This window comes from Salmo trutta, chromosome 8, assembly GCF_901001165.1.
Source record: "Salmo trutta chromosome 8, fSalTru1.1, whole genome shotgun sequence".
NCBI lineage: Eukaryota > Metazoa > Chordata > Actinopteri > Salmoniformes > Salmonidae > Salmo > Salmo trutta.
The window spans coordinates 28,856,195-29,000,373 of record NC_042964.1 but is presented as its reverse complement, the minus strand read 5'-3'; the positions used below and the strand labels follow the sequence as shown (position 1 = coordinate 29,000,373).

General features: G+C 42.8%; 1 protein-coding gene and 1 long non-coding RNA gene across 7 annotated transcripts; both read left to right on the top strand.

The window, feature by feature from the left end:
• Nucleotides 1-35,528: 35,528 nt before the first annotated feature.
• Nucleotides 35,529-119,468, top strand: LOC115198640 (lysine-specific demethylase 5A). Of its 6 annotated transcripts, none has more exons than XM_029760727.1 (29): nucleotides 35,529-35,611; nucleotides 38,132-38,209; nucleotides 40,119-40,241; nucleotides 40,465-40,635; nucleotides 49,325-49,510; nucleotides 58,344-58,422; nucleotides 66,348-66,439; nucleotides 66,687-66,854; nucleotides 72,102-72,221; nucleotides 75,469-75,627; nucleotides 75,884-76,065; nucleotides 76,777-76,939; nucleotides 77,684-77,803; nucleotides 78,835-79,029; nucleotides 79,324-79,505; nucleotides 83,363-83,487; nucleotides 83,602-83,752; nucleotides 84,051-84,171; nucleotides 85,821-85,997; nucleotides 86,130-86,308; nucleotides 92,411-92,567; nucleotides 97,723-97,902; nucleotides 106,628-107,191; nucleotides 113,283-113,441; nucleotides 113,758-113,886; nucleotides 114,401-114,545; nucleotides 114,798-115,018; nucleotides 116,423-116,878; nucleotides 118,031-119,468. In XM_029760727.1, the coding sequence occupies exons 1-29, from the start codon at nucleotides 35,537-35,539 to the stop codon at nucleotides 118,388-118,390; spliced, it is 5,217 nt and encodes a 1,738-aa protein (XP_029616587.1). In that variant the 5' UTR covers nucleotides 35,529-35,536; the 3' UTR covers nucleotides 118,391-119,468. The 6 variants fall into 6 exon arrangements, with proteins under 6 accessions (XP_029616587.1, XP_029616586.1, XP_029616584.1 ...); XM_029760726.1 differs by having other exon boundaries at nucleotides 35,548-36,065; XM_029760724.1 differs by lacking the exon at nucleotides 35,529-35,611 and adding an exon at nucleotides 35,948-36,986 and having other exon boundaries at nucleotides 49,325-49,498.
• Nucleotides 119,469-129,876: 10,408 nt separating this feature from the next.
• On the top strand, nucleotides 129,877-136,485 carry LOC115197920 (uncharacterized). Its single transcript, XR_003879110.1, has 3 exons — nucleotides 129,877-130,067; nucleotides 134,855-134,989; nucleotides 136,314-136,485. It is a non-coding gene; the product is annotated as an uncharacterized LOC115197920 (long non-coding RNA).
• Nucleotides 136,486-144,179: the final 7,694 nt, after the last annotated feature.

Below are 144,179 nucleotides of genomic sequence, written 5' to 3'. Positions count from 1 at the left end.
GCAGACAGGCCACTTCCTGCTTGGAATCTTCTCAGGTTTTGGCCTGCCATATGAGTTCTGTTATATTCACAGAGACCAATCAAACAGTTTTAGAAAATCAGAGTGTTTTCTATCCAAATCTACTAATAATATGCATATTCTCGTTTCTGGGAAAGAGGAGTAACCAGTTTAAATCGGGTACGTTTTTTATCCGGCCGTGCAAATACTGCCCCCTAACCCATACAGGTTAACAAAGTAATGTGAGGACACAACTAAGATGTTGGTAAACTTGTTAACCTGTTGGGGATAGGGGGCAGTATTTGCACGGCCGGATAAAAAAAAAGTACCCGATTTAATCTGGTTACTACTCCTGCCCAGTAACTAGAATATGCATATAATTGTTTGATTTGGATAGAAAACACCCTAAAGTTTCTAAAACTGTTTGAATGGTGTCTGTGAGTATAACAGAACTCATTTGGCAGGCCCAAACCTGAGAAGATTCCAAACAGGAAGCGCTCTCTCTGACCATTTCATGGCCTTCTTGATCATCTCTAACCAAAACAGGGGATCTCTGGCATGACGTGACATTTTCTAACGCTCCCATAGGCTCTCAGAAGGCGCCAGAAATCTGAATGGTGGCTTTGCAGGCCCTGGCTGAAAAACATTAGCGCATTTTCTAGTGGTCGATCTGAGGACAATGAGACTGGAGGCGCGTGCCCGAGCTGACACCATGTTTACTTTCTCTCTCTTTGAACGAAAACAACCACTCCCGGTCGGAATATTATCGCTTTTTTTACGAGAAAAATGGCATAAAAATTGATTTTAAACAGCGGTTGACATGCTTCGAAGTACGGTAATGGAATATTTAGAATTTTTTTGTCACGAAACGCGATGGGCGCGTCACCCTTATTTACCCTTCGGATAGTGTCTTGAACGCACAAACAAAACGCCGCTATTTGGATATAACTATGGATTATTTGGGACCAAACCAACATTTGTTATTGAAGTAGAAGTCGGTGAAAGCACATTTTGCAATATTCTGAGTAGACAGCGCGGCCATCATGGCTAGCTATTTTGACACCCACCAAGTTTGGCACTCACCAAACTCAGATTTACTATAAGAAAAATTGGATTACCTTTGCTGTTCTTCGTCAGAATGCACTCCCAGGACTTCTACTTCAACAACAAATGTTGGTTTGGTTCCAAATAATCCATAGTTATATCCAAATAGCTGCGTTTGTTCTGCGTTCAAGACACTATCCGTGACAAACAATTTCAAAATATTCCATTACCGTACTTCGAAGCATGTCAAACGCTGTTTAAAATCAATATTTATGCAATTTTTCTCGTAAAATAGTGATAATATTCCGACCGGGCGATGTTGTTTTCGTTCAAAGACTGAAAATGTAAAATGGACTCTTCACGTGCACCCGCGCACCCGTTTCATTGTTCTCAGATCGACCACTATCCAAATGCGCTACTGTTTTTCCAGCCAGGGACTGCAGAGTCATCATTCAACATTCTGGTGCCTTCTGAGAGCCTATGGGAGTCTTAGAAAATGTCACATTACAGCAGAGATCATCTGTTTTCGATAAAGAGGCTATAGAAGGCCAAGAAATGGTCAGAGAGGGCACTTCCTGTTTAGAATCTTCTCAGGTTTTGGCCTGCCATATGAGTTCTGTTATACTCACAGACACCATTCAAACAGTTTTAGAAACTGTAGGGTGTTTTCTATCCAAATCAAACAATTATATGCATATTATATTCATATTCTTTCTGGGCAGGAGTAATAACCAGATTAAATCGGGTACGTTTTTATCCGGCCGTGAAAATATTGCCCCCTATCCTAAACAGGTTAAGCAGACAGCTCGGTGCATTCAGCATGTCAACACTCAACATGTCATCACAAGTAGTGGAGTCAATCATTCCTCCTCTTTGAGCCATGAGAGATTGACATGCATATTATTAATGTTAGCTCTTTGTGTACATTTAAGGGCTGCCCTGTTCTTAGCCAATTGCAATTTTCCTGACCACAAGACTGAACAGCAGTCCACGGCCTATACGACCTGCCTTGTTGATAGTGTTGTTAAGAAGGCAGGGCAGCTTTTTATTATGGAGAGATTTTTCTTAGATACTGTTGTATCAACATGTTTTGACCATGACATTTTGCAATCTAGGGTTGCTCCAAGTAGGTTAATCACCTCAACTTGCCCAATATCCACATTATTCATTACAAGATTTAGTTGAGGTTTAGGGTTTAGTAAACGATTTGTCCCTAATACACTGCTTTTAGTTTTTTAAATATTTAGGACTAACTTATACCTTGCCGCCCATTCTGAAACTAACTGCAGCTTTTTTTAAAGTGTTGCAGTGATTTCACCGCTGTAGTAACTGACGTGTATAGTGTTGAGTCATCCGAATACATAGACACACTGGCTTCACTCAAAGCCAGTGGCATGTTGTTAGTAAAGATTGAAAAGGGTAAGGTGCCTAGATAGCTGCCCTGGGGAATTCCTGATTCTACCTGAATTATGTTGGAGAGGCTTCCATTAAAGAAAATGCTCTGTGTTCTGTTAGACAGGTAACTCTTTATCCACAATACAGCAGGGGGTGTAAAGCCATGACACATACATTTTTCCAGCAGGAGACTATGATCAATAATGTCTAACAAGTCTAACAAAACAGCTCCCACAATCTTTTTATCATCAATTTCTCTCAGCCAATCATCAGTCATTTGTGTAAGTGCTGTGCTTGTTGAATGTCTTTCCCTTTAAGCATGCTGAAAGTATGTTGTCAATTTGTTTACCGTAAAATAGCATTGTATCTGGTCAAACACAATTTTTTACAAAAGTTTACAAAGGGTTGGTAACAGGCTGATTGGTAGGGTATTTGAGCCAGCAAAGGGGACTTTACTATTCTTGGGTAGTGGAATGACTTTTGCTCCCCTCCAAGCCTGAGGGCACACACTTTATAGTAGGCTTAAATTGAAGATGTGGCAAATAGGAGTGGCAATATCATCCGCTATTACCCTCAGAAATGTTCCATCCAAATGAAATCCAATTGTATTGGTCACATGCACGTGATTAGCAGATGTTATTGTGGGTTTAGCGAAATGCTTGTGCTTTTAGCTCCGACAGTGCAGTAATATCTAACAAGTAATATCTAACAAATTACACAACAAATACACAATACACACCAATACACACAAATCTAAGTAGGAATGAATTAAGACTATATACATATGGACGAGCGATGTCAGAGCAGAACGGACTAGGATAGGGTCGAATAGTATAGAATACAGTGTATACATATGAGATGAGAAATGCAATATATGTAAACATTATTAAGTGAATGAGATACCATAGAATAATATATAAAACAGTATATACATATGAGATGAGTAATGCCAGATATGTAAACATTATTAAAGTGACTAGTGTTCCATTTATTAAAGTGGCCAGTGAAGTCTAGTCTATGCCTATAGGCAGCAGCCTCTAATGTGCTAATGATGGCTGTTTAATAGTCTGATGGCCTTGAGATAGAGACTGAAAAACAGCTTCTATCTCCCAGCTTTGATGCACCTGTACTGACCTCGCCTTCTGGATGAAAAGCGGGGTGAACGGGCAGTGGCTTGGGTGGTTGATGTCCTTGATGATCTTTTTGGCCTTCCTGTGACATCAGGTACTGTAGGTGTCCTGGATGGAAGGATATAACCCCACCCACTTTGCCAAAGCACAGCCCCCACACCACTAGAGGGATACCTTCAACCACCAACTTACCATCCTGAGACAAGGCCGAGTATAGCCCACAAAGATCTCCACCACGGCACAACCCAAAGGGGGGCTGGGCGCCAACCCAGACAGGAAGACCACATCAGTGACTCAACCCACTCAAGTGACGCACCCCTCCTAGGGACGGCATGGAAGAACACCAATAAGCCAGTGACTCAGCCCCTGTAATAGGGTTAGAGGCAGAGAATCCCAGTGGAGAGAGGGGAACCGGCCAGGCAGAGACAGGAAGGGCGGTTCGTTGCTCCAGAGCCTTTCCGTTCACCTTCACACTCCTGGGCCAGACTACACTCAATCATAGGACCTACTGAAGAGATGAGTCTTCAGTAAAGAATTAAAGGTTGAGACCGAGTCTGCATCTCTCACATGGGTAGGCAGACCATTCCACAAAAATTTAGCTCTATAGGAGAAAGCCCTGCCTCCAGCTGTTTGCTTCGAAATTCTAGGGACAATTAGGAGGCCTGCGTGTTGTGACCGTAGCGTACGTGTAGGTATGTACGGCAGGACCAAATCGGAAAGATAGGTAGGAGCAAGCCCATGTAATGCTTTGTAGGTTAGCAGTAAAACTTTGAAATCAGCCCTTGCCTTAACAGGAAGCCAGTGTAGGGAGGCTAGCACTGGAGTAATACGATCAAATTTTGGGGTTCTAGTCAGGATTCTAGCAGCCGTATTTAGCACTAACTGAAGTTTATTTAGTGTTTTATCCGGGTAGCCGGAAAGTAGAGCATTGCAGTAGTCCAACCTAGAAGTAACAAAAGCATGGATGAATTTTTCTGCATAATTTTTGGACAGAAAGTTTCTGATTTTTGCAATGTTACGTAGATGGAAAAAAGCTGTCCTTGAAACAGTCTTGATATGTTCTTCAAAAGAAAGATCAGGGTCCAGAGTAACGCCGACGTCCTTCACAGTTTTATTTGAGACGACTGTACAACCATCATGATTAATTGTCAGATTCAACAGAAGATCTCTTTGTTTCTTGGGACCTAGAACAAGCATCTCTGTTTTGTCTGAGTTTAAAAGTAGAAGGTTTGCAGCCATCCACTTCCTTATGTCTGAAACACAGGCTTCTAGCGAGGGCAATTTTGGGGCTTCACCATGTTTCATTGAAATGTATAGCTGTGTGTCATTCGCATAGCAGTGAAATGTAACATTATGTTTTCAAATTACATCCCCAAGAGGTAAAATATAGAACCTTGAGGAACACCGATATTTACAGTTGATTTGTCAGAGGACAAACCATTCACAGAGACAAACTGATATCTTTCCGACAGATAAGATCTAAACCAGGCCAGAACTTGTCCATGTAGACCAATTTGGGTTTCCAATCTCTCCAAAAGAATGTGGTGATCGATGGTATCAAAAGCAGCACTAAGATCTAGGAGCACGAGGACAGATGCAGAGCCTCGGTCTGACACCATTAAAAGGTCATTTACCACCTTCACAAGTGCAGTCTCAGTGCTATGATGGGGTTTAAAACCAGACTGAAGTGCTTCGTATACATTGTTTGTCTTCAGGAAGGCAGTGAGTTGCTGCGCAACAGCTTTTTAAAAAATGTTTGAGAGGATTGGAAGATTCGATATAGGCCGATAGTTTTTTATATTTTCTGGGTCAAGATTTGGCTTTTTCAAGAGGCTTTATTACTGCCACTTTTAGTGAGTTTGGTACACATCCGGTGGATAGAGAGCTGTTTATTATGTTCAACATAGGAGGGCCAAGCACAGGAAGCAGCTCTTTCAGTAGTTTAGTTGGAATAGGGTCCAGTATGCAGCTTGAAGCTTTAGAGGCCATGATTATTTTCATCATTGTGTCAAGAGATATAGTACTAAAACACTTTAGTGTCTCCCTTGATCGTAGGTCCTGGCAGAGTTGTGCAGACTCAGGACAACGGAGCTTTGGAGGAACACACAGATTTAAAGAGGAGTCCGTAATTTGCTTTCTAATGATCATGACCTTTTCCTCAACGAAGTTCATGAATTTATTACTGCTGAAGTGAAAGCCATCCTCTCTTGAGGAATGCTGCTTTTTAGTTAGCTTTGCGACAGTATCAAAAAGACATTTCGGATTGTTCTTATTTTCCTCAATTAAGTTGGAAAAATATGATGATCGAGCAGCAGTGAGGGCTCTTCGATTCTGCACGGTACCGTCTTTCCAAGCTAGTCGGAAGACTTCCAGTTTGGTGTGGTGCCATTTCCGTTCCAATTTTCTGGAAGCTTGCTTCAGAGCTTGTGTATTTTCTGTATACCAGGGAGCTAGTTTCTTATGACAAAAGCTTTTAGTTTTTAGGGGTGCAACTGCATCTAGGGTATTACGCAAAGTTAAATTGAGTTCCTCAGTTAGGTGGTTAACTGATTTTTGTCCTCTGATGTCCTTGGGTAGGCAGAGGGAGTCTGGAAGGGCATCAAGGAATCTTTGGGTTGTCTGAGAATTTATAGCATGACTTTTGATGCTCCTTGGTTGGGTTCTGAGCAGATTATTTGTTGTGATTGCAAACGTAATAAAATGGTGGTCCGATAGTCCAGGATTATGAGGAAAAACATTAAGATCCACAACATTTATTCCACGGGACAAAACTAGGTCCAGAGTATGACTGTGGCAGTGAGTAGGTCCAGAGACATGTTGGACAAAATCCACTGAGTCGATGATGGCTCCGAAAGCCTTTTGGAGTGGGTCTGTGGACTTTTCCATGTGAATTTTAAAGTCACCAAAAATGTGAATATTATCTGCCATGACTACAAGATCCGATAGGAATTCAGGGAACTCAGTGAGGAACGCTGTATATGGCCCAGGAGTCCTGTAAACAGTAGCTATAAAAAGTGATTTAGTAGGCTGCATAGATTTCATGACTAGAAGCTCAAAAGACGAAAACATCGTTGTTTTAAACGTCATTGTTTTTTTTTTGTAAATTGAAATTTGCTATCGTAAATGTTAGCAACACCTCCGCCTTTGCGGGATGCACTAGTGTAACCAGGAGGTGAGGCCTCATTTAACACAGTAAAGGCATCAGGCTTAAGCCATGTTTCAGTCAGGCCAATCACATCAAGATTATGATCAGTGATTAGTTCATTGACTGTAACTTTCTTTGAAGTGAGGGATCTAACATTAAGTAGCCCTATTTTGAGATGTGAGGTAATACGATCTCTTTCAATAATGGCAGGAATGGAGGAGGTGTTTATTCTAGTGAGATTGCTAAGGCGAACACCGCCATGTTTAGTTTTGCCCAACCTAGGTCAAGGCACAGACACGGTCTCAATGGGGATAGCTGAGCTGACTACACTGACTGTGCTAGTGGCAGACTCCCCTAAACTGGCAGGCTGGCTAACAGCCTGCTGCCTGGCCTGCACCCTATTTCATTGTGGAGCTAGGGGAGTTAGATTGATTTGCACTTTTCGCACCAAAGTACGTTCATCTCTAGGATACGTGTCTCCTTCCTGAGCGGTTTGATGGCTGTGTGGTCCCATGGTGTTTATACTTGCGTGCTATTGTTTCTACAGATGAACGTGGCACCTTCAGGCGTTTGGAAATTGCTCCCAAGGATGAACCAGACTTGTGGAGGTCTACAATAATTTTTCTGAGGTCTTGGCTGATATCTTTAGATTTTCCCAAGATGTCAAGCAAAGAGGCACTGAGTTTGAAGGTAGGCCTTGAAATGCATCCACAGGTACACCTCCAATTGACTCAAATGATGACAATTAGCCTATCAGAAGCTTCTAAAGCCATGACATCATTTTCTGGAATTTTCCAAGCTGTTTAAAGGCACAGTCAACTTAGTGTATGTAAACTTCTGACCCACTGGAATTGTGATACAGTGAATTATAAGTGAAATAATCTGTCTGTAAACAATTGTTGGAAAAATGACTTGTGTCATGCACAAAGTAGGTGTCCTAACCGACTTGCCAAAACTATAGTTTGTTAACAAGGAATTTGTGGAGTGGTTGAAAAACGAGTTTTAATGACTCCAACCTAAGTGTATGTAAACTTCTGACTTCAACTGTACGTTAATATGGGCTATTTTTAGCACTTTTCTGGGTTCCTCGATTGTTTTTAATGCTTTACTGGGAAGCTTATCAGAAATAGACTTGCTCATGTATGTTATTTATATTGGAGCCGATAGTGCACGGTGAGTTGCACACGGTGGACTTCCTACCCGGGCACACTGCCTCAGTGTTAACAGTGTTACTCTGCTTCATAGGCACATGATTACTGCATACAATAGCTGTAAGATCAACAGAGGTATTGAGGGCAGTTAGGGGGACATAAATTAAGTTACTTACATTGTGTTTGCCAACGCCTCTGGAATAATGTACATTTGATGCAGCATTATGACGACTCATTGTCACAATGGTAGGGATTAACTTCTATGGGCTAGGTGGGACGTTAGCGTCCCACTCTATTCAACAGCCAGTGGAATCGCGTGGCGCGAAATACAAATACCTCAAAAATGCAATAATTTCAATATTTCAAACATACGACTAGTCGTATGAGAAGCAAAGGGAGAACTACAAATTCGCAAACAGGCCACTTCCTGCTTGGAATTTTCTCAGGTTTTTGCCTGCCATATGAGTTCTGTTATACTCACAGACACCATTCAAACAGTTTTAGAAACTTCAGAGTGTTTTCTATCCAAATCTACTAATAATATGCATATTCTCGTTTCTGGGAAAGAGTAGTAACCAGTTTAAATCGGGTACGTTTTTTATCTGGCCGTGAAAATACTGCCCCCTAGCCCAGACAGGTTAACTGAGCTGGTCTTGGGTCATTGAAATGTCGTTGTCTCAACGCAGCATTGAAATGCTTGAACAGAGTCCAGGAGCCAAGATGATTTGGATGGACTCCATCATTCATGTAGAGTATCTTCTGTTTCCAGAAGGTGTCAGAGTTATCTATAAAAGTGATTTCAACAGAGCCACAGTAATCTTTTAACCAGATGTGTAATGCCAGTAGCCTGCTGGATCTTTCACACCCGCGGCTCAACGATGGTACTGGACCTGAAATGATTGGCCACTTTTTGGAATCTTTCAATGCTAGAATCAGTTCTTTAAAATACATTTTCAAAAGTTCCGAGCTAGCCCTCCTACTGTTGTTTGACCCCACATGGACTATGACAGCATCAGCTCCCAGCATCTGTCGTAGAACGGTCTGAAGCAGCATTGTAAAGTCCTGTGCTCCTGGGTAGCACAGAGTTCTTTCACTGGGAACCGAGATGTTTCTCACCATAGAGCTGCCGATGATGACAGCTGTGTCACGACTTCCACCGAAGGTGGCTCCTCACCCTGTTTGGGCGGTGCTCGGCGGTCGTCGTCGCCGGCCTACTAGCTGCCACCGATCCCATTTTCCTTTTCATTTAGTTCTGTCTGGTTTTACACACCTGTGTCTAGTTTTTCTGATTTCGGTGGGTTTATATTTCCCCGCTGCAGGTTAGACTGTGTGCGGGATTATTGCTGTATGGTACATGTAAGGGGTGCATGCCTGCACCACGGGTGTTGTTTTGTTTTAAGTACGGTATGTGTTTACCGTGGACATATTGCTTGTAGCTAGCGGAGTCGAGATTTCTCCTCTGTGTGTATCGTTCCCTCCCTGGGAGTGGATACGACATTTGTGCGGTTTTCCTTTGTGTCTATGTTGCGATTTCGGAACCGCCTAATAAACTGTTGATTTTCAATGGAACCCATCTGCTCTCCTGCTCCTGCTCCTGATTCCACACACACCCCTCCATCAAGAGGCATTTGTTACAGAATCCCGCACCACAATGGAGTCAGCAGGAGCTGACGCGCCCTCCACATCCATGGAGGAGCACGTGCTACATCACACCACCGTACTCCACCGTCTCGGGACAGCCATGGATTAGGTGATGGCAACGATGGAGAGATGGGAGAGGGGTGGTCTGCCTACCCCTACGCCCACCGTGTACCAACCTACACCATCACCTGTGCCAGCACCATCCGGGCCCAGCGGTGTTCGGCTCGCGCTCCCGAGGGAGTACAATGGGACGGCTGCCGGGTGCAAGGGTTTTCTGCTCCAGCTGGAGTTGTACCTGGCAACCGTTCACCCGGCTCCTTCGGGAGGAGAGAACATGAGCGCCCTCGTCTCCTGCCTGTCCGGTAAAGCTCTAGAGTGGGCCAACGCGGTCTGGGAAGGACCAGACTCGGTGAGGGACAACTACTCAGAGTTCACCCGCTTGTGTCCCACCTACTCAACAGCCAGTGTAATCCCGTGGCGCGATATTCAAATACCTTAGAAATGCTATTACTTCAATTTCTCAAACATATGACTATTTTACACCATTTTAAAGACAAGACTCTTGTTAATCTAACCACACTGTCCGATTTCAAAAAGGCTTTACAACAAAAGCAAAACATTAGATTATGTCAGCAGAGTACCCAGCCAGAAATAATCAGACACCCATTTTTCAAGCTAGCATATAATGTCACATAAACCCAAACCACAGCTAAATGCAGCACTAACCTTTGATGATCTTCATCAGATGACAATCCTAGGACATTATGTTATACAATACATGCATGTCTGTTCAATCAAGTTCATATTTATATCAAAAACCAGCATTTTACATTAGCATGTGACTAGAGTGTGACTAGCATTCCCACCGAACACTTCCGGTGAATTTACTAAATTACTCACGATAAACGTTCACAAAAAACATAACAATTATTTTAAGAATTATAGATACAGAACTCCTTTATGCATTCGCTATGTCCGATTTTAAAATAGCTTTTCGGTGAAAGCACATTTTGCAATATTCTGAGTAGATAGCCCGGCAGTCACAGGCTAGCTATTTTGACACCCACCAAGTGTGGTACTCACCAAACTCAGAATTACTATTAGAAAAGTTTGATTACCTTTGCTGTTCTTCATCAGAATGCACTCCCCTGGACTTCTACTTCAATAACAAATGTTGGTTTGGTTCCAAATAATCCATAGTTATATCCAAATAGTGGCGTTTTGTTCGTGCGTTCAAGACACTATCCGAAGGGTAAAGAAGGGTGACGCGCCCGACGCGTTTCGTGACAAAAAAGAGTCGACCGGGAGTCGTTGTTTTCGTTCAAAGAGAGAGAAAGTAAACATGGTGTCGGCTCGTGCACGCGCCTCCAGTCTCATTGTCCTCAGATCGACCACTTACAAAATGCGCTAATGTTTTTCAGCCAGGGCCTGCAAAGCCACCATTCATCGTTCTGGCGCCTTCTGAGAGCCTATGGGAGCGTTAGAAAATGTCACGTCATGCCAGAGATCCCCTGTTTTGGTTAGAGATGATCAAGAAGGCCATGAAATGGTCAGAGAGAGCGCTTCCTGTTTGGAATCTTCTCAGGTTTGGGCCTGCCAAATGAGTTCTGTTATACTCACAGACACCATTCAAACAGTTTTAGAAACTTTAGGGTGTTTTCTATCCAAATCAAACAATTATATGCATATTCTAGTTACTGGGCAGGAGTAGTAACCAGATTAAATCGGGAACGTTTTTTATCCGGCTGTGCAAATACTGCCCCCTATCCCCAACAGGTTAAGACCTGTTAATTGAAATGCATTCCAGGTGACTACCTCATGAAGTTGGATAAAAAAATGCCAAGTGTGTGCAAAGCTGTCATCAAGGCAAAGGGTGGCTATTTGGAGAATCTCAAATATATTTTGATTTGTTTAACACTTTTTTGGTTACTACATGATTCCATATGTGTTATTTCATAGTTTTGACTTCTTCACTATTATTCTACAATGTAGAAAATAGTAAAAATAAAGAAAAACCCTTGAATAGTAAGTGTGTCCACACTTTTGACAGGTATCCTTGATAAGTCCAAAAATGGATGTAGCAACTACAGATTGCCCCTTTTAAGTCTATCAAAAGTGTGCGAGTTTTAACATTAGGACTATGGATTTTTTTTATCAGCATGAAATAGATTGAGCATTAAATGCCCCACTTTTATTCCATAGGCTGGGATCCGCACTACGCAATTGTTGCAAGAGCATATTTTTCACTGGCTGTCGACTGGTTTCAAAAACAATGATTGATAGGCAGCTTAAACTTCTTGAATTCAACCATTATTGGGTTCAAATACACATTTAGATTTGTGAACAGCTATCCACCACAACCACAATCCGTAAGGCGCAAATAGCTGAATGAGCTATGTAGGTATCAATAAGTGATATCCGTATGGCCATAGACTACACCACTGCTGTCGTCCTTACCTCCAAGCGTTTATTCAAGTTTGATAATCTTTGGATGCCGACAGCAGTCATACATTGGAAGACATAGTTTGGACAGTAGTCCTATTCCTGCTCTTTTCCCGGATCCATCAAACCCATTTGTGGTCAGACTCGCTCAGGTGGAACAAACTTAAACTTGCGCCTATTTTCAATGCTGATTGGAATGTCATTGCGAAAACATAGAAGTGTCAAAGATTTTTTTTGCAAACCTCCTTTCTGAATTTATTAAAAGTAATACTCGAAGTAAGCATTCGTTTTTCAAAAGTATCTATAATCTGATTACAATATTTTTGCTTGTCACATAAGGGATTACAGTTACCGTTTTTTTGTAGTCTCTTACGTGTACCCTGGTCCCACTTATATGGCTTGGAGCCTTAGCTCCTGTCCATGGTACTGATTTCTTTGTGTGTGCGTGCGTGCAAGTAGAAAAACATGTTGACTCACCCTACTTGTAAAGAAACGCTAATGACATCCTTTCTTTCATGTTGCCGAAATGGTCTGTCACACTGGTATGAAGGGTTGGGAGACAGGCACAGGAATGCGTAGTTTTTTTTATTATACCCAAATTACGGCGTGCAGGGTAAAGGCATGGGGACGAAGACCAAACAAACACTATATAAACCACAGAGTTGAAATCCAAACAAAAGAGTGAGGAGTACCTCAAATAAATAACACAAGCACACAATGATTAACAAATGGGACGGGACCCGTAATCAGCTGCGCAATCCGCAATGGCACGAAAGCCAAAACACACAGTACAGGTACTCACACGAACCAATGGACATTGTAACAATAACCGACAGGACAATGGTAAACCAAGGACACACTTATATAATTACTAATCACTGGGAATAGGGGCCAGGTATGTGTAATGAAAGTTCCGGAGGGATCCGTGACAGACCCCCCCCCCCCCGACGCGCTGCACTAGTAGCACAATGACACCAGCCTCGAGGACAATCACAGGAACGCAGTGCGGGTCGATCAGGACCCGATGCAGCTGCCGAAATTGCGTCGTCGTTGGACGGCCCAGTTGCAGCTGCCGATGTAGCGACGGCACCGGACGGACCAGTCGCAGCGTTGTCGGACAGGCCATTCCCGCTGTCTCCCTTAATGGTCGATTATTCTGTCATGTCGGTATGAATGATTCGGGAGACAGGCGCAGGAATGCGTAATAGTTTTTTTTATTACACCCAAATTACGGCGTGCCATGTAAGAGCATGGTCGATGAAGACCAAACAAACACGTATACAATACACAGGGTTGAAACCCAAACAAAAGAACGAGGAGTGCCTCGAATAAATAACACAAGCGCACAATGATTAACACACAGGACGAGACCCGTAATCATCTGCGCAATCCACAATGGCACAAAAGCCAAAACACACAGCACAGGTACTCACACGAACCAACAAACATTGTAACAATAATCGACCGGACAATGGTAAACCAAGGACACACTTATACAATTACTAATGACTGGGAATAGGGGCCAGGTGTGCGTAATGAAAGTTCCAGAGGGATCCGTGAGAAGGTCTATGAGTGTCATACAGTACACACTTTTAGTTTTTGTTGTCATAGGCTACCTGGCTAAAATGTTTGCTCGCTAGCCAAACTTCCTTTCATGGGCAACGATGCGCAAGGTCATCTAGTTAACATTAGCCTACTACATCTACATATTGAACTTTCATCCTCTCAGGCCAGGGGCACAATGTATGAATTTATGGTTGGCTCAGAATCGTCGCTATAATCGTTGGCCAGTAAAACCACAAGTCCAAATCCCTATCTCCATCCATGGCTAATTTAGGAAAGGGACGATTTTAGCTAGTTAACCTCTCTAGGGTAGGTGGGACGAAATCGTCCCACCTACGTAACAGCCAAAAGCCAATAATTATATGCATATTCTAGTTTCTGGGCAGTAGTAATAACCAGATTAAATCGGGTACGTTTTTTATCCGGACGTGTAAATACTGCCTCCTAGCCCTAACAGGCTAACTAGCCACCGGAGGACAACGACACAACGAGATGCAACAATTCAAGTTTTTTCTGTAAATTACGTTCTGCTTTTGATGTGATTGGTGTGAAGCCAAATCCAAACTGGCGTCCGTTGACACTTTTTGGGTGCACCAGAACCAATTACAGTTGAGCTCACTCAGTTTAGCTCAACGTTGATTGGGGAAAAAAATGTAGTTTTGGTTTTTGCCAAGGGTGGTCAAATTCTCGCTGGCTTTCCTTGCGGGTAGCAACAATGTCATACTCTTTTTAACCAGACAGCATCAGATAGATGGGCTACACATACTCAGAAAGAGCGGTGCTGTTTCGCTCACTCAGAAAATTATGAAACACAGAGAGACGAAAGGTTTGTATGTTTTGTCCTTTTTTGTTGGTACATTTTTGGGGAAAGCCTTGTTTCCTTTGGCATCCAAGTCACCAGCATTGGGGTTGCCAAATCTAAAATGACCTTTTAAAATGTTTGTTCATAAACATTAAGGGCATTGCATTGCGGTGCTTACGCAAAATCATGGGGATTTTCCAATCATGTTCGGGAGTAAATCGTTAGACTCGGTAGCAAGATAAATGTCGCTGTGTCTAAGGGTAGTACATGCTAAAGAAAGGGTACATAAATGTTGGGATGGATTAAAACAAACGATTAATGCATGGAGGGACGACAGCTGCCTCCCTGTGAAAATAACTTATCATGTTTGTTTTGACTGTAATTTAAAACTTTTTGTTTACCTGGTAAAGTAACATTAGACGGAAAGACAAAGGTAGAGTATAGTAGAGAATGTAGAGGGAAACAAGTGTTAGAGTGGAAGGGAAATGTCCTGGGTGATGGTGATTGAGAGGGTTTCTGAGTTAAAGGAAATAGAGATGTAGACTAGTGAAGGTAACATAGGAAATGGGAAGTTAATTGGAATTAGCTACAGGACAATAGTTCAACCTAATTAATTACACAAAAATACACCCTCTCCAACACCCCTGTAGTAACAACACTTCACAATTTTACACACGTGCATACCAGCATACTATCCTTTTCTCCAACAAATTATTCTCAATGTTTGTGAGTTATATTACACAGTACTAGGATGTTAGTCCATCATTGTCACAGTTGACTTGGACTGGTGTAAGGCGGAATCAGATGCAGGAGACAGGTGCTGGAGTTGAGTGTCCCTTTTAATAATTTGACACACAAAAAACAAAACCCCGAGGCACAGGGCGCTACAGACAGACTGCCTGGGAAAAACGCATTCCCGATATGGCGAACAAACTATAAATATTAGCGGCACAAAAAGGCACGGGGCGCAGCCCGGTAAATTCTCTCCTCCTTAAACTGTCAGATAACAAACCCGTAATAAAAACACGGACCACCGTCCTGAGTGGACAATCAACAATCCCGCACAAAATCCCAACTGAAAACACACCTTAAATAAATCCCCACTAATGACAACACAAAACAGGTGCGGAACAGACAGACAAAACTAAACGACAGAAACAACGATCGATGGCAGCTAATAGGCCGGCGACGACGACCGCCGAGCGCCGCCCGACCGAGGAGGGGCGCCACTTTCGTTGGATCCTGTGACAATCATAAAGATTAGAAATTAAACAAAATTAAACTGTAAACTGTAGGTGCAAACCTGTCTTCACTCTTTCCCAAGCGTGTTAGTATGTATATCTTTGTCAATTGTCATGATGCATTCTATCTTGGGTCATTGGGATCCTAAGCCAGGTATGTAGACATCTTAATGCACTGAAAGATCTCTCACAGCTGCTAACTGCACGACCTGTATGATTGCCTTCAGTGATGGGAACATATCAGGGTATAACAATTTATACACACTGGAAATGTGGCATCTTTTTTTGAGAGGTAATGTTTAGCAAGGACTACTTCCTCTGGCTTGAGAAGAATATGCCACGTTTGTCTTGTGTGGGCCTCCCCTCTCTCTATGTTATCGCTCTGTCCTGTCTGCTCCCCTGTCTTCCTTGCTGTCTGAAGTTCTGCTTTCCTGGATCTCCTATATTATTTCAAAGACAGCATAGTATCAGTGTCGTAGCAATAGTGTATTCAGAACAGACAAACACACACATAAGCAATTTAAAAGCACATACACACACACACAATATGAACAAGAGGCAAATAATGTTAACCTGAATTGAGCTAATGGTAAAATCTGCGATCATTTCTGTTCCTTAATGATATTAGCAGTTCACTCATTCTTAAACCTGATTAATATTAAACTGTCTTACCTTTCACTTACCACAATACCTGTGTTCTCCCTCTGTGGCTTTAGCAACAAAATCTAAATGCGTGCAACCATGGGGCAAAACAGCTGAGGTTGGCTTAGATTAACATGTAAACTATATTTAGTCTCCAATGTTTATTGAAAACAAATACATTTGCACATTGACCACTTGTTCCAAATACATCGTTACAGTTGTTGGTTAGCTAGCTCGCGAATTGTAGCCAAATTTGCATTGACATGAAATCAGTCAAAACACCTCAAAACAATGCATGGTATCAATAGCATAATGAAACATGCTGAAATAAGCCACTTACGATACCCACATTTACAATTACATTTAAGTCATTTAGCAGACGCTCTTATCCAAAGCGACTTAAAAATTGGTGAATTCACCTTATGATATCCAGTGGAACAACCACTTTACAATAGTGCATCTAAATCTTTTTGGGGGGGGGGGGGGTTAGAAGGATTACTTTATCCTATCCTAGGTATTCCTTAAAGAGGTGGGGTTTCAGGTGTCTCCGGAAGGTGGTGATTGACTCCGCTGTCCTGGCGTCGTGAGGGAGCTTGTTCCACCATAGGGGTGCCAGAGCAGCGAACAGTTTTGACTGGGCTGAGCGGGAACTGTGCTTCCTCAGAGGTAGGGGGGCCAGCAGGCCAGAGGTGGATGACACATGGCAGTGTCATTCCATCTAGAATCACAACAGGCTGATTTATGGCCAATGGAAGCGCACCCATCGTTTTCGTGACATCCATGTAGCTAGATGCTAAATAATTGTATTGTAAACACACACATCTATTCACTTACTCCTGAAAATACAACAACCGTCTCTGTGTTTGCTGAGCTGCATCTTCAATTCCATATGTGCATCTTCTATAAATTGGAAAAACAGCTATACAGCTTTGTTTTTTCAACAGATAACGTAGAGTTAGCTAGCTAATTAGCTGATGTTACCAAAAGTAGCTGACTTCATGTTAGCTAGCTAACTTAAGGCTAACATGGCTATCTTTATTAGTAATTTTTAGCATATTTGGACAGTAATTGATTACACAGTAATTAGTTAGTTAGTGATACTTTTGTAAATACTTTAAACACTTATTTTTCTTATAACTGCATTGTTGGTTAACCCAATCAAAATGGAAAGCTCTTTGAATGTGTGAATGTGCCAGGCCTATTGGGCCGAAAATATGGCCTACTGTATAGATAATACAACGAAAATGAACGAAAAGTTTAAGAGATCCGATTTTTTTGTTTATAAATACTTTGCTATCATGACACACTTAGTTATCTACCAATCTCATTCCTTTCTTTTAGCATGTGCACAGTAGTAAGTACACCGTCATACTTTTGGGAAAAGTGTATTTTCAGATTCCACAAGGAATATTTAGTTGTGGACACTACATCACCATACTCCCTCTCTTGCTCTTGGTCCTCATTTTTGTAAGTCACCTTGATTTAGCACCTGTGTGTTTTATCAGTTTTTTTATTCAAATATTTACCGAACTCCATAACAGTAGCTAAATCAAGGGGCTATTAGCAGCACACAAGTAGACTACACATGCATGCTGGGGTGGGCATGCCCTGAGCTCCTGAAGTGAGCGCTACTGGAGCAAAATTGAAGTGGGCAAGAAGGCTAACACTCCAGGCCAACATTCCAGCCTTTGGGAATCTTGCTCCACTCTCCAGTCAAATCCGTCACATTCCGCTACAGCTCCACTCTGCTCACATACTCTGGTCCTGATCGAGTCTGGGGTTGATGGACAAAATCAACATGCGCGAGATGGCACACACGGAAGCACACGCGTACCTGGTCTAGTCAGCGTGCACAGGGAGTAGTGACAGTCATCACGTCATCCAAAAACAGAGACATTGGATGAAAAGAAAATGTTAATATTTTTGGCTGTGGGCAATAGAAAATAAATCGGCCTCAGCAACAGTTATTTTAATAATGCAATGGATGTTTTGTGGACAAAGGTGATGAGTAAAGTGTCTTATTAATCATTTTCAAATCTGACTTCTCTATGTGGCCGTATATCGAAATTGTCTTTCTGGGCTGGGCATCAGTTAAACTGCAGTAATGAAGCAAAACTGTAGGAGCAGTCGAGACCGTTCTTCTAGACCGGAACCCTAGCCCCTTGACTACAAAAGCTGGCGAGCTATAGAGAGAAGGCAGTATGCCGCCTAGAGTTTGAGAGAGCTATATGGTAGCCAGCGACAACATGATAATGATGGCAAAGTTGTTTCCTACCAAACATTGGCCTACTTTAGCAAAAGCATCATACTGTGAATTTGGAAAGTATTCAGACCCCTTGACCTTTCCACATTTTGTTACATTACAGCCTTATTCTAAAATGTATTAAATAGTTTTTTCCCCCTCATCTATCTACACACAATACCCCATAATGACAAAGCAAAAACTGGATTTAATGCATTTTTGCAAACTTATTAAAAATAAAAAAACTGAAATATCACTTTTACATAAGTTTTCAGACCCTTTACTCAGTACTTTGTTGAAGCACCTTTGGCAGTGATTACAGCCTAGAGTCTCCTTGGGTATGGCGCTACAAGCTTGGCACACTTGTATTTGGGGAGTTTCTCCCATTCTTCTCTGCAGATCCTCTCAAGCTCTGTCACGTTGTATGGGGAGCTTTGCTGCACAGCTACTTTCAGGTCTCTCCAGAGATGTTTGATCGAGTTCAAGTCCAGGCACTGGCTTGGCTTCTCAAGGACATTCAGAGACTGCTGCATTGTCTTGACTGTGTGCTTAGGGTCATTGTCCTGTTGGAAGGTGAACATCACGTCAGTCTGAGTTCCTGAGTGCTCTGGAGCAGGTTTTCATCAATGATCTCTCTATACTTTTCTCTGTTCATCTTTCCCTCGATCCTGACTAGTCACCAGTCCCTGCCACTGAGAAACATCCTCACAGGATGATGCTGTCACCACCATGCTTCACCATAGCGATGGTGCCAGGTTTCCTCCAGACATGACACTTGGCATTCAGGCCAAAGAGTTCAATCTTGGTTTCACCAGACCAGAGAATCTTGTTTCTCATGATCTGTCAAACTCCAAGCGGGCTGTCATGTGCTTTTTACTGGAGAGGGGTTTTCATCTGGCCCCTCTACCAAGGCCTGATTGGTGGAGTTTTGCAGAGATGATTGTCCTTCTGGAAGGATCTCCCATCTTCACAGAGGAACTCTGGAGCTCGGTCAGAGTGACTATCGGGTTCATGGTCACCTCCCTGACCAAGGACCTTCTCCCCGATTGCTCAGTTTGACCGGGCAGCCAGTTCTAGGAAGAGTCTTGGTGGTTTCAAACTTCTTCCATTTAAGAATGATGGAGGCCACTGTGTTCTTGCGGACTTTCAATGCTGCCCGAAATGTTTGGTACCCTTCCCCAGATTTGTGCCTCGACACAATCCTGTCTCGGAGCTCTACAGACAATTCCTTCAACCTCATGGCTTGCTTTCTGCTCTGACACTGTCAACTGTGGGATGTGTAGACTATAGACAGGTGTGTGCCTTTCCAAATCATGTCCAATCAATTGAATTTACCAGAGGTGGTCTCCAATCAAGTTGTAGTCACATAGTTTGAGTCACATAGCTATCAGGTTTCAGGTATGACCCAGATGCAGTCCGTGTCGAATAATTATTTCTAGTACAGGGGCAGGCAAACAACAGGTCAAAGGCAGGCAGAGGGCTTTAACACTGCAGATAGATTGTAGCTTCCATCAATGTAATTTTCTGCATCATTTCCAATCCCCCATATACAGTATCAGTCAAAACTTTGGACACACCTACTCATTCAAGGGGTTTTCTATATGGTAGAATAATAGTGAATACATCAAAACTGTGAAGTAACACAAATGTATTCATGTGGTAACCAAAAAAAGTGTTAAACAAATCAAAATATGTTTTTATATTTGAGATTCTTCCCTTTGCCTTGATGACAGCTTTGCACATTCTTGGCATTCTCTAAACCAGCTTCACCTGGAATGCTTTTCCAACAGTCTTGAAGGAGTTCCCACATATGCTGAGCACTTGTTGGCTGCTTTTCCTTCACTCTGCGGTCCAATATATTTTGATTTGTTTAAAACTTTTTTGGTTACTACATGATTCCATATGTGTTATTTCATAGTTTTCATATCTTCACTATTATTCTACAATGTACAAAATAATAAAAATAAAGAAAAACCCTTGAATGAGTAGGTGTGTCTAAACTTTTGACAGGTACTGTATATATACACACATATCTCAAAAAAAACATATGCTCCTTTATTTTTTTCACTTACCCTTGTCATGATGTTGCCCTCTTTGGACATTGCAAGCACCATCAGCCGACCTCTACTTCTGACACCAGGCTCTGTAAGAGCAGTCGTAAATTCCTACGAGGAGACCCTCTCCTCATGGCCACAGTATAGAGAGAACAAAGGAGTTCTTCCACCTCACAGAACTGGAGAACCGAACGACATTTATGTTCTGGAGAAGGTATAAAAGATCGGTGAAGAATCCAGCTACAAACTGGTCCGTTTGGTACAATTTTGTGAAACTCATGAGAGACAATACCGCCACATTACCATAATCATGTTTATACAATAGCCTCAGCTATGAGACTTACATCTAAATGGTTGTATAAAATGAATGAATAAGGATGGAACTGTTTGTGAACTGCCTCTAACACTAGGAAGCTCTTTGCCACCTTCTCCTCCCTCCTGAATCCTCCTCCCCCTCCCCCCCCTTCTCCCTCTCTGCGGATGACTTCGTCAACCATTTTGAAAAGAAGGTCGACGACATCCGATCCTCGTTTGCTAAGTCAAACGACACCACTGGTCCTGCTCACACTGCCCTACCCTGTGCTTTGACCTCTTTCTCCCCTCTCTCTCCAGATGAAATCTCGCGTCTTGTGACGGCCGGCCGCCCAACAACCTGCCTGCTTGACCCTATCCCCTCCTCTCTTCTCCAGACCATTTCCGGAGACCTTCTCCCTTACCTCACCTCGCTCATCAACTCATCCTTGACCGCTGGCTACGTCCCTTCCGTCTTCAAGAGAGCGAGAGTTGCACCCCTTCTGAAAAAACCTACACTCGATCCCTCCGATGTCAACAACTACAGACCAGTATCCCTTCTTTCTTTTCTCTCCAAAACTCTTGAACGTGCCGTCCTTGGCCAGCTCTCCCGCTATCTCTCTCAGAATGGCCTCCTTGATCCAAATCAGTCAGGTTTCAAGACTGGTCATTCAACTGAGACTGCTCTTCTCTGTGTCACGGAGGCTCTCCGCACTGCTAAAGCTAACTCTCTCTCCTCTGCTCTCATCCTTCTAGACCTATCTGCTGCCTTTGATACTGTGAACCATCAGATCCTCCTCTCCACCCTCTCCGAGTTGGGCATCTCCGGCGCGGCCCACGCTTGGATTGCGTCCTACCTGACAGGTTGCTCCTACCAGGTGGCGTGGCGAGAATCTGTCTCCGCACCACGTGCTCTCACCACTGGTGTCCCCCAGGGCTCTGTTCTAGGCCCTCTCCTATTTTCGCTATACACCAAGTCACTTGGCTCTGTCATATCCTCACATGGTCTCTCCTATCATTGCTATGCAGACGACACACAATTAATCTTCTCCTTTCCCCCTTCTGATAACCAGGTGGCGAATCGCATCTCTGCATGTCTGGCAGACATATCAGTGTGGATGACGGATCACCACCTCAAGCTGAACCTCGGCAAGACGGAGCTGCTCTTCCTCCCGGGGAAGGACTGCCCGTTCCATGATCTCGCCATCACGGTTGACAACTCCATCTTGTCCTCCTCCCAGAGTGCTAAGAACCTTGGCGTGACCCTGGACAACAACCTGTCATTCTCCACTAACATCAAGGCGGTGACCCGATCCTGTAGGTTCATGCTCTACATCATTCGCAGAGTACGACCCTGCCTCACACAGGAAGCGGCGCAGGTCCTAATCCAGGCACTTGTCATCTCCGATCTGGATTACTGCAACTCGCTGTTGGCTGGGCTCCCTGCCTGTGCCATTAAACCCCTACAACTCATCCAGAACGCCGCAGCCCGTCTGGTGTTCAACCTTCCCAAGTTCTCTCACGTCACCGCGCTCCTCCGCTCTCTCCACTGGCTTCCAGTTGAAGCTCGCATCCGCTACAAGACCATGGTGCTTGCCTACGGAGCTGTGAGGGGAACGGCACCTCCGTACCTTCAGGCTCTGATCAGGCCCTACACCCAAACAAGGGCACTGCGTTCATCCACCTCTGGCCTGCTCGCCCCCCTACCTCTGAGGAAGCACGGTTCCCGCTCAGCCCAGTCCAAACTGTTCGCTGCTCTGGCACCCCAATGGTGGAACAAGCTCCCTCACGACGCCAGGACAGCGGAGTCAATCACCACCTTCCGGAGACACCTGAAACCCCCCCTCTTTAAGGAATACCTGGGATAGGATAAAGTAATCCTTCTATCCCCCCCCTTAAAATATTTAGATGCACTATTGTAAAGTGCTTGTTCCACTGGATATCATAAGGTGAATGCACCAATTTGTAAGTCGCTCTGGATAAGAGCGTCTGCTAAATGACTTAAATGTAAATGTAAATGTAAGGTACCGTTTGAACTAGACACAGGATGTAGTTTCACACTGATGAACAGGTCCCAATTCTATATGAAGTGGAAAAGCTTTGAAGTGCCTAAACTGAGAGACACCCCCATTAAACTCAAAACGTACACGGGGAGAAGATCACTGTGATTGGAGTTGCTGATGTTCAAGTGGAATATCATGGACAAAAGAAATGTCTGCCCCTCTTAGTAGTGGAAGGTACTGGCCCCAGCTTACTAGGAAGAGGGTAGTTGGAGGAAATAAAATTGAACTGGAATGAAATTAAACATGTCACCACAGAGACATTGACACTACAGCAGGTGCTTTCAAAGCATGAGTGTGTTTTCAAAGAAGAGCTAGGGACATTAAAAGGGGTCCAAGCTACCATTCATGTTGCTGCTGATGCTACTCCCAGATTCTATAGGCCAAGATCAGTTCCATATGTCATGAAGCCTAAAGTGGATGTGGAAATTTACAGACTCTTAGCAGAGGATATAATTATACCTGTCAAGTTTTCTGAGTGGGCAGCACCAGTTGTTCCCATACTCAAACCAGATGGTTTAATCAGATTATGCGGTGACTATAAGCTGACTGTAATTAGTTTCCTCTCTCTCCATACCCAAAGTGGAGGATTTGCTTTCAACGTTAACCGGAGGGCAACAGTTCACAAAACTGGATATGAGTCACGCATATCAGCAAGTGCTAATGGATAAAGCTTCACAGAAGTACCTGACCATAAACACCCACAGAGGGATGTTTACCTATAAACGCTTACCTTTTGGGGTGTCTTCTGCACCAGCTATCTTCCAAAGAACAATGGAGGGAATTCTGCAGGGGATACCCAAGGTAGCGGTTTACCTCGATGACATTCTTGTCACGGGAGTCACGAAGGAGGAACATCTCAGAAACTTAGGTGAAGTTTTGAGGAGGATGGAGGACGCCGGTCTCCAGCTGAAGAGGAGCAAGTGTACACTGTTAGCTGATGAAGTGCAGTACCTGGGTCACAAGGTGGATGCCAATGGGTTACACACTGTCAAAGCTAAAGTGAGGGCTGTTGTGGAAGCTCCAGCTCCGACAAATGTTACAGAGCTGAAAGCCTATCTAGGCTTACTGAATTATTATAATCCCTTCCTCCCAAATCTATCTACCCTCTTAGCTCCTCTGCATCAACTGTTAAGGAAGGACGTGGCCTGGAAATGGTCAGAAAGACAGGAAGAAGCTTTTGCAAAGTCAAAGGTGTTATTGCAATCAGCTGAAGTGCTAGTGCACTACTCAGCAGACAGAGATCGCATCTTATCGTATGATGCCTCATCGTATGGTGTGGGGGTGGTGCTATCACACCGGATGGAGAATGGTGCAGAGAAACCTATCGGGTTCATGTCAAGAACATTGTCGCCAGCGGAGAAAAAGTACTCTCAGCTGGACAAGGAAGGACTGGCTGTCATATTCGTAATACAGAGATTCCACAAGTACTTATACGGGAGAACATTCAATATTGTGACCAACCATAAGCCTCTGATCTCTCTGTTCCATGAACAAAGCTAGTACCACAAATGGTCTCTCCAAGAGTTCAACGATGGGCTGTGTGGCTCAGGGCCTACGAGTACAGAATAATTTACAAACCAGGTAGATACCATGGCAATGCTGATGCTCTGAGTAGGCTGCCCGTTCCAGAAATCATCATTCAGGAAGAAGAAAATTACCAGGTTTTGATGATCGATGTATTGGATGATGCACTGGTGAACACAGCACAAATCAGGAAATGGACTACAAAGGATGTGACGCTATCACAAGTGCATGAATTTATCCTGAGAGGATGGCCTACAGTAATAGAACCTCAGATCATGCCTTACTACACTCGCCGCTTGGCATTGAGTGTTCGAGATGGATGTGTTCTGTGGGGTTCTAGAGTAGTTATCCCACCACAAGGGCGTGGTCTGCTACTGAAGATGTTGCATCTGTCGCATCCAGGTATGTCAAGAATGAAAGGCCTAGCGAGGTCATTAGTCTGGTGGCCAAAAATGGACCATGATGTGGAAAATGAGGTCAGCCGGTGTGCAGAATGTCAGAGTAACAGGAAGTCACCCCCCACTGCGCCATTACATCCATCGGAATGGCCAGAAAAGCCATGGACACGACTACATGTGGACTACGCTGGACCTTTCCTAGGAAAAATTTTCCTTGTGCTGATTGATTCTCATTCAAAGTGGATGGATGTTTACCCCATGAACACGTCAACATCGTACGCTATGATTGAGAAGTTGAGACAAAGCTTCAGTGTAATGGGATTGCCTCAAATGTTGGTTAGTGACAATGCTACTTGTTTTACAAGCATTGAATTAACAAGTTTCATGAAACAAAAAGGAATTCAGCATGTAACGTCGGCTCCTTTTCACCCATCTTCAAATGGATTAGCGGAACGTGCGGTTCAGACCTTGAAGGAGGGGATGAGGAAGATGCAAGGGCCCAGCATTGAAACAAAGGTGTCAAGATTTTTGTTTAGCTACAGGATTACTCCTCAAGCTACAACTGGGTTGTCACCTGCAGAAATGTTGATGTCAAGGAGGTTAAGGTCAACTGTGGATCTCATCAGCAGACCTGAAAATGAAAATACAACAAAAGCAATGGAATCAAAAATGTAATCATGACACCCGAGTCAAACTCGAAGTTTCTCACCTGGAGATGATGTCTATACAAGAAACTATGGGTTTGGTCTTAAATGGATTCCAGCTACCATTGAGGATTGCTCAGGACCAGTATCTTATACTGTGATCATCGGAAGTGGACAAAGACTAAGGAGACACGTAGATCAGATCCGAGCTCGAATTCCAGTTCCATCTGGAGATCTGGATCAATGCTTAAATGAACAGGACAGGACATTGGAACGTTCCCCAGAGTTGCAGTTGGACAAACCACCTGAGACCAACAATGCTCAACTTCCTGAGACCACCAGTCCGGGACGACCTCCTCCTGTGAAGTCTCCACAAAAGGACTTTGTTTCACTATTAAGGGGTGAAGATCTGGTGGCACCAGCTACACCACCTCTGAGACGCTCTATTAGAGAGAGACGTCTGCCAGACTTTTTCAGATCAGATGTTTGAAAAAAATGTAAATATGAAAATAGCATAGCTCAGAAAGAAATTAAGTTGGGTTATTAGCTTTAAAGGAGGGGACTGTAGTAACCTGGTATATTTATGTTTACCAATACATGGCACTTTTGACTCAAGACGGGGGTTTGCTTCCCGCTATCCGTAGCTATTTCCTATGTCTGCCAATATAACTGTGATTAAGAAAGCTTCAGGTAGCTTAAGCCAGGTGCATTAGAGAATGTAATTCTAAGTTACAATTAAATACTAAACCGTACTTACGTCTCATGAGTCATAAATCTTAGAAGTCTCTAAGGATACTACACTCCCTATCCCAGCCTGCTGTCCCCACATGCTTCAAGATGGCCACCATTGTTCCTGTACCCAAAAAAGTAAAGGTAACTGAGCTAAATGACTATCGCCCCGTAACACTCACTTAGGTCAGCATGAAGTGCTTTGAGAGACTAGTCAAGGATCATATCACCTCCACCTTAACCGTCACCCGAGACCCACTTTAAATTTGCTTACTGCCTCAATAGGTTCACAGACGATGCTTTCGCCATCACACTGCACACTGCCCTATCCCATCTGGACAAGAGGAATACTTATGTAAGAATGCTGTTCATTGACTATTGCTCAGCATTCAACACCATAGTACCCTCCAAGCTCATCATTAAACTCAAGGCCCTGGGTCTGAACGTCGCCCTGTGCAACTGGGTCCTAGACTTCCTGACAGGCTACTTCCAGATTTTGTTACTATTATTTTTATTTCACCTTTATTTAACCACGCAGGCAAGTTGAGAACAAATTCTCATTTACAACTGCGACCTGGCCAAGATAAAGCAAAGCAGTGCGACACAAACAACACAGAGTTACATATGGGAGAAACAAATGTACAGTCAATAACACAATAGAAAACTCTCTATACAGTGTGTACAAATGTAGGGAGGTAGGCAATAAATAGGCCATAGTGGCGAAATAATTACAATTTAGCAATTAAAACACTGGAGTGATAGATGTGCAGAAGATGAATGTGCAAGTAGAGATACTTGGGTGCAAAGGAGCAAAAAAATAAAGAACAATATGGGGATGAGGTAGTTGGGTGGGCTATTTACAGATGGGCTGTGTACAGGTGCAATGATCGGTAAGCTGCTCTGACTGCTGATGCTTAAAGTTAGTGAGGGAGATGTAAGACTCCAGCTTCACTGATTTTTGCAATTCCTTCCAGTCATTGGCAGCAGAGAAATGGAAGGAAAGGCGGCCAAAGGAGGAGTTGGCTTTTGGGATGAACAGTGAAATATACCTGCTGGAGCATGTGCTATAGGTGGGTGCTGCTATGGTGACCAGTGAGCTAAGGTGTGGCTTTACCGAGCAAAGATTTATAGATGACCTGGAGCCAGTGGGTTTGGCAACGAATATGAAGCGAGGGCCAGCCAACGAGAGCATACAGGTCACAGTGGTGGGTAGTATATGGGGCTTTGGTGTCAAAACGGATGGCACTGTGAAAGACGACATCCAGTTTGCTGAGTAGAGTGTTGGAGGCTATTTTGTAAATGATATCGCCGAAGTCAAGGATCGGTAGGATAGTCAGTTTTACGAGGGTATGTTTGGCAGCATGAGTGAAGGGTGCTTTGTTGCGAAATAGGAAGCCGATTCTAGATTTAATTTTGGATTGGAGATGCTTAATGTGAGTCTGGAAGGAGAGTTTACAGTCTAACGAGACACCTAGGTATTTGTAGTTGTCCACATATTCTAAGTCAGAACCACCCAGAGTAGTGATGCAAGACAGGCGGGCGGGTGCGGGCAGCGATCGGTTGAAGAGCAGGCATTTAGTTTTACTTGCATTTAAGAGCAGTTGGAGGCCACGGAAGGAGTGTTGTATGGCATTGAAGCTCATCTGGTGGTTTATTAACACAGTGTTCAAATAAGGGCCAGAAGTATACAGAATGGTGTTGTCTGCATAGAGGTGGATCAGAGAATCACCGGCAGCAAGAGCGACATCATTGATGTATACAGAGAAGAGAGTCGGCCCGAGAATTGAACCCTGTGGCACCCCCATAGAGACTGCCAGAGGTCCGGACAACAGGCCCTCCGATTTGACACACTGAACTCTATCTGAGAAGTAGTTGGTGAACCAGGCGAGGCAGTCATTTGAGAAACCAAGGCTGTTGAGTCTGCCGATAAGAATGCGGTGATTGACAGAGTTGAAAACGTGGCCAGGTCGATGAAGACGGCGGCACAGTATTGTCGTTTATCGATGACGGTTATGATATCATTTAGGACCTTGAGCGTGGCTTGAGGTGCACCCATGACCAGCTCGGAAACCAGATTGCATATCGCAGAAGGGGCGGCAGCGTAGCCTAGTTGTTAGAGCGTTGGACTGGGAACCGAAAGGTTGCAAGATTGAATCCCCGAGCTGACAAGGTACAAAATATGTCGTTCTGCCCCTGAACAAGGCAGTTAACCCACTGTTCCTAGGCTGTCATTGAAAATAAGAATTTGTTATTAACTGACTTGCCTGGTTAAATAAAGGTAAAAAAAAAGGTACGGTGGGATTTGAAATGGTTGGTGAGCTGTTTTTTACCTTGACTTTTGAAGACTTTAGAAAGGTAGGATAGATATAGTTCTGTAACAGTTTGGGCCTAGACTGTCTCCCTTTTTGAAGAGGGGGAACCACGGCAGCTTTCCAATCTTTAGGGATCTCAGACGATATGAAAAAGAGGTTGAACAGGCTAGTAATACGGGCTGCAACAATTGTGGCGGATATTTTTTAGAAAGAGAGGGTCTAGATTGTCTAGCCCAGCTGATTTGTAGGGGTCCAGATTTTGCAGCTCTTTCAGAACATCAGCTATCTGGATTTGGGTGAAGGAGATATGGGGGCGGCTTGGGCAAGTTGCTGTGTGGGGTGCAGAGCTGTTGACCGGGGTAGGGGTAGCCAGGTGGAAAGCATGGCTAGCCATAGAAAAATGCTTATTGAAATTCTCGATTATCGTAGATGCATCGGTGGTGACAGTGTTTCCTAGCCTCAGTGCAGTGGGCAGCTGGGAGGAGGTGCTCTTATTCTCCATGGACTTTACAGTGTCTCAGAACTTTTTGGAGTTTGTGCTACAGGATGCAAATTTCTGTTTGAAAAATCTAGCCTTAGCTTTCCTAACTGACTGAGCATATTGGTGCCTGACTTCCCTGAATAGTTGCATATCGCGGGGGCTATTCAATGCTAATGCAGTATGCAGTATGCCACAGGATGTTTTTGTGCTGGTCAAGGGCAGTCAAGTCTGGAGTGAACCAAGGGCTATATCCGTTCTTAGTTCAACAATTTTTGAATGGGGCATGCTTATTTAAGATTGTGATGATGTTAACATGCATGAAACCAATGCTTTTACAGTTACAGAAGTCAACATATGATAGCGCTTGGCAAATAGGAGTGGAACTGGGGGATACAGGGCCTGGGTTAACCTATACATCACCAGAGGAACAGAGGAGGAGTAGGATAAGGGTACGGCTAAAGGCTATAAGAACTGGTAATCTAGTGCGTTGGGGACAGAGAAATAAAGGAGCAGATTTCTGGGAGTGGTAGAATAGATTCAGGGCATAATGTACAGACAATGGTATGGTAGGATGTGAGTACAGTGGAGGTAACCCTAGGTGTTGAGCGACGATGAGAGAGGTTTCATCTTTGGAGGCAGCAGTTAAGCCAGGTGAGGTCTCCGCATGTGTGTGGGGTGGGACAAAAGAGCTATCTATCTAAGGCATTTTGAGCGGGACTGATGTCTCTACAGTGAAATAAAACAATAAGAACTTGCCAAGACAGCAGTAGACAAGGCGTATTGACAATAGAGAGAGGCATAAAGCAATCACAGGTGTTGATCAGAGTGGGTCAGTTAGGTACATACAGAACCTGGGTTCGAGGCTGGGACCGACAGGTAAACAAAATGAGATACCGTGTTATTGAAACAGTCCAGGGTGCATCAGCTGTGTCGCCGAGTGATCATAGGGTCAAAAGAGCAGAAATAGGTGAGTCAGGGTGCCGTTAGGTAGTCACTACTACGCTAGGCAAGCAGGGGACACAGCGTTCAGAAAAGCTAGCGGGCTGGGGCTAGTAGATGGTTCTTCGGCGACATCGTAACAGAATAGCCTGTTGAGACCACATCGGGCAATCACGTCGGCAGTCCAGTCGTGATGGATCGGCGGGGCTCCGTGTCGACAATAAAGGGTCCAGGCCAATTGGCAAAGGAGGAATTGTAGCCCTAGAATTATCTGGTATATGGACCTAGCTATAGGCTAGCTCATGGCCAGATGGTGAAGGTGAGATACAACACCTCCACTTTGCTGATCCTCAACACTCGGGCCGCACAAGGGTGCGTGCTCAGTCCCCTCTTATACTCCCTGTTCACCCATGACTGCGTGGCCACGCACGCCTCAAACTCAATGATCAAGTTTGCAGACGACACAACAGTAGTAGGCTAGATTACCAACAATAACGAGACAGCCTACAGGGAGGAGGTGAGGGCTCTGGGAGTGTGGTGCAAGGAAAATAACCTATCACTCAACGTCAATAAAACAAAGGAGATGATCGTGGACTTCAAGAAACAGCAGAGGGAGCACCCCCATCCACATTGACGGGACCGCAGTGGAGAAGGTGGAAAGCTTCCTTGGCATACACATCACTGACAAACTGAAATGGTCCACCCACACAAACAGTGTTGTGAAGAAGACTCAACAGTGCCTCTTCAACCTCAGGAGGCTGAAGAAATTTGGGTTGGCACCTAAAACCTTCCCAAACTTTTACAAATGTACAATTGAGAACATCCTGTTGGCATCACGTTTCAGTTATGACCCAGATGCAGATAGTGTTGAAGAAACAAAAGATAATTCCTTATACAGGGGTAGGCAAATGACAGGTCAAAGGAAGGCAGGGGTCAATAATTCAGTAAGGTGGGGTAAGGTACAGGACGGCAGGCAGTCTCAGGGTCAGGGCAGGCAGAAGGTCAATACCTGGTAGGACTAGAAAACAAGAGCAAGAAACAGGCAGGAGCAGGGAACAGACACTGGTAGGTTTCACGAACAAAACGAACCGGCAACAGACAAACAGAGAACACAGGTATAAATACACAGGGGATAATGGCACCTGGTGGGGGGTGGAGACAAGCACAAAGACAGGTGAAACAGATCAGGGTGTGACAGTCAGGCTGTATCACCGCCTCGCACGGCAACTGTACTGCCCGCAACCGTCTGCCCAACGCATCACCGGGGACAAACTACCTGTCCTCCAGGACACCTTCAGCACCCGATGTCACAGGAAGGCCAATAAGATCATCAAGGACAACAACCACCCGAGCCACTGCCTGTTCAGCCCGCTACCATCCAGAAGGCGAGGTCAGTGCAGGTGCATTCAAGCTGGGACTGAGAGACTGAAAAGCAGATTCTATCTCAAGGCCATCAGACTGTTAAATAGCCATCACTAGCACATTAGAGGCTGCTGCCTATATACATAGACTTGGAATCACTGGCCACTTTAATAAATGGAACACTAGTCACTTTAATAATGTTTACAAATTATGCAATACTCATCTCATATGTACCTTTCAAAAATTTGGGGTCACTTAGAAATGTCTTTGTTTTTGGAAGAAAAGCAATTTTTTTTGTCCATTAAAATAACATAAAATTGTTCAGAAATACAGTGTAGTGTAGACATTGTTAATGTTGTAAATGACTATTGTAGCTAGAAACGGCAGATTTTTTTTTTTTTATGGAATATCTCCATAGACGTACAGAGGCCTATTATCAGCAACCATCATTCCTGTGTTCCAAAGATCTTTATACTGAAACTCAACAGTTTATTCTTGTTCTGAGAAATGATAGCTATTCCATGCAAGAAATTGCCCAAAAAATCTAAGATCTCATACAACGCTGTGTCCTACTCCCTTCACAGAACAGCACAAACTGGCTCTAACCAGAATAGAAAGAGCAGTGGGAGGCCCTGGTGCACAACTGAGCAAGAGGACAGGTACATTAGAGTGTCTAGTTTGAGAAACAGACGCCTCACAAGTTCTCAACTGGCAGCTTCATTAAATAGTACCCACAAAACACCATTCTCAACGTCAACAGTGAAGAGGCGACTCTGGGAGGCTGGCCTTCTGGAGGCCAGGTCATCTGATGCAGCACTCCATCACTCTCCTTCTTGGTCAAATAACCCTTACACAGCCTGGAGGTGTGTTGGGTCATTGTTCTGTTGAAAAACAAATGATAGTCCCACTAAGCGCAAACAAGATGGGAAGGCTTCTCGCTGAAGAATGCTGTGGTATCCATGCTGGTTAAGTGTGCCTGGAATTCTAAATAAATCACAACAGTGACACCAGCAAAGCAACCCCACACCATAACACCTGGTCCTTCATGCTTCACAGTGGGTAGTACACATGTGGAGATTATTGCTCTTGTTTCTTGGCCCAAGCAAGTCTCCTTATTGGTGTCCTTAGTAGTGGTTTCTTTGCAGAAATTCGACCATGAAGGCCTGATTCACAGTCTCCTCTGAAAAGTTGATGTTGAGATGTGTCTAACACTGAGAAGCATTTATTTGGGCTGCAATTTCTGAGGCTGGTAACTCCAATTAACTTATCCTCTGCAGCATAGGTAACTTCCATTCCTGTGGCGGTCCTCATGAGAGACAGTTTCATCATAGAGCTTGATGGTTTTTGCGACTGCACAAAGTTCTTGAAATGTTCTGGATTGATTGACCTTCATGTCTTAAAGTAATGATGACTGTCATTTCTCTTTGCTTATTTGAGCTGTTCTTGTCATAATATGGACTTGGTCTTTTACCAAATACGGCTATCTTCTGTATACCACCCTCTACCTTGTCACAACACAACAGATTGGCTAAAACGCATGAAGAAAGAAAGAAATTCCACTATCAAACTTTTAACAAGGCACACCTGTTAATCAACCAGTTGGGGCTAGGGGGCAGTATTTTCACGGACGGATAAAAAACGTACCCGATTTAAACTGGCTACTACTCTTGCCCAGAAACGAGAATATGCATATAATTAGTAGATTTGAATAGAAAACACTCTAAAGTTTCTAAAACTGTTTGACACACCCTCGTTTTATGCCCTTGGGGGAATCCCTGATTTAGGGCAGTCCAAATGATTAGCCAAGAAAGTAAGTTTGCAACGTAAGCCCCTCAGCCCTCGTTTTTAGTCAAGTTTATGTTCACTCAGGGCCTGAAACTCCTCATAATTCAATTCATGACGATTTTACATCCACTAAGAAAAGTCTGCCAAAACAGAAAAACAGAAAAACAACATAAATGGAGCAGTCAACATACAAGTGTAAGTAAAAACTAATGTAAAAAGGTTAGAACTTGTGGAACTAATGCACATGATGGCACAAACACCTCTAGTAAAAGTAATGTTTTTGTTTTGTTAGCTTTTGGAAATTGTAGAAATAAAACATTTTCCTTCTTCAGAAGTTCCAGTTAGGCAGGCTAACATTAGTTAGCTAATTAATTTGCTAGCTATCATACAGTAGTCGTATATTAATAATGATATAGTTAATATAAGTATACATTTAATCATAATTGACTGAAGTGCATATAAAGCACCAACAAACTGCCGCTGGCTGAAAATACAATCATCGCGGGATTAACGAGTGACGAATTTCCGGGCAATGGCGGTCCATTTAAAAATCATTCATTTTTTTATTTTTTATTTATTATTTTTATTTATTTTTTAAGTTTGCACAAATCTTTATTTAACTTGTTGTAACATGCAAAACATAAACATAACATAACAGCCAGAGGGAATCCAAAGAAATTAGAGAAAAATAAAAAAAACTATTATATCAAATCAAATACAGACATATATCGAATACATTTTTTTGACATATTGTTTTGTATACGTTTTAAAGATTATACGTACTGTTCCAAATCAGATAAAAAAATTAAGAAAAGGGGCTTTTTCTTCATAAATTTTGATTTGTGGATGAAAGATTTTCCTAATAAAATAAAGAGATTTATGACATACTCACGTTCAATTGTGGAATCAGTGGATTAAAATAATATGTCAAACTTAGTAATATCAATGGTTGTATGCAATTTGCGGCTAAGATATAGTTTTACATCAGTCCAAAACACTTCACTATATAAACAATTACAGAATAAGTGTTCAATAGATTCAGTTTCTAGTTCACAAAAACTGCATTCACTGGTAACGTCAAATATATATTTAGAAATTAAGCTATTACACGGATAGCATCTATGGATTATTTTAAAGGAGATCTCCTTTACTTTATTGGTCACCATAAATCTGTGTGGAGTGAGCCAAGCACGGCGCCAGTTTACATCAAACGATGAAGCCCAACAAAATATCGCAGAGGGAATAGACTTCCTGTAGAAAATATCCCTTATTAAACGATTGTTGAATAAAAATCATTCATTTCTCCCTCGCCTTGCAAGTGTATACTCGTCAGACGCAATGAAACGTCATCAGAAGTGTCCACTTAATTTGAGGGCTGAGGGGATAGGGTGTGTTTTACGTGTTTGGACTGTATTTGTATGGGGCTACCTTTTCTATTGTCATTACACACAAATGCTGTGTATGTCCTTTCGGAGTTATCGGAAGTTAGTTCCTACTGGGAAGTTTCACTTGAACGATTTTTTTTTTTTTTTAGCTAACCCTCATTGTTCTTTACCTGCATACAAGTCGGAATTTGCCTACAAGTGTGAAACAACCAGGAAAATGTGCGAGTTGTGACGTTTTACCATAACCTTAACTTTTCAACCAAAATAACAAATCCGTTTTTGACAGCTACAATAGGTCTATGGGTAATGTAGATAGTTTGACCATATTGTCAATGTTTAGCAAACTAGCTAAATATTTATCAGCAACGTTGTTTTAAGAATTGTTCATACCAAAAAGCACATGAATAAAACAAAGTCGTATTTTCAAAATCAAATAGCAAGCTTCGGCGAGCACAGGAACGCTGCATAACCAAATGGAAAGGTGGCAATTACGAGCTGTGAAGTCGTAAATACAATTTAGATGCATTCCCACATGCTTTGAACTCGTTGAAACGCCGATTGGCAAATTGCCATCAAGCTGATCAACCATAAACTAAAAGTACAGCTTTCAATCAAGCGTGTAAACAAAATATGTTAAACATAATATATTGCTTTTTATAAATAACGTTTAATTGTTACACTTAATTGACAAAAATTATGTTATGGAGGTAATTTCCTTAAGTGATATGAGTTCATCATGGGGAGAATTCGGAGTTCATGCCGCGTTGCATACAACTGGGAACTCGGAAATCTCCAACATCAGTGTGTTCAATACAACTGGCAATCCGGGAAAAATGTTTTGAACAGTCATCCAACTCGGAATTCCAAGTCGGAAACTCTGGGATCATCCAAGACTTCTCCGATTTGAATATCACCGACGTCACGATTTGACCTCGTTTTTCCCCGAATCCCAGTGGTCCTGAAAGCACCACTAGAGACGATGGATTTTTTTCCCCCCACTTGGTTATGAACGTAGTAGTTACTTACAAAACTACAAATAATTTACCATAAATGCTGATGTACATATCTGGAGGCATATGATTTTGTATAGAGGGAAATAGTAAGTAAACCATGGTTCTAGTTTTCTTGAAGCGGATGTGGAGGCGGAAGTGGAGGATTGGTATATTGTTGTTACATGGTAGTGATATGGTCGTTGCTAGTAAAAGAAAGGTGGGAAATATATCTATATATACAATATTTGAAAGTTCATAGCGTCGAGCAACATAGGCATCTACTGAACAATTTTAGACTAAATGTTTATCCTGAAAAATGTATATTGTTCCAGAGCTGTGCGAGCAAACTAAAGAAAGATAGTTATTCGCCAGCAACTAGCAAGCAGTCACAGCACAGTGTGGCTAGGCTAAATTAGCTAAGCTAGCTAGGAAGTATCGTCGTTTTTAATGACAACAGCAGCCAGAAAAGTGCTCGAGTGACACGAAGCAAGAGAACCGTGTGCATGAGAATGGTTTAAATTAGCTCGTTGTCTGGTTTATTGTGGAGCAAATAACGTATGTTGCTGCATCGGGAATGTCGACCCATCACCTCCACGGAACCCCCCGCCTGTTGTGGCGACGAGCTAGCTAACGTTCTCCTTCAATTGAATGGACGTGGTTTGATCAACAATGTACGCTAATTGCTAAGCTAACTGCTCAGGTTTCAATGTTGATTGTCACGAGCTACTCGCCGGATGAAGAGGGTCGCACTCATTTAGCCTGGAAAACTACTGTAGAACGTCATATTTAGATTGGATAACCACTAAGGCGCAACTTTAAATGGATAAAATTGCGAAATCTGGATGAAATAATGCCTTTTCCTGGTACATAAAGATGTCACTACCAATGAATATTCAAAAGTGAAATATTTGTTAAATATGTATTGGGTTAATATGGAGCTTAGAATAGTTATACATGACATTTTTTTGGGGCCGTTTATTTTGTTGCGGGATCATATGTCCACATTTTAAAGGGGAGTGATGGCGCTTTTGACTGATGTTGTCCTGCGCCCCAGGTAGTTCTCAGGCTTTCAGCTAACGTTGCTGTACAGGAGTGGGGGGTGGGGGGGAAATGGGACTCCGCCCGGCTTGGCCCAGCAATTCCCTAATGGAATAGGACTGGAAATGTATTTTTGATCTTTTACAGTTTTGTCTTTGAGAGTCAACTCAACAATATTGTCATGTCGCCCAGCTGTTGGTAAATCAAGAAATTGTCTTCATTGAAATGATTTTTCTTGAGACTAATACAATCATGAACATGAAGGAGAAGTTCCTGAAGCAACAATATGTGTGCTAATTGAAAGACAACCTAATCATGGACTGATGTCACTCACAGATGTCAACACAATAGATTTTAAACACAAGTACTATTGGCTTTTTAAAGAAAATACAAGTTGTGATTTGGTCATGTCTGATTTTGCTGAATTCGTACCCCCTCCCGAGTGCCCAGTTTTTGAGCCGAGTTGGGAAGATTTTTCGGATCCACTAGGATTTATTAACAAGATTCGACCAATTGCAGAGAGAACTGGCATCTGCAAAATTCGACCGCCCGAGGTAACCTCACTGTTTATGCTTTTGGAATAGATCACATTGCTTCCATTTTAAGATTTACGGCTGCATTGGTTTGTGCCCTTGTTGTCATCTATTTATGGTATTTTCGGCCTAGCCCACGCACATTTTTAGCTGAGTAACGACATTTCTCGTTTAATTTTTCATGTGTGGAGGTCAAATATGAGTGAAATTTCTTGTCTGTTTCTCAGTTTATTTGAAAAATGATTTTGGATGTTTATATTTAGCCGAACAGTTAAATTAAAGTCGTCATTTAAAATAGCCGCCTCTATTCCAGACTCCCATCTGACTCTTTTTTTGTTGTTGTGTGTTTTCTGGACAGATCACAACTGTTACATTCGGGATATCAAGTAACGTCCCACGAATTAGATGTCTAGATACATTTTTTGAACTATTAACAATTTGATATATCAATTCCTAGTTGCTTTTCATTTGATGGCCTAGATTTCCAAGTCTTTGCTACATCATGACTACAATATGAGCAATATCCATGTATGTAGCTGTGAAGAGTAATTTATTTATATATATATAAATTGTTTTTTTTTTCATGGTTTGGGATAGGCCTACAGTAGCAGGAAGTGAAATTCGTACCCAAATGCTCAACTTTTCATGTTTTATTATTTGGCCTTGTGCAAATCAAATGTATGTCTAATATTGGCCTTTCTCTCTTTTATTCCCATTTCCCACATGAAACATTTGGGTGATTAGGCTAACCCTTTTAATTTGGTATATTTTGCACCCAACCTCCCAGAAGTAATTGTCAAGTTTTTCTTTTATTGCACTGTGCTCCAGTATTATTTGGCGTTTGGGGATAAGTCTGTGCCCATTTTAAAGCAATTAGACTACAGGGACTTAAATTATTATTTTTATCATATCCAGTATTCTGGTATTTTTGGGTGGATTTAAACATTTTTATTTTTACATCCAATTTCCTGGGCCGACGATTTCCCAATCTGTATCCACACATCCCTATATTATTTATGTGAAAAGGGTATTTGAATAGTATTATGTAATGTTTATTTTGACAAGTATTTTCTATTTTTGTTGTTGCTTTTACTTCCACATTACTTAGTCGTATGAAAATCTGAACCAGTTGTTCATTTGGTTTCCATTGTTCTCTTCTGTCTTAGGACTGGACACCTCCTTTTGCCTGCGACGTACGCAACTTCCGCTTTACTCCCAGAGTCCAGAGACTCAATGAATTGGAGGTAAGTATACTGTACCTAGTTACAACACTCTGAAGGCTATGTTGGAAATTCGGTTAGGTAGCCTGTATGTAGTCGTTATAAGGTATAGGCCATCATTGTAAATAAGAATTTGTTCAACCTGTTGGGGCTAGGGGGCAGTATTTGCACGGCCGGATAAAAAACATACCCGATTTAAACTGGTTACTACTCTTGCCCAGAAATGAGAATATGCATATAATTAGTAGATATGGATAGAAAACACTCTAAAGTTTCTGAAACTGTTTGAATGGTGTCTGTGAGTATAACAGAACTCATATGGCAGGACAAAACCTGAGAAGATTCCATACAGGAAGTGCCCTGTCTGACAATTTCTTCTCCTTCTGTTGCATCTCTATCGAAAATACTGTTGTAACGTGACATTTTCTAAGGCTTCCATTGGCTCTCAGAAGGCGCCAGAAAGTGGAATGGGTTGTCTGCTGTCTCTGGGCGAAGAACAGCAGGAGAATTTGTGAGTGGTCAGCCTGGGGACAGTGAGACTAAGAGGCGCGTTTACGAGAAGTCTCCATTTTTTCTCCGTTGCACGGTTGGAATATTATCGCTATTTTACGAGAAAAATAGCATAAAAATTGATTTTAAACAGCGTTTGACATGCTTCGAAGTACAGTAATGGAATATTTAGATTTTTTTTGTGATGAAATGCGCTCGCGCGTCACCATTCAGATAGTGACCTGAACGCACAAACAAAACAGAGCTATTTGAATATAACTATGGATTATTTGGAACCAAAACAACATTTGTTGTTGAAGTAGAAGTCCTGGGAGTGCATTCTGACGAAGAACAGCGAAGGTAATCCAATTTTTCTAATATTAATTCTGAGTTTGGTGAGCCCCAAACTTGGTGGGTGTCAAAATAGCTAGCCCGTGATGGCCGGGCTATCTACTCAGAATATTGCAAAATGTGCTTTCGCCGAAAAGCTATTTTAAAATCTGACACCGCGATTGCATAAAGGAGTTCTGTATCTATAATTCTTAAAATAATTATGTATTTTGTGAACGTTTATCATGAGTAATTTAGTAAATTCACCGGAAGTTTGCGGTGGGTATGCTAGTTCTGAACATCACATGCTAATGTAAAAAGCTGTTTTTGATATAAATATGAACTTGATTGAACAAAACATGCATGTATTGTATAACATAATGTCCTAGGAGTGTCATCTGATGAAGATCATCAAAGGTTAGTGCTGCATTTAGCTGTGGTTTGGGTTTATGTGACATTATATGCTAGCTTGAAAAATGGGTGTCTGATTATTTATGTTTGAGAAATTGAAGTTATAGAATTTTTGATGTATTTGTATTTCGCGCCACGCGATTCCACTGGCTGTTGACTAGGTGGGACGCACCTCACCCAGACAGGTTAACTGACTTGCCTAGTTAAAATATAGTTATTGCCTAAGTAAGTAGTCAAATAAGCTAGTTATTCGAATGAGTTTTGTCAGTCATTCACTGATGTATGTATGTTATTATGTCTTGCTAGTCTATGAATAAACATGTTTTTTTGTGAGGTAGCCTATACTTTGGTGTGGCTTGACAGTGCATACCTTATGTGCATTGACTGCAGCTGCTGTCACATTTTGGGGGCAGCATTCTTGAATACAATGACTGAGTTAACAGCACTGGCCTGAATGGGTGGTAGGCCTAGGTCTACTTTAGGAAGGGTTTTTAGGGTCAGAAAATTTGTAGCTTAGCCTAGATTAAGAGTGTAAAGGAAATCAGTCACTGGCTTTTGTAGGCTTTTACTTTGATTTCTCCAAGGCTACAGCACACAAAGGCACCTCTTTATATTCCTGTTTAGAGTTGAGCATGCCAGATTTTTCACTTGAATTGACTTTCATGTGTTTGTACCGTTCCCTCACCTCTCCCATTGCTTTCAGGCCCTCACTCGAGTCAAGCTCAACTTCCTGGATCAGATTGCCAAGTTCTGGGAGCTGCAGGGGTCCAGGCTGCGCTTCCCTCATGTGGAGAGGAAGATCCTCGATCTATTCCAGCTCAGCAAGGTAAGACCGGAGTCAGACCATTCACCTGAACAGGAAACTGTTTTTAGAAACGTGGTGTGTTTGTGTCAGTATGCTATAATTTATTTATATCTTAGGAGTAAGTAGCGTTTGTTTTGGATTTTGTTTTAGGACAGCAGAGGTGCTAAGTGCTGGTGTACATTTGAATGTATTCTGAAAATATGCTTTTTGTGTGTGAGTCTTACTAAAAAACATTGTATTTCAGATTGTCTTCTCCGAGGGTGGCTTTGAGACAGTGTGTAAGGAGAAGAGATGGTCCAAGGTGGGCAGCAGGATGGGTTTCCCCCCGGGGAAAGGTGTGGGCTCTCTGCTGCGGTCCCACTTTGAGAGGATCCTCTACCCCTATGAGCTCTTCCAGTCTGGAGCCACGCTCACTGTAAGTGCTATTGGTCGACACATGCACACAAGAACATGTAGGCTCTGGAGTGTGAGAAATGATTTTGTGATGTCAATAGAGGTAGTAAATTGCATCAGCCCTCTATTGGCAAATGTTAGGTGTGGGTCGTCATAGGTTTGTGCTATGTATTCACACTTCTACATTCTTACAACTCATGTCAATACCCTGTCATGTAGTTCTTTCCTTTTGTGCTTTGCCATGCTACATTCACATTTGTAGCAGTGTTCTGTACAGAGGAGGCTGGTGGGAAGAGCTATAGTAGGACAGGCTCATTGTAATGGCTAGGACAGAATCAATCCAGCCATTACAATGAGCCCGTCCTCATATTGCTCCTCTCACCAGCCTCTGGTTCTGTATCACAACATGTAAGGGATAATTAACGAGGGGCTATGCGTTCTATGGAAAATAATGAACTACGTGGAAGGTGTGTTCCACAACGTGCTAGTGGATTGGAACTAACCTTCCACGGAGTTGCATTATTTTTCAGAGAAAGATAGAGCCTCTATTGATTATCCCTTTTATACCATGGTTATAATTTAACACCTTTACTGCTTTAATAGCTAGCAAGTTTACTAGATGGCTACAGTATTTGCCTTGGTAACCAAACAGACTTGCTAGTTTAGCTAACCAAACCATCTGTCCTAGCTTGCTATTATGAAAATATGTTTTTAGTTAGCATTTTGCTTTCAAAAGCAGCTCAAACACAGAACATGTAAGAATGAACTATAGCCATTAAATGCTACCGTGCCGATATACCGTGCGTTATAGGGAATTATTCAACGGGTGGGTCTAATGCTGATTGGTTAAAAGCTCGTTCCAGCCGGTGTCTATTCCACAAGTTACCACCGGCTAAATCTATGACATTAAAATGCCTATTTACTCTGTTCCGTCTGACTGCGCAATCCACTGTCTCATCAGCCCTGCCAAGCAAATTATAAACTTGATCTCCACTATAAAAAGCATCTAGACATCCTCATTTCTTTTAGACTAACATTTAGTTTTCAACAGCGGAGATTAGTATAAACCTTGCTGTCTGTCACCCCCTGACATTTGCAACATTGTTTCAATATTCAAATTCGATCTCCAGCTGTCCGTAGTAATGAACGTGTAGGAGTCAGGACGAGACGGACAGGCAGGCAGCATTTCTCAGTCAGTCGACATCTTGAATCGGCTGGCATAAATTTTGTGGATATATACAAAGAAATGTAGGTAAAACGAAGTGCCGCTAGTTTGCAGTCTTTACAGTGTAAGAATATTCAAAGATAAATAGACAACGTAGAGGACTAAATGACGACTATTATGTTTAACACATTACCCATAGGCCTATTGTAGTTGTGGGAGAAATTTCAGAACAGGACTAAAAGCTACATGTGGCAAGTTCTCATTGGTTCGAATTGTCTATACATTGAGCCTGAAATGAGATATTTGGCTATTGGCCCAATTTTACTGCAAGGATTTGTAATTGGTCAACCACAGGCTAGGTTTGGGTTATAAACTACATCCTGTCTCTTTGCTCAGTGGAGAAAACACTGAGGACAGGGAAGAATGAACATCTACCATCTACTTTCCAGCTTAACAACTATGATTTGTTCTCTTTGAATAAATATATTTTTCTCCCCCTGATTTGCTTTGGGGTCTGTTATTGAAGAATAACACAAACTGCTAACAACAGCTTCAGTGTTTGAAGTGATTGTGTTAGCTGTGTTGTTGGCTAGCTCCTCAGCAGTGTCCTGACGGGAGAGCAAATTTTTTTGCCTGGCGAAATCGTGCCTCATTAGCTCATTCTTATGGATGTATCCAAATAAATGTCACTAGAAAACAGCTCATGCAAATGCAGCTACTGTTGTTTTTGATGTGACTGTAAGTTAGCCGTAGTTGGTTAGCTACCAAACAAGGGATAAGAACGTTGCCACCCAGTATGGTGTCGTGACGTGACTATCTTTAACTCTCTAGGGTAGGGGGCAGTATTTTCACGGCCGGATGAAAAACGTACCCAAATTAAACGGCCTACTACTCAGGCCCAGGAACTAGAATATGCATATTATTAGCAGATTTGGATAGAAAACACTCTGAAGTTTCTAAAACTGTTTGAATGATGTCTGTGAGTATAACAGAACTCATATGGCAGGCAAAACCCTGAGAAAAATCTAACTGGGAAGTGAGAATTCTGGTGCTTGTAGTCCTTTCAAGTCCTTGCCTTTCTAACAGACAGTGAGTTCGGGTTCATTTTGCACTTCCTAAGGCTTCCACTAGATGTCAACAGTCTTTAGTGTTTTTTGAGTCGTCTATGATGAACAGAGACCGAATGAGAAGGCTGGGAACTTGGTGACCCCGGGAATGAGACGCGCGTTCACGCGAGAGGTAGCTCCACGTTCCAAAACGTTTTTCAAGACACTGGTTTTGTCCGGTTGGAATATTACTGAATCTTCACGTTCTAAAGGCCCTAAAGATTGATGCTTTACAACGTTTGACATGTTTGAACGAACGTAAATAGTTTTTAATTTTTTTTTTTACTTCGTGACATTTTCCTCGCGCGTCCTACATTTGGAGTAGCTGAACTGAACACGCGAACAACAAGGAGCTATTTGGACATAAATGATGGAGTTTATCGAACAAAACAACATTTATTGTGGACCTGGGATTCCTGGAAGTGCCTTCTGATGAAGATTACTAAAGGTAAGCGAATATTTCTAGTTTTATTTATGCTTTTAGATGACTCAAAAATGGGGCTATCTGTATTGCTTGATGTCTTTTTCTGACTGCAGTACTCAGATTATTGCAAAGTGTGTTTCCACGTAAAGTTATTTTGAAATCGGACAACGTGGTTGGATTCAGGAGATGTTTATCTATAATTCTTTGAATAACAATTTTATATTTTATCAAGGTTTATGAATAGTATTTTTGTAAATCGGTGTGCTGATTCACCGGCAGTTTTGGAGGCAAAATATTTTCTGAACGTCACGAGCCATTGTAAAATGCTGTTTTTGGGTGTATATATATATATGAACTTGATCGAACAAAAAAATGCATGTATTGTGTAACATGATGTTCTAGGAGTGTCATCTGATGAAGATCATCAAAGGTTACTGCTGCATTTAGCTGTGTTTTGGGTATTTGTGATGCATGCTAGTTGCTTGGAAATGGCTGTGTGGTTTTTTTGTCGGTACTCTCCTAACATAATCTAATGTTTTGCTTTCGCTGTAAAGCCTTTTTGAAATCGGACAACGTGGTTCGATTCAGGAGAAGTGTATCTATAAAATGGTGTAAAATAGTCCTATGTTTGAGAACTTTGAATTATGACATTTTGTGGCCTTAAATTTGGTGCTCTGATTTGTCACTGGCTGTTGAATAGTGTGGGACGATTTTGTCCCACATCCCCTAGAGAGGTTAATGTGATGACGGTTATTTTATCAAATCAAGTAACTATGTTTAATTATTACGTGATTTAAATTAATCATGTAACAATTAACTCATTAGCAATCTTCGGGCCCCACAGAAAAAGTTTGTTTAACCTGTTGGGGATAGGGGGCAGTATTTGCACGGCCGGATAAAAAAAAAGTACCCGATTTAATCTGGTTACTACTCCTGCCCAGTAACTAGAATATGCATATAGAATATGCATATAGAAAACACCCTAAAGTTTCTAAAACTGTTTGAATGGTGTCTGTGAGTATAACAGAACTCATTTGGCAGGCCAAAACCTGAGAAGATTCCAAACAGGAAGCGCTCTCTCTGACCATTTCATGGCCTTCTTGATCATCTCTAACCAAAACAGGGGATCTCTGGCATAACGTGACATTTTCTAACGCTCCCATAGGCTCTCAGAAGGCGCCAGAAAGATGAATGGTGGCTTTGCAGGCCCTGGCTGAAAAACATTAGCGCATTTTGATAGTGGTCGATCAGAGTACAATGAGACTGAGGCGCGTGCACGAGGGGACCCCATGTTTTTATTTTCTCTGTCTTTGAACTAAAACAGGGTTTCCCGGTCGGAATATTATCGCTTTTTTACGAGAAAAATGGCATAAAAATTGATTTTAAACAGCGGTTGACATGCTTCGAAGTACGGTAATGGAATATTTAGAATTTTTTTGTCACGAAACGCGACGGGCGCGTCACCCTTCTTTACCCTTCGGATAGTGTCTTGAACCCACAAACAAAACGCCGCTATTTGGATATAACTATGGATTATTTGGGACCAAACCAACATTTGTTATTGAAGTAGAAGTCCTGGGAGTGCATTCTGACGAAGAACAACAAAGGTAATCAAACTTTTCTAATAGTAAATCGGAGTTTGGTGAGTACCACAGTTGGTGGGTGTCAAAATAGCTAGCCTGTGATGGCCGGGCTATCTACTCAGAATATTGCAAAATGTGCTTTCACCGAAAAGCTATTTTAAAATCGGACATAGCGAGTGCATAAAGAGTTCTGTATCTCCCTCATTAAAATGCAAATCAATTTATAACATTTTTGACATGCGTTTTTCTCAATTTTTGTTGTTATTCTGTCTCTCACTGTTCAAATAAACCTAACATTAAAATTCCAGACTGATCATTTCTTTGTAAGTGGGCAAACATACAAAATCAGCATGGGGTCAAATACTTTTTCCCCCCCCACTGTAGGAGGGTATGTCATGGCAGTGGAACGTTTAGTACGAACGACTGGGTCGCGTCCATAGATACTGAACGACTGGGTTGCGTCTCTAGCAACCGAACCGATAAAAGGAACGACCAGCCGGCTTGGGTAGGAAACCTAGATTTGTGTCGGGACTATATCTTGTGGAAGGATGAAATAGTATGAATAAATGAATCAAAATAAAGTTAATGAAAATATGTCTATTATTTGAATACGTTGGTAACCCGTGAAAGTGATTATGCCCTCAGCCAGTGTTTGGAGGATATATTGGCACGGGTGTTAGGCCAGAGACAATGTCGAGGGCCGGCATACCGTGCCAATATATCCTCCAAGCACCAGCTGAAGGCATTATCACTTAAAAATGCACACTCTAGAATGCCAATCAGGAACGTGTATTTGACAATGCCATGGTATAAATGTATCATAGTTTTCAACTATGTTCTTCGTAGCTGTCTATTTACCACCGCAAACTGATGCTGGCGCTAAGATCACGTTCAATGAGTTGTATACGGCTATAAGCAAACAGGAGAACACTCATCCAAGTGGCCATGGGCTTTAATGCAAGGAAACTAAAATCCGTTTTACCTCATTTATACCAGCATGTTAACCTCTTACATCTAGCGGAACATCTGCTCCAATATCCAATGATGGGCGTGGCGCGAAATACAAATTCCTCTAAAATCCGAAAACTTCCATTTTTCAAACATATGACTATTTTACAGCTATTTAAAGACAAGACTCTCGTTAATCTAACCACACTGTCCGATTTCAAAAAGGCTTTACAGCGAAAGCAAAACATTAGATTATGTCAGCAGAGTACCCAGCCAGAAATAATCAGACACCCATTTTTCAAGCTAGCATATAATGTCACAAAAACCCAGAAGACAGCTAAATGCAGCACTAACCTTTGATGATCTTCATCAGATGACACACCTAGGACATTATGTTATACAATACATGCATGTTTTGTTCAATCAAGTTCATATTTATATCAAAAACCAGCTTTTTACATTAGCATGTGACGTTCAGAACTAGCATACCCCCCGCAAACTTCCGGGGAATTTACTAACAATTTACTAAATTACTCACGATAAACGTTCACAAAAAGCATAAATTATTTTAAGAATTATAGATACAGAACTCCTCTATGCACTCGATATGTCCGATTTTAAAATAGCTTTTCGGATGAAGCACATTTTGCAATATTCTAAGTACATAGCCCAGCCATCACGGTCTAGCTATTTAGACACCCGGCAAGTTTAGCCTTCACCAAAATCACATTTACTATAAGAAAAATGGTCTTACCTTTCCTGTTCTTCGTCAGAATGCACTCCCAGGACTTCTACTTCAATAACAAATGTTGGTTTGGTCCCAAATAAGCCATCGTTATATCCAAACAGCGGCGTTTTGTTCGTGCGTTCTAGACACTATCCCAATGGTAAATCAGGGTCGTGCGCATGGCGTATTTCGTGACAAAAAAATTCTAAATATTCCATTACCGTACTTCGAAGCATGTCAACCGCTGTTTAAAATCAATTTTTATGCAATTTATCTCGTAACAAAGCGATAATATTCCGACCGGGAATCTGCGTTTCGGTAAAAAGAGGGAAAAACAGAAAGGCGGGGGCGGCCAGTGCACGCGCCTAAGCCTTTTGTCTGCTGATAGACCACTTAGCAAAAGCGCTCGTGTGTTTCAGCCAGGGCTTTGAATTACGTCATTCAGGTTTTTCCCGGGCTCTGAGAGCCCATTGGAGCCGTAGGAAGTGTCACGTAACAGCAGAGATCCTTTGTAATGAATAGAGATGACAAAGAAGGGCAAGAAATGGTCAGACAGGGTACTTCCTGAACAGAACCTTCTCAGGTTTTTGCCTGCCATAGGAGTTCTGTTATACTCACAGACACCATTCAAACAGTTTTAGAAACTTTGGAGGGTTTTCTACCCAAAGCTAATAATTATATGCATATTCTAGTTTCTGGGCAGGACTAATAATCAGATTAAATCGGGTACGTTTTTTATCCAGCCGTGAAAATACTGCCCCCTAGCCATAAGAGGTTAATTGTCCAACCAGAGGGGGGAAAATAAATCTTGACCACCGTTACTCCACACAGAGATGCGTACAAAGCTTTCCATTTGGCAAATCTGACCATAATTCTATCCTCCTGCTTACAAGCAACAACTAAAGCAGGAAGTACGAGTGACTCGGTCAATAAAAAAAGAAATAAAAAAATGGTCAGATGAAGCAGATGCTAAGCTACAGGACTGTTTTGCTAGCACAGACTGGAATATGTTCTGGGATTCTTCCGATGGCTTTGAGGAGTACACCACATCAGTCACTGGCTTTATCAATAAGTGCATTGAGGACGTCGTCCCCACAGTGACTGTACGTACCCCAACCAGAAGCCATGGATTACAGGCCACATCTGCACTGAGCTAAAGGGTAGAGCTGCCGCTTACAAGGAGCGGGACTCTAACCCGGAAGCTTATAAGAAATCATGCTATGCCCTCCAAACAGGCAAAGCGTCAATACAGGACTAAGATTGAATCGTACTACACCGGCTCCGATGCTCGTCGGATGTGGCAGGGCTTGCAAACTATTACAGACTACAAAGGGCAGCACAGCCAAGAACTGCCCATTGACATGAGCCTACCAGACGAACTAAATTACTTCTATGCTCGCTTCGAGGCAAGTTACACCGAAACATGCATGAGAGCATCAGCTGTTCCAGACGATTGTGTGATCTCACTCCATAGCCGATGTAAGACCTTTAAACAGGTCAACATTCGCAGGGCCAGACGGATTACCAGGACGTGTACCTCGAGCATGCGCTGACCAACTGGCAAGTGTCTTCACTGACATTTTCATCCTTTCCCTGTCTGAGTCTGTAATACCAACATGTTTCAAGCAGACCACCATAGTCCCTGTGCCCAAGAACACTAAGGTAACCTGCCTAAATGACTACCAACCCGTAGCACTCACATCTGTAACCATAAAGTGCTTTAAAAGGCTGGTCATGGCTCACAACACCATTATCCCAGAAACCCTAGACCCACTCCAATTTGCATACCGCACCAACAGATCCACAGATGACGCTATCTCTATTGCACTCCACACTGCCCTTTCACACCTGGACAAAAGGAACACTTATGTGAGAATTCTATTCATTGACTACATCTCAGCGTTCAACATCATAGTGCCCTCAAAGCTCATCACTAAGCTAAATACCCTTGGACTAAACACATCCCTCTGCAACTGAACTTCCTGGAGGACTGCCCCCAGGTGGTAAGGGTAGGAAACAACACATCCCTCACGCTGATCCTCAACACGGGGTGGCCCCTCAGGGGTTTGTGCTCAGTTCCCTCCTGTACTCCCTGCTCACTCATGACTGTATGGCAAGGCATGATTCCAACACCATTAAGTTTGCCGATGACAAAACAGTGGTAGGCCTGATCACCAACAAACGACGACACCTTGTGGTGCCAGTACAGCAACCTCTCCCTCAACATGATAAAGACCAAAGGACATGATTGTGGACTACAGGAAAAGGAGGACCGAGCAGCTTCAAGTTCCTTGGCGTCCACATCACCAACAAACTAACATGGTCCAAGCACACCAATTCCGTCGTGAGGGCATGACAAAACCTATTCCCCCTCAGATCCTCAAAAGGTTCTACAGCTGCACCATCGAGAGTATCCTGATGGGTTGCATCACTGCCTGGTATGGCAACTGCTTGGCCTTCGACCACAAGACACTACAGAGGGTGGTGCGAACGGCCCAGTACATCACTGGGGCCAAGCTTCCTGCCATCCAGGACCTATATACCCCATTCGGCGCATGTGACAAATACAATTTGATTTGAAATGTTACTACTCCCTGCTCTATTCAACCACTCTCCAAGAATCTATCAACCAACACCTTACATCTGCCACAGTAACACCTACCTTACCACCAGGTTGTTTTGAAGTGGGTAAGTAGGCCTTCTCCTTCCTCTGTTGCTGACTTTTAACTCTGCTCCCTACCCTCTCTCTCCCCCTCAGAGTATCCACCATCTGTACGAGGAGGGAGATGACGGAGAGGTGCAGGATGAGGGCATTGGGGAAGAGGAGGAGGATGAGGATGAAGAGAACCGAGAGAGGGACAGCCTGAGTGACGGGACTCAGAATAAGGACTGCCCGCTCCCTGAGCGACGCTCCCGCCGTCTGAAGTCCGAGGTCGGTGATGAGGTGATCACTGGAGACTGTTTTTATATTTTATTTTATCAGTTTCATTTTGATTTCACATGGTGATTTACAAACAATTATCTGCATCTTTACACGTCTCTTTTTTGCTTAATGCAACCGCTGTGTCAGATTTCAAAAAAGCTTTACAGCGAAAGCACTCTTTGCAATCTGAGTACAGCGCTCAGTCACAAAACCAAACCCGGCAATTTGTGGAGTCAACAAAACTCAGAAATAGCATTATAAATATTCACTTACCTTTGATGATTTTCATCGGAATGCACTCCCAGGAATCCCAGTTCCACAATAAATGTTCATTTGTTTTGATAAAGTCCATATTTATGTCCAAATACCTCCTTTTTGTTCGCTTTAACCTCTCTAGGGCAGGTGGCACCAAATCGTCCCACCTACGTAACAGCCAGTTGAATCCTGTGGCGCGATTTTCAAATACCTTAGAAATGCTATTACTTCAATTTCTCAAACATATGACTATTTTACAGCTATTTAAAGACAAGACTCTCGTTAATCGAACCACACTGTCCGATTTCAAAAAGGATTTACAACGAAAGCAAAACATTAGATTATGTCAGCAGAGTACCCAGCCAGAAATAATTTTTCAAGCTAGCATATAATGTCACAAAAACCCAGAAGACAGTTAAATGCAGCACTAACCTTTGATGATCTTCATCAGATGACACACCTAGGACATTATGTTATACAATACATGCATGTTTTGTTCAATCAAGTTCATATTTATATCAAAAACCAGCTTTTTACATTAGCATGTGACGTTCAGAACTAGCATACCCCCCGCAAACTTCCGATGAATTTACTAACTATTTACTAAATTACTCACGATAAACGTTCACAAAAAGCATAACAATTATTTTAAGAATTATAGAACTCCTCTATACACTCGATATGTCCGATTTTAAAATAGCTTTTTCGGTGAAAGCACATTTTGCAATATTCTAAAGTAGATAGCCCGGCATCACAGGGCTAGCTATTTAGACACCCAGCAAGTTTAGCACTCACCAAAGTCAGATTTACTATTAGAAAAGTTTAATTACCTTTCCTGTTCTTCGTCAGAATGCACTCCCAGGACTTCTACTTCAATAACAAATGTAGGTTTGGTCCAAAATAATCCATAGTTATGTTCCAACAGCGACGTTTTGTTCGTGCGTTCAAGACACTATCCCAATGGTAAATAAGGGTCACGCGCACGGCGCATTTCGTGACAAAAGATTTCTAAATATTTCATTACCGTACTTCGAAGCATGTCAACCGCTGTTTAAAATCAATTTTTATGCCATTTTTCTCGTAAAAAAGCGATAATATTCCGACCGGGAATCTGCAATTAGGTAAACAGCCGAAAGAAAATACAGCACGGGGTCGACTCGGGCATTCCTTTGTCCTCTGATCGGCCACTTGGCAAAGGCTATAATGTGTTTCAGCCAGAGGCTGCCTCGATATCGTTCAGCTTTTTCCCGGGCTCTGAGAGCCTATGGGAGCCGTAGGAAGTGTCACGTTACAGCTAAGATCCTCACTCTTCAATAAACAGAGACAAGAAGAACGACTCCTTGTCAGACAGGCCACTTCCTGCATGAAATCTTCTCAGGTTTTTGCCTGCGTTATGAGTTCTGTTATACTCACAGACACCATTCAAACAGTTTTAGAAACTTTAGGGTGTTTTCTATCCAAAGCCAATAATTATATGCATATTCTAGTTACTGGGCAGGAGTAGTAACCAGATTAAATCGGGTAAAAAAATGTATCCGGCCGTGTAAATACTGCCCCCTAGCCCTAACAGGTTAATGTAATGGAATGATCTTTTCCTCTTGTGTAATTCAGAACAGTCTATTTCTTATTACAAGTGCTGTAGAAAGTTAGGTTGGGGGTTGTAGTTTATATGCTGCTAATTGAGATACTGTGCCCAATACTTATCTAATGTATGGATATGCCAGGGTTTCCGTTTGGAAAATGTAGCGCCGGACATTTGACCAGCAGCATTTTAAAACTTCTTAGGGATGGTCCCCTTTTAAAAAAATGTTTTGCCTAAAATGACATACCCAAATCTAACTGCCTGTAGCTTGGGCCCTGAAGCAAGGATATGCATATTCTTGGTACCATTTGAAAGTTAACATTTTGAAGTTTGTGGAAATGTGAATTGAATGTAAGAGAATATAACACAATAGATCTGGTAGGAGAAAATACAAAGAAAAAAACAACCGTTTTTTTCTCCCCTACCATCTTTGAAATGCTACAGAAAGGTCCAACGTCTAGCCATCACTCTGGTTGTAAATCCGATTGTGTCCACAAAATGGCAGCAGTGTATGTGCAAAGTTTCAGACGGATAACTTGAAGTATGAGCAAACTACATGACATTTAGTGTGAAATCACCAGGTACATTTGGGCAAATCGTGAAGGAGACATTTACATTCATATTCTTATAATTTGTGTCGCACAAGGTTAGCAGCTACATTTTGTGACATATGGGTTTCTGCTCATTGGCTATCTCGCTAGCTTTGTTTGACCCCGATTGGTCGATCAGGTGAAGACCGCCCGCATCATCGGCGTGCCATGAAGGCGTCGCTCTCTGACCAAACTTGGTGTCCTATAGGATATACTAAACCCCTAATGATATAGCGAAGTCTGGTTACGTTCTAGGATTTCTGAGGAATGCATACTAATGTGATTTGACTAGTTGAAACCATGTTTAGGGTTATATTTTCACAAATTTGCAAATTGAACGAATGGAAATACAAAATTGATCGTGCATGCTATATGGACCTTTTTAGGATATGAAAAAGGATTTTATTTAACAAAACACTTCAGGTTATTTCTGGGACCCTTTAGATGATAAATCAGAAAGATTTCAGAATTTAAGTACACATTTCACCTTCAGAGGTGAATTTATCAAACCTATCATGGTAAAAAAAAGTGTTTTGTTGTTAGGAGCTCTCCTCAAACAATAGCATGGCATTTTTTCGCAGTAATAGCTACTGTAAATTGGACAGTGCAGTTATATTAACCTGTTGGGACTAGGGGGCAGTATTTTCACGGCCGGATAAAAAACGTACCCGATTTAAACTGGTTACTACTCTTGCCCAGAAATGAGAATATGCATATAATTAGTAGATTTGGATAGAAAACACTCTGAAGTTTCTAAAACTGTTTGAATGGTGTCTGAGTATAACAGAACTCATATGGCAGGCCAAACCTGAGAAGATTCCTTGCAGGAAGTGCCCTCTCTGACCATTTCTTGGCCTTCTATAGCCTCTTTATCGAAAATAGAGGATCTCTGCTGTAACATGACATTTTCTAAGGCTCCCATAGGTTCTCAGAAGGCGCCAGAACGGGGAATGATGACTCTGCAGTCACTGGGCGAAAAACAGTAGGGCTTTTGGAAAGTGGTCGTTCTGAGAACAATGACACGGGGGCGCGCGTGCATGTGAAGACTCCATTTTCTATTTTCAGTGTTTGAACGAAAACAAGGTCTCCCGGTCTGAATATTATCGCTATTTTACGAGAAAAATTGCATAAAAATTGATTTTAAACAGCGTTTGACATGCTTCGAAGTACAGTAATAGAATATTTTGAATTTTTTGGTCACGATACGTGCCGGCACGTCACCCTTTGGATAGTGTCTTGAACGCAAGAACAAAACGCAGCTATTTGGATATAACTATGGATTATTTGGAATCAAAACAACATTGGGTGTTGAAATAGAAGTCCTGGGAGTGCATTCTGGCGAAGAACAGCAAAGGTAATCCAATTTTTCTTATAGTAAATCTGAGTTTGGTGAGTGCCAAACTTGGTGGGTGTCAAAATAGCTAGCCATGATGGCCGGGCTATATACTCAGAATATTGCAAAATGTGCTTTCACCGAAAAGCTATTTTAAAATCGGACATAGCGATTGCATAAAGGAGTTCTGTATCTATAGTTCTTAAAATAATTGTTATGTTTTTTGTGAACGTTTATCGTGAGTAATTTAGTAAATTCACCGGAAGTTTTCGGGTGGTATGCTAGTTCTGAAAGTCACATGCTAATGTAAAAAAGCTGTTTTTTGATATAAATATGAACTTGATTGAACAAAACATGCATGTATTGTATAACATAATGTCCTAGGAGTGTCATCTGATGAAGATCATCAAAGGTTAGTGCTGCATTTAGCTGTGGTTTTGGTTTTTGTGACATTATATCCTAGCTTGAAAAATGGGTGTGTGATTATTTCTGTCTGGGTACTCTCCTGACATAATCTAATGTTTTGCTTTCGTTGTAAAGCCTTTTTAAAATCGGAGAATGTGGTTACATAAAGGAGTCTTGTCTTTAAAATGGTGTAAAATAGTCATATGTTTGAAAAATGGACGTTTTGGGATTTCTGAGGTGTTTGTAATTCGCGCCACGCTCTATCATTGGATATTGGCGAGGCGTTCCGCTAGCGGCACATCTAGATGTAAGTTAAAATCAAAACTAAAATACATGCCAATGGAGCCGATAGTCTCTCCATGAATTAATATCCTAAAGTTAAGCAACCCAAACTAAATTATCTTCCTATCTTCTCCTGCTGGCCCCCCTCCTTTCTTCCTGCTACTCCCAAACCCTCAAGGTTTCAGCAGTGCGGGGGAGGACTTCTCCGTCTGCCCTAACTTCTATCTGTTTGTCACTCTTTTCTCATAACAGTCAGTATCAAATATGGGTTGTTTCCAAATATTAACTAAATGTCTCACTGTCTCCCTTGTTGCACTCCTGGATTTTTAGAAAAATCAACCTGTCTATAGTCTTAATATCAAGATTATTCCATAGCTACTTAAATTTATCTTGATACCCTCAATGATCCTGGATCACCTACAGATGTCATATATTCTTGTCCTGTTGGCTTAGAATATATACTAAATACTTGACATAAGTCTACCATTATTAAACTTTTCTTGCTAACTCAATAACCTTGTTCAATAGCATATATAATAATACTATTATATCAATTCCACAGCCTTGTTGTGTTAAATCTCTTCCTACTACCTAAAGGAAAATACTTATCTAAATAATGTATAAAAATACTACTACTGGTCACAAAATAACATTTTTGTACCCTTATCGTTCTCGGAAAATAGACTTAAGGAAGCCTACGCTTAGTCTAAGGCTTTGCCCTTTTAGTCTTCTCATTGCTTCAAATTATCAATTGTGTCTAAGATTTTTAACTCCATCATAATTATCAGTTATACAGATTCCCTTAAAATTAGTATTACAAATGACCTTAAATTCACTCTCCAAATGGTTTCTCAATGTGGCTGATCAGACCACACAGGGAAGCCACCATAGAAGTCAAAATTCATACCACCCTTTCTTTTTAAAAAATTTCTTGCAATTTCCCCAAGAGTGGCGATCAAATTTTCTACTCCTGTCTGTTCTTTCTTACTTTTATTTTCCTTGCCATTATGCTCATGGTGTATAGCATACCTCTTTACTTCGGCCAATGTGGTTATTCTCCACCCTATCAGTCTCTTTTATGATTTGGCAAATTTCAGGCTTCATGCCACTCAAGAAGGTTATTTTTAACTGTGGTAAGGTCCGTCGTCTCCCTGTCTAGGATCTACCAGTCCACTATTAGCATTGAACACGTCTCTCTAAATACTGGCTTACTGTTTCCCCATCCCCTTGTTTACACTCATGTATCTTTGAAAAGTCCGCATGTCTATGGTAATAGTCCCTAAGATTATTACAGAGCTGTGTCAATTTGTCTGCATAATCTCCATCTCCTGCCCATGGTAAAACCGGTTCTCCTCCTTGCCCTGGAACCCAGGCTCCCTTCACTGCTGCCCAGTCTTTCCCCACTATCTGTCGGACAGCCCTTTCCAATTCTCCTGTATTTAGTTTAAAACTCTCGGTCAGTCCCTCCATATCTCTCCTAAACCCTTCTATTCCTGTTTTTGGATGTACTATTCCCTCAACTGCTCTTGCGACATCTCTCTGAGTCCAGGATCGATACACTTGTAAGGTATCTGATTGATCAGCTTCGCCTGCCCTAGGATTAGGAAGCTCTATGAGAGGACACTGATCCTCCTCCCAATCTGATTGAACCTCCCTCAGCCCTGGCTTATTATATGGTGCCAGTCACTTTTAAAGGTTAGACTCTCTTGGTTCTGGCTCTTCTTTCCTCTCCCTGGCTATGGCTTGCTCTCTCTGTTCGTGTTCATATCTTTCTCTCTTTCTCTCCTTTGAGGATTTACCACCCATGTTTGTTCAATTACTGTTATGCTTATTCTCACAATATGTGTGTACTTACTCAATTACTACATTTATTTTCTAATATGTATTCTCACTTTCTATGGGTGTAACCTCCTTCCTCCTTTTTGGAATAATCAGACCTATTTTGCGCGCCTCCGGTAGACCTCGATTATCCCCTCTAAAATGTATTTTGACAGGCGATCTATATTCATACAAATTATACCCCTGACCTACGTTCTTATAAATGTTATTATATTTCGCCTTCGATATTATGTTTTCCGCCTAATATATTATTGACCAGTTATCGTTTAGGTCTCAATATTAGCTCCAATTCTCACAATCTATGTGTGTGCTTCTACTGTTTTCTCACTTACTCCTGTTAGGCAAGTTACGTTAGTCTAGGACTATCTTTATTTCGCCTTCTACATTACGTTTTCCGGCTACTGTACTTCGACCAGTTTTACTGTTAGGTCTTACTGTTAAATACTGTACTTCAACCAGTTTTACATTTAGGTCTTACTGCAACCAGTCTTATTGTTAAATACTGTACTTCAACCAGTTTTACATTTAGGTCTTACTGCAACCAGTTTTACATTTAGGTCTTACTGCAACCAGTTTTACATTTAGGTCTTACTTAGATCTGTGACCCAGTGCCGCCAACACTAACATAGATACTTTTGTCTTAAACTTTCTCTACATTAGATTATATGGACGGTTTACCTGATACAAATCTTACTTTTTGTTAGTTTTACAGTTAAAATCCTCCCTCACATTTATCTTGACCAATGCTTAATAGGAATTTAATCCAGTCCATTCTAAGTACATTTTTAGTAAGTTTAGAATTTAACCCCAAACTAATGAATAAAGATTACTGACCTTATCTTGCAGCTGAGAATTCAATGTAGGTTGGATCTCGTCACCGCTTCTGTCGCATACCAGTTTGCCACTGGCCTGTAAAGAACCCACAGAGAGAGGCCAGGTCTTTAATCTACGGATATTTCATTCGCCCGTGCCCGGTTTCGGTGTCTCCCTGGACCAACAGGAGCAGATATTGAGTTCCGAGCTCGAAGGACCAATTGTTAACGGAATTTTATATCTTAATGATAATAATTAGCAATCAATAAGCCTTGACTAATCCCCAGGGTTTGTAAGACACTGGGTTAATAATTAGACAAGGACTCTGCAAAAGGTCTTGTACAGTTTATTCAGAGAACGTTCTGCCTAACATACACAAAGATGTTCATTTTATCCTCTCTCCGCTTACGCACACACATCCACACCCAAAAGTAGATAACCTATGCACACATATACGCACAGACAGTAGGTGAACAGTATCTCTTCCTTGACCTGCTACCACTGTTCCAGCACTGCCTGTTCCTTTCCCCATAGATTAGGAGAACCTTGAAGGCTCCTCCCGGTATTTCACACACCCATGTCTAGACTTGATGGGACTAACGTTCAGTACATTGACTCAGTTTTTATCCATGCTACATAACTACTAATTCATAATGGATTATTGATTAATTTACCTTCATTAGATAATTCTCTTATCAGCTTGTTAAATCATCACCCGTTTGGTGAAGTAGGCTATGATTCGATGCTAAATTAATATGCACCGCATCGATTATATGCAACACAGGACAAGCTAGATAAACTAGTAATATCAACCATGTGTAGTTACTAGTTATGTTTGATTGTTTTTTATAAGATACGTTTAATGCTAGCTAGCACCTTACCTTGGCTCCTTGCTGCACTCGCATAACAGGTAGTCAGCCTGCCACGCAGTCCCCTCGTGGAGTGCAGCGTAATCGGCCATGATCGGTGGCCAAAAATGCCGATTACGGATTGTTATGAATAATTGGGGCCGATTTCAAGTTATCGGCTATTCCGATTAATCGGTCGACCTCTAATCGGTACGCATGTGATGGATAAGATGCATAACGAATATACTGTACACGTGCTAATTTTCATTCCACAACAGTATGCCAATAAACCTATAGACCGACGAGCATTATTTCGCAATGATTTTTAAAAATGTTTTATTATTCCCCCGGAAATTTGCCAGCGCCAATTTTATCGGCTTTAAAAAAAAAAAAATCTGCCAGAAGCCTGCTATTTCAGGTTAACGGAAACCCTGCTAGAGGTGGTCCAGTGAACTTACTGTATGGCAATTGTTTTGTGTATTTTGGCATAAAGACATCCAAATTACATGCAATATACAGCAACAAACAAAAAGCCTACAGAAGTATCACCATGGATTCATTGATTATCCAGGCCCAATATCACATTACTGTTGTTGGCTACCTTTTTAATTGAACAGCGACCCAGCTTCTGCCTCTTCATCATGTCCTAGATCCCCCAGCTGCAGTCAGTAGAACTCTCCAGTCAGTGGTTGATGTTTGTCATTCCAACAGGATCTAACTGTTTCCTGGACATCTCTCCAGGACTCAGCATCTGAAATAGACCCTATTCTCTATATAGTACACTACTTTGGGGCCTGCATAATGCTCTGGTCAGAAGTAGTGCACTATATAGGGAAAAGGGTAACATTTTGGACTCATCCCAGGAACGTTCCCTGATGTTGTATTATGTTTTTGTCTCCTCTCCTAGCGGGAAAACAAAGAGCCCAAGACCATGCAGATCTTTGGCAGTGGTCCCAAGATGGTTGGTTTAGAGATTGTACCGGCTGGTAAGGAACTTAGCAAGTATTTATTTGACTTCACTTATCCAGAGCAGATGCTGCAACGACAAGTGTGTTCATGGATTTTTCGACGATAGACACTCTAGTGCAGGCCGCGTAAGCAGTTTATCGGGACACCTAATTCCAAGCTATACATTTTATTCATATTTAAAAAAAAATTAATAATAATAATAATAATATACATTTTCGCATGTTAAAACGTTTTTGTGTTTTTAAATAACTTAAACCAGATATAAAGTATGTCGGAAAGATACATGCCCTATACAGTGCATTTAGAATGTATTCAGAACCTTCACATTTTTTTCACTGATCTGTGGAAGGGTGCCTAAACATTTCTGCAGCTTTGAAGGTACCCAAGAACACAGTGCCCTCCATCATTATTACATTGAAGAAGTTTGGAACCACCAAGTGGTAAAGGGCCTTGGACAGGGAGGTGACCATGAACCCAATGGTCACTCTGACAGAGCTCCAGAGTTACTCTGTGGAGATGGAAGAACTGTCCAGAAGCCAACCAGCTCTGCAGCACTCTATCATAATGGACTGATTGGTGGAGTGGACAGACGTAAGCCACTCCTCAGTAAAAGGCACATGACAGCCCGCTTGGAATTTGCTAAAAGGCATCTAAAGGACTCTTAGACCATGAGAAACAAGATTCTCTGGTCTGATGAAACCAAGATTGAACTCTTTGGCCTGAATGCCAAGCGTCACATCTGGAGGAAACCAGGCACCGCTCATCACCAAGCCAATACTGGGGCCCCTCAGGGGTGTGTACTTAGTCCCGTCCTGTACTCCCTGTTCACCCACGACTGCGTAGCCATACACAACTCCCAACACCATCAACAGTGGTAGGCCTGAACACCGACAACGATGAGACGGCCTATAGGGAAGTCGGTGAACTGGCGGTGTGGTGCCAGGATAACAACCTCTCCCTCAATGTGAGCAAGACAAAGGAGCTGATTGTGGACTACAGGAAAAAGCGGGCCGAACAGTCCGCAATTAGCATTGACGGGGCTGTAGTGGAGCGGGTCGAGAGTTTCAAGTTCCTTGGTGTCCACATCACCAGCCAACTATCATGGTCCAAACATACCAAGACAGTTGTGAACAGGGCACGACAAAACCTATTCCCCCTCAGGAGACTGAAAAGATTTGGCATGTGTCCCCAGATCCTCAAGGTTCTACAGCTGCACCATCGAGAGCATCCTGACCGGTTGCATCACCGCCTAGTATGGCAACTGCTCGGCATCTGACCATAAGGCGCTACAGAGGGTAGTGTGTACAGCCCAGTACATCACTGAGGCCAAGCTTCCTTGTGGAAAGCCCATAAAATTGTCAGTCTCCAGCCACCCTAGTAATAGACTGTTCTCCCAGCTACCACACGGCAAGTGGTACCTGAGTGCCAAGTCTAGGACCAAAAGGCTCCTCAAGAGCTTCTACCCCCCCCTCTTTTGTACACTGCTGCTACTCGCTGTTTATTATCTATGCATAGTCAGTTCACCCCTACCTACATGTACAAATTACCTCAACTAACCTGTACCCCCGCACACTGACACTGTACCTGTACCCCCTGTATATGGCCTAGTTGTTCTTTTCTTTTTTATCATTTTTTTACTTTAGTCTATTTGGTAAATATTTTCTTAACTCATCTTGAACTCCATTGTTGGTTAAGGACTTGTAACTAAGCATTTCATGGTAAGGTCTACACTTGTTGAATTCGCCGCATGTGACAAAGTTTGATTTGATACCATTCCTACGGTGAAGCAGCGTCATGCTTAGGGGATGTATTTCAGGGGCAGAGACTAGTCGACCAGTCTGGATTGAGGGAAAGCTGAACGGAGCAAAATACAGCGTTTCCTGACAACCTGCTCTAGACCTCAGACTGGTGTGACGGTTCACCTTCCAACAGGACAACGACCTGAAGCACACAGCCAAGACAATGCAGGAGTGGCTTCGGGACAAGTCTCTGAATATTCTTAAACAGCGTTTGACATGCTTCTAAGTACGGTAATGGAATATTTTGAAATGTTTTGTCACGAAATGCGGTCGCGCGTTACCCTTCGGATATTGACCTGTACACACGAACAAAACGGCGGTATTTGGATATAACTATGGATTATTTGGAACCAAAACAAGATTTGTTGTTGAAGTAGAAGTCCTGGGAGTGCATTCTGACGAAGAACAGCAAAGGTAATCCAATTTTTCTAATAGTAATTCTGAGTTTAGGTTGTCCCAAACTTGGTGGGTGTCAAATTAGCTAGCCGTGATGGCCGAGCTATGTACTCAGAATATTGCAAAATGTGCTTTCGCCGAAAAGCTATTTTAAAATCGGACACCGCGATTGCATAAAGGAGTTCTGTATCTATAATTCTTAAAATAATTGTTATGTATTTTGTCAATGTTTATCGTGAGTAATTTAGTAAATTCACCGGAAGTTTTCGGTGGGTATGCTAGTTCTGAACATCACATGCTAATGTAAAAAGATGTTTTGATATAAATATGAACTTGATTGAACAAAACATGCATGTATTGTATAACATAATGTCCTAGGAGTGTCATCTGATGAAGATCAAAGGTTAGTGCTGCATTTAGCTGTGGTTTTGTTTTTGTGACATTATATGCTACCTTGAAACATGGGTGTCTGATTATTTCTGGCTGGGTACTCTGCTGACATAATCTAATGTTTTGCTTTCGCTGTAAAACCTTTTTGAAATCGGACAGTGTGGTTAGATAAAGGAGAGTCTTGTCTTTAAAATGGTGTAAAATAGTCATATGTTTGAGAAATTGAAGTAATAGCATTTCTAAGGTATTTGAATAACGCGCCACGGGATTACACTGGCTGTTGCCAGAGAGGTTAAAATCAAATTTTATTCTACTTTTCTCGTAAAATAGCGATAATATTCCAACCGGGCAACGTTGTATTCATTCAGAGAGAGAAAGAAAAACATGGAGAAGTCTCGTGAACGCGCATCTCAGTCTCACTGGCTGACCACTTACAAATTCTGCTGCTGTTCTTTGCCCAGAGACAGCAGACAACCCATTCCACTTTCTGGCGGCTTTAGAGAGCCAATGGAAGCTTTAGAAAGTGTCACGTTACAGCACAGATGCTGTATTTTTGATGGAGATGCAATAGAAGGACAACAAATTGTCAGACAGGGCACTTCCTGTATGGAATCTTCTCAGGTTTTGTCCTGCCATATGAGTTCTGTTATACACACAGACACCATTCAAACAGTTTTAGAAACTTTAGAGTGTTTTCTATCCAAATCTACTATATGCATATTCTAGGTTCTGGGCAATAGTAGTAACCAGATTAAATCAGGTACGTTTTTTAATCCGGCCGTGAAAATACTGCCCCATATACCACAACTAGCGGAACACCTGCTCCAATATCCAATGATGGGCGTGGCGCGAAATACAAACTCCTCGAAAATCCAAAAACTTCAATTTTTCAAACATATGACTATTTTACACCATTTTAAAGACAAGACTCTCCTTTATCTAACCACACTGTCCTATTTCAAAAAGGCTTTACAGCAAAAGCAAAACATTAGATGTCAGGAGAGTACCCTGCCAAAAATAATCACACAGCCATTTTTCAAGCTAGCATATAATGTCACAAAAACAAAACCACAGCTAAATGCAGCACTAACCTTTGATCTTCATCAGATGACGCTCCAAGGACATTATGTTATACAATACATGCATATTTTGTTCAATCAAGTTAATATTTATATCAAAAAACAGCTTTTTATATTAGCATGTGACGTTCAGAACTAGCATTCTCACCGAACACTTCTGGTGAATTTACTAAATTACTCACTATAAACGTTCACAAAAAACAACAATTATTTTAAGAATTATAGATACAGAACTCCTTTATGCAATCGCGGTGTCCGATTTTAAAATAGCTTTTCGGTGAAAGCACATTTTGCAATATTCTGAGTATATAGCCCGGCCATCATGGCTAGCTATTTTGACACCCACCAAGTTTGGTACTCACCAAACTCAGATTTACTATAAGAAAAATTGGATTACCTTTGCTGTTCTTCATCAGAATGCACTCCCAGGACTTCTACTTCATCACCCAATGTTTTGGTTCCAAATAATCCATAGTTATATCCACATAGCGGCGTTTTGTTCGTGCGTTCAAGACACTATCCGAAGGGTAGCCCGGCACGTATCGTGACAAAAAAATTCAAAATATTCCATTACCGTACTTCGTAGCATGTCAAACGCTGTTTAAAATCAATTTTTATGCGATTATTCTCGTAAAAAAGCGATAATATTCATACCGGGAGTCGTTGTTTTCGTTCAAAGACTGAAAATGTTAACATGGAGTCGTCTCGTACACGCGCGCGCCAGTCTCATTGTTCTCAGATCGACCACTTACCAAATGCGCTACTGTTTTTCATTTAGAGACTGCAAAGCAACGTTCTGCCGCCTTCTGAGAGCCTATGGGAGCCTCAGGAAGTGTCACGTTACAGCAGAGATACTCTGTTTTGGATAGAGATGGCAAAGAAGGCCAAGAAATGGTCAGACAGGGTACTTCCTGTATGGAATCTTCTCAGGTTTTGGCCTGCCATATGACTTCTGTTATACTAACAGACACCATTCAAACAGTTTTTGAAACTTTGGAGTGTTTTCTATCCAAAGCTAATAATTATATGCATATTCTAGTTTCTGGGCAGGAGTAATAACCAGATTAAATCGGGTACGTTTTTTTATCCGGCCGTGAAAATACTGCCCCCTATCCATAAGTTAATCGGAATGGCCGATTTAATGAGGTACAATTTCAAGTTTTCAATACAATCGAAAATTGGCATTTTTGGACACCGATCACGGCCGATTACATTGCACTCTTCGAGGAGACTGCTTGGCCGGCTGACCACCTGTTTTGCGAGTGCAGCAAGGAGCCAAGGTAAGGTGCTAGCTAGCATTAAACGTTCACATGGTTGATATTACTAGTTTACCAAGCTTGTCCTGCTTTGCATATAATAGATGTGGTGCCTGTTAATTTATCATTGAATCATAGCCTACTTTGCCAAACGGGTGATTTGGCAAGTGCATTCGCGAAAAAAGCACTGTCGTTGCACCAATGTGTACCTAACCATAAACATCAATGCCTTTCTTAAATCAATACACAAGTATATATTTTTAAATCTGCGGATTTAGTTAATATTGCCTGCTAACATGAATTTCTTTCAACCAGGGAAATTGTGTCACTTCTCTTGCGTTCTGTGCAACAGAGTCAGGGTATATGCAGCAGTTTGGGCCGCCTGGCTCGTTGCGAACTGTGTGAAGACTATTTCTTCCTAACAAATACAGCCAACTTCGCCAAACGGGGGATGATTTAACAAAAGCGCATTTGTGAAAAAAGCACAATTGTTGCACGAATGTACCTAACCATAAACATCAATGCCTTTCTTAAAATCCATTCACAGAAGTATATTTTATTAAACCTGCATATTTAGTTGAAAGAAAGCGGGCAATATTAAGCGGGCAATACAAAGTTAGCGGGCAATATTAAACTAGGGTAATTGTGTCACTTCTCTTGCGTTCAATGCACGCAGTGTCAGGGTATATGCAACAGTTTGGGCCGCCTAGCTTGTTGTTAACTAATTTGCCAGAATCTTACGTAATTATGACATAACATTGAAGGTTGTGCAATGTAACAGGAATATTTAGACTTATGGATGCCACCCGTTAGATAAAATACGGAAAGGTTCCGTATTTCACAAAGAATAAACGTTTTGTTTTCGAAATTATAGTTTCCGTATTTGACCATATTAATGACCTAAGGCTCGTATTTGTGTGTTATTATACTTAAGTCTATGATTTGATAGAGCAGTCTGACTGAGCGGTGGTAGGCAGCAGCAGGCTCGTAAGCATTCATTCAAACAGCACTTTCGTGCGTTTGCCAGCAGCTCTTCGCTGTGCTTCAAGCATTGAGCTGTTTATGACTTCAAGCCTATCAACTCCCGAGCTAGTTAGTGGGGTGCGCGCTAATAGCGTTTCAATCGGTAACTCACTCGCTCTGAGGACTTGAAGTAGTTGTTCCCCTTGCTCTGCAAGGGCCGCGGCTTTTGTGGAGCGATGGGTAACGATGCTTCAAGGGTTGCTGTTGTCGATGTGTTCCTGGTTCGAGCCCAGGTAGGGCCGAGGAGAGGGACGGAAGCTATATTGTTACACTGGCAATACTAAAGTGCCTATAAGAACATCCAATAGTCAAAGGTATATGAAATACAAATGGTATAGAGAGAAGTAGTCCTATAATAACTACAACCTAAAACTTCTTACCTGGGAATATTGAAGACTCATGTTAAAAGGAACCACCAGCTTTTTTATGTTCTGAGCAAGAAACTTAAACGTTAGTTTTATTTGGCACATATTGCATTTTTACTTCTCCAACACTTATTTTTGGGGCATTATTTAAACCAAATTGAACATGTTTGATTATTTATTTGAGGCTAAATTGATTTTATTGATGTATTATATTAAGTAAAAATATAAGTCTTCATTCACTATTGTTGTAATTGTCATTATTATAAATACATTTTAAACAATCGTCCAATTAATCGGTATCGGCTTTCTGGTCCTCCAATAATCGGCATCGGCGTGAAAAATCATAATCGGTCGACCTCTAGTATGTACAGTTGAAGTCAGAAGTTTACATACACCTGCCTACCTGCACCGCAGGTGTGATGTTCAGATCTAACGATCCTGTGCAGGTGTTGCACGTGGTCTGCCACTGCGAGGACGATCAGCTGTCCGACCTGTCTCCCTGTAGCGCTGTCTTAAGAATGGCTATATAAATACATTTGATTTGATTTTGATTTGATCTTAGGCGTCTCACAGTACGGGCACTGCAATCTATTGCCCTGGCCACATCTACAGTCCTCATGCCTCCTTGCAGCATGCCTTAGGCACATTCACGCAGATGAGCAAGGACCCTGGGCATCTTTCTTTTAATGTTTTTGAGTCAGTAGAAAGACCTCTTTAGTGTCCTAAGTCAACATAACTGTGGCCTTAATTGCCTACCGTCTGTCAGCTGCTAGTGTCTTAACGACCGTTCCACAGGTGCATGTTCATTGAACAAGCATGGGAAACGGTGTTTACACCCTTCACATTGAAGATCTGTTATCTTAAGTTATTTCGATTTTTATGAATTATCTTCGAAAGACAAGGTCCTGAAAAAGTGACGTTTCTTTTTTTGCTAAGTTTACGTACGTGCGTGCGTACATACATACATACGTACGTACGTGCATACATACGTGCATACATACAGTGCCTTCGGAAAGTATACGGACCCCTCGACTTTTTCCACATTCTTGTTACGTTACAGCCTTATTCTAACATTGATTAATTTGTTTTTCCCCCCTCTTCAGTCTAAAATATCCCATAATGACAAAGCAAAAACAGGTTTAGAAATTGTTGCTTAATAACTGAAAATATACAAAATGTTTAAGTATTTAGACCCTTTACTCAGTACTTTGTTGAAGCACCTTTGGCAGTGATTACAGCCTTGAGGCTTCTTGAGTATGATTTTACAAGCTTTGCACACCTGGATTTGGGGAGGTTCTCCCATTTTCTAATCTGCAGATCCTCTTAAGCTCTGTTAGCGTTGCTGCACAGCTCTATTTTCAGGTCTCTCCAGAGATGTTTGATCGGGTTCAAGTCCAGGCTTTCACTTGGCCATTTAAGGACATTCAGAGACTTGTCCTAAAGCCACTCCTGCATTGTCTTGGCTGTGTGCTTAGGGTCGTTGTCCTGTTGGAAGGTGAACCTTCGCCCCAGTCTGAGGTCTTGAGCTCTTTGAAGCAGGTTTCTAAGAAACTCTGTACTTTGCCTTGGTCCTGACTAGTCACCCAGCCCCAGCCACTGAAAAACAATTCTGTTCTCTTGTGTTACATGAGAAGATGATGGGTTCAATAAGAAGCAGCGTCACCTGAAGGCACAGGCCTTCGCCATTAAGATGCGACCACGCAAAGAAACCCTGGAGGTCAACTTTGTGAGTATCACCAGTTAACTATCTCATTTGTGTCGGTCTAATATTCTATGATAAATCTAGATTTTTGTAGGTATGAGTTGATTTCAACTTTTCTTCACTGTCTGTGTTGTCCTGTTCTCACTCACTAGAGTGCTTAGAAACAAATGAATCACTAGTGGACAACAGCTCAAAACATGTTTTTAGTTTCATGGACCACTTTTTGAATGTAATCATTTGATTTATTATTATTCTGTATTTCCTGTTCTAGATACCCCAGATTGACCTGTACATGTGCCTGATGTGTGAGCGGGGCAACGAGGAGGACCGCCTCCTGCTGTGTGACGGCTGTGATGACAGCTACCACACCTTCTGTCTGATTCCGCCCCTACAGGATGTCCCTAAGGGGGACTGGCGATGCCCCAAGTGTGTTGCTGAGGTATGGAACTCTGGTGACCCTGCCACTACCCAATCTGAAGCTGATTCCTCACTTAACTTCTCTAGGAGGTGTGTGTCGCACCTGGCCAACATCCAGTGAAATTGCAGAGCGGGAAATTCAAAAATACTCAATTCAAATATTTAACATTCTTGAAAATATGTGTTATACATCAAAATAAAGCTTAACCTCTCTGGGCTAGGTGGGATGCTTGCGTCCCACCTACTCAACAGCCAGTGGAATCCCGTGGCGCGTTATTCAAATACCTTAGAAATGCTATTACTTCAATTTCTCAAACATATGACTATTTTACACCATTTTAAAGACAAGACTCTCGTTAATCTAACCACACTGTCCGATTTCAAAAAGGCTTTACAACGAAAGCAAAACATTAGATTATGTCAGCAGAGTACCCAGCCAGAAATAATCAGACACCCATTTTTCAAGATAGCATATAATGTCACCCAAACCACAGCTAAATGCAGCACTAACCTTTGATGATCTTCATCAGATGACAATCCTAGGACATTATGTTATACAATACATGCATGTTTTGTTCAATCAAGTTCATATTTATATCAAAAACCAGCTTTTTACATTAGCATGTGACTAGCATTCCCACCGAACACTTCCGGTGAATTTACTAAATTACTCACGATAAACGTTCACAAAAAGCATAACAATTATTTTAAGAATTATAGATACAGAACTCCTATATGCACTCGTTATGTCCGATTTTAAAATATATTTTCGGTGAAAGCACATTTTGCAATATTCTAAGTAGATAGCCCGGCATCACAGGGCTAGCTATTTAGACACCCAGCAAATTTAGCACTCACCCAGCAAGTTTAGCACGCACTCAAGTCAGATTTACTATAAGAAAAATGTTATTACCTTTGCTGTTCTTCGTCAGAATGCACTCCCAGGACTTCTACTTCAATAGCAAATGTTGGTTTGGTCCCAAATAATCCATAGTTATATTCAAATAGCGGCGTTTTGTTCGTGCGTTCAAGACACTATCCGAAAGGGTAAATAAGGGTTACGCGCCCGACGCGTTTTTTGACCAAAAAATTCTAAATATTCCATTACCGTACTTCGAAGCATGTCAACCGCTGTTTAAAATCAATTTTTATGCAATTTTTCTCGCAAAAAAGCGATAATATTCCGATCGGGAAAGCGTGTTTACGTTCAAAGAGAGAAAGTAAAAACATGGGATCCCCTCGTGCACGAGCCTCAGTCTGATGGCCCTCTGATCGACCACCATCCAAATGCGCTAAAGTTTTTCAGCCAGCGGCTGGAATTACATCATTCAGCTTTTTCCCGTGTTCTGAGAGCCTATGGGAGCCGTAGGAAGTGTCACGTTACAGCAAAGATCCTAAATGTTCAATAAACAGAGCCAAGAAGCCCAAGGAATGGTCAGAGAGGGTACTTCCTGTTTGGAATCTTCTCAGGTTTTTGCCTGCCATATGAGTTCTGTTATACTCACAGACACCATTCAAACAGTTTTAGAAACTTTAGGGTGTTTTCTTTCCAAGGCCAATAATTATATGCATATTCTAGTTTCTGGGCAGTAGTAATCACCAGATTAAATCGGGTACGTTTTATATCCGGCCGTGTAAATACTGCCCCCTAGCCCTAACAGGTTAACTTCTTGTTAACTTCTTGAGGCTACCTGGGACGTTAGCGTTCCCCCCGTGGCGCACCCTATCAACAGCAGGTGCATTTCAAGAGCGGCAAATTTGAAACCAAATAAATGTACAAATTCAAATTTCTCAAACATACAACTAACTTACAGCCTTTGAAAGATAAACATCTTCTTAATCTAACCACGTTTACCGATTTCAAAAAGGTTTTACGGGGAAAGCATAAAGTTAGGTTATGTTAGGAGAGTACATTGACAATAGCGGTGTGCAATGCATTGTCGATTCAAAGACAGGCGTCACCAAAACCATACAATCAGCTAAAATTATGCACTAACCTTTTACAATCTCCATCAGATGACACTCCTAGGACATTATGTTAGACAATGCATGCATTTTTAGTTCTATCAAGTTCATATTTATATCTAAAAACAGTGTTTTACTATGGCGTTGATGTTCAGGAAATCGTTTCCCTCCAATACCGGCAGTCAAGTCATGACAACAAAATAATTAATTAATATTAGAAAACATTGCTAAAATATTATATTGTCATTCAAAGAATTATAGATTTATATCTCTTGAACGCAATGGACTTGTCAGATTTTAAATTAACCTTACTGGGAAATCACACTTTGCAATAATCTGAGCACTGCGCCAGAAAAATACGCATCGCGATACAGACTAACCGCCATGTTGGAGGAATCTAAAATCGAAAATACTATATAAATAATCCATTACCTTTGATTCTCTTCATCAGATGTCACTTCCAAAGAGTCCCAGGTCCATAACGAATGTAGTTTTGTTCAAAAAAGCTCATCATTTATGTCGAAAAACCTCCGTGTTGTAGCGCATGATCTAAGCCAGCCGGACTTCACTTCACTTCAAGAACGGAAAAAATATATTTCCGTTCGTTCAAACATGTCAAACGTTGTATCGCATAAATCATTAGGGCCTTTTTTAACCAGAACATGAATAAAATTCAAGGCGGACCATTGGGTTTTCTTTTAAAACGTTTCGGAATGAGAGTACCCACCATCAAATCGCGCGCCAGGGTGAATAATGGACCATCACGTTCCATGGCTCTTATTCGGTCAGATCTCACTGTAGAACACTCAAAACACTTTGTAAAGGCTGGGGACATCTTGTGGAAGCAATAGGAAGTGCCAGAATATACCTCACCCCCTTTGTTTTTCAATGGCATAGGCTCAAAGTCAATTCAACACATCAGGTATCCACTTCCTGTCAGAATCTGTCTCAGGGTTTTGCCTGCCAAATGAGTTCTGTTATACTCACAGACACCATTCAAACAGTTTTTGAAACTTTAGGGTGTTTTCTATCCATATATAATAAGTATATGCATATTGTAGTTACTGGGTAGGTGTAGGAGGCAGTTAAAAATGGGCACATCTTTTTTCAAAAAATTCTCAATACTGCCCCCTATACCCTAACAGGTTAATCCGTGTCAGATTTCAAAAAGGCTTTCCGGCGAAAGCAAACCATGCGATTATCTGAGGACAGCGCTCAGCACACAAAACATTACGTACAGTTACCAGCCAAGTAGATTAGTCACGAAAGTCAGATATAGCAATAAAATTAATCATTTACCTTTGATCTTCATAAGGTTGCACTCACAAGACTCCATGTTACACAATACATGTTTGTTTTGTTCGATAAAGTCCCTCTTTAAACCTCAGTTTTTTGTTGGCGCGTTTTGTTCAGTAATCCAATGGCTCAAATGCAGTCACAAGAGGCAGACAAATTCCAAATAGTATACGTAAAGTTCCTAGAAACATGTCAAACGATGTTTATAATCAATCCTCAGGTTGTTTTTAGCCTTAATAATCGATAATATTTCAACCGGACAATAGCGTCGTCAATAAAAAAATAAAACAAGAAAGGCGCGCTCTCGGTTGCTCGCAGTAACCAGCTCTGAGGACATCCCAGGGTCCACTCACTCAATGTTGTCATTCGCCCTAATTTTTCATTTCCTGAATGGATTTTCCTCAGGTTTATGCCTGCCATTTCAGTTCTGTTATACTCACAGACATTATTTTAACACTTTTAGAAACTTTAGTGTTTTCTATCCAAATCTACTAATTATATGCATATCCTAGCTTCTGGACCTGAGTAGCAGGCAGTTTACTTTGGGCACGATTTTCATCCGAGGTGAAAATAGTGCCCCCTACGGATGAAAATTGTGCCCCCTACCCTAGTGAGGTTAAGAAACCCACGACAGCTAACTTGAATTTTCATGCCAGTCATGCATGTATTCTATATCAGTGGAAGATTTTTGCAGAAGTTGTGAATTATAATAGATTTTTTGTGTCGCTTTCGGAAAGTGTATCACATATAGTGCATAAATACATACAACAAAGTAAATCACAAGGACTATTACAACAAGACATGTGCATGCAGTTCACACCTGCCTACCACGTGTTATAATTTTGGCTCCGTATAAATAGATTGTAGTGTTTGTTAAGCTGTGATGATATACAGAACCAGTCAAGTTTTGACACACCTACTCATTCAAGGGTTTTTCTTTATTTTTACTATTTTCTACATTGTAGAGTAATGGTGAAGACATCAAAATTATGAAATAACACATATGGAATCATGTACTAATCAAAAAAGTGTTAAACAAATCAACATATATTTGAGATTATTCAAATTGCCACCCTTTGTCTTGATGACAGCTTTGCACACTTGGCATTCTCTCACCCAGCTTCTTGAGGTAGTCACCTGGAATGCTTCAAGTAACAGACACATCTCAACATCAACTGTTCAGAGGAGGCTGCGTGAATCAGGCCTTCAGGGTCGAATTGCTGCAAAGAAACTACTACTAAAGGACACCAATAAGAAGAAGAAGAAGAGACTTGCTTGGGCCAAGAAATACAACCAATGGACAATTGACCGGTGGAAATCTGTCCTTTTGGTCTGAGTCCAAATTTAAGATTTGTGGTTCCAACTGCCGTGTCTTTCAGACGCAGAGTAGGTAAGCGGATGATCTCCGCATGTGTGGTTCTCTATTTAACCAGCATGGCTACCACAGCATTCTGCAGCGATATGCCGTCCCATCTGCTTTGCGCTTAGTGGGACTATCATTTGTTTTCAACAGGCCGATGACCAAACACACCTCCAGGCTGTGTAAGGGCTGTTTGACCAAGAGGGTGTGTGATGGAGTGCTGCATCAGATGACCTGGCCTCCGCAATCACCTGACCTCAACCCAATTGAGTTGGACCGCAGAGTGAAGGAAATGCAGCCAATAAGTGCTTAGCATATGTGGGAACTCCTTCAAGACTGTTGGAAAAGCATTCCAGGTGAAGCTGGTTGAGAGAATGCCAAGAGTGTGCAAAGTTGTCAAGGCAAATGGTGTCTACTTTGAAGAATCTCAAATATAAAATATATTTTGATTTGTTAAACACTTTTTTTTGGTTACTACATGATTCAATATGTTATGAAATGTCTTCACTATTATTCTACATTGTAGAAAATAGTAAAAATAAAACCCTTGATTGAGTAGGTGTCAACTTTTGACTGGTACTGTACATAAATCTTGTTGAGGACAATGGGATAGGATGATGTTTTCTCACGGGCTGTCTTACCCTACAGGAGTGCAGTAAGCCGCGGGAGGCGTTTGGCTTTGGGCAAGCCGTGAGGGAGTACACGCTCCAGAGCTTTGGAGAGATGGCTGACCACTTCAAGTCAGACTACTTCAACATGCCCGTGCACGTACGTATCAAAATCAAACGGTCAACTTGAGTAATAGGCAAGAATCTAAAGAAAACGATTCTTTTGGAATACAGTGGGGGGGAAAAGTATTTGGTCCCCTGCTGATTTTGTACGTTTGCCCACTTACAAAGAAATGATCAGTCTATAATTTTAATAGTAGGTTTATTTGAACAGTGAGAGTCAGAATAACAAGAAAAATATCCAGAAAAACGCATGTCAAAAATGTTATAAATTGATTTGCATTTTAATGAGGGAAATAAGTATTTGACCCCCTCTCAATCAGAAAGATTTCTGGCTCCCAGGTATCTTTTATACAGGTAACGAGCTGAGATAAGGAGCACACTCTTAAAGGGAGTGCTCCTAACTGCAGCTTGTTACCTGTAAAAAAGACACCTGTCCACAGAAGCAATCAATCAGATTCCAAACTCTCCACCATGGCCAAGACCAAAGAGCTCTCCAAGGATGTCAGGGACAAGATTTTAGATCTACACAAGGCTGGAATGGGCTACAAGACCATCGCCAAGCAGCTTGGTGAGAAGGTGACAACATTTGGTGCGATTATTCGCAAATGGAAGAAACACGAAAGAACTGTCAATATCCCTCGGCCTGGGGCTCCATGCAAGATCTCACCTCGTGGAGTTGCAATGATCATGAGAACGGTGAGGAATCAGCCCAGAACTACACGGGAGGATCTTGTCAATGATCTCAAGGCAGCTGGGACCATAGTCACCAAGAAAAGAATTGGTAACACACTACGCCGTGAAGGACTGAAATCCTGCAGCGCCCGCAAGGTCCCCCTGCTCAAGAATACATATACATGCCCGTCTGAAGTTTGCCAATGAACATCTGAATGATTCAGAGGACAACTGGGTGAAAGTGTTGTGGTCAGATGAGACCAAAATGGAGCTCTTTGACATCAACTCAACTCACTGTGTTTGGAGGAGGAGGAATGCTGCCTATGACCCCAAGAACACCATCTCCACCGTCAAACATGGAGGTGGAAACATTATGCTTTGGGGGTGTTTTTCTGCCAAGGGGACAGGACAACTTCACCGCAACATTTGACGGGGCCATGTACTGTCAAATCTTGGGTGAGAACCTCCTTCCCTCAGCCAGGGCATTGAAAATGGGTCGTGGATGGGTATTCAAGCATGACATTAACCCAAAACACAAGGTCAAGGCAACAAAGGAGTGGCTGAAGAAGAAGCACGTTAACTTCTATGGGCTGGTACACCCTATCAACAGCAGGTGAAATGTCAAGGGTGCCAAATTTCTAAAACAAATGTCATAATTCAAATGTCTCAAACATACAACTATCTTACACTCTTTGAAAGATAAACATCTATCTCCTTAATCTAACCACGTTGTCCGATTTCAAAAAGGCTTTACGGCGAAAGCATAAAGTTAGATTATGTTAGGACAGTACATTGAAAATAGCTGTGTGTAATGTTTTGTCAATGCAAAGACAGGCGTCACCAAAAGCGGAAAACCAGCTAAAATTATGCACTAACCTTTGACAATCTTCATCAGATGACACTCCTAGGACATTATGTTAGAACAAAAAATGCATGTATTGTCTATCAAGTTCATATTTATATCCAAAAACAGCATTTTACAATGGCGTTGATATTGAGAAAATATTTTCCCTCCAATACCGCCAGTCAATCAGCACAACAAATTAAATAATTACTATTCGAAACCATTGGTAAAATATTATATTGTCATTCAAAGAATTATAGATTAACATCTTGTGAACGCAACCGCATTGCCAGATTTAAAAAATAACTTTACTGGGAAATCACACTTTGCAATAATCTGAGTACTGCGCTCAGAAAAATAGGCTTGGCGATACAGACTAGGCGCCATGTTGGAGAGATCTAAAATCAAAAATACTATGTAAATATTCCCTTACCTTTGATTATCTTCATCAGAAGGCACTTCCAGGAATCCCAGGTCCATAACAAATGTAGTTTTGTTCGAAAAAGCTCATAATTTATGTCCAAAAAGCTCCGTGTTGTTAGCGCGTCCTGTAGGCTACTCAAAAACATGAACGACGCCCGCCGGACTTGTCTTACCAAAGAGGGGGAAAAAAATATTTACGTTCGTTCAAACATGTCAAACGTTGTATAGCATAAATCATTAGGGCCTTTTTCAATCAGAACTTCAATAATATTCAAGGCGGACGATTGCATTCTCTTTTAAAACGTATTGGAACGAGAGTACCGAAACATGCACTCGCGCGCCAGAGTAGTATAGGCCATCCGCTTATGACCAACATTCCAAGCCTCTCGTTCCGTCAGTTTTCACAGTAGAAGACTCAAACCACTTTGTAAAGACTGGTGACATCTAGTGGATGGCGTAGGAAGTGCTCAATGATTAATAATCAACACATCAGATATCCACTTCCTGTTAGAATTTGTCTCAGGGTTTTGACTGTCATATGAGTTCTGTTATACTTACAGACACCATTCAAACAGTTTTAGAAAATTCAGTGTTTTCTATCCAAATCTGTTAATAATATGCATATCCTAGCTTCTGAGTTGCTGTAGGAGGCAGTTAAAAATGGGCACATTTTTTTCAAAATTCTCAATACTGCCCCCTAGCCCCAAGAGGTTGGTCCTGGAGTGGCCTAGCCAGTCTCCAGACCTTAATCCCATAGAAAATCTGTGGAGGGAGCTGAAGGTTCGAGTTGCCAAACGTCAGCCTCGAAACCTTAATGACTTGGAGAAGATCTGCAAAGAGGAGTGGGACAAAATCCCTCCTGAGATGTGTGCAAACCTGGTGGCCAACTACAAGAAACGTCTGACCTCTGTGATTGTCAACAAGGGTTTTGTCACCAAGTACTAAGTCATGTTTTGCAGAGGGGTCAAATACTTATTTCCCTCATTAAAATGCAAATCATTTTCTAACATTTTTGACATGCGTTTTTCTGGATTTTGTTGTTATTGTGTCTCTCACTGTTCAAATAAACCTACTATTAAAATTATAGACTGATCACTTCTTTGTAAGTGGGCAAACGTACAAAATCAGCAGGGTATCAAATACTTTTTTTCCCCCACTGTACATATGTTCTGGCTAGGTCCATCTCAAAATCAAGTCCGATGTAGTCAACACACTTTCTTTGGGTGATTAATTTTTTTTCGTCCTTCATGCTGTTTGAAGTTGAACACCTAACCTTTCTCTCCCACTAATGCACAATCACATCTAAACAATGCATGTGTGTGTTCTCCTTTCTCTGCACCCCCAGATGGTGCCTACAGAGCTAGTGGAGAAGGAGTTCTGGCGTCTGGTGAGCTCCATCGAGGAGGATGTCATTGTGGAGTACGGAGCTGACATCAGCTCTAAGGAAGTGGGCAGCGGCTTCCCCGTCAGGGATGGCAAGAGATGGCTACTGGGAGATGAAGAGGTAACTATGCACCAACTGGGACAAAGGACCCCGACTCTTTCTCGTTAGTCTTTCGCCACCTTTTCAAAACGCATTGGAGGTTAAGATCTGTTCCTACATTCGGACCTTTTATGGAATAGAGAGAGGACACAAGGAATCGTGGAAAGATTAATTAAGAAAGAGCCCCAGTATGAAATCCACGCCCTTATTAACGGCTTGCTTTTGTTATTTACGAACAATAAGTAACTTCCATCTCCTCTGTCTTGTTCTTCTGTAGGAGTATGCCAATTCAGGCTGGAACCTGAACAACATGCCAGTCCTGGAGCAGTCGGTCCTTACCCACATAAACGTGGATATCTCTGGCATGAAGGTGCCCTGGCTCTATGTGGGCATGTGCTTCTCCTCCTTCTGCTGGCACATCGAGGACCACTGGAGCTACTCCATCAACTTCCTGCACTGGTAAAGTAACAAACAGGAATTCCTTGTCCTAAATCAGCCGCTTACCCAAATATTTAGTAATACTATATTTTTTGGTCCAAAGGACACAAATAAAATGTATTTTTAACAGTCCTCAGTGGGAAGAGACAGACAAATGCACGTACAAAACAATGTAAACCGTATACAATGTTGCTGTTGTGGAAACATTCTTACACAGGGAAAGTCGATCTTAAATGAATTTTTCCAACCAACTCAATACACCATAGTACACGTGTCAATCAGGAGCTCTCCCTGGGCAGTCCCAGCAGTTGTCTTATATACGGCTATACACAGACAAGTTATATTTGCATGATTAATAAATAATCACTTTTGTTTCATTCGTGTGACTGACCAATACTGTTTCATAACATGTGGCAGACCAACACCTCACGAGGCTTCTTCTCCTCTGAGCTGAGACCTTGAAACTGAGATATTTTGTTCGTTCTCAAAACAACGTCTGGGCGTACTGCCAAATTGCAGCTACTGATAAGTGAGGATTTGTACAGTCACTTGCATGAACACAAACATTGGTTTATAGAACAGCACAAGAATAGAACACAGAAATTAGTTATAAGAAAAGCACCAACATTAAAATTCCCATTACATTGCAATGGGTCGTAGATACAATTGTACTCCCCATCTTCATTCGTCTGACTGGTTAACCGTCTTCTCTCTCTCTGCCTGTCTCTCCAGGGGGGAGCCTAAGACGTGGTATGGTGTCCCGGCCCACGCGGCAGAGCAGCTGGAGTCAGTGATGAAGAAGCTGGCCCCAGAGCTGTTTGACTCTCAGCCTGACCTGTTGCACCAGCTTGTCACCATCATGAATCCCAACGTCCTCATGGAGCATGGAGTGCCCGTATGTAGTGTGTGTTTCCATCAGTAGCCGTATGTATCAACTGTTTCATAGAAGGAGTGCTGATCTAGGAACAGTTTTGCCTGTTGGATCACAATGAATAAGTTTATATGGACAAGGGTGGGGATCTGACCCTCGATCAGAACTCCGCCTCTGAGACGCTTGATACATACGGCCCCTGGCCTCTTTTACGCAGTGGTGTGAAGTACTTAAGTAAAAATACTTTAAAGTACTACTTGAGTAGTTTTGAGGTATCTATACTGAACTTTACTGTTTATATTTTAGACAAATTTTACTTCACTAAATACGCCAGACATTTTCATTGACACCCAAAAGTACCCGTTACATTTTGAATGCTTAGCAGGACAGGAAAATGGTCCAATTCACAAACTTATCAAGACAACATCCCTGGTCTACCCTATTGCCTCTGATCTGACGGACTCAGTAAACACATGCTTCATATGTAAATGATGTCCGTGTGTTGGAGTGTGCCCCTGGCTATCCATAAATTAAAAAAACAAGAAAACTGCCATGGTTTGCTTAATACAAGCAATTTGAAATAATTTGTACTTTTAGACTTTTACTGAAGTAGTATTTTACCGGGTGACACTTACTTTACCGAGTCATTTTCTAGTAAGGCATCTTTACTTTTACTCAAGTATGACAATTGGGTACTTTTCCCACCGCTGCTTTTACGAGACCAATTCTGCATCGTGTCTTTTACTGGTGTGTGTTTGTGCCACTCAGGTTTTCCGCACCAACCAGTGTGCGGGGGAGTTTGTGGTGACCTTTCCCAGAGCCTACCACAGTGGCTTCAACCAGGGATACAACTTTGCTGAGGCTGTCAACTTCTGTACCGCAGACTGGGTGAGTTTAAAGTTTTAGCAAGTGTTTGTGTGTAAACAAATATTACCAGAATGTTGAATTGGAATTTTGAAATTGGGAGTAGGTTTGGGCGGCATCAAGATTATCATACCTTCATACCGACTTTGTGCCATAACGGAATATTCGGTAATACCGGCACTGTTTTCAAACCCAATTGATAATCTGTAATCGAAAGGTTAACAATGTTAACAAGAACATGTAAAATCCCATAGTGAATGCTAACAAGCGCATTGCGAATATTTTATAGTCTCTGACCTAAACTATACAAGTAACTAAAATGCTGCATGCACAAAACAAATATTAGACAGTAAGGCTTTGGATCCAGGAGGGGATTATCTGAATGATTGATTTTGGAAGAAGCTAACCACTTAGCTAACTAACTACTAAATTAGCAAACCAAATGCAGAACTTCAGAGCATTTACCGCATTTTAGACACTTACTTAGTTATAAGATATCTAGCTGGCAAACATTTAGTTGTGAATTCCATACTGTAACTAGATCACCTGGCGCATGCTGCACAACTGTGAGTGACACACAAGGCTGTGGTGTCGGTAGTTCTGTGCTTGTAAACAAAAACAACGTGACTGGGGACTACCGTTAAGCTTCATAATGAAAAATTATGTTACTGGTGAAATGGAAGATCGCAATCTTTATCTCCAAACATATTGCAACAAGTTGACTGCAGCTTTTTACTTGAGTAGCTACAGATATTCAAATTCATTAAAAAAACATAAAATAAATAGTTTAAATGCTATTGACGGTATTGGAAAACCATCCCGTGGCCATTTCCAAATGCCCCGATATACCGCCCAAGCCTAGTTGGGAGCTTAAAATAATTTTCAAAAGTATTTTATACCCTTCTTACTGTCCGCATTACTGTCTTGGTGAATCAGTCATCTTAGATATTCCCGTTCCATTGCTTTCTTTGCTTCTCCTTGATGTTTTGAGGAGAAAAGATCCAAGGAATCGATTAAAGACTTTTTACTGTCTCTGTGTGTCCATCCCCTTCCAGATCCCGATGGGTCGTCAGTGTGTGGCCCACTACCGGCGGCTCCACCGCTACTGTGTCTTCTCCCACGAGGAGCTGCTCTGCAAGATGGCTGCCGACCCCGAGAGCCTGGACGTGGAGCTGGCTGCTGCAGTCTTCAGAGAGATGGGAGAGATGATGGAGGAAGAGACACGGCTCAGACAGGCCTTGCAGGAGATGGTAAGGGACAGAGCCCAGGGGGATTTCTATATAAACAACTTTTTGTCACTTTAGGAGAACTTGACAGGAGGGCCAGGACAGAGAGGGTGAAGTAATGCAAGCGGGGTTTACTTGGGAATACATTATGATGATACACTGTCTAACAATATGTTGACATCGCGCAATCCCAAAGATATGTTTCAAATTATTTCCTATCACCACAAAAGTGAATCAATTATGTAATTTCACATTCGTCCTTCCAGTCTAGTTGAAGTGGATTGTTTTCTGGTTGCGATTTTCCCTCTGTGTCTGCAGGGTGTGCTGTCCTCGGAGCAGGAGGTGTTTGAGCTGGTCCCTGATGACGAACGGCAGTGTCAGAAGTGTAAGACCACCTGTTTCCTGTCAGCTCTGACGTGTCCCTGCAGCCCAGAGCGTCTCGTTTGTCTGCACCACGCCAAGGAGCTATGTGACTGTCCCCTGGGAATCAAGTGTCTACGGTAAGTTAATACAGCTGTATGATATGGACAAAAGTCCATTTGGAACAATAACTTCATAACAATGTGCACCAGTTTTTAATTTATTATCCTTTAAACTATTACTAGTTTAATGGTTGTAGCTATCAATTGTCCTATTAACAATCACCCATGTTAACAAACTTATTTCATTTCAAACTTCACATTTATGTAAAATAGGCTACTTATCGTAATGTGATTGGTCAAATCAAAATCAAATTAAATTGGATATATCACATGCGCGAAATTAACAGGTGTGGGCCTTACAGTGAATTGCTTATTTACAAGCCCTTAACCAACAATGCAGTTTTAAGAAAATACCACCAACAAAAAAAGGGGTAAGAATAACAAATAATTAGAGCTTCAGTAAATAACAATAGCAGGGCTATATACAGGGGGTACCGGTACAGAGTCAATGTGTGGGGTACCGGTGTCGAGGTAATTATGTACATGTAGGTAGCGTTATTAAAGTGGCTATGCATAGATGAAAACGGAGAGGAGCCGCATCGTGGGGGGGGCAATACAAGTAGTCTGGGTAGCCTTTTGATTAGCTGTTCGGGAGTCTTATGGTGTAGAAGCTGTTTTCGAAGCCTCTTGGACCTAGATTTGGTGCTCTGGTACAGCTTGCCGTGCTGTAGCAGAGAGAACAGTCTATGACTAGGGTGGCTGGAGTCTTTGACCATTTTTGGGGCCTTCCTCTGACACTGCCTGGTACAGAGGTCCTGGATGGCAGGAAGCTTGGCCCCGGTGATGTACTGGGCCGTATGCACTACCCTCTGTAGTGCCTTACGGTCAGAGGCCGAGCAGTTGCCATACCAGGTAGTGATGCAACCCGTCAGGATGCTCTCGATGGTGCAGCTGTAAAACCTTTTGAGAATCTGAGGACCCATGCCAAATCTTTTCAGTCTCCTGAGGGGGAATAGGTTTTGTCGTGCCATCTTCACGACTTTCATGGTGTGCTTGGACCATGTTAGTTTGTTGGTGAGGTGGACGCCAAGGAACTTGAAGCGTTCAACCTGCTCCACTTCAGCCCCGTTGATGAGAATGGGGGTGTGCTCGGTCCTCCTTTTTCTGTAGTCCATAATCATCTCCTTTGTCTTGATCACGTTGAGGGAGAGGTTGTTATCCTTGCACCACACGGTCAGGTCTCTGACCTCCTCCCTATAGGCTGTCTCGTTGTTGTCGGTGATCAGGCCTACCACTTTTGTCATCAGCAAACTTAATGATGACGTTGCTGGAGTCGTGCCTAGCTGTGCAGTCATGAGAGAACAGGGAGTACAGGAGGTGGCTGAGCACGCACCGCTGAGGGGCACCCGTGTTGAGGGTCAGCGTGGCGGATGTGTTGTTACCTACCCTTACCACCTGGGGGCGGTCTGTCCCGAATCCAGGATCCAGTTGCAGAGGGAGGTGTTTAGTCCCAGGGTCCTTAGCTTAGTGATGAGCTTTGAGGGTAATATGTTGTTGAACGCTGAGCTGTAGTCAATGAATAGCATTCTCACATAGGTGTTCCTTTTGTCCAAGTAGGAAACGGCAGTGTGGAGTGCATTAGAGATTGCATCATGTTTGGATCTGTTGGTGCGGTATGCAAATTGTAGTGGGTGTAGGGTTTCTGGGATAATGGTGTTGATGTGAGCCATGACCAGCATTTCAAAGCATTTCATGGCTACAGATGTGAGTGCTATGGGTCGGTAGTCATTTAGGCAGGTTACCTTAGTGTTCTTGGGCACAGGGACTATGGTGGTCTGCTTGAAACATGTTGGTATTAGACTCAGACAGGGAGAGGTTGAAAATGTCAGTGAAGACACTTGCCAGATGGTCAGTGCATGCTCGGAGTACACGTCCCGGTAATCCGTCTGGCCCAGCGACCTTGTGAATGTTGACCTGTTTTAAGGTCTACTCACATCGGCTGCAGGAGAGCGTGATCACACAGTCGTCCGGAACAGCTGATGCTCTCATGCATGTTTCAGTGTTACTTGCCTCGACGCGAGCTTAGAAGCTGTTAGGCTCATGTCACTGGGCAGCTCTCGGCTGTGCTTCCCTTTGTAGTCTAATTGTTTGCAAGCCTTGCCACATCCGACGAGCGTCGGTGCACTACGATTCGATCTTAGTCCTGTATTGTTGCTTTGCCTGTTTGATGGTTCGTCGGAGGGCATAGCGGGATTTCTTATAAGCTTCCGAGTTAGAGTCCCGCTCCTTGAAAGCTGCAGCTCTACCCTTTAGCTCAGTGCGAATGTTGCCTGTAGTCCATGGCTTCTGGTTGGAGTATGTACATACAGTCACTGTGCACTTATTGATAAAGCCAGTGACTGATGTGGTGTACTCATCAATGCCATCAGAAGAATCACAGAACATATTGCACTCTGTGCTAGCAAAATAGTCCTGTAGTTTAGCATCTGCTTCATCTGACCACTTTTTTATACACCGAGTCACTTGTGCTTCCTTCTTTAATTTTTGCTTGTATGCAGGAATCAGGAGGCGAGAGCTTTGCGATGGAGAGCTTTGTACGCTTCTCTGTGTGTGGAGTAAAGGTGGTCTAGAATTTTTTTCCCTCTGGTTGTACATTTAACATGCTGATAGAAATTAAGTGAAACTGATTTAAGTTTCCCTTCATTTAAATCCCCGACCACTAGGAGCGCCGCCTCGCGTTCTCCTGTTTGCTTATGGCGAGTGAGGTTTTAGTGCCAGCTTCGGTCTGTGGTATGTAGACGGCTACGAAAAATACAGATGAAAACTCTCTAGGTAGATAGTGTGGTCTACAGCTTATCATGAGATACTCTACCTCAGGTGAGTAAAACCTTGAGACTTTCTTAAATATCGTGTACCAGCTATTGTTTACAAATATGCTTAGGCCCCCGCCCGTGTCTTACCAGAGGCTGCTGTTCTGTCCTGCTAATGGAGTGTATAACCCGCCAGCTGTATGTTCTTATTCTTATTCTTCAGCCACGATTCGGTGAAACCTAACATATTACAGTTTTTAATGTCCCGGTGGTATGATATACATGCTTTCAGTCCATCCCATTTATTTTCCAGCGATTGAACATTAGCTAGCAGAACGGAAGGCAAGGGCAGATTAACCACTCGTCGCCTGATCGTCACAAGGCACCCTGATCTCTTTCCGCGAAAGCTCCGTTTCCTTTTCCAGCGAATCACAGGGATCTGGGCCTGGTTGGGTGTCTGTAGTATATCCCTCGCGTCTGACTCATTGAAGAAGAACTCCTCGTTCAATTTGAGGTGAGCAATTCCAGTTCTGATGTCCAGAAGCTCTTTTTGGTCATAAGAGACGGTAACAGCATCATTATTTGTACATAATGATGCTGTTACGAACAAGTTACGAACAACGTGAAAAAACAAACAAAATATCATGGTTGGTTTAGAGCCGATATGACCGCAGCCCTCCCCTCCGGCGTCATCATCATTGGTGGTATGGTCAGCGTCGATAAAATCTTTCTTATCGTCCCAGCTCTACTAAGGAGAGGGGTGGTTGTTGGGGTGGGAGGGCAGCTCTACTGAGGAGAGAGGGGTGGGTGAGTGAATAAATACATTTAGGGAGTTACAAGTGTCTCTGGTGAGAAGAAATGGATGGATGGCTGAATGAAGTAGAGGAGTTATGAACTCTGTACTGCTCAGAAGCCCCCATAAGAGCCCCCTGATTAATGATAGTTGTTTTACCTGTCAATGCATCAGTGACGACTTGGATGTAGTTTCACTGACCCAAAATAAATCTAATCTCCATTGAAAGTTGCTTTTTAATGAATGAATAGGGTTATAATGGGTCAATTTGACCACATATAGCAATCAATATTAAATAGATTCTGACGCTCCTCTGTCTCTTTTTATTCCAGCTACCGGTATGATCTGGAGGAGTTTCCCTCCATGCTGTATGGGGTGAAGTCCAGAGCCCAGTCCTATGACACCTGGGCCAAGCGGATCACTGAGGCCTTGGCTGCTGACCACAAGAACAAGAAAGGTAGGAGGACTATCTGTACTGTAAAGGTAGAAATACTCTGCACAATGTACTACGATACCGCATGCCTCATGTCTTTCTTTCCTGTCTGTGTCTCTGTCAATCTCCCTTTGTCAGACCTGATAGAGTTGAAGGTTCTTCTGGAGGATGCAGAGGACAGGAAGTATCCAGAGAACAGTCTGTGCCGTCGGCTCAGAGAGATGGTGAAGGAGGCCGAAACCTGCTCTTCTGTGGCCCAGGTACTGCTCAGCCGCAGGCAGAGACACAGGTCAGTAGAGTACAGATACACACACTGCTGTCATGTCACAATAAAGTTTAAATCTCTGTTCTCTACCCTTCTCCTGAATTGTGCACTTGCACACTCCACATCATGGAATTAAAAGCATTGGGTTGGTGCCAGCATTCTCCTTTGTTTTTACACCATAGAATCTGTGAGGGAGAGTGTGCTAGTGCACACTTTTGGGAGAAGGGTAGCAAATCGGGACATAACCTGAAGCACCATTTAACATGTATACCTCTACCTGTGAGTAATACATCAACTCAAAGTATATGTCTCTGTATTCCAGTACCAGGCAGCATCCAGAGAGCAGCAGGACTCGTAACAAGCTGACAGTGGAGGAGCTGAAAGTCTTTGTAGAGCAGCTGTTTAAACTGCCCTGTGTCATCGGACAGGCTCGACAGGTCAAAGTAAGTCCCAAACCTAATACAGTCACAGGCCCTAGGGCTAGGGGGCAGTATTTACACGGCCGGATAAAAAAACGTACCCGATTTTAATCTGGTTACTACTCCTGCCCAGTAACTAGAATATGCATATAATTATTGGCTTTGGATAGAAAACACCCTAAAGTTTCTAAAACTGTTTGAATGGTGTCTGTGAGTATAACAGAACTCATTTGGCAGGCCAAAACCTGAGAAGATTCCTTACAGGAAGTGGCCTGTCTGACCATTCCTTGAGCTTCTTGCCTCTGTTTATTGAAGACTGAGGATCTTAGCTGTAACGTGACACTTCCTACGGCTTCCATAGGCTCTCAGAGCCCGGGAAAAAGCTGAACGATGACGAGGCAGCCCCAGGCTGAAACACATAATCGCCTTTGCCAAGTGGCCGATAAGAGGACAAAGGAATTAGGCGCGTGCCCGATTCGACCCCGTGCTGTATTTTCTTTCGGCTGTTTACCTAATTGCAGATTCCCGGTCGGAATATTATCGCTTTTTTACGAGAAAAATGGCATAAAAATTGATTTTAAACAGCGGTTGACATGCTTCGAAGTACGGTAATGAAATATTTAGAAATCTTTTGTCACGAAATGCGCCGTGCGCGTGACCCTTATTTACCATTGGGATAGTGTCTTGAACGCACGAACAAAACGTCGCTGTTGGAACATAACTATGGATTATTTTGGACCAAACCTACATTTGTTATTGAAGTAGAAGTCCTGGGAGTGCATTCTGACGAAGAACAGGAAAGGTAATTAAACTTTTCTAATAGTAAATCTGACTTTGGTGAGTGCTAAACTTGCTGGGTGTCTAAATAGCTAGCCCTGTGATGCCGGGCTATCTACTTTAGAATATTGCAAAATGTGCTTTCACCGAAAAAGCTATTTTAAAATCGGACATATCGAGTGTATAGAGGAGTTCTATAATTCTTAAAATAATTGTTATGCTTTTTGTGAACGTTTATCGTGAGTAATTTAGTAAATTGTTAGTAAATTCATCGGAAGTTTGCGGGGGGTATGCTAGTTCTGAACGTCACATGCTAATGTAAAAAGCTGGTTTTTGATATAAATATGAACTTCATTGAACAAAACATGCATGTATTGTATAACATAATGTCCTAGGTGTGTCATCTGATGAAGATCATCAAAGGTTAGTGCTGCATTTAACTGTCTTCTGGGTTTTTGTGACATTATATGCTAGCTTGAAAAATGGGTGTCTGATTATTTCTGGCTGGGTACTCTGCTGACATAATCTAATGTTTTGCTTTCGTTGTAAATCCTTTTTGAAATCGGACAGTGTGGTTCGATTAACGAGAGTCTTGTCTTTAAATAGCTGTAAAATAGTCATATGTTTGAGAAATTGAAGTAATAGCATTTCTAAGGTATTTGAAAATCGCGCCACAGGATTCAACTGGCTGTTACGTAGGTGGGACGATTTGGTGCCACCTGCTCTAGAGAGGTTAAGAGATGTACAGTAATTCTCCTCCTCTGACATCCTACTCTATTTGTATTATATCACTGAAGTTGACCTGTCCCCAAACCAGTATTTGTTGATTAGTATTGATTGTTAGTATTTAACACCATATCCCTCATCCCCTCATCCCTCTCTCCCTCCCTCCACAGGAGTTACTAGAGAACGTGGAGGACTTCCATGAGAGAGCCCAGGTAGCCCTGGCTGACGAGCTGCCTGACTCCTCCAAGCTGCAGGCCCTGCTAGACCTGGGTGGAGGTCTGGATGTGGAACTACCTGAGCTTCCCAGGCTCAAACAGGAGCTGCAGCAGGCCCGCTGGCTGGATGAGGTGATGACTGATGATATTATTGTACATTAGCATAGTGTTTTACCTCATTTGTTTGTGCTTTCTTCAGCAGTCTAAAATGTTTGTTTTATGGGAGAGGAAAAATATTGAATTGAAACATTTTGTTATCATTAGGTGCGGGTGACGCTGGTAGAGCCCCACCGGGTGACCCTGGAGCTGATGAAGCGGCTGATAGACTCTGGGGTGGGGCTGGCACCACACCATGCTGTGGAGAAGGCCATGGCTGAGTTGCAGGAGATACTCACTGTGTCAGAGAGATGGGAGGACAAGGCCCGCGCATGCCTACAGGCCAGGTAATGAAGATACACATTACACACCTATGGAACAGTTCTCTCATCTGCCTACAGGCCAGGTAAATGAGAATATCACAATGCTTTTCTTAAGTCACCTCAAATCAGATTCTATTGGTCACATACACATGGTTAGCAGATGTTATTGCGATTGTAGGGAAATGCTTATGCTGCTAGTGCAGCAGTATCTAACAGGAAATATCTAACAATTCCACAACAAAACCTAATACACACAATCTAGTAAAGGAATGGGATGAGAATATATATATAAATATAACATATATGGATAAGCAGTGACAGAGCGGCTAAGATATAATAGAAAATAAAGAATAGCTAGTGAAGGATACAGTATATACACTACCGTTCAAAAGTTTGGGTTCACTTAGAAATGTCCTTGTTTTCCATGAAAACATACATGAAATGAGTTGCAAAATGAGTTGAAAATAGTCAAAACGTTGACAACATTATAAATAATGATTTTTAATTGAAATAATAGTGTCCTTCAAACTTTGCTTTCGTCAAAGAATCCTCCATTTGTAGCAATTACAGCCTTGCAGACCTTTGGCATTCTAGTTGTCAATTTGTTGAGGTAATCTGAAGAGATTTCACCCCATGCCCCCTGAAGTACCTCCCACAAGTTGGATAAGCTTGATGGACAATTCTTACGTACCATACGGTCAAGCTGCTCCCACCACAGCTCAATAGGGTTGAGATCCGGTGACTGTTCTGGCCAATAGACAGAATACCAGCTGACTGCTTCTTCCCTAAATAGTTATTGTGTAGTTTGGAGCTGTTGTCCTGTAGTAGGAGGAAATTGGCTCCAATTAAGCGCCATCCACAGGGTATAGCAGGGCGTTGCAAAATGGAGTGATAGCCTTCCTTCTTCAAGATCCCGTTTATCCTGTACAAATCTCCCACTTTACCACCACCAAAGCACCCCCAAACATCACATTGCCTCCACCATGCTTGACAGATGGTGTCAAGCACTCCTCTAGCATCTGTTCCTTTTTTCTGCGTCTCACGAATGTTCTCGTTTGTGATCCAAACACCTCAACTTTGATTTGTCAGACCATGACACTTTTTTCCTATCTAGCTCTGTCCAGTGTCTGTGTTATTATGCCCATCTTAATCTTTTCTTTTTATTGGCCAGTCTGAGATAGGGCTTTTTCTTTGCAACTCTGCCTAGAAGGCCAGCATCCTGGAGTCACCTCTTCACTGTTGACGTTGAGACTGGTGTTTTACGGGAACTATTTAATGAAGCTGCCAGTTGAGGACTTGTGAGCCGTCTGTTTCTCAAACGAGACACTCTAATGTACTTGTCCTCTTGCTCAGGTGTGCACCGGGCCTCCCGCTCTTTCTATTCTGGTTAGAGCCAGTTTGAGCTGTTCTGTGAAGGGAGTAGTACACAGCGTTGTACTAGATCTTCAGTTTCTTGGCAATTTCTCGCATGGAAAAGCCATTTCTCAGAACAAGAATAGACAGATGCGTTTCAGATTAAATGTCTTTGTTTCTGGGCATTTTGAGCCTGTAATCGAAACCCCAAATGCTGATGCTCCAGATACTCACCTAGTTTAAAGAAGGCCAGTTTTATTTCTTCTTTAATCAGGACAACAGTTTTCAGCTGTGCTAACATAATTGCAAAAGGGTTTTCTAATGATCAATTAGTCTTTTAAAATGATAAACTTGAATTAGCTAATACAACGTGCCATTGGAACACAGGAGTGATGGTTGCTGATAATGGGTCTCTGTACACCTATGTAGATATTCCATAAAAAATGTGTTTCCAGCTACAATAGTAATTTACAACATTAACAATGTCTACACTGAATTTCTGATCAATTTGATAGTTTAATGGTCAAAAAATTTGCTTTTCTTTCAAAAACACGGACATTTCTAAGTGACCCCAAACTTTTGAACAGTAGTGTACATATGAGATGAGTAATGTGAGATATGTAAACATTCTTAAAATGGCATTATTAAAGTGACTATTGTTCAATTTATTAAAGTGGCCAATGATATTAAGTCTGTAGGTTGGCAGCCGCCTCTGTGCTAGGTCTGGCTGTTTAACAATCTGATGGCCTTGAGATTGAAAAACAGCTTTTATTGCTCTGTCCCAGCTTTGCACCTGTACTGACCTTGCCTTCTGAATGGAAGCGGGGTGAACAGGTAGTGGCTCGGGTGGTTTTTGATCTTTATAATCTTTTTTACCTTCCGGTGATATCATGTGTTGTTGGTGTCCGGGAGGGCAGGTAGTTTGTCCCCGGAGATGCGTTGTGCAGACTCGCACTACCCTCTGGAGACCCCTGCTGTTGTGGGCGGGGCAGTTGCCGTACCAGGCTGTGATACAGCCCGACAGGACGCTCTCGATTGTGCATCTATAAAAGTTTGTCAGGGTTTTGGGTGACAAGCAAAAAAAAATTCAGCCTCTTGAGGTTGAAGAGGCGCTGTTGCGCCGCTTTCACCACACTGACTGTGTGCGTGGACCATTTCAGGTTCTCCGTGATGTGTACGCCGAGGAACTTAAAACTTTCTTCCTCCACTACTGTCCCGTCAATGTGGATGGGGGGGGATGCTCCCTCTGCTGTTTCCTGAAGTCCACGATCATCTGTTTTGTTGACGTTGAGTGAGAGGTTATTTTCCTCACACTGCACTCCAAGTGCCCTCACCACCTCCCTGTAGGCTGTCTCGTCATTGTTGGTAATCAAGTCTACCACTGTAGAGTCGTCTGCAAACTTGATGATTCAGTTGGAGGTGTGCTTCGCCACGCAGTCGTGGGTGAACAGAGAGTACAGGAGAGGGCTGAGAACACACCCTTGTGGTGCCCCAGTGTTGAGGATCAGTGGAGTGGAGATGTTGTTTCCTACCTTCACCACCTGGGGGCAGACTATCCGGAAGTCCAGGACCCAGTTGCACAGGGCGGGGTAGAGACCCAGGGTCTCGAGCTTAATGACGAGTTTGGAGGGAACTGTGGTGTTGAGTGCTGAGCTATAGTCAATGAACAGCATTCTTACATAGGTATTCTTCTTGTCCAGATGGGATAGGGCAGTGTTCAGTGTGATGGCGATTGCATTGTCTGTGGACCTATTGGGGTGGTAAGCAAATTGTAGTGGGGTTGATGTCCGCGACGGGGCTTGTTTTTATTTTGGTATCCGTGATTGTGAACCCTGCCACATACGTCTCGTGTTTGAGGCGTTGAATTGCGACTTCACTTTGTCTCTATACTGACTCTTTGCTTGTTTTATTGCCTTACGCAGGGAATAACTACACTGTTTGTATTCAGCCATTTTTCTAGTCGCCTTGCCATGATTAAATGCGGTACGTGCATTCAGTTTTGCGCGAATGCTGCCATCAATCCACGGTTTCTGATTAGGGAAGGTTTTAATAGTCACAGTGGGTACAACATCTCCTATACACTTCCCTATAAACTCGCTCACCGAGTCAGCGTATACGTCAATGTTGTTATCTGAGGCTACCCGGAACATATCCCAGTCCATGTGATTAAAGCAATCTTGAAGCATGGAATCCGATTGGTCAGACCAGCGTTGGATAGACCTAAGCACGGGTGCTTCCTGTTTTAGTTTCGCCAATAGGAGGGGAGCAACAAGATGGAGTCATGGTCGGATTTGCCAAAAAGAGGGCGGGGGAGGGCCTTGTATGTATCGCGGAAGTTAGTGTAGCGGTGGTCGAGTATGTTACTCACTTGTGTACTGCAATCGATATGCTGATAGAATTTTGGTAGTACGATAACCAAGGATTTCTCTTGGGAGATAATACGGTCGGCATTTGATTGTGAGGATTTCGAGGTTAAGTGAACAAAAGGACTTGAATTCCTGTATGTTACAATTACACCATGAGTCGTTAATCATGAACCATACACACCCGCCCTTCTTACCAGAGAGATGTTTGTTCCTGTCGGTGCAATGCACTGAAAATCCTGTTGGCTGTACGGACTCCGACAGCACGTCTCCAGCTAGCCATGTCTCTGTGAAACAGAGTGTTACAATCCCGGATATCTCTTTGGAAAGTAACTCTTGCCCTAATTTCGTCGACTTTGTTAACCTCTCTAGGGTATGTGGGACCAAATCGTCCCACCTACTCAACAGCCAGTGGAATCCCGTGGCGCGATATTCAAATACCTTAGAAATGCTATTACTTCAATTTCTCAAACATATGACTATTTTACAGCATAAAGACAAGACTCTCGTTAATCTAACCACACTGTCCGATTTCAAAAAGGCTTTACAACGAAAGCAAAACATTAGATTATGTCAGCAGAGTACCCAGCCAGAAATAATCAGACACCCATTTTTCAAGCTAGCATATAATGTCACAAAAAACAAAACCACAGCTAAATGCAGCACTAACCTTTGATGATCTTCATCAGATGACAACCCTAGGACATTATGTTATACAATGCATGCATGTTTTGTTCAATCAAGTTCATATTTATATCAAAAAACAGCTTTTTTACATTAGCATGTGACGTTCAGAACTAGCATACACCCGCAAACCTCCGGTGAATTTACTAAATTACTCACGATAAACGTTCACAAAAAACATAACAATTATTTTAAGAATTATAGATACAGAACTCCTCTATGCACTCGATATGTCCGATTTTAAAATAGCTTTTCGGTGAAAGCACATTTTGCAATATTCTCAGTAGATAGCCCGGCATCACAGGGCTAGCTATTTAGACACCCAGCAAGTTTAGCCTTCACCAAACTCCGATTTACTATTAGAAAAGTTTGATTACCTTTGGTGTTCTTCGTCAGAATGCACTCCCAGGACTTCTACTTCAATAACAAATGTTGGTTTGGTCCAAAATAATCCATAGTTATATCCAAACGGCGGTGTTTTGTTCGTGCGTTCAAGACACTATCCGAAGGGTGACGAAGGGTTATGCGCCCGACGCGTTTCGTGACAAAAAAAATCTAAATATTCCATTACCGTACTTCGAAGCATGTCAACCGCTGTTTAAAATCAATTTTTATGCGATTTTTCTCGTAAAAAAGCGATAATATTCCGACCGGGAAACCCTGTTTTCGTTCAAAGATGAAAAAATAAAAACATGGTGTCGGCTCGTGCACGCGCCCCCAGTCTCATTGTTCTCTGATCGACCACTATCCAAATGCGCTACTGTTTTTCAGCCAGAGCCTGCAAAGTCATCATTCCCCGTTCTGCCGCCTTCTGAGAGCCTATGGGAGCCGTAGGAAGTGTCACGTTACAGCAGAGATCCTCAGTTTTCAATAAAGAGAGTGTAGAAGGCCAAGAAATGGTCAGAGAGGGCACTTCCTGTTTGGAATCTTCTCAGGTTTTTGCCTGCCATATGAGTTCTGTTATACTCACAGACACCATTCAAGCAGTTTTAGAAACTTTAGGGTGTTTTCTATCCAAATCAAACAATTATATGCATATTCTAGTTTCTGGGCAGTAGTAATAACCAGATTAAATCGGGTCCGTTTTTTATCCGGCCGTGCAAATACTGCCCCCTACCCTAGAGAGGTTAACTAGGGACGGGACATTAGCGAGTAATATACTCTGAAGCGGTGGGTGGTGTGCGAGTAACCGAAGCCGCACTAGAAGACCGCTCCGGCACCTCTCCTCCGTCTGCGTTGTTTTCGGTCGGCCTCTGGAATCAGTTCAAATGCCCTGGGAGGTGCAGACGAGGGCTCTGATTTGGGGAAGTCGTATTCCTGGTCGTAGTGCTGGTAAGTTGACGTCTCTCTGATATCCAATAGTTCTTCCCGGCTGTATGTAATAACACAACATTTTCTGGGCTAACAATGTAAGAAATAATACATATAAAAACAAAATAATGCGCAGTTTCTTAAGGATTTGAAGTGAAGCTGCCCTCTCTCGACCCAAGCATATGCCTAAAGCTTTGGTGTCATATGCTTGGGTCGTGTTCAATAGCGTACACCTTCGCAAAAATGTTTGGCAAATCGGTCTTCTTACTGGACAAGTTCAGGTAGTACCACTCGGTTTCAAAAGGTTTTATCCTTTCTGAACGTGACCCAATTCCTGTATTGCATCAAAGGATGCCTGTAACTGTGAGATGAATTTCTCTAAAATCTATTATTTCTTGTCTCTTTCCTCCCCCAGGCCTCGGCACAGCATGCTAGCCCTGGAGAGCATCATGATAGAGGCCAGGAACATACCGGCCTACCTGCCCAACGTCCTGGCCCTCCGAGAGGCTCTGCACAAGGCCAAAGAGTGGAGTGCCAAGGTGGATGCCATTCAGGTAGTGTCGCGTCGCACGGTAATTACTAAGTATAGATTCAATTTGTGATGTATATAGATGTAGCTACAGGATAGACGGGCATCTCTCTATTTGTCTTTGATGCGCTCGGCTCTGTTTATACGCAACGGAATGGCCTGATCATTTGTTAGGAGCTTACATTAGCTATGTTTCCATCAATTTGTCGAAAGATTTTCAAGCGGGGGCATCCCGAGTGGCATTGCAGTCAAGCGGGGGCATCCCGAGTGGCATTGCAGTCTCAGGAACTGCATTGCAAGATTAACTTCTTGCGATTTTCTGAGAACAGCGCCCAGCAGACTAATCATTACAAACAGTAACCAGCCAAGTAGACGAGTAACAAAAGTCAGAAATAGCGATAAAATTAATCACTTACCTTTGATCTTCATATGGTTACACTCACAAGTCTCCCAGTTACCCAATAAATTTTAGTTTCGTTCGATCAAGTCCCTCTTTATATCCAAAAACCTCCGTTTTTGTTCAGTAATCCACTGTCTCAAACAACATCCGGTGAAATTGCAGAGCGTGAAACTCAACAAAACAGAAATTCTCATAATAAACATACATAAAAGATACAAATGTTATACACCAGCTTAAAGATAAACTAATTGTTAATCCAACAGCTGTGTCAGATTTCAAAAAGGCTTTACGGCGAAAGCAAACCATGCGATTATCTGAGAACAGCGCCCAGCAGACAAATCATTACAAACAGTTAGCAGCCAAGAAGAGGAGTAACAAAAGTCAGAAATGGCGATAAAATTGATCACTTACCTTTGATCTTCATATGGTAGCACTCCCAGGACTCCATGTTACACAATACATGTTTGTTTTGTTCGATAAATTCCCTCTTTATATCCAATAACCTCTGTTTTGTTTGTGCCTTTTGTTCAGTAATCCTTTGGAACAAAGCGCGGTCACCGCATGCAGACGAAAAATCAAAAAAGTACCATAAAAGTTTGTAGAAACATGTCAAACGATGTTTCTAATCAATCCTCAGGATGTTTTTGTCATAAATAATCGATCATATTTCAACCGGACAATAGCTTCGTCAATAGAACTCATGTCTGGAAATTTCCACTGTCCTCTCATTGAAAGTGGTGTTCCTCCCTCATTTTTCAGAGTAAAAGCCTGAAACAATGCCTCAAGACTGGTCACATGTAGTGGAAGCCATAGGGATCGTGAACTGAGTCATAAGTCTTTGTATGGTGGATAGGCTTTCAATGGAAAAACAGGCATTTCAAAATAAAGGCACTTCCAGGATGGATTTTCCTCAGGTTTTCGCCTGCCATATCAGTTCTGTTATACTCACACACATTATTTTAACAGTTTTGGAAACTTTAGAGTTTTCTATCCAAATCTACCAATTTATATGCATATCTTAGCTTCTGGACCTGAGTAGCAGGTAGTTTACTTTGGGCAGGCTTTTCATCCAAAATTCCAAATGCTGCCCCCTACCCTAGTGAGGTTAACCTGTCTGGGCTAGGGGGCAGTATTTTCACAGCCGGATGAAAAACGTACCCGATTTAAACAGGTTACTACTCTGGCTCAGAAACTAGAATATGCATATTATTAGTAGATTTGGATAGAAAACATCCCAAAGTTTCTAAAACTGTTTGAATGGTGTTTGTGAGTATAACAGAACTCATATGGCAGGCAAAAACCTGAGAAGAAATCCAAGCAGGAAGTGGATTGTAGTTTTTTCAAGACTGGGCCTATTGATTATACAGTGATTTTAGGGTTCAATTTGCACTTCCTAAGGCTTCCACTAGATGTCAACAGTCTTTAGAACGTGTTTCAGGCTTTTGCAGTCAACAGAGAGCGAACAAGACCTCCTGGAGTCTGATGATCGAGAGAATGACAGGCCACAATTATGCGCATTCACGTGAGGAGGTAGCTGTGTTCCATAACGTTTTTCAAGACATTGGAATCGTCCTGTTGGAATATTACTGAAGTTTTACGTTAAAAAGGCCCTAAAGATTGATGTTTTACAACGTTTGACATGTTTCAACAAACGTAAATATAACTTTTTGTCGTGAAATTTTCGGCGCGCTTCCTACATTTGGAGTAGCTTACTGAACGCGCAAACAACAAGGAGTTATTTGGACATAAATTATGGACTTTATCGAACAAAACAGCATTTATTGTGGACCTGGGATACCTGGAAGTGCCTTCTGATGAAGGTCATCAAAGGTAAGTGAATATTTCGAATGCTATTTATGATTTTAGATGACTCCAAAATGGCGGGTATCTGTATTGCCTGGTGTATTTTTTTCTGAGCGCAGTACTCAGATTATTGCAAAGTGTGCTTTCCTCGTGAAGCTTTTTTGAAATCTGTCACAGTGGTTGCATAAAGGAGATGTTTATCTATAATTCTTTGAATAAGTTTAATATTTTATCAACGTTTATGATGAGTATTTTTGTAAATTGTTGTGCTGATTCACTGGCAGTATTGGAGGCAAAATATTTTCTGAACGTCACGCGCCAATGTAAAATGCTGTTTTTGGATATAAATATGAACGTTATCGAACAAAACATACATGTATTGTGTAACATAATGTCCTAGGAGTGTCATCTGATGAAGATCGTCAAAGGTTAGTGCTTCATTTCGCTGTGTTTTGGGTTTTATTGACATGTCCTTGCGTGTAAAATGGCTGTGTGATTATTTTTGTCTATGTACTCTCCTAACATAATCTAATGTTTTGCTTTCGCTGAAAAGCCTTTTTGAAATCGGACAATGTGGTTACATCAAGGAGACGTGTATCTTTAAAATGGTGTAAAATAGTCGTATGTTTGAGAAAGTTGAATTATGACATTTTGTTGTTTTTGAATTTGCCGCCCTGATATTTCACTGGCTGTGTCCCGCAGGTGGCCACGTAGCCCATAGAAGTTAATGACGTCGTGCAAATAAAAAGCACAACTTTTCATTTACAGTTGAAGTTGGAAGTTTACATACACCTTAGCCAAATATATATTTAAACTCATTTTTTCACAATTCCTAACATTTAATCCTAGTAAAAAATCCCTTTAGGTCAGTTAGGATCACCACTTTATTTTAAGAATGTGAAATGATAGTGTAGAGTGATTTTATTTCAGTTTTTATTTCTTTCAGCACATTCCCAGTGGGTCAGAAGTTTACATACACTCAATTAGTATTTGGTGTGTCAAACGTTTCGGGTTGCCTTCCACAAGCTTCCCACAATAAGTTGGGTGAATTTTGGTCCATTCCTCCTGACAGAGCTGGTGTAACTGAGTCAGGTTTGTAGGCCTCCTTCCTCGCACATGCTTTTTCAGTTCTGACCACAAATTTTCAATAGGATTGAGATCAAGGCTTAGTGATGGCCACTCCAATACCTTGACTTTGTTGTCCTTAAGCCATTTTGCCACAACTTTGGAAGTATGCTTGGGGTCATTGTCCATTTGGAAGACCCATTTACGACCAAGCTTTAACTTCCTGACTGATGTCTTGTGATGTAGCTTCACTATATCCACATAATTTTCCTACCTCATGATGCCATCTATTTTGTGAAGTGCACCAGTCCCTCCTGCAGCAAAGCACCCCCACAACATGATGCTGCCACCCCTGTGCGTCACGGTTGGGATGGTGTTCTTCGGCTTACAAGCATCCCCCTTTAACCTCCAAACATAACGATTGTCATTATGGCCAGACAGTTCTATTTTTGTTTCATCAGACCAGAGGACATTTCTCCAAAAAGTACGATCTTTGTCCCCATGTGCAGTTGCAAACCGTGGTCTGGCTTTTTTTATGGCGTTTTCGGAGCAGTGGCGGCTTCCTTGCTGAGCGGCCTTTCAGGTTATGTTGAAATAGGACTCATTTTACTGTGGATATAGATACTTGTGTACCTCCAGCATCTTCACAAGGTCCTTTGCTGCTGTTGTCCCATGGTGTTTATACTTGCGTACTATTGTTTGTACAGATGAAAGTGGTACCTTAAGATGTTTGGAAATTGCTCCCAAGGATGAACCAGACTTGTGGAGGTCTTGGCTGATTGTTTTAGATTTTCCCATGATGTCAAGCAAAGAGGCACTGGGTTTGAAGGCAGGCCTTGAAATACATCTACAGGTACACCTCAAATTGACTCAAATTATATCAATTAGCCTATTAGCTTCTAAAGCCATGACAACATTTTCTGGAATTTTCCAAGCTGTTTAAATGCACAGTCAACGTAGTGCATATAAACTTCTGACCCACTGGAATTGGGATACAGTGAATTATAAGTTAAATAATCTGTCTGTAAACAATTGTTGGAAAAATGACGTGTCATGCACAAAGTAGATGTCCTAACCAACTTGCCAAAACTATAGTTTAACAAGAAATTAGTGGAGTGGTTGAAAAACGAGTTTTAATGAATCCAACCTAAGTGTATGTAAACTTCCTACTTCAACTGTACCTAATAAAATCCCAATTTTTTACTCTGTCGATGGTTTGCCAGAAAGTCTGAGAGAAATAGCAAATGTGCCCAATCTGGTTTTTGGCACGTGCTCTCTTGTCAACAGCTCGCAGATACAGAGCAGAGGGTAGGCTTTATGATGAGGTTATGGATAAGAGTGAGATCATTTTTATTTATTGACAGCCAAGCACAGATCATGCCACCAGCATAAAATGAAGACCCTCAATATTTATTGGAAAGAAGCATCAAGCTCATCACTGTGCACATTCACCACCCTCTAAAGTTCATAATTTATTTAATATGTAGAATAATAAACTGTGCAGTGTGCATGCTTTTCCAAGTCATAGTGGGAGGACCACACAACCATATTATTTACTGTGACATGATGGTTATCCGCATCAAAGCGTTTCCGCTGCATTTGTCCTATTTATCTATTTTACCGACAAAACAATTATCCCGTCAAGTGTATTTTTGTTCTGTCGACATTTGGAATGTTTACAGGCAATTGTACTGTTTCCATCAGGCCTGTCGTGAGTTTTATTTTTTTCTGACTGGAAATTGACTTGCATATAAATAGTTGGTTGGAAACATGGTTATTGTTACTAGATAAGTTTGTCATTTATCTTATTGTCAGAACATGAATGATACATGTGCATACTGTGCGATGCATTATTATTATTATTATTATTTAATTGATAACGATGATTAATTACCTTGTATGTTTCCCCCATATGTCTCACTCCCTTCAGTGTGGCAGTAACTATGCATACCTGGAGCAGCTGGAGAGCCTGCTGGCGAGGGGTCGCTCCATCCCTATCCTGCTGGACCCCCTGCCCCAGGTCGAATCCCAGGTGGCCTCAGCCCGCGCCTGGAGGGAGAGGACCACACGCACATTCCTCAAGAAGAACTCCACCTACACCCTGCTACAGGTAAGACATAATACCCTAGGTTGGGCTGTACCTAGGCATTGGGAAATCATGGATGAGTATGTCGCTGAGATGGTGGTTTAATGGATTTATCTAACCAAGCAGCCCTTTTCAGACTATGCTGACAAGAGGTCGACCGATTATGTTTTTCAACGCCGATACCGATTATTGGCGGACCAAAAAAGCCGATACCGATTTTAATCGGACGATTTCTTTTTTCTTTTTTACATTTTTTGTAATAATGACAATTACAACAATACTGAATGAACACTTATTTTAACTTAATATAATACATCAATAAAATCAATTTAGCATCAAATAAATAATGAAACGTGTTCAATTTGGTTTAAATAATGCAAAAACAAAGTGTTGGAGAAGAAAGTAAAAGTGCAATATGTGCCATGTAAGAAAGCTAACGTTTAAGTTCCTTGCTCAGAACATGAGAAAATATAAAAGCTGATGGTTCCTTTTAACATGAGTCTTCAATATTCCCAGGTAAGAAGTTTTAGGTTGTAGTTATTATACTATTTTTCTCTATACGATTTGTATTTCATATACCTTTTGATTATTGGATGTTCTTATTGGCACTTTAGTATTGCCAGTGTAACAGTATAGCTTCCGTCCCTCTCCTCGCTCCTACCTGGGCTCGAACCAGGAACACATCGACAACAGCCACCCTCGAAGCAGCGTTACCCATGCAGAGCAAGGGGAACAACTACTCCAAGTCTCAGAGCGAGTGATGTTTGAAACGCTATTAGCGCACACCCCGCTAACTAGCTAGCCATTTCACATCGGTTACACCAGCCTAATCTCGGGAGTTGATAGGCTTAAGTCATAAACAGCGCAATGCTTGAAGCACTGCGAAGAGCTGCTGGCAAAACGCACGAAGGTGCTGTTTGAATGAATGCTTACGAGCCTGCTGGTGCCTACCACCACTCAGTCAGACTGCTCTATCTAATCATAGACTTAATTATAATATAATAAACACACAGAAATACGAGCCTTAGGTCATTAATATGGTCGAATCCGGAAACTATCATCTCGAAAACAAAACATTTATTCTTTCAGTGAAATACGGCACCGTTCTGTATTTTCTAACGGGTGGCATCCCTAAGTCTAAATATTCCTGTTACATTGCACAACCTTCAATGTTATGTCATAATTACATACAATTCTGGCAAATTAGTTAGCAACGAGCCAGGCGGCCCAAACGGTTGCATATACCCTGACTCTGCATGCAATGAACGCAAGAGAAGTGACACAATTTCACTTGGTTAATATTGCCTGCTAACCTGGATTTATTTTAGCTAAATATGCAGGTTTAAAAATATATACTTGTGTATTGATTTTAAGAAAGACATTGATGTTTATGGTTAGGTACACGTTGGAGCAATGACAGTCCTTTTTCGCGAATGCGCACCGCATCGATTATATGCAATGCAGGACAGGCTAGATAACTACACATGGTTGATGATATTACTAGTTTAACTAGTGATTATGATTGATTGATTTTTGTAAGATAAGTTTAACCTCTCTAGGGGAGGTGGGACGAAATCGTCCCACACTATTCAACAGCCAGTGACAAATCAGAGCGCCAAATTTAAAATCACAAAATGTCATAATTCAAAGTTCTCAAACATAGGACTATTTTACAGATACACTTCTCCTGAATCGAAACACCTTGTCCGATTTCCAAAAGGCTTTACAGCGAAAGCAAAACATTAGATTATGTTAGGAGAGTACATAGACACAAAAAACCACACAGCCATTTCCAAGCAACTAACATGCATCACAAATACCCAAAACACAGCTAAATGCAGCAGTAACCTTTGATCTTCATCAGATGATTTATATCAAAAACCAGCTTTTACATTAGCATGTGGTGTTCAGAACTAGCATACCCATCAAACCTCCGGTGAATTTACTAAATTACTCACGATAAACGTTCACAAAATACATAACAATTATTTTAATAATTATAGATACAGAACTCCTTTATGCAATCGCTATGTCCGATTTTAAAATAGCTTTTCAGCGAAAGCACATTTTGCAATATTCTGAATATATAGCCCGGCCATCACGGCTAGCAATTTTGACACCCACCAAGTTTGGGACAACCTAAACTCAGACTTACTATTAGAAAAATTGGATTACCTTTGCTGTTCTTCGTCAGAATGCACTCCCAGGACTTCTACTTCAACAACAAATGCTGTTTTGGTTCCAAATCAAATCAAATCAAATGAAATTTATTTATATAGCCCTTCGTACATCAGCTGAAATCTCAAAGTGCTGTACAGAAACCCAGCCTAAAACCCCAAACAGCAAGCAATGCATGTGAAAGAAGCACGGTGGCTGGGAAAAACTCCCTAGGAAAAACTCCTGAGAAAGGCCAAAAACCTAGGAAGAAACCTAGAGAGGAACCAGGCTATGAGGGGTGGCCAGTCCTCTTCTGGCTGTGCCGGGTGGATATTATAACAGAACATAGTCAAGATGTTAAAATGTTCGTAAATAATAATAATCATAGTAATTGTCGAGGGTGCAACAAGCACGTCCGGTGAACAGGTCAGGGTTCCGTAGCCGCAGGCAGAACAGTTGAAACTGGAGCAGCAGCATGGCCAGGTGGACTGGGGACAGCAAGGAGTCATCATGCCAGGTAGTCCTAGGGCTCAGGTCCTCCGAGAGAAAGAAAGAAAGAAAGAAAGAGAGAATTAGAGAGAGCATATTTACATTCACACAGGACACCGGATAAGACAAGAGAATACTCCAGATGTAACAGACTGACCCTAGCCCCCCGACACATAAACTACTGCAGCATAAATACTGGAGGCTGAGACAGGAGGGATCAGAAGACACTGTGGCCCCATCCGATGATACCCCCGGACAGGGCCAAACAGGCAGGATATAACCCCACCCACTTTGCCAAAGCACAGCCCCCCACACCACTAGAGGGATATCTACAACCACCAACTTACCGTCCGAAGACAAGGCCGAGTATAGCCCACAAAGATGTCCGCCACGGCACAACCCAAGGGGGGGGGCGCCAACCCAGACAGGAAGACCACGTCAGTGGCTCAACCTACTCAAGTGACGCACCCCTCCCATGGACGGCATGGAAGAACACCAGTAAGTCAGTGACTCAGCCCCTGTAAAAGGGTTAGAGGCAGAGAATCCCAGTGGGAAGAGGGGAACCGACAAGGCAGAGACAGCAAGGGCGGTTCGTTGCTCCAGCCTTTCCGTTCACCTTCACACTCCTGGGCCAGACTATACTTAATCATAGGACCTACTGAAGAGATAAGTCTTCAGTAAAGACTTAAAGGTTGAGACTGAGTCTGCGTCTCTCACATGGGTAGGCAGACCATTCCATAAAAATGGAGCTCTATAGGAGAAAGCCCTACCTCCAGCCGTTTGCTTAGAAATTCTAGGGACAATTAGGAGGCCTGCGTCTTGTGACCGTAGCGTACGTGTAGGTATGTACGGCAGGACCAAATCGGAAAGATAGGTAGGAGCAAGCCCATGTAATGCTTTGTAGGTTAGCAGTAAAACCTTGAAATCAGCCCTTGCCTTAACAGGAAGCCAGTGTAGGGAAGCTAGCACTGGAGTAATATGATCAAATTTTTTGGTTCTAGTCAGGATTCTAGCAGCCGTATTTAGCACTAACTGAAGTTTGTTTAGTGCTTTATCCGGGTAGCCGGAAAGTAGAGCATTGCAGTAGTCGAGCCTAGAAGTAACAAAAGCATGGATTAATTTTTCTGCGTCATTTTTGGACAGAAAGTTTCTGATTTTTGCAATGTTACGTAGATGGAAAAAAGCTGTCCTTGAAGCAGTCTTGATATGTTCTTCAAAAGAGAGATCAGGGTCCAGAGTAACGCCGAGGTCCTTCACAGTTTTATTTGAGACGACTGTACAACCATCCAGATTAATTGTCAGATTCAACAGAAGATCTCTTTGTTTCTTGGGACCTAGGACAAGCATCTCTGTTTTGTCCGAGTTTAAAAGTAGAAAATTTGCAGCCATCCACTTCCTTATGTCTGAAACACAGGCTTCTAGCGAGAGCAATTTTGGGGCTTCACCATGTTTCATTGAAATGTACAGCTGTGTGTCGTCCGCATAGCAGTGAAATTTAACATTATGTTTTCGAATGACATCCCCAAGAGGTAAAATATATAGTGAAAACAATAGTGGTCCTAGAACGGAACCTTGAGGAACACCGAAATTTACAATTGATTTGTCAGAGGACGAACCATTCACAGAGACAAACTGATATCTTTCCGACAGATAAGATCTAAACCAGGCCAGAACTTGTCCATGTAGACCAATTTGGGTTTCCAATCTCTCCAAAAGAATGTGGTGATCGATGGTATCAAAAGCGGCACTAAGATCTAGGAGCATGAGGACAGATGCAGAGCCTCGGTCTGACGTCATTAAAAGGTCATTTACCACCTTCACAAGTGCAGTCTCAGTGCTATGATGGGGTCTAAAACCAGACTGAAGCGTTTCGTATACATTGTTTGTCTTCAGGAAGGCAGTGAGTTGCTGCGCAACAACTTTTTCTAAAATTTTTGAGAGGAATGGAAGATTCGATATAGGCCGATAGTTTTTTATAATTTCTGGGTCAAGATTCGGCTTTTTCAAGAGAGGCTTTATTACTGCCACTTTTAGTGAGCTTGGTACACATCCGGTGGATAGAGAGCCGTTTATTATGTTCAACATAGGAGGGCCAAGCACAGGAAGCAGCTCTTTCAGTAGTTTAGTTGGAATAGGGTCCAGTATGCAGCTTGAGGGTTTGGAGGCCATGATTATTTTCATCATTGTGTCAAGAGATATAGTACTAAAACACTTTAGTATCTCCCTTGAGCCAAGGTCCTGGCAGAGTTGTGCAGACTCTGGACAATGAAGCCCTGGAGGAATACCCAGATTTAAAGAGGAGTCCGTAATTTGCTTTCTAATGATCATGATCTTTTCCTCAAAAAAGTTCATAAATTTATTACTGCTGAAGTGAAAGCCATCCTCCATTTGCGAATGCTGCTTTTTAGTTAGCTTTGCGACAGTGTCAAAAAGAAATTTCGGATTGTTCTTATTTTCCTCAATTAAGTTGGAAAAATAGGATGATCGTGCAGCAGTGAGGGCTCTTCGATACTGCACGGTACTGTCTTTCCAAGCTAGTCGGAAGACTTCCAGTTTAGTGTGGCGCCATTTCCGTTCCAATTTTCTGGAAGCTTGCTTCAGAGCTCGTGTATTTTCTGTATACCAGGGAGCTAGTTTCTTATGACAGATGTTTTTAATTTTTAGGGGTGCAACTGCATCTAGGGTATTGCGCAAGGTTGAATTGAGTTCCTCGGTTAGGTGGTTAACTGATTCTTGTCCTCTGACGTCCTTGGGTAGGCAGAGGGAGTCTGGAAGGGCATCAAGGAATCTTTGGGTTGTCTGAGAATTTATAGCACGACTTTTAATCTTCCTTGGTTGGGGTCTGAGCAGATTATTTGTTGCAATTGTAAACGCAATAAAATGGTGGTCCGATAATCCAGGATTATGAGGAAAAACATTAAGATCCACAACATTTATTCCATGGGACAAAACTAGGTCCAGAGTATGACTGTGGCAGTGAGTAGGTCCAGAAACATGTTGGACAAAACCCACTGAGTCGATGATGGCTCCGAAAGCCTTTTGGAGTGGGTCTGTGGACTTTTCCATGTGAATGTTAAAGTCACCAAAAATTAGAATATTATCTGCTATGACTACAAGATCCGATAGGAATTCAGGGAACTCAGTAAGGAACACTGCATATGGCCCAGGAGGCCTGTAAACAGTAGCTATAAAAAGTGATTGAGTAGGCTGCATAGATTTCATGACTAGAAGCTCAAAAGACGAAAACGTCATTGTTTTTTTTTTTGTAAATTGAAATTTGCTATCGTAAATGTTAGCAACACCTCCGCCTTTGCCGGATGCACGGGGGGTTTGGTCACTAGTGTAACCAGGGGGTGAGGCCTCATTTAACACAGTAAATTCATCAGGCTTAAGCCATGTTTCAGTCAGGCCAATCACATCAAGATTATGATCAGTGATTAGTTCATTGACTATAACTGCCTTGGAAGTGAGGGATCTAACATTAAGTAACCCAATTTTGAGATGTGAAGTATCACAATCTCTTTCAATAATGGCAGGAATGGAGGAGGTCTTTATACTAGTAAGATTACTGAAGCGAACACCGCCATTTTTAATTTTGCCCAACCAAGATCGAGGCACAGACACGGTCTCAATGGGGAAAGCTGAGCTGACTACGCTAACTGTGCTAGTGGCAGACTCCACTAAGCTGGCAGGCTGGCTAACAGCCTGTTGCCTGGCCTGCACCCTATTTCATTGTGGAGCTAGAGGAGTTAGAGCCCTGTCTATGTTCGTAGATAAGATGAGAGCACCCCTCCAGCTAGGATGGAGTCCGTCACTCCTCAGCAGGCCAGGCTTGGTCCTGTTTGTGGGTGAATCCCAGAAAGAGGGCCAGTTATCTACAAATTCTATCTTTTGGGAGGGGCAGAAAACAGTTTTCATCCAGCGATTGAGTTGTGAGACTCTGCTGTAGAGCTCATCACTCCCCCTAACTGGGAGGGGGCCAGAGACAATTACTCGATGCCGACACATCTTTCTAGCTGATTTACACGCTGAAGCTATATTGCGCTTGGTGACCTCTGACTGTTTCATCCTAACATCGTTGGTGCCGACGTGGATAACAATATCTCTATACTCTCTACACTCGCCAGTTTTAGCTTTAGCCAGCACCGTCTTTAGATTAGCCTTAACGTCGGTAGCCCTGCCCCCTGGTAAACAGTGTATGATCGCTGGATGATTAGTTTTAAGTCTAATACTGCGGGTAATGGAGTCGCCAATGACTAGGGTTTTCAATTTGTCAGAGCTAATGGTGGGAGCCGTCGGCGTCTCAGACCCCACAGCGGGAGGAGCAGAGACCAGAGAAGTCTCGGCCTCCGACTCCGACTCGCTTAACGGGGAGAACCGGTTGAAAGTTTCTGTCGGCTGAATAAGCGACACCGGTTGAGCATTCCTACAGCGTTTCCCTCCAGAAGCCATGAGAAAGATGTCCGGCTGCGGGGACCGTGCGAGGGGGTTTATACTAACGTTACTATCTGTACTTGCTGGTGGCACAGACGCTGTTTCATCCTTTCCTACACTGAAATGACCCTTGCCTAACGATTGCGTCTGAAGCTGGGCTTGCAGCACAGCTATCCTTGCCGTAAGGCGATCGTTCTCCTGTATATTATGAGTACAACGACTGCAATTAGAAGGCATCATGTTAATGTTACTTAGCTTCGGCTGTTTGAAGTCCTGACGAACCATGTCCAGATAAAACCTCCGGGGTAGGAAAGTTGAATGAAAAAAAAGTTGAGTGAGGGAAAAAGTAAAAATATACGGTAATGAAAAAGTAAAAACCGTCAGGTAGCAAAGTAAAAACGCACAACAGCGTAAACAAGTCTGCAAGTTGTGACCGGAAGCAAATAATCCATAGTTAAATTCAAATAGCTCCGTTTTGTTCGTGCGTTCAGGTCACTATCCGAAGGGTGACACGCGAGCGCATTTCGTGACAAAAAACTTAGAAATATTCCATTACCGTACTTAGAAGCATGTCAAACGCTGTTTAAAATCTATTTTTATGCTATTTTTCTCGTAAAATAGCGATAATATTCCAACCGGGCGACGTTGTATTCATTCAAAGGCTGAAAGAAAAAAATTGAGAATTCTTGTGAACGTGCCTCTGTCTCACTCTCCCCAGGCTGACCACTCACACATTCTCCTGCTGTTATTCGCCCAGAGACAGCAGAGACCCCATTCCACTTTCTGGCGCCTTCTGAGAGCCAATGGAAGCCTTAGAAAATGTCACGTTACAGCACAGATGCTGTATTTTTGATAGAGATGCAACAGGAGAACAAATTGTCAGACAGGGCACTTCCTGTATGGAATCTTCTCAGGTTTTGGCCTGCCATATGAGTTCTGTTATACTCACAGACACCATTCAAACAGTTTTAGAAACTTTAGTGTTTTCTATCCAAATCTACTAATTATATGCATATTCTAGTTTCTGGGCAGGAGTAGTAACCAGATTAAATCGGGTATGTTTTTTTATCCGGCCGTGCAACTACTGCCCCCTATCCCAAACAGGTTAATGCTGGCTAGCAACTTACCTTGGCTTCTTACTGCATTCACGTCACAGGCAGGCTCCTCGTGGAGTGCAATGTAAAGCAGGTGGTTAGAGCGTTGGACTAGTTAACCGTAAGGTTGCAAGATTGAATCCTCGAGCTGACAAGGTAAAAATCTGTCGTTCTGCCCCTGAACAAGGCAGTTAACCCACCGTTCCTAGGCCGTCATTGAAAATAAGAATGTGTTCTTAACTGACTAGCCTAGTTAAATAAAGGTGTAAAAAATAATAATAATAATCGGTGTCCAGAAATACCGATTTACCGATTGTTATGAAAACTTGAAATCGGCCCTAATTAATCGGCCATTCCGATTAATCGGTCGACCTCCAATGCTGACCCCAGAGTGCAATATGATATATTTGCGTAAGCTATGTAGAATGGTGCAGAAGTTGGTGGACCACCATACGCAGATTGTTGTGAATTCCATCTGTCTATTCTGTAGGTAGAATAGGACCAATATTATCATAGGACTAGTAGTTAGATAACATGTGTGCTAATCTCTATTCTCTGTGTGTTGTCTCTCTCAGGTTCTTAGTCCACGTGTGGATATTGGTATCTACGGCAACAGCAAGAGCAAACGCAAACGAGTCAAGGAGCTCCTTGAGAAGGAGAGAGGTCTGGACCTGGAGGGTCTCAGCGACCTTGACGAGCGGAATGAAAATGCCTGTGACCCGGCCATCGTCGTAGCGGCATTCAAATCCAAGGAGCAGAAAGAAGTTGAGGCCATACACTCTCTCCGAGCTGCCAACCTGGCTAAGATGGCCATGTCTGACCGCATCGAGGAGGTCAAGTTCTGTCTGTGTCGTAAGACTGCCAGCGGGTTTATGCTGCAGTGTGAACTGTGCAAGGACTGGTTCCACGGAGCCTGTGTGCCGTTACCGAAAGCGGGCTCGCAGAAGAAGCTCATGGGCTCTGCCGGGTGCCAGAGCAACAGCAAGGAGGCCAAATTCCTGTGCCAGTTATGCCAGCGCTCGCGTCGCCCACGTCTGGAGACCATCCTGTCTCTCCTGGTGTCCCTCCAGAAGCTGCCGGTGCGTCTGCCTGAGGGGGAGGCCCTACAGTGCCTGACGGAGAGGGCCATGGGCTGGCAGGTAGGCAGTTGTGGTAAAAGTAAAGATGCCTTAACCTCTCTAGGGGGTGTGGGACGCTACCGTCCACCTGGCCAACATCCAGTGAAATTGCAGAGTGCCAAATTCAAAAACAGAAATACTCATTATAAAAATTCATAAAACGTACATGTGTTATACATCGGTTTAAAGATTAACTTCTTGTTAATCCAACCACGGTGTCAGATTTCAAAAAGGCTTTACGGCGAAAGCATACCATGCGATTATCTGAGAACAGCGACCTGCAGACAAATTATTACAAACAGTTACCAGCCAAGTAGAGGAGTTACACAAGTTAGAAATGGTGAGAAAATGAATCACTTACCTTTGATGAGCTTCATATGGTTGCACTCACAAGACTCCCATTTACTCCAAAAATGTTTTTGTTCGATAAAGTCCCTCTTTATATCCAAAAACCTTTGTTCGTGCGTTTTGTTCAGTAATCCACTGAATCAAAGGCAGTCACAACAGACGAAAAATCCGAAAGTATCAGTAAAGTTTGTAGAAACATGTCAAACGATGTTTATAATCAATCCTCAGGTTGTTTTTAGTCATAATAATCAATAACATTTCAACCGGACAATATAAAAGGAAAACAAGAAAGGCGCGCTCTCGGTCGCGCACATGAAAAACCTCTGGGACACTGCAGTGTCCACTCATTCAGACTGGTCTTACTCCCTCATTTTTCAGAATACAAGCCTGAAACAATTTCTAAAGACTGTTGACATCTAGTGGAAGCCATAGGAAGTGCAATTTGAGTCCTAAGTCAATGGATACTGTAATGGCATTCAATAGAAAACTACAAAAATAAATAAATCCCACTTCCTGGATGGATTTTCCTCAGGTTTTCGCCTGCCATGTCAGTTCTGTTATACTCATAGACATTATTTTAACAGTTTTAGAAACTGTAGAGTGTTTTCTATCCAAATCTACCAATTATATGCATATCCTAGCTTCTGGGCCTGAGTAGCAGGCAGTTTACTTTGGGCACACTTATCATCCGGAGGTGAAAATAGTGCCCCCTACCCTAGTGAGGTTAATGCGTTTAAGCCAATCAGTTGTGTTGTGACAAGGTAGGGGGGTATACAGAAGATGGCCCTATTTGGTAAAAGACAATGTCCTTATGGCAAGAACAGCTCAAATAAGCAAAGATAAATTACAGTCCATTACTTGAAGACGAGGTCAGTCCATGTGGAAAACTTCATGAACTTTGAAAGTTTCTTCAAGTGCAGTTGCAAAAACCATCAATCACTATGATGAAACTGGTTCTCATGAGGACCGCCACAGGAATGGAAGACCTCTGCTGCAGAGGACAAGTTCATTAGAGTTACCAGCCTCAGAAATTGCAGCCTAAATAAATGCTTCAGAGTTCAAGTAACAGACACATCAACTGTTCTGAGGAGACTGTGAATCAGGCCTTCGCGGTTGAATTGCTGCAATGAAAGCACTACTAAAGGACACCAATAAGAAGAGACTTTCTTGGGCCAAGAAACACAAGCAATGGACATTCGACCAGTGGAAATCTGTCCTTTGGTCTGCAGTCCGAATTGGAGATTTTTGGTTCCAACCGCCGTGTCTTTGTGAGACGTGATGTGGGTGAAAGGATGGTCTCTGAATGTGTATTTCCCACGTGAAGCATTTAGGAGGAGGTGTTATGGTGTGGGGGTGCTTTGCTGGTGACACTCGGATTTATTTAGAATTCAAGGCACACTTAACCAGCATGGCTACCACAGCGTTCTGCTGGGTCCCATCTGGTTTGCGCTTTGTGGGACTGTCATTTATTTTTTTAATGACCCAACACACTTCCAGGCTGTTGAAAGGCTATTTGACCAAGAAGGAGTGTGATGGAGTGCTGCATCAGATGACCTGGCCTCCACAATCACCCGACTTCAACCCAATTGAGATGATTTGGGATGAGTTGGACCGCAGAGTGAAGGAAAAGCAGCCAACAAGTGCTCAGCATATGTGGGACCTCCTTCAAGACTGTTGGAAAATAATTCCAGTTGAAGCTGGTTGAGAGAATGCCAAGAGTGTGCAAAGCTGTCATCAAGGCAAAGTGTGGCTATTTGAAGAATATATATATATATATATATATATATATATATATATACACATACATACACATACACATACACATACACATACACACACACACACACACACACACACACACACACACACACACACACACACACACACAGTGGGAGGGAAAAAAGTATTTCATCCCCTGCTGATTTTGTACCTTTGCCCACTGGCAAAGAAATGATCAGTCTATAATTTTAATGGTAGGTTTATTTGAACAGTGAGAGACAGAATAACATCAAAAATATCCAGAAAAACGCATGTCAAAAATGTTATAAATTGATTTGCATTTTAATGAGGGAAGTAAGTATTTGACACCCTCTCAATCAGAAAGATTTCTGACTCCTAGGTTTCTTTTATAGAGGTAACGAGCTGAGATTAGGAGCACACTCTTAAAGGGAGTGCTCCTAACCGCAGCTTGTTACTTGTATAAAAGACACCTGTCCACAGAAGCAATCAATCAGATTCCAAGCTCTCCACCATGGCCAAGACCAAAGAGCTCTCCAAGGATGTCAGGGACAAGATCGTAGACCTACATAAGGCTGGAATGGGCTAAAAGACCATCGCCAAGCAGCTTGGTGAGAAGGTGACAACATTTGGTGCGATTATTCGCAAATGGAAGAAACTCAAAAGAACTGTCAATATCCCTCGGCCTGGGGCTCCATGCAAGATCTCACCTCGTGGAGTTGCAATGATCATGAGAACGGTGAGGAATCAGCCCAGAACTACATGGGAAGATCATGTCAATGATCTCAAGGCAGCTGGGACCATAGTCACCAAGAAACATTTGGTAACACACTACGCCGTGAAGGACTGAAATCCTGCAGCGCCCGCAAGGTCCCCCTGCTGAAGAATACATATACATGCCCGTCTGAAGTTTGCCAATGAACATCTGAATGACTCAGAGGACAACTGCTGAAAGTGTTGTGGTCAGATGAGACCGAAATGGAGCTCTTTGACATCAACTCAACTTGCCGTGTTTGGAGGAGGAGGAATGCTACCTATGACCCCAAGAACACTATCTCCACCGTCAAACATTGAGGTGGAAACATTATGCTTTGGGGGTGTTTTTCTGCTAAGGAGACAGGACAACTTCACCGCATCAAAGGGACGATGTACGGGGCCGTGTACCGTCAAATCTGGGTGAGAACCTGAGCCAGGGCATTGAAAATGGGTTGTGGATGGGTATTCCAGCATGACAATGACCCAAAACACACGTCCAAGGCAAAAAAGGAGTGGCTCAAGAAGAAGCACATTAAGGTCCTGGAGTGGCCTAGCCAGTCTCTAGACCTTAATCCCATAGAAAATCTGTGGAGGGAGCTGAAGGTTCGAGTTGCCAAACGTCAGCCTCAACCTTAATGACTTGGAGAAGATCTGCAAAGAAGAGTGGGACAAAATCCCTCCTGAGATGTGTGCAAACCTGGTGGCCAACTACAAGAAACGTCTGACCTCTGACTGCCAACAAGGGTTTTGCCACCAAGTACTAAGTCATGTTTTGCAGAGGGGTCAAATACTTATTTCCCTCATTAAAATGCAAATCATTTTATAACATTTTTGACATTTGTTTTTCTGGATTTTTTGTTGTTATTCTGTCTCTCACTGTTCAAATAAACTTACCATAAAAATTATAGACTGATCATTTCTTTGTCAGTGGGCAAACGTACAAAATCAGCAGGGGATCAACTACTTTTTTCTCCCCACTGTGTATGTATTTTTTTATATATACTGCTCAAAAAAATAAAGGGAACACTTAAACAACACAATGTAACTCCAACTCAATCAAACTGTCCACTTAGGAAGCAACACTGATTGACAATACATTTCACATGCTGTTGTGCAAATGGAATAGACAACAGGTGGAAATTATAGGGAATTAGCAAGACACCCCCAATAAAGGAGTGGTTCTGCAGGTGGGGACCACAGACCACTTCTCAGTTCCTATGCTTCCTGGCTGTTTTGGTCACTTTTGAATGCTGGCGGTGCTTTCACTCTAGTGGTAGCATGAGACGGAGTCTACAACCTACACAAGTGGCTCAGGTAGTGCAGCTCATCCAGGATGGCACATCAATGCGAGCTGTGGCAAGAAGGTTTGCTTTGTCTGTCAGCGTAGTGTCCAGAGCATGGAGGCGCTACCAGGAGACAGGCCAGTACATCAGGAGACGTGGAGGAGGCCGTAGGAGGGCAACAACCCAGCAGCAGGACCGCTACCTCCGCCTTTGTGCAAGGAGGAGCAGGAGGAGCACTGCCAGAGCCCTGCAAAATGACCTCCAGCAAGCCACACATGTGCATGTGTCTGCTCAAACGGTCAGAAACAGACTCCATGAGGGTGGTATGAGGGCCCGACGTCCACAGGTGGGTGTTGTGCTTACAACCCAACACCGTGCAGGACGTTTGGCATTTGCCAGAGAACACCAAGATTGGCAAATTCGCCACTGGCACCCTGTGCTCTTCAGATGAAAGCAGGTTCACACTGAGCACATGACAGACGTGACAGAGTCTGGAGACGCCGTGGAGAACGTTCTGCAACATCCTCCAGCATGACCGGTTTGGCGGTGGGTCAGTCATGGTGTGGGGTGGCATTTCTTTGGGGGGCCGCACAGCCCTCCATGTGCTCGCCAGAGGTAGCCTGACTGCCATTATGTACCGAGATGAGATCCTCAGACCCCTTGTGAGACCATATGCTGGTGCGGTTGGCCCTGGGTTCCTCCTAATGCAAGACAATGCTGGACCTCATGTGGCTGGAGTGTGTCAGCAGTTCCTGCAAGAGGAAGGCATTGATGCTATGGACTGGCCCGCCCGTTCCCCAGACCTGAATCCAATTGAGGTCATCTGGGACATCATGTCTCGCTCCATCCACCAGCTCCACGTTGCACCACAGACTGTCCAGGAGTTGGCGGATGCTTTAGTCCAGGTCTGGGAGGAGATCCCTCAGGAGACCATCCGCCACCTCATCAGGAGCATGCCCAGGCGTTGTAAGGAGGTCATACAGGCACGTGGAGGCCACACACTACTGAGCCTCATTTTGACTTGTTTTAAGGACATTACATCAAAGTTGGATCAGCCTGTAGTGTGGTTTTCCACTTTAATTTTGAGTGTGACTCCAAATCCAGACCTCCATGGTTTGATAAATTGGATTTCCATTGATTATTTTTGTGTGATTTTGTTGTCAGCACATTCAACTATGTAAAGAAAAAAGTATTTAATAAGATTATTTCTTTCATTCAGATCTAGGATGTGTTGTTTAAGTGTTCCCTTTATTTGTTTTGAGCTATATATATATATATTTTTTAGTTACTACATGATTCCATATGTGTTATTTCATAGTTTTTATGTCTTCACTATTATTGTACAATGTAGAGAATAGCAAAAATAAATTAAAAACCCTTGAATGAGTAGGTGTTCTAAAACTTTTGACCGGTAGTGTACCTAAGTGTCAAAAGTATAAATTATTTCACTTTCCTTATATTAAGCAAACCAGACGGCACCATTTTCGTAATTTTATGGGGGGTTATTTACCGATAGCCAGGGGCATACTCCAACTCATTTACAAACAAAGCATTTGTGTTTATTGAGTCTGCCAGATCTTGATAAGTGTGTGAATGGGACAATTTTCCTGTCCTGCTAATCATTCAACATGAAACAAGTTATTTTGGGTGTCAGGAAAATATATGGAGTAAAAAGTTCATTATTTGCTTTAGGAATGTAGTGAATTAAAAGTTCTCCAAAATATAAATAGTACAGATACCCCAAACAACTAAAGTGTACTTTTAAGTTAAGTATTTTTACTTAACTTGTGTTGAACACATCCCTACTTTTCAGAATCAATTATTTGATGGTTGCTAGGTTCGATAAAGTTCTTACTATGTTTTGCAAAATTTGATTTATGTGCAAGGGTGAAAAGCCACATATTCTGAGTCAAACAAAAATCTTGTTTATTTAAACTCCGCTCTATTCATTAATGGAATCGATTAATCTAACTCCTCTCTACTTGCAGGACCGCGCCAGGCAGGCTCTGGCTACAAACGAGCTGTCCTCGGCCCTGGCCAAGCTGTCGGTGCTCAGTCAGAGGATGGTAGAACAGGCTGCCCGGGAGAAGACCGAGAAGATCATCAACGCTGAGCTGCAGAAGGCTGCCGCAAACCCTGACCTGCAGGTAAGAGATTACTGCTGCCATATGCTACTAAGAGCCATGTATAAAGAGAGTTTGTAGGCGCTAACATGGCGTCCAGTGTAAAAGTTGGCCGTTATCTCTCTATATGGCGCTCATGGCCAGTCATTCCTCTAAACAAGATGCTCAGGGATAAGGTAAGTCATGAGATGGACAGACTAAAGTGTTTTTTTCCAGGTCCTCTCCTCTTCCTTATTTGTTCAGTGCATTAGAGAGCGAAAAACAGAGATTGGTTCCAAGATAGTGTTATTACTACTGATGAGAAGTAACAGAATGACTGTGACGTCTGTTCTCTCCATAGGGTCACATCCAGACGTTCCAGCAGGCAGGGTTCAGCAGGGCAGCGTCGCCTCGCCAGTCTGTCGACTACGATGACGAGGAGACGGACTCTGACGAGGACATCAGGGAAACATATGGCTACGAGATGAAGGTACTGTGGTGTGTTAACTCGAAATGCCACAACGACAAGGTTCCAGTTTAACAGCGTTTACTAAACCGTATTAGCAGACTACATGGTCGCCATTGCACTCAGGCCAGGTTCATCAACCCCGAGACTCCTGCGCAGGCGCACTAATAACAGAGTGATAGCCCGTAATAGAAATATAGGGATACTTCAAACATGAACTTAACATGGCCTATGGAGAGTTTTCTCAAGCATCCAAGTTTTTTTTAAATATCAAAAATACCTGTTGAATCAATTAAAATAAAACCAAATACTACTGTATAGTAGTATTCTATAGGCAATGTTTCAGCAGGAGTGGTAACAAAGCCAGTAAAACATTGCTATTCAATTTATCTCATGCAAAGACACAGCACTTAGAAAATCCTGCTTTTCTAGCATTGTGTTCTCACCTGCCCCACTTTCTCGCTGTCACTCATGCTCTCTGCCTCTCCTGTGTGTGTGTGTGTGTGTGTGTGTGTGTGTGTGTGTGTGTGTGTGTCAGGACCCAGGTGAGGTGAAGCCGTACCTGTTTTGTGATGAGGAGATCCCTGTCAAGTCAGAGGAAGTAGTCAGTCACATGTGGCCCACCACACCCTCTTTATGCGCTGAACACGCCTACTCCTCTGCATCCAAGTCCTGCCCTCAGAGTAAGACATGGCATTATAATCTATGGCTACGCAAACTCTCTCTCCCTGTTATACTTAAAAATAGTAACTTATGAATGTCATTCATTTTATGAAGCTCATCTTTCCTTATGTGTATTGTCTTTGAGACCTTATTTAGAAATGAGAATCTCAAGTTACTTATCCTTACATTAAACTATACATGTAGATATTGAGAGGGTAAATGTGTGTTTTCATTGGTTGATTGATGAATCCTTCTCCCCCTCTAACCTCCAGACCAGAGCACCCCCAGGAAGCAGCCCAGGAAGACGCCCCTGGTGCCTCGCTCCCTGGAGCCCCCTGTGCTGGAGCTGTCCCCCCCGGCCAAGGCCCAGTTGGAGGAGCTGATGATGGTGGGGGACCTGCTGGAGGTGTCCCTGGACGAGACCCAGCACATCTGGAGGATCCTCGAGGCCACACACCCTCCCTCTGAGGAGAGGTTCCTACAGGTCATGGAGGTAGGAGAGAGGCATTGGTTTATACACTTATTTTTATACTGAACAAAAATATAAATGCAACTTGTAAAGTGACAGGTGTGGCATATCAAGAAGCTGATTTAAAAAGCATGATCATTACACAGGTGCACCTAGTGCTGGGGACAATAAAAGGCCACTATAATGTGCAGTTTTGTCACACAACACAATGCCACAGATGTCTCAAGTTTTGAGGGAGTGTGCAATTGGCATGATGTCTGCAGGACTGTCCACCAGAGCTGTGCCAGAGAATTGAATGTTCATTTCTTTACCACAACCAAAGAATTTCTGCACAAACTGTCAGAAACCGTCTCAGGGAAGCTCATCTGCATGCTTGTCGTCCTCACAAGGGTCTTGATTTGACTGCAGTTTTGCGTCGTAACCAACTTCAGTGGGCAAATGCTCACCTTCGAATGCCACTTGCATGCTGGAGAAGTGTGCTTTTCACTGATGTATCCCGGTTTCAACTGTACCAGGCAGATGACAATATGGTGTCGTGTAGGTGAGCGGTTAGCTGATGTCAACATTGTGAACAGAGTGCCCCATAGTGGCGATGGGGTTATGGTATGGGCAGGCATAAGCTACGGACAATGAACACAATTGCATTTTATCAATTGCAATTTGAATGCACGGAGACACTGACGAGATCCTTAGGCCCATTGATGTACAATTCATCCGCCACCATCACCTCATGTTTCAGCATGATAATGCACGGCCCCATGTTGCAAGGATCTGTCCACATCCTAGAAGCTGAAAACATCCCAGATCTTCCATGGCCTGCATACTCACCTGACATGTCTCCCATTGAGCATGTTTGGAATGCTCTGGATTGACCTATATGATTGCGTGTTCCAGTTCCCATCAATATCCAGCGACTTTGCACAGCCATTGAAGATGAGTGGGACAACATTCCACAGGCCACAATCAACAGCCTGATCCACACTATGTGAAGGAGATGTCACGCTGCAAGCATGAGGCAAATGGTGGTCACACCAGATACTGACTGGTTTTCTGAATCACAACCCTATGCATATCTGTATTCTCAGTCATGTGAAATCTGTAGATTAAGGCCTAATTAATTTATTTCAATTGACTGATTTCCTTGAATGAATTAACTCAGTAAAATCTTTGAAATTTTTGCATGTAGCATTTTATATTTTTGTTCATTGCATGTTATTTTATTTAACCAGGTTGACCCATTGAGGTCAAGGTAGACAAGAGGGCAGCTCCAGTAAAGAATACACAGTCACTGGCTGAAAACACACGTATGATCTGAACTGAACATGGGTGATACTAAGGCTGGTTTCCTGCATCCTGATTAAGGATACTTAATGAACTTAAAATTGAGTAATTGTGTGTCCATCCCTCTTTACTGTCTTCCCTTCCCAGCATGAGGATTCTCAGTTTGAGAAGCCGATGAAGATCAAGATGAAGGACTCTGAGAAGAAGAGGAAGAGGAAGCTGGAGAGGGCGGAGCACCAGCTTCTCATGGCAGCTGTCTCCGGGGTCGGAGACATGATGCGGTCCCCCAAGTCCTCAAAGGATCCGAAACGGAGCCTCTTAGACCCGCTGGGGAAACCCAAGAAGAAGAAGCTGAAGCTGAACCCAGATAAGAACCGTGAACTGAAACAGCTGGCCAAGCGCCTGGCTAAAGAGGATAAGGAGAGGAAGAGGAAGGATAAAGCTGTGGTCAAGGCTGAGGCTGTCAGGGAGGGTCTGGAGAAGAGGAAAGAGAAGAAGATTCTGGATATACCGTCGAAATACGACTGGTCCGGAGCTGAGGACTCCAATGATGAGAACGCTGTCTGTGCATCCAAGAACTGTATGAGACCCTGCAAGGAGAAGGTGAGAGCGACACGAGAAGCATGTACAGTTATAGTGTGTGTGTGTGTGTGTGTGTGTGTATTTAGTCCAAAATCAACCCTGTCTCCAGTATACACTACTTGATGCACATTTCAAAATGACTGGAGGGGTGTAAGGAATATGGTCAGAACACCTAGGTGGGGCTATTATTGTGTCTATGGATACAACCTCAGCCTAGGGATTGACTTCTGCCCTGGTATTCCAGACTGACTGATTGAGACCATTAATTTGCCAGCAGAGGTCATCAGGTCATCAGACCTTGAATAAAAAGGAGCATTTTTGGATCAGGGGAGAGGGGCTCATTTGAGAAAGAATGATTCTGAGTCGCTACATCCTGACAGATGATTTCCATAGATGATTGATAGGTGAGGGTTTATTGGTTAACGGTGCAACAGAGGTCAGTGAGAGGCTGAGATGGGTTCAGTGTGTGGCCTGAGAGGGCGGGCCCTATCAAAAACACAAGTCAGGTTTTGACCCAAGTACAAGTAGAGATGCGTAGGCAAAATTTCAATTTGTGGTGTTTGAATACTTTCCTTTTAGGAGGTTTAATGATATTAGCTCTTCAGAGCAAAAACTGAATGTCTCACTTTGTATTTTTGTTTGCTGACTATGATGCAGAGCTAAGTATGCCGAGTTAATAATGAACACTGTGAAGCAAACATCTTTGGAAGTGAGCATCATGGAACAATTGAATATCAACAGCTGATAACAGCACTGGAACACCTTAGAGTTACACAACTATTAACAGGACAAATTATGTGCTGTTGGAAGTGACTGTAAATTAGACACACTAACTAAGTCAATGAGTAGCCTAACCACCCACCCAGTCCTTCCCAGCCATGTGCTCTCAGAGCACAACAGAGACATGGGGATATCCTCCAGCTTTACAGAACTTGAAGGGGGATTGGATTAGGCTTAAATGTACCATAATAAAATGCAACATAAATATCATGCTTATTATACATCAAGTACGTAATGGTATATTCCTTTTAAAAACACAAACTATCTACAAGTATGACTTTTGTGAATCTGAAGGGCAATGACCTTTTCTGAGCACTAGCTGATGATATTATATCCTTATTTAAGCAGAAGGTGTGATCGCCTGTATGTATATGTCTCTCTTCCCTCTGTCAGGTGGACTGGGTTCAGTGCGACGGCGGGTGTGACAAGTGGTTCCACCAGGTGTGTGTGGGTGTGACCTGCGAGATGGCCGAGAACGAGGATTACATCTGCATCGACTGCACCCGCAAGTCATCTATCTTGAGTGGGGGCGTAGTTGGAAGTTTGGGCAGAAGCATAGGAGGAGGAGGGGTGAAAGCAGTGGTGAAGTTGGAGCGTGTTTGTGAGGAGCCAGTGGTGCTGGAATCGCCAGTCTACAGCGGGCTGAGCCAGATCATTATGCCCCCCTCCCAGACCCAAATGATGCCCCCCTCTACCTCCCTCCCCCAGCAGCAGCAGCAACAGCAGCAGCCGGACACTCTAGAGAGCAGCTAGCGCAGACCCAGGACAGAGACGCACATGCACAGTCAGCCACCACACACAAATCCATCCAGCCGGTAAGCTCGCATCAGACCATTTGAGTCTGGAAGACCCCGACTTGTTCTGACTGACATATTTCCCTCTTGACTTAATGGTAGAGGAGCTTCAAATTAAGGGTTGTCCTCAAGACTGGATGATGATACTCCCATGAGAATAATACTACAAAGAAATGAGACCATCAGCTCCTTTGAGGAGGAAAGATGTATTTTCTGCATCACAGACAAACTCCAGATTACCTTTTTTCCCGCTCTCCCTCCTCTTCTCTCTCCTCATGGGAACCAATTGTTGATGAGGATTTGTTTCTCTCTAATTCAGAACTGTTAAAGAAGGCCTTATAATCCAGAGAACACCGAGCACAGAGCGGTTTTTACTGCACGACTTGGAAAGACCATGGGCCGTTTCGTCTGTTTCTTGAGTTTTGGGTCTGCAACGTCCTGTACCCCCGTCTGAAAATTATTTGGTGCCACAGTCAGAAACTTCAGTACAGTCATTATGAATCTGTGGAGGTTTAATTATGTGTCCCAAATGGCACCCTATTCTATATGTAGTGCACTACATGGGATCTGGTAAAAAAAATAAAAATAATTTTAAAGTAGTGCACTATAAAGGGAATAGGGTACCATTTGGGATGCGGTGTTACACCTCCACATATTCAGGATAACTGTACTGAGTCGGCAAGTAGCCTAACTTTTTAAGTGTTGGGCCAGTAACCGAAAAGTCTCTGGTTCGAAACCCCCTGGGCTGACTAGGTGAAAAATGTATCGATGTGCTCTTGGTTAAGGTACTTAACCCTAATTGCTCCTGTAAGTCGATCTGGATAATGACAAAAATGTGAATATTTGGGATGCACATTCAGTGTCATCTCCTCTCTGCCTTGATCCAAACAATAAATACCAGCTCCATATAGGACTAGGAACAATGGTTGTATGTAGTGATACGTATTTATAATGTGTAAATAGGTTTTAAGCAATAAAGTGATTGAATGTCTGTTTTTGTTTTCTCACCTTTAATAAACAATTCCTAGTCAAATGAGTAAGGAGCAGCATTTTTTGTTTTATGTTCAATATCATTATATACAATTTCCTGTTTGAGATTATTTGATATGTCATTTAATGTCAAAACCAATGTCTGGCATCAGATGTCTAAACTCCCAACTACCTCTTAGATAGATTTGAGTTTGGGGTGAGTCATCAGAAGGCCTGACTGTTTAGGAGCCGTGGGTTTTGAATGTGGGATCTATGGATTCAGGCCTGTCTAAACTTCTGGTAGTCATTAAACCCAGGATCTCCCTGACCACACGTGGGTTCCCATGTTTTTGACATATTTTCGTCTCACTCCCAATCCCAGATCAACGTGTAGCTCATACTGTACCCCCTATGTTTGTCTTAGTCTGTAGGAGTTGTCAAAGGAGAATGAAAGGTTCATTAAGAGTTAAAAAATTAGAGTTCATCCCGTCTGTGATGGGACCCATCATCGGCCTGGGTAACATGTGGCGCTTTCCTTACCTCTGAATGGGCCAAAATTCACCCAACTTATTGTGGGAAGCTTGTGGAAGGCTACCTGAAACGTTTGACACAAGTTAAACCATTTAAAGGCAATGCTACCAAATACACTAATTGAGTGTATGTAAACTTCTGACCCACTGGGAATGTGATGAAAGAAATAAAAGCTGAAAAATCATTCTCTCTACTATTATTCAGACATGTCACATTCTTAAAATAAAGTGATGATCCTAACTGACCTAAAACATTGGATTAAATGTCAGGAATTGTGAAAAAACTGAGTTTAAATGTATTTGGCTAAGGTGTAGGTAAACTTCCGACTTCAACTGTATGTGAGAATGTTGTTCATTGACATCAGCTTATTGTTCAACACCATAGTGCCCTCAGCTCATCACTGAACTACGTACCCTGGGACTTAAAACCTCCCTCTGCAACTGGATCCTGGACTTCCTGATGGGCCGCCCCCAGGTGGTAAGGGTAGGCAACAACACATCTGCCACGCTGATCCTCAACACGGTGGCCTCTCAGGGGTGGGTACTTACAGTGGGGGGAAAAAGTATTTGATCCCCTGCTGATTTTGTACGTTTGCCCACTTACAAAGAAATGATCAGTCTATAATTTTAAAAGTAGGTTTATTTGAACAGTGAGAGACAGAATAACAACAAAATCCAGAAAAACGCATGTCAAAAATGTTATAAAATGATTTGCATTTTAATGAGGGAAATAAGTATTTGACCCCTCTGCAAAACATGACTTAGTACTTGGTGACAAAACCCTTGTTGGCAATCACAGAGGTCAGACGTTTCTTGTAGTTGGCCACCAGGTTTGCACACATCTCAGGAGGGATTTTGTCCCACTCCTCTTTGCAGATCTTCTCCAAGTCATTAAGGTTTCGAGGCTGACGTTTGGCAACTCGAACCTTCAGCTCCCTCCACAGATTTTCTATGGGATTAAGGTCTGGAGACTGGCTAGGCCACTCCAGGACCTTAATGTGCTTCTTCTTGAGCCACTCCTTTGTTGCCTTGGCTGTGTGTTTTGGGTCATTGTCATGCTGGAATACCCATCCACGACCCATTTTCAATGCCCTGGCTGAGGGAAGGAGGTTCTCACCCAAGAATCCCTTTGATGCGGTGAAGTTGTCCTGTCCCCTTAGCAGAAAAACACCCCCAAAGCATAATGTTTCCACCTCCATGTTTGACGGTGGAGATGGTGTTCTTGGGGTCATAGGCAGCATTCCTCCTCCTCCTCCAAACACGGCGAGTTGAGTTGATGTCAAAGAGCTCCATTTTGGTCTCATCTGACCACAACACTTTCACCAGTTGTCCTCTGAGTCATTCAGATGTTCATTGGCAAACTTCAGACGGGCATGTATATGTATTCTTCAGCAGGGGGACCTTGCGGGCGCTGCAGGATTTCAATCCTGTGTTACCAATTGTTTCTTGGTGACTATGGTCCCAGCTGCCTTGAGATCATTGATAAGATCCTTGCGTGTAGTTCTGGGCTGATTCCTCACCGTTCTCATGATCATTGCAACTCCACGAGGTAAGATCTTGCATGGAGCCCCAGGCCAAGGGATATTGACAGTTCTTCTGTGTTTGTTCCATTTGCGAATAATCGCACCAAATGTTGTCACCTTCTCACCAAGCTGCTTGGCGATGGTCTTGTAGCCCATTCCAGCCTTGTGTAGGTCTACAATCTTGTCCCTGACATCCTTGGAGAGCTCTTTGGTCTTGGCCATGGTGGAGAGTTTGGAATCTGATTGATTGCTTCTGTGGACAGGTGTCTTTTTTACAGGTAACAAGCTGCGGTTAGGAGCACTCCCTTTAAGAGTGTGCTCCTAATCTCAGCTCGTTACCTGTATAAAAGACACCTGGGAGCAGAAATCTTTCTGATTGAGAGGGGGTCAAATACTCCAGGACCTATATACTAGGCAGTGTCAGAGGAAGGCCCAAAAAATTGTGAGACTCCAATCACCGAAGACTGTTGTCTCTGCTTTGCATGGCAAGCGGTACCGGAGTCTAGGTCCAAAAGTGTCCTTAAGGCTAGGGGGCAGTATTCGGAAGTTCGGATGACTGACGTGCCCAACATAAACTGCCTGTTACTCAGGCCCAGAAGCCTGGAAATGCATATAATTTGGTAGCATTGGGTAGAAAACACTCTGAAGTTTCTAAAACTGTTAAAATGTCTGTGAGTATAACAGAACTTATATGGCAGGCGAAAGCCCGCGGAGAATCCATCCGGATAAAAAAAAAAAGTGTATTATTTTTGGGGGGTCAAAGTCCATTCAAATGCTTGTCTATGGGATATTCAAAGGGATTCCTCCCAGATTGCAGTTCCTATGGCTTCCACTAGATGTCAACAGTCTTTAGAAAGGGTTTCAGGCTTGTTATTTGAAAAATGAGTTAGTAGTTGTAGTTTTTCAAGGTGGCTCTCATTTTGACTAGTTTTGTGGCACGCGTGGATGAGGGCACGCACTTCATTATTTATCTACGGTATTGAACATACAACATTCTGTCTTAAATTTTATAGTTTATTTATATATTAGGGTACCTGAGGATTGATTAGAAACGTTGTTTGACTTGTTTGGATGAAGTTTATTGGTAACTTTTTAGATTCCTTTGTCTGCATGTGGAACGGGTGGATAAATGAATCAAACGCACCAATTAATTGACTTTTTTGGTATATAAAGAAGGACTTTATCGAACAAAATGACCGTTTGTTGTGTAACTGGGACCCTTGGGATTGCAAACAGAGGAAGATCTTCAAAGGTAAGTGATTTATTCTATTGCTATTTCTGATTTTTGTGATGCCTCTGCTGGTTTGGAAAATGTTTTTAATGCTGGTGTATGCGGGGCGCTGTACTCAGATAAACGCATGGTATGCTTTTGCCGTAGCCTTTTTGAAAAATGACAAAGCAGTTGGATTAACAAGAAGTTTAGCTTTTAAACCATGAAAGACACTTGTATTTTCATGAATGTTTAATATTACGATTTTTGTATTTTGAATTTCGCGCTCTGCAATTTCACCGGATGTTGTCGAGGTGGGTCGCTAGCGGCACACCAAGCCCAAAGAGGTTTTAACATCTTCTACCCCAAAGCCATAAGACTGCTGAACAATTAATCAAATGGCAACCTGGACTATTTGTTTATACACTGCTGCTACTCTCTGTTTATTATCTATGCATAGTCCCTTTACCCCTACCTACATGTACATATGACCTAAAATAAATAGTGCCCGCGCGCATTGACTCAGTACATGTAGCCCCTGTTATAGGGCTCCCGAGTGGAGCAGCGGTTTAAGGCACAGCATTGCAGTGCTAGAGGCATCAATACAGACCCTGGTTTGATACCGGGCTATATCACAACCGGCCGTGATCGGGAGTCCCATAGGGCGGCGCACAATTGGCCCAGCGTCGTCTGGGTTAGGGGAGGGTTTGGCCAGGCTAGGCCGTCATTGTAAATAAGAATTTAACTGACTTGCCTAGTTAAATAAATTAAATATAGCCTTGTTATTTTGTTATTTTTTTACTTTAGTTTTTATTTAGTAAATATTTTCTTAACCAACAATGCAGTTAAGAAAATAGAGTTAAGGGCTTGTAAGGAAGCATTTCAAGGTAAGGTCTACACCTGTTGTATTTGGTGCTTGTGACAAATTTGATTTGTTTTGATCCCACAGATGCTCAATTGAATTGAGATCTGGTGACTGGGCAGGCCACTGCAGTAAACTGAATTCACTGTCATGTTCGTGGAACCATAACTAGCCAGCTACACGTTCAAACAAAGTCAACAACGCAGCCACTGCTAGCTAGCCTACTTCACCAGCCAGCTGTACTGTATCATCTTCATCATTTTAGTCAATACAATTTCTGCAACGTAAGCTTAACTTTCTGAACATTCGAGAAGTGTAGTCCACTTGTCATTCCAATCTCCTTTGCATTAGCGTAGCCTCTTCTGTAGCCTGTCAACTATGTGTCTGTCTATCCCTGTTCTCTCCCCTCTGCACAGGCCACACAAACGCTTCACACCGCGTGGCCGCTGCCACTCTAACCTGGTGGTCCCAGCGCGCACGACCCACGTGGAGTTCCAGGTCTCCGGCAGCCTCTGGAACTGCCGGTCTGCGGCCAACAAGGCAGAGTTCATCTCAGCCTATGCTACCCTCCAGCACCTCGACTTCTTGGCACTGACGGAAACATGGATTACCACAGATAACACTGCTACTCCTACTGCTCTCTCCTCGTCTGCCCACGTGTTCTCGCATACCCCGAGAGCACCTGGCCAGCGGGGTGGTGGCACTGGAATCCTCATCTCTCCCAAGTGGACATTCTCTCTTTCTCCCCTGACCCATCTGTCTATCTCCTCATTTGAATTCCATGCTGTCACAGTTACCAGCCCTTTCAAGCTTAACATCCTTATCATTTATCGCCCTCCAGGTTCCCTTGGAGAGTTCATCAATGAGCTTGACGTCTTGATAAGTTCCTTTCCTGAGGATGGCTCACCTCTCACAGATCTGGGTGACTTTAACCTCCCCACGTCTACCTTTGACTCATTCCTCTCTGCCTCCTTCTTTCCACTCCTCTCCTCTTTTGACCTCACCCTCTCACCTTCCCCCACTACTCACAAGGCAGGCAATACGCTTGACCTCCTCTTTACTAGATGCTGTTCATCCACTAATCTCATTGCAACTCCCCTCCAAGTCTCCGACCACTACCTTGTATCCTTTTCCCTCTCGCTCTCATCCAACACTTCTCATTCTGCCCCTACTCGGATGGTATTGCGCCGTCCCAACCTTCGCTCTCTCTCTCCTGCTACTCTCTCCTCTTCCATCCTATCATCTCTTCCCTCTGCTCAAACCTTCTCCAACCTATCCCCTGATTCTGCCTCCTCAACCCTCCTCTCCTCCCTTTCTGCATCCTTTGATTCTCTATGTCCCCTATCCTCCAGGCCGGCTCGGTCCTCCCCTCCTGCTCCGTGGCTCGACGACTCATTGCGAGCTCACAGAACAGGGCTCCGGGCAGCCGAGCGGAAATGGAGGAAAACTCGCCTCCCTGCGGACCTGGCATCCTTTCACTCCCTCCTCTCTACATTTTCCTCTTCTGTCTCTGCTGCTAAAGCCACTCTAAATTCCAAGCATCTGCCTCTAACCCTAGGAAGCTCTTTGCCACCTTCTCCTCCCTCCTGAATCCTCCTCCCCCTCCCCCCTCCTCCCTCTCTGCGGATGACTTCGTCAACCATTTTGAAAAGAAAGTTTGCTAAGTCAAATGACACCGCTGGTCCTGCTCACACTGCCCTACCCTGTGCTTTGACCTCTTTCTCCCCTCTCTCTCCAGATGAAATCTCGTGTCTTGTGACGGCCGGCCGCCCAACAACCTGCCTGCTTGACCCTATCCCCTCCTCTCTTCTCCAGACCATTTCCGGAGACCTTCTCCCTTACCTCGCTCATCAACTCATCCTTGACCGCTGGCTACGTCCCTTCGCTCTTCAAGAGAGCGAGAGTTGCACCCCTTCTGAAAAAACCTACACTCGATCCCTCCGATGTCAACAACTACAGACCAGTATCCCTTCTTTCTTTTCTCTCCAAAACTCTTGAATGTGCCGTCCTTGGCCAGCTCTCCTGCTATCTCTCTCAGAATGACCTTCTTGATCCAAATCAGTCAGGTGTCAAGACTGTTCATTCAACTGAGACTGCTCTTCTCTGTGTCACGGAGGCTCTCCGCACTGCTAAAGCTAACTCTCTCTCCTCTGCTCTCATCCTCCTAGACCTATCTGCTGCCTTTGATACGGTGAACCATCAGATCCTCCTCTCCACCCTCTCCGAGTTGGGCATCTCCGGCGCGGCCCACGCTTGGATTGCGTCCTACCTGACAGGTCGCTCCTACCAGGTGGCGTGGCGAGAATCTGTCTCCGCACCACGTGCTCTCACCACTGGTGTCCCCGAGGGCTCTGTTCTAGGCCCTCTCCTATTCTCGCTATACACCAAGTCACTTGGCTCTGTCATATCCTCACATGGTCTCTCCTATCATTGCTATGCAGACGACACACAATTAATCTTCTCCTTTCCCCCTTCTGATAACCAGGTGGCGAATCGCATCTCTGCATGTCTGGCAGACATGTCAGTGTGGATGACGGATCACCACCTCAAGCTGAACCTCGGCAAGACGGAGCTGCTCTTCCTCCCGGGGAAGGACTGCCCGTTCCATGATCTCGCCATCACGGTTGACAACTCCATTGTGTCCTCCTCCCAGAGTGCTAAGAACCTTGGAGTGACCCTGGACAACACCCTGTCGTTCTCTACTAACATCAGGGCGGTGACCCGATCCTGTAGGTTCATGCTCTACAACATTCGCAGAGTACGACCCTGCCTCACACAGGAAGCGGCGCAGGTCCTAATCCAGGCACTTGTCATCTCCCGTCTGGATTACTGCAACTCGCTGTTGGCTGGGCTCCCTGCCTGTGCCATTAAACCCCTACAACTCATCCAGAACGCCGCAGCCCGTCTGGTGTTCAACCTTCCCAAGTTCTCTCACGTCACCCCGCTCCTCCGCTCTCTCCACTGGCTTCCTGTTGAAGCTCGCATCCGCTACAAGACCATGGTGCTTGCCTACGGCGCTGTGAGGGGAACGGCACCTCCGTACCTTCAGGCTCTGATCAGGCCCTACACCCAAACAAGGGCACTGCGTTCATCCACCTCTGGCCTGCTCGCCTCCCTACCTCTGAGGAAGCACAGTTCCCGCTCAGTCCAGTCAAAACTGTTCGCTGCTCTGGCACCCCAATGGTGGAACAAGCTCCCTCACGACGCCAGGACAGCGGAGTCAATCACCACCTTCCGGAGACACCTGAAACCCCACCTCTTTAAGGAATACCAAGGATAGGATAAAGTAATCCTTCTAACCCCCCCCCCCCCCCCTTAAACGATATAGATGTACTATTGTAAAGTGGTTGTTCCACTGGATATCATAAGGTGAATCCACCAATTTGTAAGTCGCTCTGGATAAGAGCGTCTGCTAAATGACTTAAATGTAAATGTAATGTAAATGTCTTAAATGTAAATAACTGGACAATCCTAGCCTTGTGGCATGGGGCATTATCCTGCTGAAAAATATATTTGCAGATGGATACACTGCTGCCATGAAGGGATGCACCTAATTTGGCAATGATGTTTAGATATCCTGTGGCATTTAAACATTGCGCCATTTTATGGCGCAAGGGACCAAAAGTGTGCCATGTACTCATAGTTTTCTCCATACCCTAGTGCTCCCATCAGCGTGAAACGGAAAGAACTGGGATTCATCAGACCAGGCTATGTTTTTACAATTCTCCAGTATCTAGTGTTTTCGTTCCTTAGCCCACTGCAACCGCAGTTTCTTGCTTTTTGCTGAAAGAAGTGGAACTATGTAAAGTCGTCGGCTTCCATACCCCATTCGTGTCAACGTACGACAACTTGTGCATTATTTTATGGGTCTTTGGGCACCGATGTTGTACTGGACTGTTAGTTGACTAACTATAGCCTGTCTGTTATACTGCACAATTCATGTCAACCTCCTTTGGCCTCTTTCCATTGGCTGGATGTCCTTTTGGGTGGTGGACCATTCTTGATACACACAGGAAACTGTTGAGTGTAAAAAGCCCAGCAGCGTTGCACTTCCTGACACACTCAAACTGGTGCTCCTGGCACTTACTACCATAACCCGTTCAAAGGCACTTGAATCTTTTGTCTTGCTCATTCACTCTCTGAATGGCACACACACACAATCCATGTCTCAATTGTCTCGAGGCTTAAAAATCCTTGTTTAACTGGTCTCCTCTCCTTCATCTACACTGATTTGAAATGGATTTAACAGGTGACATCAATAGGGGATCATAGCTTTTACTTGGATTCACCTGGTCAGGCTCTCATGGAAAGAGCAATGTTTTGTACACTGTGTATTTTTTTGTATGACTTCATTTCCCGTCCCCCAGGTGCGTTTCTCATCACCTTCCTGTTCACTTGTGGCATACCTGTGTTCTTCCTGGAGACTGAATGGGCCAGTACACCAGTGAGGGAGGCATCACCTGATGGAGAAAAATCATTCCACTGTTTGAAGGTAACCTGCTCTTTCTTATGGGAGTATATCTTCTTTTTTAGGCATTATACTGTAAGGAAAGTTTTATGCTATACAATATCAAATCAAATTCAAATCAAATGTATTTATATAGCCCTTCTTACATCAGCTGATATCTCAGTGCTGTACAGGAACCCAGCCTAAAACCCCAAACAGCAAGCAATGCAGGTGTAGAAGCACGGTGGCTAGGAAAAACTCCCTAGAAAGGCCAAAACCTAGGAAGAAACCTAGAGCAGAACCAGGCTATGAGGGGTGGCCAGTCCTCTTCTGGCTTTGCCAGGTGGAGATTATAACAGAACATGGCCAAGATGTTCATAAATGACCAGCATGGTCAAATAATAATAATCATAGTAGTTGTCGAGGGTGCAACAAGTCAGCACCTTAAGAGTAAATGTCACTTGGCTTTTCATAGCCGATCATTGAGAGTATCTCTACCGCTCCTGCTGTCTCTAGAGAGTTGAAAACAGCAGGTCTGGGACAGGTAGCACGTCCTGTGAACAGGTCAGGGTTCCATAGCCACAGGCAGAACAGTTGAAACTGGAGCAGCAGCACGGCCAGGTGGACTGGGGACAGCAAGGAGTCATCATGCCAGGTAGTCCTGAGGCATGGTCCTAGGGCTCAGGTCCTCAGAGAAAGAAAGAGAGAGAATTAGAGTGAGCATACTTAAATTCACACAGGACACCGGATAAGACAGGAGAAATACTCCAGATATAACAGACTGACCCTAGCCCCCTGACACATAAACTACTGCAGCATAAATACTGGAGGCTGAGACAGGAGGGGTCAGGAGACACTGTGGCCGAAGATACCCCCGGACAGGGCCAAACAGGAAGGATATAACCCCACCCACTTTGCCAAAGCACAGCCCCCACACCACTAGAGGGATACCTTCAACCACCAACTTACCATCCTGAGACAAAGCCGAGTATAGCCCACAAAGATCTCCACCACGGCACAACCCAAGGGGGGGGGGGGGGGCACCAACCCAGACAGGAAGACCAAGTCAGTGACTCAACCCACTCAAGTGACGCACCCCTCCTAGGGACGGCATGGAAGAACACCAATATAAGCCAGTGACTCCGCCCCTGTAATAGGGTTAGAGGTAGAGAATCAGACAAAAAGGGTTTGTCTGAGCTTTTAACACTTTTTCCATATATCACTGTAATTGGAGAATTGGTCGTCTGTGACATCCGGAATAGAGAGAAAAAGGAGCAGGTTTCTGGGGGCGAAAAAATGTGAGTACAGTGGATGTGAGTACAGTGGAGGTAAACCTAGGCATCTAGTGATGATGAGAGAGATATTGTCTCTAGAAACATCATTGAAACCAGAAGATGTCATAGCATGTGTGGGTGGAGGAACTGAGAAGTTGGATAAGGTATAATGAGCAGTGCTAGAGGCTCTACAGTGAAATAAGCCAATAAACACTAACCAGAACAGCAATGGACAAGGCATATTGACATTAAGGAGAGGCATGCTGAGCCGAGTGATCAAAGGGTCCAGTGAGAGTTAGATAGCTAGCCGAGCCGCTGGTAGAAGATGGAGCCACCTCGTGCGGTTCCGTCTGTAGATTAGTGGGGTTCCGTGTGGTAGGGGGGGACCAGTCCAATTGGAAAAATAGTTTGTTATAGTGGCCCAAGAAAATTGTCCGATAGACCTATTCAGATAGCAGCCGATAAGACAGCTAACGATTAGCGGGCCGCAGATGGGCGTTCAGGTTACGTCGCGACGGAGGGGCCAGTTATATTCATTATGCAATAACAATGTGCACTTATATTGTAATTACAATGTAATTACATAGTTACTGCCATGTTACCTAGTTTGAGTGACACTACAAAGTGGGACTTTTTATTTACTTTCTATTCATTCCTCCCTGTCTGTCCTTGCTCCAGGTCTTGACTATGGCACCCAGATCATTGTGGCTCTGCTGAACTCCTACTATATTGTGGTCCTGACTTGGGGAACCTGTCTTACCTGTCTTTCTCCTTCTCCTGGGAACTCCCTTGGTCCTCTTGCAACAACACCTGGAATACAGGTGAGACAACAATAACAATGGAAATGTCAACTTTGTTGGACCTGGCCCTCTTTCTTACAATCGCCTGGGTCATGTGTTACTTCTGCATCTGGAAAGGGGTCAAATCCACTGGGAAGTTGGGCTTGTTTCTTTCAATTCTTCCTGTCTTTATTTATTTACCTCACCAGGGTCATGTTCGTTAGGAATTAACCACATACACTCGTGGGAATTGGCCCAAATGGATAGGGCTAAATTGAAATGTGGTGGTTAATTTCTTTACTCTCAAATGAGGAGAGACAAACTTATCACACAAGTCAGAGTTGTACTTAAACTAAATCTTTATTCACTTATTAATAAGAGAGCAGGTCAATGCAACGCACACATATAAAGTGAATCGATTGAGTGCTCTACAATAATGATGGCTGGTCGACGAATCACCCTCAGATGATTCGTTGAGAGCCCGAGACAAAAGTACAAAGGGCTTTTATAGCGAAGATACACCCCTTTCAGCCTACATGACGAACAACAGATGTATAGAATGGGTCACAAGGTTAGGATTTGTATGAAAGATACTTATAATTCACAGCAGACAGTATCTGCTGTAAAAAACAGTTATCTTTGTGTAGAGACCAGGGTCTGGCCCTGGGGTCATCTCTCCCTGGTACCATATAGAACAGAAACATTAACTCATGCTCTGGAATGCGGTCTCTTTAGGTTTTATCACCCAAAAGACCGTGAATCTCCTGTCAGTGTTATCTCTGAGGCCCATCCTCAGTAGAACACACACAGATGAGTGATCTTTCGTCTGTTTACCTAATTGCAGATTCCCGGTCGGAATATTATCGCTTTTTTACGAGAAAAATGGCATAAAAATTGATTTTAAACAGCGGTTGACATGCTTCGAAGTACGGTAATGAAATATTTAGAAATCTTTTGTCACGAAATGCGCCGTGCGCATGACCCTTATTTACCATTCGGATAGTGTCTTGAACGCACAAACAAAACGCCGCTGTTGGAACATAACTATGGATTATTTTGGACCAAACCAACATTTGTTATTGAAGTAGAAGTCCTGGGAGTGCATTCTGACGAAGAACAGGAAAGGTAATCAAACTTTTCTAATAGTAAATCGGAGTTTGGTGAAGGCTAAACTTGCTGGGTGTCTAAATAGCTAGCCCTGTGATGCCGGGCTATCTACTTAGAATATTGCAAAATGTGCTTTCACCGAAAAGCTATTTTAAAATCGGACATATCGAGTGCATAGAGGAGTTCTGTATCTATAATTCTTAAAATAATTGTTATGCTTTTTGTGAACGTTTATCGTGAGTAATTTAGTAAATTGTTAGTAAATTCGCCGGAAGTTTGCTAGTATGCTAGTTCTGAACGTCACATGCTAATGTAAAAAGCTGTTTTTTGATATAAATATGAACTTGATTGAACAAAACATGCATGTATTGTATAACATAATGTCCTAGGTGTGTCATCTGATGAAGATCATCAAAGGTTAGTGCTGCATTTAGCTGTCTTCTGGGTTTTTGTGACATTATATGCTAGCTTGAAAAATGGGTGTCTGATTATTTCTGTCTGGGTACTCTGCTAACATAATCTAATGTTTTGCTTTCGTTGTAAAGCCTTTTTGAAATCGGACAGTGTGGTTAGATTAACGAGAGTCTAGTCTTTAAATAGCTGTAAAATAGTCATATGTTTGAGAAATTGAAGTAATAGCATTTCTAAGGTATTTAAAAATCGCGCCACAGGATTCAACTGGCTGTTACGTAGGTGGGACGATTTGGTGCCACCTGCCCTAGAGAGGTTAAACCATCTAATGTTCAGTGAAATAACAACACAATGTCAAATACAGGTAGAATAGTCAAATAATTAACATCCAATCACATTAACCGTTACCCTCTTGCGGGAAGTCCACTGTAGCCAAACGTAGCAGCTGCTCATGTTGGTATCTGTACTGATGGCGCAAAAGCCATGACAGGGAGACATAGTGGAGTGGTAACGCGCGTGCAAGCAGTTGCTCCCGACGTCACTTGGGTACACTGCAGCATCCACCGAGAGGCTCTTGCTGCCAAGGGAATGCCTGACAGCTTGAAAGACGTTTTGGACACTACAGTGAAAATGGTTAACTTCGTAAAAGCAAGGCCCCTGAACTCTTGTGTATTTTCTGCACTATGCAATGATATAGGCAGCGTGTAAAGCTTTTACAACATACAAAAGCGCTGGTTATCAAGGGGCAAAGTATTGGCACGTTTTTCTTTTAATTGAGAGACGAGCTCAAAGTTTTCTTTACTGACCATTTTCACTTGTCTGACCACTTGCTTGATGACGAGTTTCTCACACGACCCGCCTATCTGGGTGATGTTTTTCTCGCCTGAATCTAGAATTACAGGGACTCTCCACAACTATATTCAATCTGTGTGACAAAATTGAGGCTATGATTAAGAAGTTGGAGCTCTTCTCTGTCTGCATTAACAAGGACAACACCCAGGTCTTTCCATCATTGTTTGTTTTTTTGTGTGCAAATGAACTCAAGCTTACGGACAAGGTCAAGTGTGATATAGCGAAGCACCTGAGTGACCTGGGTGCGCAATTACGCTGGTACTTTCCTGAAACGGATGACACAACTGGACTCGTTATCCCTTTCATGCCCTGCCTCCAGTCCACTTAACGGTATCTGAAAAAGAGAGCCTCATTGAAATTTCAAAAAGCGGTTCTGTGAAAATGTAATTAAATCAGAAGCTACTGCCAGATTTCTGGATATGGCTGCGCTCAGAGAATCCTGCCTTCGCAAATCATGCTAAGACACTGATGCCCTTTGCAACCACATACCTATTTGAGAATGGATTCACACCTCTCAGTAGCATGAAAAAGTAAATATAGGCACAGACTGGATGTGGGAGATGATTTAAGACTGAGACTCTCTCCAATACAACCCTACATTGCAGAGTATTGTGCATCCTTTCAAGCACACCCTTCTCATTAACCTGTGGTGAGTTATTCACAATTTTCGCTGAATAAATAAGGTTTTATATGTAAGATGGTTGAATAAAGGGCAAAAGTATGTGCCCTGGTCCTATAAGAGCTCTTTGTCACTTCCCATGAGCCGAGTTGTGACAACTCACACTCAGTCATATGTTTAATAAATGTATCGTATTGTGTGTGTGTGTGTGTGTGTGTGTGTGTGTGTGGCAGGCTTACAACGATTGCAAAAAACAACATTTGAGAGTGCGCTGAACCTGGTGCTAGAGGGGGTACCAGCTGGAGGTTGAATGTTTGAAGATGTACGGGACTATAAAAAGTTTGGGAACAACTGCTCTAGATACATTCAGTAACATGATAAGAATATTCATGGAACATTTGGGGTAGGTGCATCAACAAAACAAAAAACATTTTGAGTGATCGGTCTCACTGAAGTCTCCAAATGGCCACACGACTCTCTGAAGTGCGGACAGTTCCTAAGTCATTTCTATGCACTTTTATGACTCAAAGAAGAGTTCTACTATAAGCTTTTTTGTGCTCTCCCTGCTGTGCCGTTGAGGAACCCGATCAGGCAGACTTGTAGTTTTCTTTGGAACTCCCGTGTGGCTCAGTTGGTAGAGCATGGCACTTGAGGTTGGTGGCACCTTAATTGGGGACGACAGGCTAGTTGTAATGGCTGGAGTGGAATCAGTGGAATGATATCAAATATTGTTTCCATGTGTTTAATGCCATTCCATGTGCTCCGTTCTGGCCGTTTATTATGAGCTGCCCTACCCTCAGCAGCCTCCTGTGGCACCAGGGTTGAGAGTTCTATTCCCACGGGGGACTAGCACTCACTACTGTAAGTTGCTCTGGATAAGAGTGTCTACTCAATGACTAAAATGTAATGTAAAATGAACACAGACCTGCATCCCCGCTCTGTACACGATTTACTGTTTAACCATTTCACAAATGGTCCATTATAAATCACAATCTGGTTAGGTGAGCATCATTTGAAAGCGTGTTCTATTGCCAACATGGCTAGCTAAGTTACAGATCAGGGTCATATGTTCATTAAAATATGATGTTACAATGTTTCACAAGGCAATTCAAAAAAGCAGATTGACATTTTGGTGTGCGTAGAATAGAACGAGTAGTGCATTCAGATGTGTGTTCCCGCCACATTTATTCTCAATACCACAAACCGACATTCTGTTCAGAACAACCCAGGGTATGATGCCATATGATCTTTTTAACTGTACATCAAGCATAGTGATCATAAATGTTGACACTGTATATTACATGGGTTTTATGATATGGAAATGTGAAGTGCACATTTAGACTAATGGGTGTTTTGGCTTGCTTGTATGACATCAAATCGGTATTTATTATAATCCTTAACGTTTCATCTTTCGAAAAACGTTGTCTTCATTTACAGCATTTCCCTCACTCAGACCACAAAAATGTTGCAAAAGTTGTTGAACTAGCTGGAGGCAACTTCTTGTCGCGTGCGGTGTTCAAGTTCAAAACCGCTGTCAGTCAAAACCAATACTGGTCTGTAAAGTGGAGACCTTGGGCTTTGACGTCATGTATAGCACGTTACCGTACAGCCAGTTTAGGCGGTTATCATTGTCCAAATCTTCTATTTTGAATCCATATACGGATACGAGTCTAAAGAGCTACAAAGAAGAAGCAGAGTGAAACAGGGAGGGACTACCTGGACTTGTTCAATAAGAAACACTAATTTATTTCTTCCATTGATTACAAAAAAGTGTTTTCCCTTAATGAGCCTGATCTGTTGGATCACTTAACCTTTCAATATGATTCCATCCAATCTACAGGTGTTGTACTTCACAGCTACCTTCCCCTACCTGATGCTGATAGTTCTGCTGATTCGAGGAGTCACTTTACCTGGAGCGGACCTAGGGATCAAGTTCTACCTATACCCTGACCTGTCAAGACTAGCAGACCCTCAGGTAGGTACCACAACAACAATATTAAACCCTGGCCCCTGCTGTTACATATTAGAAACCTTGACTGACTCACACACTCGCATCAGGTAGCTTATTGTTGTGGGAGCAATGGTATGACAGACTGAAATGACATTTTATACTCCGAATAGCAAACAAAGCGTCTACTTTCAGTATTTTACAAAAAGGTGATTATCAGAACATAATAAAGTAGGCTTGGGACTGGCATGATTTCAAAGAAATCATCTGTGATAGTTATCTCAATATTACCCAAAGTCTTTCCAGACTAGGGAATTTGAAGTTTGGGTGAAGGTCCTCCAGGTGTGAGTGTAGATATCCCAGTGTTCCCTGCTATCTGGAATGCTATTTTCTGCTCTGTCCATCTGTGCTCCATGAAATAGTCTGTAGGAGGGTGAGTGGTGGGGTTGCACAGAGGAGCAGGACACTGCAGTTGAAGGTAAACACTGACCTCCAGGACCCTTCTGCTGCTAGATTCCCACACAGGGCTCAGCCCTCAAATGGCTTAGCCTGGTCTGAACCTGGTCTTTTCAGGTTCAGCATCAAAGCACTGTTCTCCACATGGTGGGCTGGCAAATCTTGGAATTTGGACTCACTGGTGGGCCGCAGCATGGCTGATGCCATAGATTTAGAGTCAGGCAAACTCTGTACCAAAATCTATTGTATTTGTCTGCAGGGGGTTTGAGCCTGTGGGATTGATGGCATTGACTTTCACCTTCCCTTTCTTGAAACCCAATCATCCACACCCTGCGGGGCAGATATTTTGATTGCATCATCCCAGGGCCTTTTGATGCCCCCATTCTCACCTTTCAGATCTTCCGTCACTGGTTGCGGATTGAGAGATGGGGATCGTTAATCAATGTTTAGACCACAAGACGTTTAACTGACTGGTTGACAATTCACCTCTGCAGTATCAGTGGTCCTTAATGATTAGGTGAACTCATGAGGAAGAGAAAGGTTAAACAAGCATGTAATATTGTCCACATGACGCTGCTCTTTAACTCTCACATTCTCAAAACACACATGACTAGAGGTGTTTTTTTTTAATCAAGGTGCATCATGCATTTGGGACATGCTTTTTAAAAATATATATATTTTTTAAATGGTGGCCCACAGTCAGGAAACAAAAACAGGTCACTCTCCATTACTTTTTAAAAGGAGACTTGTATTTGCGCTGTTTTATTCATGAGCTTAGGTATTATCCAATAGCATCCCTAGATGACACACCTTTGCCTTTATTAGTCCATTTTCCTCTACAGTAGTTGCTTGACTGGCTTCTGTTTGTGTGCCTTCACCTCTCTCTGTATAACAGGTATAGATGGATGCAGGCACCAAGATCTTCTTCTCCTATGCCATCTGTCTAGGCTCCCTCATAGCATTGGGGTGTTACAACAAACACAACAACTGTGTGTCTCGGTGTGTATTTTAATGTGACCTACTTGTTAACCTCTCTGGGCTAGGTGGCACCAAATCGTCCCACCTACGTAACAGCCAGTTGAATCCTGTGGCGCAATTTTCAAAACCTTTGAAATGCTATTACTTCAATTTCTCAAACATATGACTATTTTACAGCTATTTAAAGACAAGACTCTCGTTAATCTAACCACACTGTCCGATTTCAAAAAGGCTTTACAACGAAAGCAAAACATTAGATTATGTCAGCAGAGTACCCAGCCAGAAATAATCAGACAGCTAAATGCAGCACTAACCTTTGATGATCTTCATCAGATGACACACCTAGGACATTATGTTATACAATACATGCATGTCTGTTCAATCAAGTTCATATTTATATCAAAAACCAGCTTTTTACATTAGCATGTGACGTTCAGAACTACCATACCCACCGAAAACTTCCGGTGAATTTACTAAATTACTCATGATAAACGTTGACAAAATACATAACAATTATTTTAAGAATTATAGATACTGTTACGGTTTGACCAACTATTTGTGTGCATATCCTATATAATATAACAATCTGTTTGCATAACCTATATAATATAACACAGATGCTATAATGATACGTTTATTAACTATAAGATAATTGAATACTGCTATATGTTAGAGCAGGGGTGTCAAACGTCCGGCCCGCGGGCCGGATCAGGCCCGCAAAGGTGTTTAATCCGGCCCGCGAGATGATTTTGTATAGTATAAAAACGAGCTGCAATTTTTCAATAAAATAAACTGCTGTTCCAATTGCGTCCACTGGATGGCGCAATAGCAATTGTGTTAAGCAAGCAAACTGTTTATACCGGAGCAGAGCAAGTAGGTCAAGCAAGTGCAGCCAGTCCGGATGAGCTACTTTGTTTTGCCCGTGATATTTATTACGGCTTCTACTTTTAACATTATGTGCTTTGGCACCCTCATTGCCCCAATATGTCTCTGTCAAAAAGGAGAAAAGTGGACGCAGAGTGCAGAGTGTTCCAAGAAAAATGGTCGTCATCCTATTTATTGACGGAATTGAATGGGAAAGCTGTATGTTTGGTGTGTTCACAGCATGTTGCAGTGCTGAAAGAGTATAACCTTCGTCGCCACTATGTGAGTCTTCATGCCGACAAATATGACAACTTTCAAGGACAGCAGAGAAGAGAGAAGGTGAATGAACTGTTGGCGGGTCTGAAGAAACAGCAGTCTGTGTTTACTCACAGCCGAGACATCAGTGACGCTGCAGTGAAAGCTAGCTACCTCATTGCTAATGAAATCGCAGTGGCTTCAAAACCATTTATCGAGGGTGAATTTGTAAAAACATGCATGATGAAGGCAGCGGAGATTGTGTGCCCTGAAAAGCGCCAGGCTTTTGCAAATATCAGCCTGACAAGAAACACAGTTGCAGACAGGATTTCCGATTTTTCAGTGGATTTGGACAGCAAGTTGAAGCAAAAAGTAAAGTCATTTATTGGGTTTTCAGTTGCAATTGATGAAAGCACGGACATTACAGATGTTGCACAACTGGCCATTTTCATCCGCGGAGTTGATGACACATTGACCGTCACCGAGGAGTTCGTGGAGTTGGTGCCGATGACAGATACAACGACAGCAGCTGATATTTTCACCGCACTCGTCGGCGCGCTGGACAGGGTCGGAGTGGACTGGTCCCGCGCTGTCAGCCTGGCTACAGATGGTGCGCCCTCAATGATCGGGAAAAAAGCAGGCGTTGTGACAAAGTTCAGAGAGAAAGTGCAATCTGCAAATGGAGTGATTTTTGGACTTTTCACTGTATTTTGCACCAGGAGGCTTTGTGTTGCAAGTCATTAAAGATGGATAACGTCATGGTTCGAGCCCGGGTTGGGGCGAAGAGAGGGACAGAACCTACACTGTTACAGATGCAGGACCTTGCATTTATGGTGGATGTTACAGAGCACCCGAATAACTTGAACAAACAGCTGCAAGGGCGCAACAAAGTCGTCACGCAGTATTATGACAGCATACGTTCTTTCAAGTTGAAGCTGTCATTGTGGGAGACGCAACTCGCCAGTGGTGATGCAGCTCACTTTCCCCTGTCTGAAACATGTGTGCGCGACCCAACATGTGGCAGACATGAAGCGGTTCAAAGATATAATAACGGGACTGTTACGGGAGTTTGAGCAACGCTTTTCAGATTTTTGGTGAACTGGAGAAAGACTTCAACGTTTTTTGCTCGCCATTCACCGTGAATCCCTCTGATCTGCCCGTCAGCATCCAACTTGAAATAATAGACTTGCAGTGTGACTCGGATATGAAGGGCAAATTTGCCGCAGCTGGCTTGGACACATTTTATCAGAATCCCTTGCCAGGTTACCCCAACTTGACAGCCCTCGCTGAAAAACTGTTGTGCATGTTTGGAACCACATATCTTTGTGAGCAAGTTTTCTCTGTAATGAGCATAAATAAAACAAAGCTGCGCTCAAGGCTCATGCACAAGCACTTGAATCACATCCTGAAGTTGGCTGCCACTCAGGATGTGACGCCTGATATTGATGGCTGGTGAAAGCTAAAAGATGCCAGGTATCAGGAGTCAAATAAACTATGCAACCCAACTTAAAGTGCTGCATGAGACACCCTGATATAGTTCTGTGATCTGTGATATACTTCTGTGAATCACTGAGGCATTGTGTGTTCTTTTTCTTTAGAATTTTCAAATAAACTTGAGGTGTTTTATGATTAATAGTGATGTTGTGCTTGTACTATTGTGGACACACTGTCCTCAGGCTCCAGCTTTATGTTTTATGTTGATCGTATTAAAACAAAGAAAACAATCTGAAGTTGTTGTTTTTAAGTTAATATATATATATATATATACCATGATTTTACCGGTCCGGCCCACTTGGGAATAGATTTTCCTCCATGTGGCCCCTGAGCTAAAATGAGTTTGACACCCCTGTGTTAGAGGAAGGGGCTCATGTGATGGTGGGTCATGTGGACAGAATGCTGATGCTTTAAAACAGGGTTTTGCAAGAGCTTTTCTGTAGAATAATAGCAATAACAGGATATGGGTGAAAGGTATATGCGGGGGGTGTTAAGGGTTTTTGAGAACTGTGCATTGTGCAGTCACAAGATGAGACATCCACCAGAGACAACAGCTACGCCAGGAAACAGGAGTGCGTCTAGAGGTTGGGACCAACCTGCACGCCAACGATAGGCTGGAATAAGTCTAAACCATATTCTAGCCTCTACTATTACAGGCCCTCAGGGAGAGGGAACTAAGTCTGTCCAGTATTTAAGGAAGAACTTGTGATGTCATATCAGTTCTCTGTCTGCCCTGCGAGGTGTTACAGAGAGCCCGTATATACAAGCCACATATTTACCATTCAAGTGTTTGCATTAATTAAAGTACAAAGAACTCAGAAGTTACTATGTGCTGACTATTTTGTTCTGATACCAGAATCGAATTGACGCAACTTAACAATACAGAACTCCTTTATGCAATCGCGGTGTCCGATTTTAAAATGGCTTTTTCGGTGAAAACACATTTTGCAATATTCTGAGTACATAGCCCGGCCATCCCGGCTAGCTATTTTGACATCCACCAAGTTTGGCACTCACCAAACTCAGATTTACAAATAATCCATAGTTATATCCAAATAGCTCCGTTTTGTTCGTGCGTTCAAATCACTATCCAAAGGGTGACGCGCCAGCGCGTTTCGTGACAAAAAAATTCAATATATTCCATTACCGTACTTCGAAGCACATCAAACACGGTTTAAAATCAATTTTTATGCGATTTTTCTCGAAAAATAGCGATAATATTCCAACCGGGAGACGTTGTATCGTATATATACGTTCAAACACTGAAAGAAGAAAATGGAGTCGTCACATGCATGCGCGCACCAGTGCCATTGTTCTCAGAAGTACCACTCTCCAAAACCCCTGCTGTTTTTCGCCCAGAGACTGCAGAGTTATCATTCCACGTTCTGGCGCCTTCCTAGAGCCAATGAAAGCCTTAGAAAATGTCACGTTATAGCAGAGATCCTGTATTTTCGATAAAGAGGCTACAGAAGGCCAAGAAATGGTCAGACAGGGCACTTCCCATGCTTCCCAGGGCACTTCCCAAATCTTCTCAGGTTTTGGCCTGCCATATGAGTTCTGTTATACTCACAGACACCATTCAAACAGTTTTAGAAACGTTAGGGTGTTTTCTATCCAAATCTACTAATTATATGCATATTCTAGTTTCTGGGCAGGAGTAATAACCAGATTAAATCGGGTACGTTTTTTATCCGGCCGTGAAAATACTGCCCCTATCCCAAACAGGTTAAACAGGAGACGAGGGCGCTCACGCTCTCCTCTCCCGAGTGAGTCGGACGAACAGTAGCCAGGTACAACTCCAGCTGTAGCAGGAACCCCTGGCTCCCAGCCGCCGCTCCATCGTACTCCCTGGGGAGAGCCAGGCGTAGGGTCCCGGATCCGGACGCCGGAGGAGGGGTAGTAGGTGGAGGGGGAAGAGGAGCTGGGGATGAGGTAGGGAGGCCACTCCTCTCCCATCGGTCCATCCTCTCCATCATTTGGTCCATGGCCGAACCAATCCGGTGGAGAATGCTGGTATGATGGAGGACCCGTTCCCCCATCAATGGGAGAGGGCGCGCGGCTGCTCCTGCTGACTCCATAAGTGGTGCGGGATTCTGTCACGAGTTACTAGGAGTGGTGGTAGAGTCAATCGCAGAGAGCAATGGTGAAGAAAAATGACTTTTATTCTTCCCGGCACAAAACGGTCAACGCCAAAACCAACGGGCGCGTAAAACAAATCACCAACCCAAATACAATGGGCAAAACAGTCCAGAGAGAGAATAACAGTACGTAAGCCAGCACATCCAAAAATAAACACAACAGTAAACGTAATCCCGCACAAACATGGGCGGGCTAAGCAGGCTTAAATAAAACACAAATCAAGAACACAATAGGGAACAGGTGCAACCAACAAGACTAAACAAACAGAAAAGGAAAAAGGGATCAGCGGTGGCTAGTAGGCCGGCGATGACGACCGCCGAGCACCGCTCGAGCAAGCAGGGGAGCCACCTTCGGTGGGATTCGTGACAGCGTCAGTATAGAGACAAAGTAGAGTCGCAATTCAACGGCCCAGACACGAGACGTATGTGGCAGAGTCTACAGTCAATCACAGACTTCAAAAAGAAAACCAGCCCCATCGCGGACACCGATGTCTTGCTCCCAGACAAACTAAACAACTTCTTTGCTCGCTTTGAGGACAATGCAGTGCCACTGACATGGCCCGGTACCAAAACCTGCGGGCTCTTCTTCACCGCAGCCAACGTGAGTAAAACATTTAAACATATTAACCCTCGCAAGGCTGCCGGTCTCGACCCCGCTCTGTGCAACTGGGTCCTGGACTTTCTGATGGGCCGCACCCAGGTGGTGAGGGTAGGAAACAACATCTCCATCCCGCTGATCCTCAACACTGGGGCCCAACAAGGGTGTGTTCTCATCCCTCTCCAGTACTCCCTGTTCACCCATGACTGCGTGGCTATGCACGCCTCCAACTCAATCATCAAGTTTGCAGATGACACTACAGTGGTAGGCTTGATTACCAACAACAACGAGACGGCCTACAGGGAAGAGGTGAGGGCCCTCGGAGTGTGGTGCCAGGAAAATAACCTCACACTCAACGTCAACAAAACAAAGGAGATGATCGTGGACTTCAGGAAACAGCAGAGGGAGTACCCCCCTATCCACATCGATGGGACAGTAGCGGAGAAGGTGGAAAGTTTTAAGTTCCTCGGCGTACACATCACGGACAAACTGAATTGGTCCACCCACACAGACAGCGTGGTGAAGAAGGCACAACAAAGCCTCTTCAACCTCAGGAGGCTGAAGAAATTTGGCTTGTCACCAAAAACACTCACAAACTTTTACAGATGCACAATCGAGAGCATCCTGTCGGGCTGTATCACCGCCTGGTACGGCAACTGCTCCGCCCCCAACCGTAAGGCTGTCCAGAGGGTAGTGAAGTCTGCACAACGCATCACCGGGGGCAAACTACCTGCCCCCCAGGACACCTACACCACCCGATATCACAGGAAGGCCAAAAAGATCATCAAGGACAACAACCACCCGAGCCACTGCCTGTATCATCCAGAAGGTGAGGTCAGTACAGGTGCATCAAAGCTGGGACTGAGAGACTGAAAAACAGCTTCTATCTCAAGGCTATCAGACTGTTAAACAGCCATCACTAACATTGAGTGGATTCTGCCAGCATACAGACTCAATCTCTAGCCACTTTAATAATTAATAATTGGATGTAATAAAGGTATCACTAGTCACTTAAACAATGCCACTTTATATAATGTTTACATACCCTACATTACTCATCTCATATGTATATACTGTACTCTATACCATCTACTGCATCTTGCCTATGCCATTCGGCCATCGCTCATCCATATATTTATATGTACATACTCATCCATATATTAATATGTACATATTCTTAATCTTTCCTTTACACTTGTGTGTGTATAAGGTAGTTGTTATGAAATTGTTAGATATTACTGCATGGTCGGAACTAGAAGCACAAGCATTTCGCTACACTCGCATTAACATCTGCTAACCATGTGTATGCGACCAATAAAATTTGATTTGATTTGGGGATGAGCATGCGCATCTTCAATATGTACCCCCCCATTGTTCCTCTTTAGTGCATTCAACTATACAATGGCAATAAAAAGTATGTGAACCCTTTGGAATTACCTGGATTTCTACATAAATTGGTCATCAAATTTGATCTGATCTTCATCTAAGTCACAACAATAGACAAACATACTGTGCCTAAACTAATAACACACAAATTGTGTTTTTCTTGTCTACATTGAATACATCATTTAAACATTAACAGTGTAGGTTGGAAAAAGTATGTGAACCCCTAGGCTAATGACTTCTCCAAAGCTAATTGGAGTCAGGAGTCAGGCGTTTGGAGATGTTGGTTAGAGCGGCCTTTGCCCTATTAAAAAACACTCACAAAATTTGAGTTTGCTATTCACAAGAAGCATTGCCTGATGTGAACCATGCCTCAAACAGGGTTCAGATTAAGATTAAGAATTGTTGACTTGTATAAAGCTGGGAAGGGTTACAAAAGTATCTCTAAAAGCCTTGATGTTCATCAGTCCATGGTAGGACAAATTGAACATTTTGGGGATCTTTTATTTCAGCTCATGAAACGCTTTACATGTTGTGTTTATATTTTTGTTCAATGTAGTTAGCTAGTCATCTCGGATTGCCCGGGAATAGCAACATAGCTCAGGTGAACTGTAGAAACTAGCAACGCCCCCATTTTGAAAAGCCTGCCTTCGAGGGTGGGAACACAATTGGACAAGAAAGTAGGGATCCCGTCAGGCTGTAGTCTTTACAAAGCCAGGTAAAAAAATGGTCAACCTAGATATCATACAAGTCCAAAAGCTCTATGAAACAAGGACAAGCGTATCTACTCGCTGCTAGCATGATCGTGCAATCGGCGAAACACAAAGACCACATAATTGCTGCAAAACATGACACCATAAAGTTTTTTATCAGACAGCAGGCTCAATCAACCAATGATGTCATTGGTTGAATGCTCCTGGAGTGAAAATTATAAAATACTGCTATGGTGCATAATAATGTCTGAAACACCTTTCATCATTCATAATTATGTTGGGACACTGGAAAAAAAACCCAGCCCAAATAGTGTCTAGAGTTGAAGTTTCCCTTTAAA

Coding starts and splice junctions, on each gene's coding strand:
- LOC115198640 (XM_029760723.1), top strand. CDS start 36,756: ATGTCACTCACAGATGTCAACACAATAGATTTTAAACACAAGTACTAT. Junction 77,804..78,834: donor ACTTCTGTACCGCAGACTGG/GTGAGTTTAAAG, acceptor ATCCCCTTCCAG/ATCCCGATGGGTCGTCAGTG. Junction 97,903..106,627: donor CCACCTACACCCTGCTACAG/GTAAGACATAAT, acceptor TGTCTCTCTCAG/GTTCTTAGTCCACGTGTGGA.